The sequence below is a fragment of the Aedes aegypti genome, chromosome 3 (genome assembly GCF_002204515.2).
Source record: "Aedes aegypti strain LVP_AGWG chromosome 3, AaegL5.0 Primary Assembly, whole genome shotgun sequence".
Taxonomy (NCBI): Eukaryota; Metazoa; Arthropoda; class Insecta; order Diptera; family Culicidae; genus Aedes; species Aedes aegypti.
Window position 1 is genome coordinate 284,372,621 of NC_035109.1, and position 138,850 is coordinate 284,511,470.

Below are 138,850 nucleotides of genomic sequence, written 5' to 3' on the forward strand. Positions count from 1 at the left end.
TAGAATTCGGTAATATGCGAACAGTTGTTTTGCGGTAATGTGTGAACATATCTAGTTTCTAAAAGTGGCCATAGGAACTCAACATTCCCGAGTTCCTGTGGCCGGAGTAATGTCAGAGGGTCACTGGGACTGGGTCAGGTCGGGTAAAAAAGGGCGATATTTTTTGGACATGCCAAGTTATCTTTTGTCATTTGCAATGTAAATCATTTTAATTTGCATTAAAATTAATGCGTTTTCTTCAAATTCTTTGATATTGCACTTTCTAAAATTCTAGCAAACATTTGATCATCCGAACAATTTTTTTGAGCTATACTAATTATGAGCAAACCTAGTAATAAGAAAATTTTCTTTTATAATTGCATAACAATCACTGTAAATTCAACTAATAAGGCTCGATTACCCCGATTTCCTTTATAAACAAGGTTGCTTTCAAATGATTAACACGTCTCAAAACCATTGTGTTTATTTAAATTTTAAAAAGAGATTTGTCTAATAGAGTGTTGGGCCATTCTTCGCAGTCCCTCGATGTTTGTCATGTTGAAACACAATTGTCACTATTACAGTTCACCTCGGAGGCATCCGGTGGTCCCAAAAATAACTAATATAGTCAAATGTCCACTTCGAGGTTACAGTTACTCAATTCATGATATGACACGAAGAACAAGACATATCACGACGTGCTCTTGTGCTAAACCACAATTGCTTCAAGTTCCCTCGAGAATATCTACACACTTCCAAAAAATCATGTGATTTACGTCTTTTGGGATGCGCATAAAAGAAGCGAGCCTAATGACGTAAATTTGTGTCGAATTTTGAATACGTTAGTGTCTGATTCGCAGGGCCCATACAGCCGAAGCGGTAAACGCGCAGCTATTCAGCAGGACCAAGCTGAGGGTTGTGGGTTCGAATCCCACTGGTCGAAGATCTTTTCGGGTTGGAAATTTTCTAGATTCGCAGGACATAGAGTATCTTTGTACCTTCCATACGAATATACGCATGCAAATATGGTCAATTGGCAAAGAAAGCTCTCAGTTAATAACTGTGTAAGTGCTCATAAAAACACTAAGCTGAGAAGCAGACTCTGCCCCAGTTGGGACGTAACGCCAGAAAGAAGAAGAAAAAGTAGTGTCTGATTCGGGAAATGAGGATCATAATTTCATCGTTTCCGCGAAACATATATATTCAAAATAGTTATTTCATCTTGAAAAATAATAGAATATTGACACATTCAACTACTTTATACTGTGACCGCCGAAAAAAAAGATCATTTTTCCGTTCTTCATACAAAATGGCCAAGTTTGGAAACTTGAATCTTGACTCTTAGAGCTCCGATTGATCTGAAATTTCTACCACCACGAGGATATGAAATTTGTGCAGTAAAATACTCACACCTTTTTGATGACACACTTTGAAGTTAACGCAAATGTCCCATATTGGAAGAATTGTCAAAATTTTGGTTTTGATATATCATATTTGTTTCTCTTGTTAAGTCAAACATTTTTTCCAAAGGATATATACTCGCAATCCTTTCGTTTGAAAAATAGTTCAAAATTAAAAATTTAGAACTTTTTAACAAAATGGAGCATTTGCGATAATTTTAAAGTGGGTGATCAAAATGCTGTGAATTTTTCACTGCACAAATTTCAAGTAATTTCCTAGTGGCAGTAAAAATTACTGCCCAATCGGAACTCTAGGAGTCATGATCCAAGCAAACTTGGTCATTTTGTATGGAAAACGGTAAAAACGGTTTTCGCCGGTCACTGTACCTTGTGAACTGTCAACAAAAATTCAAAGTTTTATCATTCTGAAACAAGTTAAAACCCTCAATTTAATTGAAAGCATAATCATAACATTAAAATTTATGGAATTTATTAACTTTCCGAGGATATCTGAATCTTTTTATGATAATATCAAGTTAGAGAGGTAAACTTGCTAGAGAAACTCGAACGGATTGCATCGACCTAGGGAACATCGAGTTAGAGATCGACTTACAGAGGGATCAAAACATGCTAAATTGAAGGAACCATGCATTCCATCGAGATAGGGGAAATATTTGGATACTGAATATCGAGTAAGTGAGAGTTGACTGTACTACAGTAATGTCCCGATTTTGTCAGCCCCATGCTGCATTCAGGGTTAACAAAATCGGGAAAAAAAATTCGACAGTTTTCAGGTTTTATTTTAACTTAAGGACTTAGTTTTATGATTTTGTTAGTATAAACATTGTTTTATTACTTCCATTTTCTATGTACCGTGATCCAAGGAAACACTGAACAGTTTCTTGAATAATTATTATAAAATTCAAATTTCAAAATTTCGGTCTTCTGATGATTGTATAGACGTGGCGAAGGTCATAATTGACTTTATGCACTCAATATTGCCAGTATAGACGTTTTACTCTGATTAAAATAAATATAAATTTGAGACAAAATCGGGTCAAAAAGGGTGTTAAAATCGGGGGCTGACCAAATCGGGTCATTACTGTATTTTCAAATCAGACCGGAGCTTGCTACTACGACCACTCATTTTTTTGATATCGACCAAATTCTTGGTGCAGTGCACTACGTAGCTCGATAAGCATTTAAAAGGTTAATGATAATAAAATATTCTGATAGGGGAAAAGCACAAATTTTCGACTCATCACTAATTTTTGAGCCATTCATACAGTTTTGGCCTATTTTGTATGAAAGTCCGAAAATTGGCACAGAACTGTTTACAGAAAACTGATTAAACGAAGACAAATATAATTTACTCAACCTTGTGACCACTATTTTTAATATTCACTACGTTTACAGTTACCCTTTTTTCCAATCCCAGTCGTTTGGCGTAAAGCCGTTTGGCATAATGATCATTTGGTATAATGGCTGTTTGGCATAATGATCATTTGGTATAATGGCTGTTTGGCATAATGATTGACCTAGAAATTATATCGGCATTTTTTAAGCTTTCACCGAGATCAACACCACCGGGTTCACATCAAAAAAATTTGGTGGGTTGGTGTACGTTCAGAGATTTTCCAAGCTATGAATGAAAAAAATTGTTGTGTCATTAGAGAGCATTGCTAAAAAAAACTCGTGACGGGGCTGGTGGAAGATCTTTTCGGAATAATATTTTTTTCTACATTCCAGAACATAGAGTATCTTTGAGCTTGTTGCGATATACATATTTGAATATAGTAAATTGGCAAAGAAAGTTCGCATTTATTAATAAAGGGAACGCTCATAGAATAATTCGCTGCAGATCAAGCTCTGCCCCAGTTTGGACGTAACACTTGATGAAAATTACTTGATGAAAGAAGGGAAAATTTGTTTGCAAAATATTAAGAGCTCTAATCCAAAGATCTATTACTGCAGCATAATGCAAAAATAGCTATATACGAGAACAGATTATTTTTCGTTTAAAATGTTTAAGGCTCTTACGCAAAAAATCTTCTAATTTGGGGCAAAACTTTTCAACGATTCAATATAAATTTTAATTTTGGAAGTGTACATCAAAAACATCGTCTATTATCGGAAGAAGGAGAAATTTGTGATTGAGATAATATTTTTTCCAGTATATTTAGAAAGGTTATGCGTTCGCAAAAAAAAATATTGAATTTTGGCAAGTTCTAAAGTAATTATTATTATAACAGCACGATTTGCAATAATTGATAAAAGAGCAAAATATAAAAATGGTTAACATTTAGCTTTACTAAGTATCGTAAAACGGGGTAACTTTGATAATGCGGGTAACTTTGATAGTGCGAGACCCACAACATATTAAACGAAATAACGAAGTTTCTTCTAATCAGTTAAGCAAAACGAATGCAAAAGTAAAGAGTATTAGTATGACACTTCATGTCAAAGCTATTTTCATTGGAATCAAGTGCATTTGAGGCTTTTTATACGAATATTAAAAATTGACACAATTTTATCATTTTCGAAACGCTTACAAACAATCTGTTCTACGATCACTATTTGACGTAGTTTTGAATAGTTGGCCACTTATCTTTGACAGCCTAGTTATCATAGAACTTGAATACGGTCTCAAATCTCTTAGCGAATGGCATTTTCACAAACTGGGACCATTTTTGTAATCTAAGTCAGAAATTTCCATATACATTAAACGCCTAGAGGTATGCAATGCCCTACAAATGTTTGTTATTCATTCAATTTTGTTCGATTCCTACTCCATTATCAAAGTTACCCCAAAACAGAAAACCGACTTTCGATTATATGAAAAATTATACATCCATTCATAATAAACCTTTTGGAAATCTATCGACTGCAATCGATAGCTAGGATGCCAGTACTTGTTTTAAAAATATAAATTATTATTCTTTGAAAATGCATAAATATTCAAGTTTTCTTCGAAAAAACTATCAAAGTTACCCCGTTTTACGGTAATAGAATTTAAAACAGTATTGCTGTGTGCGTTTGAAATGCAAATATCAAATGCGGGAACACCAAATGCGGTAAGATTTTTAACAAGGAAGGCGAAGTCAAATATTGATTTTCTTTGCTAGTTGGCGGTGATATGAATCATAGTTGCTAAGTATTATTTGGTAACTTTGTGTTACCGCGATTGAAGCTCAGTTAGACTGGATTTGCACGTCAAATGCAAACAGCAATATAAATATAAAGAACATTACTTTTGAAACATGGCAAAATTAATGATTAAACCAATAGAAGATTGGACGCCAGAAATTATTGCGGCATAATAAAACGAAAAGACATCAACAATTGCGTTCAGAATCATCAAAGTGATTGTGCTACTTTTCTTCGAATGTCGATTCTCCGAATGTCAGTTCCCCAAATGCCATTTCATTATAAAACATCAATTTAAAACTAAACGGTAGAATAATTTTTGATGGACCCTCGACTCTAAAACTAATAAACCTTTTTTATAAGCAAAAATCTGAAATTTACTCTAATTGTTATATTACTTTTCCAAATTTAACTGATTTCGCAGACTTTCGCGGGATGTTCTTATTGTCCCTACTTATTATGCTTATTATTATCAGGTCCAATGGCTTCAGTGTTTTCAATGAGAATTCATCCGTTCCGAAATTCAAACCTCGTAGTAGTCAATATTTGTAAGTCGAGTGTAGTACACGACACTGAAGACGGTCTTACAGTTGAGGTCGAAATACACGCATCTGTCAAAGGATACAATCTCTGTGGAATTAAATGGTATAGTACTAAATTCGATTTTTCATTTACCTATAAGTATTCCACTAAACAGTTAGAAGGTTTATTATCATTTGTAGCCTTGTTAGTTGTAGTTTGTTTTGACACGATACGCTTAGCTGTCTGACGACACTTACCGTTCTGACACGAGGCCCACATGACATCGATTATGACATTGAGAAAACCCAAAAAAGGACCACTCTAGATCGCAATTTTGTTGTGTCCTTCAGCTCTAAGAATTTTTGTTACCAAAAGTCATTGATTTGCCTTTCAGCAAATTTGTTATGCAGAGTCATTGAAGTTGGAGTGTCGCAAGAAAGGTTTCAGAATGCTTCCAGAAGTGGCCACATTATTAAAAGTCAAATAGCGTGTGCACAGTCAATCTTCCTCTAAGTAATGTTAAACTTTGGGAGAATGGTTTTTATAATAATTGACATTTAGATAAGCATAGGCGAGCAAAAACTTTAAAATATGCTTCAGTATAATGATCAGTGATCACGATCATAGCCATTATAATCAAGTAAACTTTTTTGGAGCTTGGGAACTGTTGCTCTGGTTCTGAATAGCCTGTTTCTGCCTGTTTCTTTAAGTTTTTGAGTTGTGCATGATACTAGGGACGGTTTCATCAAAACCGTCATTTCTGTACTAAGTTTCTTCCAAATCCAGGTCAACCCGTCTCAGTTGAACCCTATGCTTGGTTTGATGTTACTTAGAATCTTGTTGGACATATATATCTGTTCGGATCAAGTTGACGGCACAAACAATTTCTGTGAATCAGCCCGTTTTATTTCAGGCAGATCAAACTGCAATTTTAAATAATAAATTTTCATTTTAGTATTTACACAAATTCACGACATAACATTTAGGATAAATAAGCCCACTTACAATTTTAGTTTGCCTTCACAATCAGGCTTCCTTTCTTCCTTTCCGAACAATGTCCTTCGCACAAATTCCTACCAAATTATAATTATGTAATATAGTATTTTCTGGTCCACCCTAATCACTAACCACTTACAGTTTTCCGGTGGTACTATCCACTTAACCGGCTGTCGTTTGTGGTCAACGTCTTTCGTCCTTTATCTGTTATAAAATTAACAATCTCACTAATTTTATTTATTTATTCCTAATCTATGTTTTACCTGATAGTCCCGTGGTATGTAGGTTAACTCGTATCGTTCTTGTCTTTCTAACGTCCGAAAGTCTAACCCTCAAGTCGACGTCTCACTAAACGGGGGATATGCAAGTTTTGTTTCGTATGTTCTATTTCTATCCTGTCTATTACTTACAGTTGAAATCTATCCGTTTTGATTATTGTAGAAATCGTCTAACACTTCTCGGCGAACTATTTCGGTACAACTAATCTTCAGGATACTTATTTCCAAAAGCAAATCTTCGCGCTCAAGAATTTTTCGCACCTTTAATTTCCTTTCACTACTTCTGATTTTTGTGTTATTTTTATTTACTTATGCTATCGATCCGATGACAGTCCTACCATCTGTCATCTCTCTTTCTCCTTCTATCTCACCTCTTACTGTCAACGGGCGCTCACATCTCACGTCTCATCGGGGCGGCAGGGCTGCCAGAACATTCCCCGGCCCGTAACTCTGTCCCGGAAGCCACATCCGGCTCAGGGTTACCATCCTCTATCTCCATTCTGGCCAGCTTCACTGTCGCTCGCTTGTACCGCCCGGTACTGGTACGTACCCACGCTTGACGGACCCTTCCGTCGCCAGACTTGATGGCTTCCTCCACTACTCCGCGGACCCAGCACTTCCGGTTGGCACCCTCGACTACGTATACCAAATCTCCTGCTCGTAACGGTCTTACTTCGCCGAACCATTTCGTCCTCTGGTTCAACGAAGGCACATACTCTTTTATCCACCTTTCCCACATCACGCTAGCCAACTGTTGCGAACGCTGGAACGCGTCCCGCAAGGCCACCGCTGGATGGGGAGGTGGTAGCGCCACGCATGGCTGGTTCGGTGTAACACCCCTCAGAAAGTGATTCGGAGTGAGTGCTTCAGCTTCGTCGGACTGCTGCGACACGTACGTCAGCGGACGGGAGTTGATGATGTCCTCCGCTTCAACGATGGCCGTCTGCAGAATCTCGTCTGTCAACCGTCTTCCATCGTCGAGCGCCCGAAGCGCTTCCTTCACTGAGCGGACCAACCGCTCCCAGACGCCTCCCATGTGCGGTGCGGCCGGAGGGTTGAACGTCCATTTCGTTCTTGCGTTCGTTAATAGGTCTGCGCAGTCATCTCTGATGCCCTGCGCAGCCTCCACTACTTCCTTGCTGGCTCCTCGCAGATTCGTCCCGTTGTCCGAGAAGAACTCGATCGGCCAGCCCCGACGGCCGATGAACCGGTGTATCGCCATCAAACACGACTGCGTAGTCAGCCCGTGCGCCACCTCCAAATGTACCGCGCGTGTCACCATGCAGGTAAACAGCGCGATCCACTTCTTTTCCGTCCTACGTCCTACTGTCACATCGTACGGTCCCAGGTAATCTACGCCAACGTAGCTGAATGCACGTAGATTTGGCGTTACTCGCTGCACTGGAAGCGGGGCCATCCTCGGAGCTTCAGGACGACAACGATGCACCTTGCACCACATGCAGGATGCCGACACCTTCCTTACCACCGCGTCTACATGGGGAATGTAGTACAGCTGTCGCAGCTCGTTCTTCACCGCCTGGCGGTATCCGTGGCCGCTCCTCTCGTGGTAATGCTGAACTATCAGCCTCGTGATCCGGTGGTCATCCGGAAGAATCACCGGAAACCGCAAGTCGAACGGTAGAAACTCCGCACGCTCCACTCGCCCTTCCATTCGAATCAGGCCATGCTCGTCAACTAGAGGAGTCAGCTTGTACAGCGGACTGGACTTCTCGATCGTCATCCACTGGCTCGCCGGTCGAATTTTGTTCCTCGACAACACCTTCAGTTCGTCGACGAAACTCTCCGACTGCGCAATCCTCAGCAAGCAGCGCTCCGCCTTCTCATACTCGTCTTGTTTCAGCGGCAGTCGAACTGACGCTCCCGCGTTCGGTATCAGCACCTTCAGCTGACTTCTCGTTGCTCGCAGCGTCTCAATCGGCAGCCTCTCCCTTTTCCGCCTGCAATTCGAAACGAATCGGATCACACACGCCATCGTTCGAACCAGGATCGTCCACTTCGAGAATCTGTTCGCGTCCACTAGTGCCGCTGGAACCTTCACATCATGCAGCAGTAGGTGAACCCGCAACTCCTCCATTGTGTTCGCCGGTGGCAAACTCTTCTTCGGCCATTCCTCCTCCCTCTCGTACAGGAACTGCTGTCCTCGTACCCACGCGCTGTTCGGGTCTATTTCCGGGTTCCTACCCCACTTCGTCAGCTGGTCCGCCACGTTCAACTTCGTCGGCACCCATCGCCAGTCTGCCAGCCTTGTTAGGCTCAGGATCTCTCCGATACGAAAACCGACGAACTGCTTGTAGCGGCGCTGATCGGACCGAATCCACGACAACACCACCTCTGCATCGATCCAAAAGACCACCTTCGTAATGTGGAAATTGTGGTTTTCGTACACCGTCTGTGACATCCGTGCGCCGAGCACGGCTGCCAGAAGTTCCAGGCGCGGAATCGATAGCTGCTTCAACGGTGCCACCTTCGCTCGGCTCATCACGAGCGCACACATCACCTCACCGCGTACTACGGCTCGAAAATACGCCACGCATCCATACGCCGTCTCGCTCGCATCCGCAAATATATGCAACTGCACATCCTGGACCTCTTCCGATCGCGCACTGCCGAAATAGCTGCGTGGCAGCTTGAAAGCTCGAACGTCTGCCAGAATGTCCGTCCACCGTTTCCACTTGCCGAACGATGCTTCATCCACAACTTCGTCCCATTGACACCCTGTCCGCCAGAGGTCCTGAATCAGCATCTTTCCTAGGATGGTGACTGGCGCTAGGTACCCCACCGGATCAAACTGCGCCATCACGATGCTAAGCACGATTCGCTTCGTCGGACGTTTATCACCGCTGAGGACTTCAGCGTACTCCGACTTCGATGCGCTGGCGAAGCAGAAAACATCTTCAACCGTATCCCATACGATCCCCAGCACACGCTCGTACTCGGTGCTCTTGTCCAGGCTGAAATGCACCGACGACTCGCTACTCAGCTCTCCAAGGTTCTCCAGGAACACGCCTGAATTGGACACCCAGTTCCTGATATGGAAACCTCCGCGGGAGTGGATATATTTCACCTCGTTCGCTCGCTGAACCGCTTCTTCCACTGTGTCCACGCTGTCATAGTAGTCATCGACGTAATGCCGCTTGACGATCGCTACCGTAGCCTCCGGGTACTGATCCGAAAATTGCTCGGCGTTTAAGTTCTTCACGAACTGTGCTGAACTGGGCGAGCACGTGGAGCCGAAAGTCGCTACGTCCATAACGTACACCTGTGGAGCATCGTCGCTGTTGCCTCGGAAAATAAATCGCTGCGCCTGCTTATCCTCCGTTCTGATGCGGATTTGGTGGTACATTTCCTGTATGTCCCCACCAAAGGCGACCGGACGCTCTCGGAAATTGCAAATTACCCGCGGAAGGGGAACTAGCATATCCGGACCCTTGAGCAACTCCGAATTTAGGGAGATACCATTCACCGACGCTGCAGCATCCCAGACCAGGCGTACCTTGCCCGGTTTCCGTGGATTAACCACAACATTCAGCGGCAGATACCACACAGCAGCTTGTGGCGTCTCCGTTAACTCAGCGTCGGTTGCTTTGTGTGCGTACCCCTTCATCTGGTACTCCTCAATTTGCCGACACACGTTCTCCTTCAGCGCTGGACTGCGTTCCAATTTACGGTCGAGGGCTTTCATCCGTCGAACGGCCATTGGGTAGCTGTCGGGAAATCTTCTTTCATCCTGGCGCCACAGCAATCCCGTTTCAAAACGATCGCCTATCCGCTTTGTCGTCGTCTCAAGGATTTCTCGAGCCCGCTTCTCTTCCGCCGGTTCTGGAACGGCGAACGACGAACATGCTGTTTCGTCCAACACGTACTGGTGCCGCATCAGGTCGTGAAGCTCCTGGTTGCTCACCGGTGCGACGGAGTGCAGATTCAAATACGTCTGCACCGTGGGCTTTCGCTTCTCGGAGCCGTAGATCGTCCAGCCCATCTTCGATCGTACAGCGATTGGTTCGTTCGGTTTCCCGACACGCGATTCCAACGGAGCGAACAAATGAAGGTTGTCCAAACCGATGAGAATCGTTGGTACCCCGTACGGAAAGTCCTTTGTCGGCACCCCTGCGAGATGTTTGTATCGCTGCACCACTTCTGCGTACCGAACATTCTGCTTCGGAAGCTGCAGCTCAGACACCGTTCGTGTGTTGAACAGCGGAAACTTCTCCCTCGAACCCTTCGCCGACATCATCATTTCGACACTCCGAGACTCGTTCTCAAACCGGTTGATGTTGCCGGTCCACGTGACGATCAACGGCTCGAGTGTCCCTTCTGCCTTCAGCCGTTTTGCGACCACGTCGTCCACCAAAGTCGCCGACGATCCTTCGTCCAGGAATGCGACGGTATCGTACTGTCGCTTGCCGACGTAGAGCGTCACCGGCATCATCCGGAAAATCACCGTGCAGTCCGATTTCGCTTTCTGCAGCTGCACTGATTCTTCTACCCGGTGCAGCAGAGGATGATGAGCTCCCTGACAATTCCGCATCACACACCGAATTTTGGATGGACAGCGATTTCCATTGTGCTTGTTGAGGCAGACTCCACAGAGTTTCTGCCTCTCGACTTCTCGTAGCCGCTCTGCGATATTCATTCGCCTGAATTCCTCGCAGTTCCTAATCAGATGATCCGTTCGCCTGCAAATCCAGCAAGGTCGGCTGGCCACCTCGCTACGATTGACTTCGCTTCGCTTCGGCTCGGACTCGTGCACATGCACGAACTCCTTCTTCCGACTGTTCTCCTTCCCAGGCCGCACCCGGTCGTTCATCGACAATGTGGTGAATTCCGCCACTTCGGAGACGTCGGACACAATGTCGGTCGCGAAGTTCGTGAACATCCTCAGCGGACTGTCCACTCTGCCCCGCTTGTACCGGACCCAGTCCAGCTTGTAGCTTGGCGGCAGCTTGTCGACTAACTCCTGCACCAGCATCGGGTTACTGAGGTGGTCGGTCAGTCGTGCAGCTTCTAAATGGTCGCACAGTTGCTTCACCGTGATACCAAAATTTATAAACGTCTCCAGCCGATCAGCTCTCGGCGCTGGAGTGCTCCTCACCTTCGTCAGCATCGTCTTCAATAGCTTCTCGGGCTTCCCGAACAGGCTTCGAAGGTCCCGAATCACATCCGGAACTGAATCGGGCAGAACTAATCGGCTCCTAACTGCCTCGAGCGCGTCTCCTTGCAGACAGTCCTGTAGCCGCTTCAGATTCTCCAAATTTGTGAATCCACACGCCGCTGTGGTGTGTTCGAAGCTGCTGATGAATAGCGGCCAAACTTCCGCTTCTCCACGAAACTTCGGAAGGTGCTGCGACACCGCTTTTCGAGCGGCCAGCTGCTCTCTCGTAATTCGGCCGACGGCTCGCTCCGACCTATCGCCAACTTCGCTACATCTCGAGCTTCGACCAACGCTTCGCCCCGGCCCGTTGCCGGCTTTGTTGCTATGACGGCTACTTTTCACTCGATCCTCCGACGAATCGCTGCTTTCTTCTTCGTCGCTTGATTCCGAATCGGTCTCGACCACTTCCCGCACCTTCTTCATCAGTTTCGGCTTCTCGACTTTCTTTGACTCCGCTCGCAGCGGATCGCCTTTGGCATACGCTCCCCGCCACTCGTGCACTTTCTGCTTCGGATTGTCTGCCGAAGCTCCACCAACAGCGCCTTCTTGGTCCTTCAACGCGTTGACCCTATTAACGCTGCTAGCAAACTGCTTCCGGATCGCATCCCGCTTCCTCACAAAATCCCTCTCCGCAGCCAGTTGAGCATCTAGCATCTCTTGCTCGTGCTGCAACTGTTGCTCCTCCATCTCGCGTTGAACCTGGAGTTCCAGCTCACGCATCTCCCGTTCTTGCTTCAGCTGCTCTTCCTTCCACGCCTTCTGCCGAGCGAGTAACTTCTTCCGCGCCGCCATCTGCTTCGCGAAGGCCTTCTCCTTGGCTAGTTGTTCCTCTTCCAACTGCTTCTCAACTGGATCAACGTCGGAACCAACTCCCTGATCGGACCCTCCATCGCTTTTCTTGCCGGACTTCTTACTCCTCTTCTTGTCGGTCGCATCAGGAACTCTCAGCTGCTGAACACTACTAGGGACACACTGTGGGCAAAGCCAATGACTATTGACAATCCCTTGGTCAACACCAGCGCACGAAAAATGTGCCCAGTGTTTACATTTCCCACATTGGACCCAGTCAACGTCCTCAGACATTGACTCCGACATCGAGCAGAACAAACATAGCTCGTTCTTGGAAGGTGAGGAAGCCATCTCGAAGAATCCGATCTAAAATTTTTGATTTTGTTCGGATCAAGTTGACGGCACAAACAATTTCTGTGAATCAGCCCGTTTTATTTCAGGCAGATCAAACTGCAATTTTAAATAATAAATTTTCATTTTAGTATTTACACAAATTCACGACATAACATTTAGGATAAATAAGCCCACTTACAATTTTAGTTTGCCTTCACAATCAGGCTTCCTTTCTTCCTTTCCGAACAATGTCCTTCGCACAAATTCCTACCAAATTATAATTATGTAATATAGTATTTTCTGGTCCACCCTAATCACTAACCACTTACAGTTTTCCGGTGGTACTATCCACTTAACCGGCTGTCGTTTGTGGTCAACGTCTTTCGTCCTTTATCTGTTATAAAATTAACAATCTCACTAATTTTATTTATTTATTCCTAATCTATGTTTTACCTGATAGTCCCGTGGTATGTAGGTTAACTCGTATCGTTCTTGTCTTTCTAACGTCCGAAAGTCTAACCCTCAAGTCGACGTCTCACTAAACGGGGGATATGCAAGTTTTGTTTCGTATGTTCTATTTCTATCCTGTCTATTACTTACAGTTGAAATCTATCCGTTTTGATTATTGTAGAAATCGTCTAACACTTCTCGGCGAACTATTTCGGTACAACTAATCTTCAGGATACTTATTTCCAAAAGCAAATCTTCGCGCTCAAGAATTTTTCGCACCTTTAATTTCCTTTCACTACTTCTGATTTTTGAGTTATTTTTATTTACTTATGCTATCGATCCGATGACAGTCCTACCATCTGTCATCTCTCTTTCTCCTTCTATCTCACCTCTTACTGTCAACGGGCGCTCACATCTCACGTCTCATCGGGGCGGCAGGGCTGCCAGAACAATATCTTTTGATAATTACAATAAGTGTAAATGCCATTCAGCTTCCTCAAAAAATCGCAATAACTCAAAGCTTGTACTGAAAGATGCATGGAAAGCTTTCCAAAACGATTCAGATTCAGATCAGGATCCAATTCGCGTTCAACGCAAACATGCTTCATCGCTGCGTATCCCTAACCCCGTACAATTTATCCAGCCAATTTGTTCCACTTGATGCTTTCGACTACCCCGTGCTGCCCGACGACGACGTGAAACTGTGTCGTTTTCCTAATTGGAGAATAAACAAACATTATAATACCACTTTGGCGAAGACGCTAAGTGTTTGGCGATAGCAACGAAACCGGCAAATTCGGATTGCTGAATCATCGTTCCCAGGGGGCTCGTGGTGGAGCTTGCTTCCTGCTAACTTAAACTCAATTATGTTGATAGGTATAGTATAATACAAATCAGACTTCAAATTTGCACTTCCACTGTGTTGTATACTTTGACTTGGGCATTGAAAACGCCTAAATGTATACTTCTTCCGATATGCTACACCATGATACTATGGGTCAGACAATCAATTTATTACACATTCAAAACACAGGTCATAATAATTGGAAAATATAAGAATAATCGCCTTGAAATGGAAATAACGGCGCCTAACAGTCGTATGATAAGGAAACTATTCAACAATTGGCAGCCTGTGGTGTCAATCAAAAATACAACACAAAACAACACATCATCATTCTTTTCTATTGATCTGGATGAACTCGAACGATCCGCATTTTTTGCGACTCACTTGTCGCATTGCTTTTCAATTTATGTCCCCATTCAATCATGCTCTATCACCATCATACATAGGAACTTCGCTTTCGGGCTGTTACCACAGACAAACAGACGCTGCCAGATTTCCATTGATCACAACCACAACCAGAGGGTCGCGTTTTCTTTCCCGTTTTGAAGTTTCACACTTGACACCAGCGCCATCTGTAGATCTTGTTGCACAGAATTTTGTGTCGGGCAACAAGACCACCAGATGATGATTGTGTGAAGTGAGCAATGGATTTTATTAAAAACCATTCCAAGTGTTACGTCTGTTTGTCTGTGCTGTTACTGTCGCTACTGATCACCCGTAGCGAACCAACAACCATCCATCAGTTGAGGCGCGCAAGCCAATCGGTTAACGTTAAGATCGTGGTCGTCTACATTGGACTGCGATCTTTTGCAGTGGGAAGTAACATACCACTAGGCAGTTTGCAGATCACTTTATCAGCTCTTTTAACCGAGAGCGGCCGAGTTGCCGCAATCAGACGACAGTAGTCCGCTTCGATCAGTCGTCGTGCGTGAACGCTTCCCGTATTGCTGCTGCTCTGCCGGTAGAGCGATCGAGTTTCGTGTTTTCGTCGGATTGGCCAAAGGGTGGAACGCAATGGAAGCAGTGCCGAATTGTTATTGAAAATGTACGTTGAGTGGGTGTGCGTCATGACGATAATTCTCCGATATCCGGCTCAAAACTGTGATTAACTGTTTATTGTTGATTGTTCGACGAATGCTTGTAAAGTGTATACTTTGTAAAGAATGCTATCTAGACATCGTTAATCGATCTAGGGTGTCAATGCTAGTAATGAACCCCTTAGTAGCTGAAATTCATTCTCGACGCCTTTCCGCAATTATATCTCAGGCGGATATACGTTTTGTGGAGTCTAATAACAAGTTCAATGTCTTTAATTCACAGTACACCTATGCAACATACAAAATCATACGATTTTCCCAAAGAAATATACATTTGGAAAACTCTTGTCGTTGAGACCCTCCCGGGGTCCATAATAGGATTGTTTACAAATTTGACGTTGCGTATTATGGACCCTCCATTTGATTCCCATGTAATCCGGCTCGCTGCCGACGTGCCTATTATGGACCCACCTGGAAATGCGTATTATGGACCCTCTTATGTGGTTTCATCTACAAAACTGTTGAAATATCTGTATTTATGCGCCTCAAACCAAATATTTTGCCTGAAACTGCTGACTAACAATGCAATCGAAGTTCCCCCGGTGGATTTTTATAGGAATATGGTTGCTTTGAGTGTTAATTTTATGTTTTTTTTCTGTGAGGGGTGATGAGCGGATCCCTAAGGATCTCGACAACAACGCTGTAAAAAAATAACATTGACTTTTTAGTTTTTCTACAAAAATCATGATAAAAAAGAGTGATTGAATTCTGCCAATAAAAAATTATTTTGCATCCACAGCTTTGTATGTTTGAGAACGACTAACTGCGTTCCCAAAGTTGGGAATTTTTCGGCCTATTTTTGACATAATTTATTAAAGATTGAAACTTCTAAGGCAAACTATTAACGGGACTGAAAAAAGTCGTAATGCTTCCAATGTAATAAATTGGTCAGATGAAGTTAAGTATCTAGGCCTCATGCTAGATAAAAATTTTACTTTCAAAAAACACATTGAGGGCATTCAAGCCAAATTTAACATATATATATATATATATATATATATATATATATATATATGTATATATATATATATATATATATATATATATATATATATATATATATATATATATATATATATATATATATATATATATATATATATATATATATATATATATATATATATATATATATATATATATATATATATATATATATATAAAAAATGTCTGTATCCACTTATTAACATAAAATCGAAACTATGTCTTAAGAACAAGCTTTTGATCTTCAAACAAATCTTCAGGCCAGCCATGTTGTATACTGTACCAATATGGACCAGAAAAAAAGGTCAGCAGAGGATTTGAAATTAAATTTTGAAAATGATTCTGAAGCTTCCTCCCTGGTATAGTACTAATGAGTTACATAGAATATCCAATGTTGAAACATTGGAACAAATGTCGAATAATATTATTAATAATTTTAGACAAAAACCCGTTGCAACTTTTAAAACTCATAGAAACGCAAATTTACAAGCAAAAAGATTGTTGACATCTATTTTAGTTTAAAAGTTATTGATATTTTACTAATAACATTGTTTTTTTTCAAGGCATTTTACTGGAGTTACACCTTTGAAGACCGTTTATGTCTAATGTTTCAATCTTAAGCTCAAAATGCCCACTTTCGCATAAATCTACCTTCTGAACCATAGTGCATTGTTTAGTATTTTCGTCAGAATATTGGAACTCTACTTGGCTTCTAAGCATGAGACAACTTTTTAAAATCGATTTCCATACCATTCCCGAGCGCCAAAAAAGTAAACCTGATCTATCGGCAGACGATATGTAGATAACAATAGTGTTGATGGGAGGCTAACTCCAGCAGATCGAGATTATCGGAGATACCGTGTGAAAATATCAGTTAATTTATTAAACCTCAACGAGTGCAAACAATAACCTTCACAGACAGTTAATAAAACACTAACAGAACAGCCTCCGCATATCACTCGAAATTGAAAAGGTCGATTGCATTTGGCTCATGACCGAACAGAAACATGCTGGTGCTGAGCTGAACTTGTTCTCAACCGCGATCAGTGCGCATACAAATTGAGACCCGGTGAAACGGGTTGATAAGTTGCAGTGCCAAGATCAGATGTGCACGCCATGTTCCAAGAATGTGTGAAAAGGTGCCGATGACACTTGTGCAGAACTTATCAGCACCTGCCGTTGCCACTTATGGTGGAGCAACTTCAGAGCGGAGGGAACGATGAGCATAACAATTTCAAAAAAAAAGTTACATTCGCTGCTGATAGTGGTAAACAACTTTCTCGTTGAGGCCTACACTCCCGATCAAAATTTTGGGATCACCCTTTAAAAGCATTCAAAAACGCAGGTGAGATTACACGTCTAATTGCAAATCTGTATTGACTGTTTAACGAGAAACTTGCGACGATCGATGCGCCACCATAATTCATATAACGGAGGGTATTAGAACTAAGTTGGATCTGATGATTTCACAATTTGGAAGTAAACATCACCTCCAGACACTAGCGATTTTGCGGCGGGATGTTGACGTTTGATCACGAATGGCTTCGTAGATATTTTATGTATCTTGAAAAAGTTTGGGATCACCTGAGACGCATGCAAATCATTTTTGTCAATATATCTGCCTTTTTTTAACCGATTCCAATAGTCTATAGGTTACCTATTTAAACGTTAATAACTAGATATATTTTTCAGGGTAACTTTCAAAAAATGTCACAAAGTTAAGTAAAAATTTTGTAAACGAAATTCAGATAATGTTTTTGTCGAAATAACTACGAATTAAGATTAATTCATTGCCTCATTCCATTCCATAGATAGATGGCTCATTCCATAGATAATTCCAATTACGTGTGTAATCCCAGAAATATGGGCAAATCACATTTGTATGTTTTTGAGGGGCGAACACAAACTTTTGCACGGGAGTGTTTATTTGCTACCGTTTTCTACTGACGGTCATTATTATTGGTCCATTGGGTAATGTTATTTGTTTGTTTAACTAAAGCAGGTTTCCAAACATTCACGTATGCTGGCGAGCTCTTGCTGAATGCTAAGCATGTGATGTGGATACGTGAGATTGGCACGCGACAATCCTCGAACAAACCGAACGAAGAATTCGTGCAGAACTTGTATTTGGGATCTGGATTGACATTTTTAAATTACTTCAAATTTTGAAATGGATCATTTCAACCTTCAGTAAAAAATTGAAAAAACGCACGTAATTATATTTAAAAATATTAGATGAAACATGCGAAAATTGTGCGATTCCTGCACATGTAAGGTCGTCATAGAAGGTATTTGAGCTTCAATCAGTCGGCGTTAAGTCAGAGTGGACCAAGTACAAAACTTGGGAAAAACGGATTATTATATCATATCATTAGTTGCAAAATTACCTAAGCTCCATTTCACTTTGATCAGATTTTAAGAATATTGTAAACTGCAATAGATGTGATAACAAATTTACTATGGATGATCAGCAATACCGACAAAAGTATGCAATTAGAGTGAACCAAGTGCTTTTTACCATAAGAACAAAAACGGTCAGTGCAAGGAATGCAATGCAAGAAAATGGAAGACATTTCAAGTGACTTCTCAGATTTTTCGACATGGAATGATTCTTCTTCTCATCCATCAATATAAAGTTATTAATATTGCATAATTCCATGCATCTGATTTAGATTTCTGATCATTCACCATAGGGGTCATACAAAAATTATGTCACGTTCCAAGGGGGGGGGGGTCAAGCCGAATGTGACATGCCTTACAAAATTTTCGTAGAACTCATACGAAAAGCGTTACACGTGGGGGAGGGGGTCGAAAAAGTTGAAATTTAGCTTGACATAATTTGTGTACCATCCCATATTTGGATAATTGATAAGAAATTTCAACAATTTTTGTACAGACAGAGCGGATCAAGTGTCAAAACCCAATGAACTGATTGATTATTATTGCATTTTCTTAAGTCGATTCCAGAGTCCGATACAAGTTTTTGGTCTGTATGGAATATCCTAGAACCTGCTTATTGGACCAGTTTATTTTGACCGGTATACAAGATTTTCACTTGATTCACTCTGATAAAACGTGTATTTGAATATTTCTGGTCTTTAAGGCCTTGAACTAGCGAAACTTTAATTTTCAAGCTTTCGTAAATTTACTGGTTTCGGAATTGAAGATATGGATACTTGAAGAACTTACAATACTGATGTAAAAGGATGTTGGTATTCTGTTTATCTTAAAGATATGAGCCCAGCTTGACTATGCAAACAAAAAATGATTGTTATTTTACAAGAAATTGTTCAGTCAGAGTGAATTAATTCAGTGAACGGTGTTCTTTAGTTCAGTCAGAGTGGACCAAGTGTCCTTAGTACATAAAAAATCGTTTAACTAGAGGTTTGGAATATGTTTTTCCATAATTATCACTTCGTATTATATCGTTTGGAAGTAACACAAAGATGTGTGGAAATATAGAACTGAATTGATCACGAGCTTAAAAAATGCAAGTGTTTAGACTTTAAGCAATATTTTTTTTGAAAATATGAACAATGTCACTTGTTTCACTCTGACTTGATGCCGACCAATTGAGAAAAACACGGCCATAAGATTATATTCAATCCCATGTGACGTAAGAACCGTATTTTACTCCAAAACCAATTTTAACCCGCGATAACTTGTATGTAGTTAGGTATTTTCATACTATTTTTTTACATGTTATGAGAGAAAAAAACATTTTTTTTTAATCTGCCCTGGCTGTAGACGATCAACTGGATGTGGAAATATTAAACTATGGGCATTTTCCATGTATTTGACTGTTTTTTCATGCCTATGAATTTTGTTGCTCAGATTTGGTTTGATTTGATTTAGTTTTGGTCGGTTTGATTTAAAAAAAAAACTAGTTGTTTAGACAACCTTTTAAAAACGGCATATGCAATAATGAATTTTATAACTAATGATGTTTAGGCGACTTATGTGATTAACGTTGTGAAGCCCATTATGAATGTTAGAACTTACAAAGCTGAACAATTTAATAAGCCTGAAATGAAAAAATATGAAAATGTGCAGCTTAATGTTTAACGATCTTGAACTGACTTCAACTATGACAATAAGATATCTAAATGAATTTTTATTAGGTTTTTCATCTAATATTTCGAAATTCGCGGCATGAAAACGACAAAATTGACTTGATTATGAAATTTTCCGACTTATATTTTAATTCGAACAACTGAGCGAGGTTTTGTAGCGAAATATTTCTGTATAGAGTTTTTAGTAATGTGTTTAAAAGGGTCAACCGCAAATTCAGCACTTATATTCATAAATTTGATAAAATCGTGTAAGCTTCAAATATATTCTGTCGAAGAAACTTGGATTTCTTTAACTCAAAGGATTGGAATTTTGCAGCTAAGACTGTCCCATAGAAAATGTATGGAGACATTTTGGACGACAGAATATGTTTTACAAAATTTCGTAAAAAAATATGCGAGGTACATGAAATTTCAATATAATCAAAATTTTGACACCGTGTGTATAAAACTAAAGAACAAAACAGTGGTCCTCAATGAAAATTCGATCGATTGGCCGAAACCAATGGGTCACTAATTATTGATCAAATTTTCAGCGTGATCGGTTGTTTTGTTCTTTAATGTTCTTTAAAAAATTTAAGCAAAATGTTGAGATATTTCCAGACATCGGTACAAATCTTTAAATCTGTCGCGGGGCACGATCTGACGACCGCTGTTCTAGGCTATTATAGCCTAAGGAATTTTACTGTTGTAAGGTTGTCAAATTACAAATTGAAAATGAAACTGCGAAAAGAAAGACTCCCTATTTGCTAGATGGGCGCTTCAACCTACAAGCCCCATGTTCTCATTTCGTAGTCTAAACCTCCTTCGGATGTATGAGATGTACATTGTACATTTGACACATACATCGTCGGATATATATGGCCTATTCTCTCGAAACCGTATTGTTCTTAATGGGGAATCGCGAATAAATAATAAAAATGGTCTATTTTATTATAAAGATAATCATTTATTGCATTAAACTTAATATATTTCAAAATGGATACTTTTAGAGAAATTATCATGATAATCATTATTGTTTAGAATGACTTCAAGATTACACAGTGTAACAAAAATTACACTTTTGCGTGTCTCAAGGATTAAATTATGTGTCTCTAGTTGATTTGGGGCTGCTAAATCTAATGACTTTTTCAGAAATGTCCCTGCACGTTACAATTTTTAGCTACAGGTCGACAAAGTTGTATAAAACACTAGTTTCATTGATGTTTACATGAAATTTTAAGTATGATTTAACAAACTTTTTTGTAAGCTAATCCAGCAAACATGCAAAATAGGACTTCAACAACCTATCCTTAAAAGTTTTTTTTTGATAATAAAATAAAATTTTGAAAATGTATCAAAAGTTGTTCTTTATTAAAAATTTCTCCATCCTGAAACTTTGTCCCAAACATCCTATCAAGATTCTATGATGAAATTTTTCAAAAATATTAGAAATGCGGTTTTTGTTTTGATTTTGAATATTTCATAACAATTTTTTTGTATTTTTAAACAACAACAAATAAACAATCTAAATATTGAAATATTTGATTATTTCCCCGATTTACCCTATACTTATCGAACAGAACGCGTTGCGGTTGAAAATACTATATCAGAGGGTTAAATTAAATACACAACGCCACTTGATTTGTGCAGACTAAATTCGCATCTATTTCGAACGGTTTGTGTTTTCAATTTTACCATGGCACCTTTCCGATAGTAAAAATGCCTATATCATGGTTAAAAACTTGCAGCAGGCCAGAATTGAACCGAGGATTTGGCGATTGTCATGGATTGAGATGGAACAAAACGCAAATAAAAAGCGTGTATCATAGCTCAATCTTGGTTGGAATAGTAAATTTAAAAACTTGTTCATGGTTTTCATTACTGCAATGCTTGTTTCAGTGAACCTTAATGTTTAAATACGGGTCAATTTCAAATATTTCAAAATTACACCCATATTTTTGAGCTGAACATGATTTACAAAACCAGTATTGCACCAATCAATTTCAATTAAATGCAATGCTGATTTTGTTCAAATATATTGGAATAGACAATAGACACGATCATTGACCGGAAATAATCAACTCTTGATGTGGCATTATTGTACAGTTTATACAGTTTTCTTGCGAGATGGACAAAATATACTTGCAGTACCCACAATACATCAATGTGATGAATATTCCATCAATTCTTAATGAGGATTATGATGAGTATAACAAAGTCTTGGGAATTTGAATGGGTATTTATCTTGCGGTTATGTTTGGCTTCGGCTAAACTATTACAATCTATTACAATCGATAAACACCACTGCATGTTTTACAAATGTAATATGCTATTATCATACACATCCAAGCGTTTAATAACCTAGCAGCATGTGTGATTTTCCTAATTAGATAACAAAATGAACACGCACTTGTTCTGTACAACATTTGGGATCCACTGTTAAAGCCATACATATTTATTTTGACATTCACCGAAGTAGTGATTCAACGAATAAAAGAGCTCAGATCCATAGACTTGGACCGTTTTGACATGAACTGTAGCATAATAAGTCCACGGATAAACAGACATAGAACAAAATCCACCGCTCATTTCACTCCATTATCACTACGGAACACGTTTTCGTCTCAAGCACCAAAATATCGCTATTTGCCAAATTAAAGGTCGCTAAATTCATTGCCGTTTTCAAAATTTCCATAACAGGTCTAGTTTTTGAGATATTGAGTGAAAATACAAAATTTGACTATTTCAGTCAACTTGCATACAAGTTTGCCAGATTATGTGGCAATTTATTCGCAGACTTTAAACTTCATGTGCATAACAATTATTATCAACTAAGTTCATAATACTGTTGATGCTCAAAAGTTATTTTTTGATGATTTCGAAAAGTATTGTATTAATCCATATCAGAGAATCGAAGAATTTTGTTTGGAAACTGTAAGCATGTTAGAAAAATCGATTTAATCTGAATTTGATCGTGCGATTTCAACCGAATTGTATTTAAAATGAAAGTTAAAGTCATATTTTGCATGCTTAGTGGATAATGGAACATTTCTGAGAACGGCTTAAGATGCAGCAATCCCAAATCTACTAGAGACACGTAATTTGATCCTTGAGACAAGCAAAAATGTCATTTTTGTTATGCTGTGTTACCTTATTATGCATCCGGTTTAAATCAAGACCCACATTTATTTAACATTATTGTTTTCTCGGTCCCCGAGCGTCACAACTAATTCATAAAAATCGTGAGAATTAGGGTTCCTAGTACCGACCCCTTTTGACTAGTACCGGTTCTACGGTACTCTAACACTCAGTACCGGTAGTACCGGTAAAATACCGCTACTGGAAGATTTTCTTAGCAATAAATATAAAGCATACAGTGTCAGACAAAAAATCACATTTTTTTCTAGGTCGTCAATTAAAACATGTTTGTTGAAGCTGAATGAATAATATTTTGTACATTAAAACACTAACATAAAATGGTCCTAATATAGTAATGAGTAGACCTTTCAAACTCATGAAATAAACTAATACATGAGTTTAAATACAAGTTTTGTCTGGTATGGTGGACACCATTCATTCAAATCTATCCTTTTACCATCCACAGTTGTCCGTTTTATAGGATATTCGAAAAAGTTGCAGATGTCATGTGTAATATTTTATGTGAGTCGAAAAATCGTTCATAATCAACGGTTTATAGACGATTTTCATGTTATCACCTTGCTTTTCATTCAAAAAGTTTGATTTAAAAATGCAAAGCATGTTCCAAGTTCAATGTTTAACTGCCATACGTGTGCGTATTGCAGTAACAAAGTTTTCAGACATTAATTTTCTGGGCCTATCCAAAAGTTGCTCAAAGTTTTGTCCATGCATCGTGAAGTGTTAATAAATATTTCGCTTTTAACTTGAGAGACTCGTAATTCAAATATAAGTAAGAACAATTTTTATCAATCTTTGTACCATAATTGAAGCACCTTTAATGCTTCAGTATTGTAAGATTGTGTCCGTCCATCCGTCTCCGTTGCCAGCAACCTAATTCTCCTTTGTTATTATCCCAACTGTCAGTCTGACGCACAGTCAAGGTTTATACCATTTAAAGGTGTACATGTTCAGGTGAGAATGAGAAACACCACAAGGTACATCCTTAGAGGTACGACCTCTTTCCCAAGATCGATAATATTAACTTCAATATACTACAATCTCCCCTTTTCAATAAAAATGCAAACAAGCTTACTGAACAAGGACTTAGATAGAAATGTATGTACCTCACTTATTTTGAATCTGGCATTCAAATATTCTCTTGTTTTATAGCAGTCTCTGAGTTATTACAAATCCACAAACAAAGTTTAGTCACTGTTACCTCCTTTGATTTTGTTGAAATGATTGAAGCCTCCTAAATTTCAAAAGGCTATCATTATCTGAACATTTATATCGGTTTATCGACGCTCTATCCATATTATAGGTAATGAAGCACCGATTACCCCTAACTGTGAATTGTTACAGTCTCTACCATTGTTTGAACTATAAACTATGCATTATGAACAAGTTCATTTGGTTATTCACTATATGCATTTATCTAATAATAACGACATAACCTTGTAGTACTAGCTCACTAAGTCTGTAGTCTACTCTAATACTCTTCCTTGTTTGTTTTTCAAAAACATAATATTTAGGATCCATAAACTTCACACAATATTCCAAGCGCATACTTCTTAGTACAAAACTATACAAAATATATGATTCATCGCTTTTCTAGTGAACTGACTGTCAATAGATGCAGAACCACTTAGAAGATTATAGGCCATGGTGTAATATTGACTTGTGAATATCAAAACAATCTAACAATATTACTTGAACTAACTTACTCAAGATTTTCATATGTCATTTTAACAACACGCATCTTCACATAAATATGTAACTTTAAAAATGTTTTTAAAGTCTACTGCTACAAAAATCTGTGTAACATCCTTAAGTCCTGACACGCTTCAATAAATCCATTCTTCGTGACGAATGCTAAAAAAGATTGAACACTGTTCATTATTAAGTTGAGGAGTTCAACAATACTTTTTATCTTCTACTGCATTTGATTATACTTCAGCATATTGAATCTTGCTCATCAAGCTATCAAGCCATCATTTACAAATACTTTAAGCACTTAGTGACGTTTAAATGCCATATATAACTTTGTGTTTCATTGTGCATCGAAGTCATCGCTCTAATGTCGCTCAACCGTCACGTCGCTAGACTAGCGATCATTTTGTAGTTTAGTGCTCCAGCGACGTGTTTCTTTTTCTTCTTCTTCTTGGTATTAACGTGGGACAGAGCCGGCTAATCAGCGTAGTGTTCTAAGAGCACTTCCGCAGTTATTAACTGAGAGCTTTCTTCGCCTAAGTTGCCATTTTTGCATTCGTATATCGTGCGGCAAGTACGATGATACTCTATGCACAGGGAAGCCAAAGAAATTTCTATTACGAAAAGATCCTGGACCAACCGGGAATCGAACCCAGACACCTTCAGCATGGCTTTGTTTAGTAGCCGCGGATTCTAACCACTCGGCTAAGGAAGGCCCGTATTTAAATTGCCTGTTTTGCAGGAGCACGTCTGCAATCCTCTATCTGTAGTTCACCATTTTGTTTACACAAAGGTTACTGAAACATTCGAACTAAATAAATACTTCAAGCTGTTACTTGTTGGTAACTACTCTGTAAACTAATGTAAATTCTGCATGTATTCATCTTGAAATAAATTTCATCAACGCATGTTCAGTCTTATTTCACGCTAATTAGCCAGTTTTTTTTTGTTTGCAACACTATTTCGTTCCACCAATCAAATCCAATGCGAAGGTGAGCCGCTCATAGTTATGGACAACTAAACAAGACAACGTACCAACCATGCATTCACTGGTATAGACCCCACTCCTCATGCTGGAACACGTCTACTATGTATTTCAGTATTATTATCCAATTCAAAACTTGGAATAAATGTTCCAAAAACAGACAATGATCTCCCATGAAAGCAGATGACTTCTGGCTATCCTGCACATCCCAACACTGCTTCAAATCCTGCACCTTGTTCCTAGTTGTTCTTCAAGTATCAAAAATCCATTAAATCAGTCATTCTATCCATGTTCCATTTTCTAGGCTTCTTAGAGAGCGATATTATATATATATATTCCGGTTGGCTTGAATCTAAAATTCAGAAACGAGTGTTCAACGCTATTCTCAGTATTGTATTTAAAATTAATCTTATCGTAATTTTCGTAGCATATATGACAATCCATGGACATGTTCCGTCAATTTCAAACATGAGACGTTATGCATAAGAACTAAAATCCTAAATCTGCTTCGACTCTTCCACGTGGAGCCCATTTTACTCATGTAATAGAAATCTCCTGATTTTCTGCAGTCAGAAGTTATCTCACGAGAAGACCAAAAAATATAATCCAATTATTCAGCTTTATCATCAAGCACCCCCACCAAGATTCTCAATAAATCTTTGTCCAGCCAACGATTCAAACCGAATCGGTATCGATCCTTATCGAAGATTACTGACTGGTTGACCGGACCATACTTCCTATTTTCTTTATAGTTAACTAATTTCATCTATTTCTTCACGCCTTTTAGCGAAAGTTTATTTGCTTCACCTGACGGTTTACCCCCTTTTCCGGATTCAACAATCCAACTAAGCCAGCGCCTGTTTATATACTTAGTTTTATTGTCCTCAGTTATTAACTGAGAGGTTTCACAGCCATTTAACCATTTTTTTTTCTTGGCATGCATGAAAGTACTCTTATACCCAGAGATAAACCCAACTTTTGGAATTCTCTCTTTAGGGACAACTCTAAAAGACCTTCGATTGGCGAGTTTCGAACCCGCATGAATAACTACGCGTTTACCGTTACAGCAATGTGGGCTGTTGAATTACCGTCATTGTTGGGTACTACCAATTTCTAACGTCAACAGTAGCACAAAGATACAACTACCGTATTACACCGATCAGCATATCTAAACTGACTACACAGGCTCTTCCATCCATGAAGACCAAAAGAACTATTAAACCTTCAAAATCTACCTATGGATGTAGTGAAGGTTGACCGAAATTCCTGCCCAAATCAACTATTCCATATCATTTTAAAATTACTAAAACACATACTTTTAACTAACTATAATAATTTAGTATCAAGGAACCTCTCTTCTTCTCATCGCATGGATTATCGAAATACGTTGGATCGTAGTGTTTTCCTATCATCATCGAAGCGTCCGTCATTAGTTTATCAGGAGAGCCATACTTATTGGGAGTAGGAAATATATTGAGTACGCTTCACATCGCCGACGCTCCAGAAACTACTCAGTCAACAATCGCTACTTGCCCTCTCTTCTATCACAACACGATCAGAAAATAGGAAGGACACGTAACAGACGAAAAAAACTAGATAATTTTGAAGCCTGTGTGTTTTCGAATTCGGACTTGTTTGGATCAAGTAAACAATCCAATCATCAGAACTAGTCGTTCAAAGACAACCTTTGAATAAGCAATCTGTCCACATACTCATTCCTTTCCGTCATTTCAGCTCGACGTGTAATTGCTATAAACTAACAATGAGCCCAGTATTAATTAATCAGTTCCACTACTCCGCGCTTGCAACTTCTTTTTTTTTTTTCTAGCCAACCGACACCCTTTGAAATCAGCTGAAGATTTACGTCTGCTTATTTCTGGTAGCCTTAACACGGACCGCCAGGGAGCCTGTGGCCACAACCTACGGCTTTACTTCCTTCTCGAAAAAAAGACAAGTTCGCGTTGACGGGAATGGATACCCGATCGACCGGATTGAGAAGTAATCACGTTCACCACTACATCTCCAACACCGCTAGTTCAAACTCATTCAAACTCAGACAATACCACCACTATTGTGCATTGTAATTCTCATTATACGCGCCAGCTCTAAACCGTTCTTTGCATTGTCTCTATTAAGAATAACTGTGTTCTTTTCTGCTTCATTTCATCGTTGTTTTGAAATCCCTTCCATAGACAGCAAATTGCACACGGATCATTTCTCACAACTTGAAATCCTGCTGATTCCGGTCAAAAAATGGCATTTCCATATGCTAAACATTTACTCCGGAGAATTCTATCAATTCTCGCAATTTACACAGGGGAAACCTGACCGTTTCCGCCATCGCCATGATAAGCAATCTGCTTCTCTCGAACTTTGCCGCCAGGAGAATTCTATCAATTCTCGCTTTTCTTTCTAGGGAAATCCTATTGATTTCCGCCGACGCCATGAGAATCACTCCGATTCTCGTAAAGTTCAATCCCGAAGAATTCTTCTTAATTCTCGCGTAACTCCAGAAGAATTTCTCTGCCCTCTAGCACTGAATAATATCAGATTTGCAAAAATTCCACCAATCCTTCAATTCCATCTGGTGAATCCAACACAACCAGTAAAATTTCGGCCGACTGTATATTTACCTCGTTTTTTTTTCTCCTCGTCGCCAGCTGTAAGATTGTGTCCGTCCATCCGTCTCCGTTGCCAGCAACCTAATTCTCCTTTGTTATTATCCCAACTGTCAGTCTGACGCACAGTCAAGGTTTATACCATTTAAAGGTGTACATGTTCAGGTGAGAATGAGAAACACCACAAGGTACATCCTTAGAGGTACGACCTCTTTCCCAAGATCGATAATATTAACTTCAATATACTACAAGTATCCTGAAACCTAGTTGTCCAGAAAACTTAATATTCACCATCATTTGTATTTGATAATCGATAATTCGTGCTTTTAACATTTTTATCCATGGAGATAAACCATCTTTAGTGCTGAAAAGATAACGTTCCTTGATCGTCCTAAAAAGTTCGATATCAACAAACTTGACCAAATCTGCGTTCAATTTATTGTGAAAATTTAATTGATTCAAACGATTATTACATTTTTCATCAGTACCGAAAGTACCGGTATTTCCGTACTATAAATTGGCCGGTAATACCGGTACTTTCGGTACCGGTACTCACGGTACCAAAACCCTAGTGAGAATGCAGCGCCACACTAAAAAACTGATTTCAAAATGCAACGAGTTGAGACGCGCCGCGAGTCTCACTGGCGCGATCCGGTTTGGTGGCGGTGCGACAATATGGTGATCATGTTTCACGAAATCCTGTTGTGTGCAACAAGGCCTGCAAAAGGCGCTAGTGTGAAACGTCAAACACGAGGTTTCGAGGTTTGCAATTGTTTGAATTGATCGTTGAATGAGTGGTTGATGGAAGTTTCGTTAATTTTACGTCTGATTATATCTGATAATATGTTCCTATAATACGCAAATGCATTAGGAAATGTTTAAAAACTATGCCCGTATACCGTTCATTTTTCACTGATTGGAATATGTACACACATATACAAAAACTGTCTTCTACAAAGGCCCTTTGTTTGATTTTGTTAAAAATTATAATGGTCTTCTTCTTTCTGGCGTTACGTCCCAACTGGAGCATAGCCTGCTTCTCAGATTAGTGTTCTTATGACCACTTCCACAGTTATTAACTGAGAGCTTTCTTTGCCGATTGACCATTTTTGCATGTGTATATCGTGTGGCAGGTACGAAGATACTTGTATGCCCTGGGAATCGAGAAAATTTCCTTTACGAAAAGATCCTCGACCAGTGGGATTCGAACCCACGACCCTCAGCATGGTCATGCTGAATAGCTGCGCGTTTACCGCTACGGCTATCTGGGCCCCAGTATTATAATGGTCCACATTGTCATTTAAATGAAATAGACAACATTCTTATTTATAGAAATAATTGTGTACCTGCTTCAGCAATGTTAAATAATTACCAGAGTCGATGACATATTGCACCATCTAAACGGTAAATCAGAGGATGTATCGATTGCACAAAATTACTCATAAATCTGAATTGATAGTCCATTATTTTCTATTACGAGTGGAATTACCCAACAATAGTACAACACCAATTAGTTTGCAGTCTAACATGATAATTGAAATTGCCTTTCAATTACGATCGCTCGCTTTCACACGCAACTCTAGCGAGGAGATCCACGAAAGTCAATGTGACATGCGAGAGAGATGGAATGGCAACTAAATGCAACAACCCCCAATACTGGGGAGGGGGGTGACTAGAACAAACCAGAGTTCTATAACTTGCGTGATGTGCAACACTCTTGCAAGCTTGGAAGGAAGTGAAACTATCAAACAATGAAACCTATGTTTGACAGTTTCACTAACAGTACTGCCGTGAATCGCAAGTCAGTCCCATCTGTAAAAAGTAGGCATTGAGAAAATGGGCGGTGAAGTTTTCAAACTCGTTTTCCATACGAATATTCAAAAAATTCCAGACGATTGTAACATGTTTCAATCTTAATGAAACTTTCACAACTTGCTTTTCACTACGATATCTTTCCATGAAAAATATAAAGATGATCAAAACAAGTTGGAATTTTGTGTTTCACGGTGCGAAAGTTTATAGTGGGACTGCTATGCGGTTACTTTTCATTATGGGACAATTTGACTTGCTGTTTTTTGCTATTTTTTCCGAACAAATCATATTATTTCATTAGTGCAGCAGAAAGAGCATTGGAAGAGATGTTGAAAACTGAACTCAACTCAATTTTGACGAAAATACAGATGGGACTGACTTGCGATTCACGGCAGAGTATTGGACAAAGCATTTGCAACTTTTACGATTTGCCATACAGAATGATTAAGTTTGGTTGGCTTGATCTCAGTTATTTGACCGATTTGAATGGAATTTTTCAGCACGTCAGACATAATTTAATTTTCAACATATATTTTAGCATTTTTTTTTTCAATCGCTTTTTCAAAAGTAATAACGATTTGGCCAAAAAGTTCATTTCAGTAGAACCGTTATTGCTTTCAAACCCACGATTGTAAAAAACACTCAACAATATATGTTGAACTCCAAGATACGTCTGAAGAATTAATCTGAAGAACTTAGATCTTATCATTTTGTATGGAAATCGAAAACGTTGCAAAAATAGTGTCCAATACTATATGAATATTGAAATCGATTAGCTAGAAACATTTCTGAATGCTCGCCAAATGCAGATAATCAATTCTGACTCCCATTAATATGTTACATTTCTTCATCTTTTCGTTCAACAGAGTTTTCGCAATCGACTGATCCATGTGGCCATCTATGTATGAAGTTCGCCAAGAAAAATACCGTTCCAACTGAATGACTGACCATGATAGTGACACCAAAAATTATGAAGGGTAAGTTCGTTCAACTTCCGCTAACAATAAAACCAACTCGTTCAAAATCTATATATTTATTTACGACGATCAACAACAACCTACACTACTAAAAATGTATCAATACAATTGTTCAGTCCTAATAAAGCTTGCCAAAAGTATCGCACCAGTGGCGATTTAGCAACGCTTCCTTCTTACTCACGTATTGTGTCCAAGGGCCCCTGTACGAGTTAGTTCCTAAAGCTATTCTACAAACTAACGATTCGGCTGCAGCACGAACAAAACAAAACGAAAAAAAATGCGATGACGGTCAATCACTGGCGATCATTCTCCCATAGCTCAGCTCTTTGGGGGTGATGAAAAGGGGGTTGTGGTGCTCGGGTTATTGAAAAGTGATAGACGTTTAAAGAAACAGAATAAATTGTGGAGTGATTTCTAATAGCCTGATTATCGAGGGGTAGTTGTGTGATCAATTCTGATCTGGAACACATTTCTGATTGGCCGAATCGTAGACATATCCGTTGGCGCAGCTGAAGCGGTTCTCGTCACTCATAGGGCTGCAATAAGAAAGAAATGCGGTTTAATTTTCTAACCTTAACCCGGATCATTCAGTGATACTTACAGTCCCTGACGACAAAGGTAGTACTGCCTAGGATCACGAGGATCAGCAATAATTCCATCATACTGACAGATCGGATTACCGACCTGCTGATTATTATTAGCTGGAGTATCTACGTTTCGATTAACTCGAGCTAGATTTTGTATGTTGGACAACATTTCTAGAAGCGCTGCCTGATCGTACGACGGAGGTGCCGCAGTTGTTTGAGCCATTCCAGAAGCGATGATGTTCAACAATGCTTCTTGCGGGATGTGATGTGCAAATGGACAGTGTCCAACTACTCCAGGATTGCCGTTACAGTTCCTACAGTTTGTATTGCACGGTGGATTGCTGTTCTTGCAGGTCGCTATGATTCCCAGCCGAGACTTGGCGGGGTCATACTGTGCTTCGGGAGGTGGTGGCCGTATCACTACTGGAGGTTTGGGTTCAGTGAACAGTGGATCCGTGTTTCCGGAACACGAAGCGCTCTTCTCGGAAAACAGTAACGTTTCTTTTCCTGATGATTTTGTCAACTTGGCAAAGGCTTGATCAGAATCTACTAGAACGATCGCAGGTTCTGGTTCTAAATCACACAGACCACAGCCGTCACTAGGAGGGACACCTTCTACATATCGATGATCGCAATCTTCTATCGTATCCGGGAAATGGTATGGCAATAGATTTGGAGAGCCAAAGTCTTTTTGTGGTTTGTCACATCCGCAGGGTGGAGCAGCAGTAGTGCATGGTAGAGTTTTCGAACATTTTGAACACGGTGGATTCGGGAAAGATGGAATCTGTCGAAGCACAACCGATGGTTTTTTATTGAGTTCATCATCCGCTTCAACATCCAACGGTTGATCGGAAGCCTCCTGCACCGGATCAGGAGTGTCAGTTCCACGGGCATGGGAATCGCCTGCGTCTACCATGTGTAGATCAACGACATCCTCATAAGAATCCAAATCACCATTATTTACACTTCTTTGAGCAATACCCGAAGATTTATGGTCTGTTGAAACTTCAACGCCCTTCATAGAACTCAAAATCGTCGCAGTTAGTGGGTGCTGTCCATCACCGCACAGGTTTGTGGGATCATCCTCATCGTAATACGCAACGGCAATACCACCAAGATATTGACTCGCCACGTATTTAACCTTCTCCTTGACCGATTGCTTGTTCTCATACGAGTACCAACTCAGTTCACGGAAAGCGTACGGACATCGAGCTTTCTCCTCGTATATCTCCAATGACCCACTGTACAACTTGTGGCAAATCTTGAAAAATGGACGAATTTTCAATCTGACAACTGGTGTGCCCAACTGATACTCCTTCGGTTGGAATAGCTTGTAGGTCAACGATGTAGGCTGAATAATGATTACAATCTTTTCGCGGGGTATGCCAGCCAGCCTCCAAGCGGTAACGTGAAAATCCTGAAATGGGAATATATTAAATAAAATGATTCAAAGTTTCATTCTACGCTTTCACATTAATCCAAAGGTGCAGGCACAGTGATCCAGGAAGTAGGAAAGATACATTTTCCAATAGTTGGACCTTCATCGTAGCATACAGATGTTTTGAATTATTTTATAAAAATTGAGTTTAAACTTTTCAGTTATGTTTTTATTTAATATTATGTTTTCTTTCTCTCGTGTTATATATTAGTAAAAAAAACATGATATGAATATTTTCCCATGTTTGTTTTATTTAATTTCAGTTCCATATCCAAATTTCTCTTCACATTACTCATAAGGTCCTGTACAACACATGGATCAACTTTTTTTGCGTGGCAGCCAATTTTTTGTTCATATCTTCATCCGATTTCACTTCCTTAGGATGCTTCCGAAGTGCCTGTTCATGTTGGTCCAGTACTTTTCAATTGGCCGCATTCCTTTAGGTACACCTGCGCATTGACTGTTCCAGTTGTTACGAATGGGGTGCTCCGCTTTCTACACGAGCGAATTACTTGCCAAATGACATATGTTTTGGAAAACTTTGACATCTTCTGCTTTCTAACGTCCTCAGGGACATCGAATTTATGATGAGCAGTGAAAAACTGGAACCCCGGAAGCTGCCGGATATCTGCTTTTACATACCGTAATTTCGGGTGAAATTGATCATTTTTCACGGTTTTTTTACTCTGTTTTCTATAATGTTAACAATGCCAAACAACTAAATGCAGGAAAACAAGTACGAAGGTGAGCCTCATCGACTCATGTACCGAAATTTTCTAATAAATGTTATTTTAGTGTTAACAAATATCTCTAAAATAAAAAATCAAGGAATCTCATTTCGGGGTGAAATTGATCACTTGTCAATGCCACTATTGTTAGTTTTCAAAACAACTCTATATGAAAAATTTGAGCTCCCTGAATCCGAATATGCTTGTAAAATTCTTAACAATGCAATATTTGTATAAATAACGAATAGTTAAATTTCAAGAATTACGCGGAAAACGCCTAAATGTATGCAATTTCCTAAGGAATTCAATGACATTTAACATAAATTCAATTATTTCAACCATATGAGCTAATTGGTACGAGTTTTGGTGATGAAATCTGGTTTGGGGATATATCTCAAGCATCCTCACAAAATTTCAGGTTTATACCATGTACAAATCCTTGCTTATAAAAAGAAGTTCATAGCTGTTTGTCAATACTGCACTGGGCATGATTTTGAAATTTTACGTTATTTTCATAGTAATAAACATTTTTTAACGCAAAAAACTTCACAACACACAATTCTACAATAGTTACGACAAGCAACGTCCATTTACTGCAGCTTACATTGATATTTGTGCTTCATCTATATAAATAAAAATGGAATGTTGTTTGTATGTCACGAAATGGCTTACGAACGGGTCAACGGATTTGAATGATTCTACCTCCATTTTGTTCGTCAAGGGTTCCGACGTAACGTGTGTATGAAAATCCCAAGATATTTACCGGGAAAGTTGGAAAAACGTGTGTGAACGGAACTGTCATTTCGTATGGGACGATCAATATCGTTTTTCAACAGCCTACTTGATGGCTAAACGAAGTTTGCCGGGACCACTAGTTACGAATAAATAAAATCGTGTGATACGATGATCAATTTCACCCTTCTGATCAATTACACCCGATTTTACGGTACGTCTCATCGTCCATAACGAGGCAATGTGGTTTCGTCAACATCTGGTTTTATAGGTTCCGTGTACGTATTTTTTGGATAAATTAAGTTTCTTCGCCATATCTCGAACTGAACTGTTGGGATTCTTTTTAAAAGCGTGAACTACCCATTTGTGATCCTTAACACTATACGGAGATCCATTTTTGCTACTTTTTTTCAATCGATGGTCAAACGTTCCTGATACCGATTTAAAACACGAGACATCGTAGAATGTACAATTCCCAGGATTCTGTAAATCTAGATTTTCGGGGTACGGGCGCAAAATTTCTTTGCGCCGCTGCTGTTCTTCCGACTCCACAGCGTAAACAAATACACATTGAACAAATTACACCCAAAATTTCAATAGGAAATACACAACGAGTAAAACGTTACAGCTATTTAAAAGTGATGCAATTTGATTCCGTACACCCTTTATGATGTTTAAAATTTTGTCAAATGTCAGCAACAAGAGATAGAAATTTGGATCGAAAACAAGACTGCTTATAAGGTGTTGAGGCAAAATAAACACTTTTGTGGAATTTGGTGAATACAATATTCTTACTGGTTGTTAATCGTTCTGCTATATAAGAGGATTCTTCTTTAATCACTCTTATAAGACAAAATTTCTTTAGGTTAGTTACTTGGCAGAGATGGACGGCTTTCAGCTTTTCAATCCCAAAACCTTGCGTAATCCAAGAGAAATCTCTGTTGAACTTGCAAAGTAATTCTAGTACTATAAATCGAATTATATTATACGCTTAGTAAGGGCACTTTGCGGTAGTACAACTCTTGAATGTAAGAATGAATCTACTTTTTGGAAGCATCACTTAGAAGTCTTTGCTATAGATACTGAACATTTTATAAAGATTTAATCTTCTGTTCTTTGAGAAAGTTTTGAATATGTTGCCATTTTTTGACCTACAAATGTAGGACGTCCTTCACTACGTCCTTAACGTTACGTAGTCAGCCTCTGACTGCAAGGGTTCTTATAAGAATTCTGAAAGGGTTCACGATTCTTAAAAGTACCCTAAAGGCATTTTGAAGAGAACTATGAAAGAGTCCCGATGGTAATCTTGAAAGGATTGTGATGAAAATCCTGGTTTCTGATAAGATACCTGGAAGTATTTTGATGATAACTCTGTGAAGAGTGTTGGAAGGTTTCTACTGAGAATTTTGGAAGGATTTTGATGAGATGGAAGGCTACTAACGAGAATGCGGAGATGATTTTGATGATAATCCTGAGAAGATTCTGATGGAAATTCGGGAACAAATCTGAAAAATTTGAAAGGATTCCGCTGAGAATCCTTAAGGCCATCCATAAACCACATGGTCTTTAATAGGGGGCCCATACAAATTTTCATTTTTGTTGTGTAGAAAACATACCATGAGGTTGAGGAGAGGGGAGTCTGAAAATCCAGAAAAAAAAATGACCACGTGGTTAATGGACAATCCCTGAGAAGATTTAGGAGGATAGAAACGAGAATTAGATTATGCGCTTAATTACGGCAAATCTGTTAGAATCCTGCAAAAATTCAGATAAAAAAAATGGTAGGATTCTGATGAAAATACTGGGAAGATTCTGATGAGAATACTGAGAAAATTCGAATGCGATCACTGGGAAGATCTAGATAAGAATCCCGTAATTACAGAATTCTAAGGAGAATCATGGAAGAAATTTGATAATAATTCTGTGAGGATTCTGATTAAAATCCGGATATGTTTCTGATGATAAACCTGAGAAGATTCTGATGAGAATCCGGAAACAAATCTGATGAGAACCTTGGAATGATTCTGATGAGAAACTTAAAAGGATGCTAATGTAAATGTTGAAAAGGTTCAAATTAGAATTCAGAAAAGATTTCTGATCGTGGAAGGATTCTGCTGAGAATTTTAAAAGGATACAAATGAAAGGCTATTGATGAGATCCGAATTTGGATGAGAACCCAGATATGATGATTCTGATGAGTACCAAGATATGATTCTGATGATAATCCTGAAAAAAAATCTGATGAGAATCCTGGAACAAATCAGATGAGAATCCTGTGAAAATTCTAATGAAAAATTTAAAAGGATTCTGATGAGAATCCTGAGAAGATTCTGATGAGCATTAGATTATGCGCTTAATTAGGGCAAATCTGATTAGAATCCTGTATAAATTCTGATGAAAAATTGAAAAGATTCTAATGAGAATACTGCAAACACTCTGAAGAGAATCCTGAGAAGATTCAAATGCGAACACTGGGAAGATTTTGATGAGAATCCCGAGAGAATTCTGATGAAAACTCTGAGAGAATTCTAACAAGGAATCAGGAAGGATTTTGATGAAAATTCTGAGAGGAATCTGATCACAATCCAGAGATATCCTGATGATAATCCCGAGAACTTGATGAGAGTCCTCAACAGGATTGTGATGTAAATTCTTGGAAGGTTCTAATGAGAATCCGGAAAGTATTTTGATTAAAATTGAACGTGGTTGGCTTCTGAGTGGAAGGGTTCTTGTAAGAATTCTGAAAAGGTTCTAAAAAGAATCCTGGAAGGATTTTAAGAAGAATCCTGGATGGATTCTAATGTAATGAAAAAAAAATGTAAGGATTCGACTTTCAACCTTATAAGTAGAAGCAATAATTTGATACGCTAGAGTACCGATGCATGGTCAAAATCAGTATCATTCAACCAGCTTAGTGGCCGAACCTGATTAAGGGACGCGCTTTTGAGAGTTTAATGGTGCCAAACTGTTTTCTCCAAAAGGTATAAATAGCGGTATCTTTTTCTAAAGAGGCTCTATGCAAAATGGTAAAGAATGATATTCGTATAAAAAACGACTACTTCATTATTTCTCAATAGTAATGGAGTAGAACGACATGCACTAAACAAAGGACATGGGTATACCATAAAAGATCAAAGAAAACTGGTCGCAGTGGTTCATCCCGAACAGAAACAGAGAACAGATTTTGATTATAATTGAACGTGGTCGGCTTCTGAGTGTAAGGGTTCTTGTAAGAATTCTGAAAAGGTTCTAAAAAGAATCCTGGAAGGATTTTAAGAAGAATCCTGGATGGATTCTAATGTGATGAAAAAATTGTAAGGATTCTTGCCTCCACTTCATCAGCACATCTGCTAAGTTCCACTTGGTTGGAAACCTTCGTCAATTCTGTTTCGAACGGCTCCGGTGCTTTCTGACGATTCTGTCGCTGACGATAAATGTTGACGTTACTCGGGGCTCCAGTCAATGTGGATCAATGGTTCGCTTGACACAGCTTTTGACGAATTTATTCACCGACCGTTTGCATTCGTGCCGGTACAGCTTCAACTCATCACATTCCATCGACGTTTGCTCAGTATCACCGATATTCACCAGCGTCACCGGCTTTTCCACTTCCAAAATTCGCAGAAATGGTCGCTCACACGTTTTGTCGTGCCCTCCAGTATTTCCTGGACGCGTTTCTTCTCGAATTCTTCTGGGACCACAATCAACGATTATTCCAGCGCGTACTGACTTTTGAGCAGCTGCTGCAAATTTTCGTCGGCAATCTGCTGATGGTAGCCGATATAATTACTGGCTGCTACCGTCGTTGACTGCCTTGGTCCGTACACTGCCCATCGTAGATCAGTACGGACGGCGATTGGTTCCATCAGGTTGCCCACTCTTGGCTATATCGGAACAAACGAATAGATATTGTTCGCACCGATGAGTAGTTGGGGCTGTCCATCGTAAGAATCGATGGACAATCTTCGCATGTGAAGGTACTGCTCAGCGATCTCCTCGAAGTCTAACAAGTCGAAGACTCGAAGTCAATTTGCCGACAGTATGGACAGTTTGCAGCAACCTTTTGTCGTCGACGCTAGCACGTGTGCCCGACACCCACAGACTTGTTTCCTTCATATGCTTCCACGAATGCTAGCACAGTAGCTGATTTTCCACCACAGTGTAGCTGAACTGAAACAATCCGGAAGAAAACCGTGCAGTTTGTCCGGATGTAAGCGCTGAGCCCGACCAGATTGACAACAGGATGCATTAGCGGATAGTGGAATCCCTTGCATTCACCGATATTGCACCGGATTTCTAACTTGCACTGGCCACCGTGTTCGTTCAGGCACACGTGGCACAGCTCCTCGTGGTTCACCAGCCTCAGCCGATCAGCATACCGCATCTCCTTGAATTCGCCTCAGTGCCGCAGCCGATGGTCCGTACTCCGACATTGGTTGAAGGGTTCCAGGTGTTAGCATGTAAACTGCTGATTACACTGTGGCAATTAAATCCACCTCCATTGGCATGTTTCTTCCGGATTGCGAACTTCTTGTTGGTGGCTTGAACTCAACGTCGACGTTGGCTTCGCAGGCATCTTCCACTATTTCCATAAGGAAGTTCGTCTGCATCCGCAGTGTTGTTTCACCGCGACTTCTTCGGTAGAGAACCCACTCGCGATTCTCAAGATCCGGCAGCTTGACGACCAGTGACTTAATTAGCAGCGGGTTGAAAAGATTTTGCTGTAGATCAGTGGCATCCAAGTGACCGCAGAGCTGCTCCACCGTGTTTCCGAATAGAATAAAGCTATTTAAATTACCCGGTTGCGGTGGATCCAGCCGGTTGACTTTGTCCAGCAGGCTTTCCTACAGCTGCATCGGACGGCCGTATTGGTGGCGCAGCTTCTCGATGAACCTTGGGATGATTTCGGGAAGAAGAAGCTGGCCAGATACAAATTCGAGTGCATCTCCTTCCAGCCAGCGCTTCCTGCAGTCGCATCAGGTTCTCGGGGTTCAAGCCACATGCATCGTTGGACGCTATGTAGGTCGCCTAGAACGAAAGCGACTGTGCTGGATTGCCAGAAAATTTGGGAAGCTTGTGGGTAAGTCCATTTTGTGCAGCCAGCTGATCCTCCGTCGGTCCGGCCATCTTGGCTCACACTTTCTTCTTAATAATTCGCGAAGCGTTGTTCTTGACCTTCCTCATCATGTACGAATTGGCAAAGCCAGAGTTTGCTGATCCGAATTTTTGAAGTACTTGTCATTATCGTCTTCCTCCCCGGTGCTTTCGTCGTCTTCTACGAACTTCTGGAAGCTCCTCTTCATCAGCTTCAACGCGTTTCGGTTGATTTTGCTGGAAGGCACCACACGCAAAATTCCCATATAAATTTTTGTCTACTGCTTTGGCACTTTAAGGCTCGATCGTACTGCTAATTCCCTGTCTATGGATGCCAACCGCTCCTCGAACGATTCCTGTTTTGCCTTCATACTCAACTTGCTCCATTTTCTTCCGAAGCATCTCCGCTAGCCAAGCCAATTCTTCTGCTTCTTCTTCCTCTGTAGTTCAATCTCCATTATCTTCGTCTCGAACGCATGCTGCAGCTCCCTTCCCTTCTTCCGCAGCTGAATCTCCATTTCCAGCTCTTCCATCTGCTGCTTCTGGCATTCACAGCAGATGGCGTCTTACATTTGTATTCACGCTAGACGCACCCAAGCGGGAGTTGAAGCTGGATTTGTCGTCTGATTGCTTCCGACTACGAGTCTACTTCTTCCACGTCTGGTACTCCTGAGCCTTCTTCTAGCAAGCTTTGCTTTGGCAGTACCACCTTTTAGGCATCTTTCCTTTTTCGACACCCACGCAACGGTTTGGGTGTTCATATTTTTCTTCTCATTACAGGTCTTTACCTACGGAATCGCGTTACAGCTTTTATAGGATATCGTATTTCTTTCATATATATACTGTTTCAGTATATGGCCCTTTGAAATAAACTTTCTGTTCACTGAAACGACATCGAAATATTGCAATGACGAATTCACACTGAATTTCCATCTAATTGAACCTCATCAAACTATGTTTTTGTTTTGTGTTTCACCTTCTCTATCTACTAGAGATGGTCGGGTTACACATTTTTCACACCTAAACCCGACTTTTTTATTTTTTCAAATCCGGTCCAGACCTGAACCCCAAAAAAAATCTTAGTTTGAACCCGATCCCGAACCCGAAGAAATGTTGTAGAAAACCGACTATAACCCGAGTTTAAAAAAGTGATACATTCGTCGTTTCTGATGAATATGGAAGCTTTAAGGTTGTTGCTATGTTCACTATGCTCACCAAACCCTAATCAAACCCGACGCTTTTCAAACCCAAACCCGATCTGTACCCGATAGTTTTGTAGCCTTTCAAGCCCAATGCGAACCCGAACCCGAAAAATTTCAACCCAAGACCCGACCATCTCTACTATCTACATCACCTCTACCACTTCATGCGAACTGACATGTTGCGGTATGCTCCAGCGTAAGAATTGTTCAGGCAATAGGGCTGATCAAGCGGCGTCGCAACAGCTTGATTTTTGGTTAGTATAGGGTAAAAGCACCGGTTTTGGCCAGCCTAAGAAAAAATGTCAATAAAAATTATATGCGTAGCCGTATTTATACTACATGTATGTAAAATGCAAGCCCTCAATCTATATTATGTATGTAAAACATCTAAACTAAGCTAAAACCGCTTTGAAAATCTTGTTGTTCAATATAGGTCACCAGAACCAATGAAAAAATGAATTGTTTTTCTTATGTTTTGAATCAGTTCGGGCAAGTAAATGAATGCAGCTCTATCATGTGAACACAATAGGTTTCATGCTAATTGGCTATGTAAAACGGTTTATAATCCACTATGGCTATAACTGGCGTATGGCCAAAACCGGTGCTTCTACCCTACTGCCTATGTATTGTGTATTTCTTCCACCACTGGACTGCAAAGTGCGGCCACATAAGTGCGAAAGTGTGAATAAAAGTACGGAATTGCATCGAATCACGTTGGTATCTTCAGAGCACGTATATGAATCAGAAGTGATAGCCATTAGACTAAATTAAATTAAATTACTATGAATTTGAAAGAATTCTAATGAGAATACTGGGAAGATTTTGATGAGTATCCTGATATGTTGAAGATGAAAAATATGAAAGGAATCTTATAAGAATCAAAGAACTCTGGTAAGATTTTAATGAGAATTCCAAGAGAGTTCTGATGAAAACTTTGAAAACATTCTTACGAGCATCCAGTATGGATTTTGATAAGAATTATTAGAGGATTTGGATCAGAATCTGGAGATGTTTCTGATGAAAATCCTGAGAAGATTCTGATGAGAATCCGGGAACAAATTTAAAGAAAATTAATTAACTCATATACTGCCCATAACTGCATATTTGTAACATTCGACAAAAGTAGGCATTGAGTAAAAGGGGTACTAAGTTTGCATTTTATTGCAGTATGGGAGAGAACTGATATTTCAAAAAATCACTAAGAATTTAAAACTGCTTATTTGAGGCTGAAATTTTGTACAACTCATATCGCTTATTGGGTGAATAGTCAGAAATTTTTTTTGATAGAAATTTTGTTGCCACTGCATTATGAGGCTCATGTATAATCTCAATGTGACTGTTATGCGATTACAATTGCCAATGTGACAAAACAACTTGGTATTTTTTTCTAATTTTCTAGAACAATCTCACAGATTTTAGTAAGTGGATCAAAAGTATTTGTCATTTGATGACTCTCCCCGGTATTAACTCGAAATTGTCAAAAATGTCGAATGTGACTGTTATGCAGTTATGGGCAGTATAAGCGTCAAATTTGATAAGAAATTTAACACGATTGTGATGTGAATACTGGAAAAGTTCTAATGAGAACCCGAAGATAATTCCGACTAGGACCCCGAAAATATTCGGAATTTCGAGAAGATACTGATGAGAAATATGAATTCTGATAAGAATCCTTAGAAAATATTGATGAGAATCCTGAGAGGATTCATATGAGAATTCTGAGAAGATTCTGAAGAGAATCCTAGGATGCTGATTAGGATCCTGAGAGATTTGAGTGAGAATTCTTAAAGGAGGAGAGATTTTATTGAGAATCCTGTGAGTATCCTGAGGCAAAGGATGCGACTTAAAGAGTTTCAATTTGACGTGTAATCACAGAGATATGGACTGAACACTTTTGTATGTTTTTGAGGGGGTGAACCCAAACTTTTGCACGGGAGTGTATATGAGTATAGTGATACGTCTTGCGTTCTCATGTGAAAAAGTTTTGAACCACAATAATCACTTAACCATTTGATAAGTGCTGATATAAGAGATCAGAACTCTCGGTACGCAATTCCGGACAATCAATCAGAATATATTTGTTTTTCCCATTGTTAGCGCGTCAGATTTAACTGGTAACCCTATAAGATGCATTTCATAAGAAATAAGGATAACTGGAGGAAGAAAGATTGAAATGTATTGCTACGCGCGGTCGGATCGCAGGAGTGCTTGAAGCCGAATTATGTTGAGCGAGTTTAGGGGTTTGAAACCTGTTGAAAGTGCAGTCGAATCACTGAAGATTGTAAGTGTCAATGTTCAGTAATATGTATATTTTATTGAAATAAATTGTTTTCAGTATAAGCTGGTCATTACGAACAAAAGCCTTGATCTGCTCTGAAACCCAGTGCCATCGCTGCAACACCCATACTGTGACTAATAAATTCATATTTACTCAACATAAAACAAACTCCGGAATCAAATCGGGCGATTTTAAATACATGTGATCATTTTAAGTTTTCGGTTCAAGAAGCCCAAGATTTATCATGATGCGAAACAAAAGAAAAACTGTTTCTGCAAATTAACGCTATGGGAGGTAAAGCTTGGACATTCAGGATGTCTGGGTGCCATTAAGGTTTTGTTCGATATTTGGTTCCGTAATTTAAAGTTTCACTTCTTAAGTTATAAAGACCGATGTTTTTTAGTATTTTTTTTTTGAAAATGTTTCTGATGTATCCTGATGAAAAGAATTCTCATCACAATTCTCTCAGGGTTGGCAAAGGCAAAGGCAAAGAGTTATTCTTACGTCATATGTATGTATATGTACATTTTTCAAAACACATAATGAAAACCCATATCTAATTTCCTCAGCATTGGATCGACCAAAATTTTAAATCAAAGTCTCATTAGAATCGTAATATTGTATTCTTTGAGGAGACCCCACGAAATTTTGGTGCAAAAATCTGAAAAGTATTCAAAATCAATTAAACAGTCAGTCAAGTCATCGTGCAAAAGTTTGGGTTCGCCTGAGCCGCACGCACATCATTTTTGTCAATATCTCTGCCATTTTTTAACCGATTTTAATAGTTTAAAGCTTTTTTGAGCGCAAATAATGGAGCGTACATGATTGGTTTGAGATTTCACAGATTTAAGTAAGCTCAGATGAACCCAAACTTATGCACGATACACCATACTGAGGGGTGAACCCAAACTTTTGCACGATGACTTGACTTACTGTTTCATTGATTTCGAATACTTTTCAGATTTTTCCGCCAAAATTTCGTGAGTGCTCTTCAAAGAATATAAGATTACGATTCTATTGACACCTTGTTTTAAAATTTTGGTCGATCCAATGCTGAGGAAATTAGCTATGTTTTATCAGTGTGTTTTTTAAAAATGTCACATCTTTAAGTAAAAATTTAGTATGCAACGTTCAAAGAATGTTTTAATCACAGAGGTATGGACTGAACACTTTTGTGTGTTTTTGAGCGGGTGAACCCAAACTTATGCACGGGAGTACATTCACATAAATATATTCCAATTGTATTGAAATTTCACCAGGAATCACTGGTGAAATAAGAGGTGTATATTTTTTTGTGACTGCATTTGGATGTGCCACTAGTCCCCTGCACAAAACCATTTTGAGAATTGGTCTATTGAGTCAAAAGACATGAGCAAAAGAGTGCAAAAAAGTCGTCCACGCCTTTTAAGAGTTAATTAATATATCATAGCTACTCACCACACTGTTCGAAGAACCCGCGTTGATGGAATACAACGGAGCAATGAGCGACGTTTTCTTCAACTTCCTGAACTCATTGGTACTCAATATGACGTAGTGGGCAGACTCGGCAATCTTCGCCACCGGGTAGTTTTTCCCAATGACTGCCGGATTACTCGGCACGGTCACCGTCAGTATCAAACTTTCCTTGTCACAAGCAGTCCGCAACTGCTTCAGAAGGAGCGAATAACTCACCTGAAAAAAATGGTCATATCCTGAGTTGAGAATGCTGCTCATTTGAGTTCACAAGCCGTACATTATCCGCCTGTGTTGGATACATCCAGGAAATATCCAACCCATTGAATCCAGTTTCAGTTGCAAACTGAACCAACTGTTGCACAAACATCAGCAATCGGCCATCGTCTTCAGCCAGATGCGCGAATAGCTCCGCGGGAACTGCAGTTCCTCCGAACGATGCCAAGAACTGCACTCCTGGGCGCTCCTGTTGCAATCTTTTGAAATACGATCGATCCACTATGTATATCATAAAATTAAACAAAAATTGCAAATTAACAATCGCACTAAATTTGGTTCACTTACAGTTCAACTAACACTCTCCACTAAGAAACGGCAGCGGTTGTCCCTCCGGGCTAATCATCAGGTCGGTCACTATCAAGTAAGCACTGTCCACTTCCGGAAGATTCAGCGTTGGCAAACTGGCACTCTTCACCGTTAGAAACAGTTTTGGTTCCGGGCTCGTGGCTTCACACGCGGAAATGCATAACAACCCCATCACTGCCATTCGTAGATAAAGCCACGCGCGAAACCGCTGCATTCTGTCGACACCTAGAACTTCCCAACACCTGAACAATTCTGCACCCCACAAATTTGACCCGACTAGAGAAAACTGTGCCCGCAGGTGACGGGAGGCTTTTATATGAATCGTTCGCAATCGCCGAAAGAAGCCGTTTGTTTTCGGTTGCAGCACGCTTCCAGTTTTCTTTACAGTTCATCGCGTGGACGGCGTGGATAATTTCAGGTTCAGGTCGATGTCGCATAGTTGGATGTTTGCGGATAAGCAGAGGGTACATTTTTTGTCATTGAACTATCCAGAAGTTGCGGAAAATTGCGCCCAAGTGAAAGAAGTCACGTTTCCGCTGACAATAAAAAGTTGTTGTCAGGTATCGTGTTACAGTAAAACAAACTTGAACTACGCATAGGTTAAAAATGAGGAAATTCGGTCAAAGGCTGCCAAATGTGGCTGAGCAATTCAATTTTTAATATTAGTGCTATTGAAGAGCATTCCGTACCCACTAAAAATCTATAAAATTGTGGTATAACTTGTTTACAGTTAGTTTAGGCAGTTTCAATGTTCAAGAAAAACACGTATTTCAATATGCTTAGCAATATTGTAGAAGACATTTTTTTACATCTTGTATAGAAGGATTATGAAATTGTTAACGTAATGTGCACAAAGTTATAATAAAAGTCGTGTAAGGCGAAGATGAGACAAAGCCTCTAAAATAATTTCCAAAAGCACAAATCTAGGAATCCAAACAGTTTTCTGCGCTGAGAAGTTTATCGATTGGTCACTCCCGGTCAATCGCTGGTCGATCAGCGTGAACGAATGATTTATTCCCAGATTTGTGCTCTTAAGGTATACCTAGCTTTTGTATATCATCACCTCAAAACCACTTTTTACTAAGATTTTTAACATTTTTCGTGTCATGTCTTCAACAAATCTGTTGGACAACAAATTTGTCTCATAGATTCTCAAACATATCGGATGCACGACGCACCTAGCCGCCAGATGTATCCTTTGGGACCCACCATTGAAAAGTTCGTAAAAAATGAGTTGATCAGGAACTTTTAAGATTCCTACAAAAACTGCAACATGTTTATTTAAAAACTATTAAGATAGTAACACTATCAATCAAGCTCAGTTCGAAAACCGTTAAAATGAAGCTTTTAACATCAGACTGAATTTTGAAAAGAAATATATAAATTTTGGAGAAAAATATCACGATGGAAATTACGGAGATCCATTTTACCACTATTTAACTTTTTTTAGCTTATTTTGTTGAAACTTGATGATTCAACGTAACTCCGCAACTCTTTTAATAACTTAATAAATCAAATTTAAAAGGATTGACAGCGATGCATCTCTTTGGTGAAATTTTTGAATAAATCTCCAAAAATTTATCTTCGAAAAATTATACATTTTTTTTCTATTTTTCAGAAATTTGACACATAAAATTTTGCACGCGTTCTGACATTTAAGGAATTTTATGAAAAGCAGCGTTTATGTTGAATTCATCACATTTTCGCAAAGCTTTTCGATTATGATTAATGGAGATTATTAAAAGATAACTATTTTAGCGTTTAGTGTTTTTTAATAGCCAGTTTTTTGTTTGTATGTTTTAAAAATGGACATTTAGGTTTTCTGTCCCACTGACGATCTGCTCACGACCACACCCCACCTTTTTGCCCAACCCTTCTGCCAATGGATCATTAAAATAACCAAAACGGCCGCTGTGGAAAGCATAGATAGCGCCACCGTAGTCTTGTGTGTTTGACAGAACAGCAATGCTGTCACAATGTTAAATCCCATATACAGTGGCGCCTTTGTTTTGATGCGGTGAGCATCGACAAAAACTACATTCAATGATCCATTCTACAACATTATCGAAGGCACTACATGTTTATCTCAATGTTAGGATTTTTTCTATCTCACTGCTAGGTGATGAGCCATTTCTCACGTAACATGTTAAGCTAAGTATGCTGTTTCGCTCAAGAAAAGTAAAGAAATTCCTTGACTGAAAGGGTCTAGAAATTTCCTACAATCCTACAACTTTGAAGTGACATTTCTTCTCAACTGCATACTGCAATCATAAAAAAGTGATTTTCTTGACCATCTCTTGGAAGAAATTTTCCACGCATCGAGATAGGCGATTCCTTTTCTTGTCAGTAGCAAACCGGCCTTTGATCTTAAATGTTTTTTGGTGTGTATCATTAAAATCGACAATTTAGACGCTATGCAAAAAACACTCGAAATCGCCTTCTTCTTCTTTTCTGGGTGGCGAAAAGTCTACCTACTAAAGGTTAATCAGTTGTGCAAATGCAGTAAATGGTATGAGACAAAAGTGCCTGAAAAATTAACCCTTTATGTCGTGTAGCTAAGCTATTCTGTACAGCATAGTTGTCCCACTAGAACGGGAAGTTCACACGCGGTAGTCAGATAATTATACGAAAGGGATATTTGCTATTTTTTTTCTTGTTCTTGTCCTTATAAGCTCATAAGTACCGTTCTTTTATTCACATGACTTTAATTATCGACATACTGATATTGGTAACCATAAGCTGACTGCATTCCAATAACATAAATCAGATAGTTGATATTTAACAATACTTCAACATGAATTGGCATCGTCTTAAGAGTTTTATAATTGTCTTGCATGATGAGGATTTAATAATCGGTTTTAATGAACACTACACAGCTACTTTGAAGCAAAATTTGTTATGACAAAGTTGGCCGGTAAGTGAGTATTAACAGAAGCACTTATAGGTTTAACAAAAAAAACTTTTTTGAGTGGTTTTTACTGAAAAGATTGTTTAGCTGAATTGAATGCAAGTAATAAAACCTCAATAAATAATATCTAAGATCAGTAAGCTTTGTAATTGTTATTTGGACAGCGTAAATTAAATATTTAGAATGAGCCGGTACGCTTGAGCCAACTCTCCCCTTCCCCTAGTAGTTTATGGACGGCACCTTAGGTTCATATAATCCCGATGTATGCACGGTGTAAAATATTAAAGAGGTGATATAATTTAAACACTGACAAATACTTGAAGACGTGATTGCTATCCACCTCGAACAAATTTAAAAAAAAAATGATCTAGTGGTCCGGAAGCTGCTACGATAGATACGACGTCATATGATTACAATCAAATTTGATGTTTACATTAGTAAAGGTCCTACCTTGTTTACTGTTTATGCCATGGATGTGTGGTATTAGGGTGCGATTGAAGTATTAAATTAGTATTTGTGATAACTTCAGTACGCTGATCATTAGTACTGTGCGAAAGGATAGGACGAGAATCGGTCAAGGAATGATTCCGCTACCGAAATTACTTGAGCTGTACGCTGCTGGAAGGTAAAGCTGATTTCGTAACGTCGGTAACGCCTACCGTACAAATCAAATGGAGCTGTCACTTTTCCGTATACGGAAAAATGTGCCGCTAATTATTCCGCAAGTAAATGTGACATTTTGCTCATACTGGATCGGCTTTCAAAATTACTTTAGTAAAAAAGAGAAATTTAGCTTGAGCGCTTTACGTTTCTGGTGCATACCCAATGGTTTTGTTATGGTAGAGCCTTATCGTTGAACACTTCACGATGTGGTATTCTCTATGTTTGTGATAAGGTGCAAATTAATAATACATTGATTGAAAAATAAAGAGATCGAATCATTTCAAAACATGCATGATTTATTTTATAACTTTCGACTCGGAAAATATACAGTAAACTCACTTTCACTATGAGAGGATGACTACCTATAAATCAAAATAATATTCCGGGTGTTGTAAGAATTGGCGTAGCTAGGATTTTTTTCTGGAGGGGCTAGGGGGCCTAGGGGGGCCAGCGAATTATTGTTTTACAGAAGCAATGTCGGTCGCAACGATCACGATTTCTCAAAGGATTCACTTTAATTTCCTTTAACAAATCTTTCAGAAAATTTATCGTAAATTCTTCAAGGATGGGTTGAAAATTTCTCAGCAAAATTTATCCAGGACTTATTGCAAGGAAACATTGAATGGGGTGTTTCTCTCAATATTCGAATTCAAACCGGCAAATTTGTTCAGGGATTTCATTTGAAAATTATATTATTGTTTCTTCTAGGATGTCGTATTAGAATTCTTCTGATAAAATTCCCCAGAGATTTATCCAAGTATTTTCATAATTTATTTATTCTTTTGACAGCACTAGCTATTCTCCTTGGGATTTTTAAAGATATTTTTCAATAGATTTATTGAAGAATTTTGCAATTAATTCTTGAACATCTAAAAAAATGTCTCCATCAATTTCATCAGGTATTCTTTCAGGTTATAGAAATCACTCCATATTTTTTGCCTGAACTCTTTCATAAATAATATCTAGAAATCTATCTACTCTACATTTTTGATTCAAAAATTTCTCCAGGATTTTTTAAGAATTACTCTACGAATCACTCCACATCCAAATCTAATTTATATCATTTTTTTTTTAGAGTAACACATCCAAACACAGGAAAGAACTTCCAGAGAAATTCGTTGGATGTTTTCAGCTTAAATTGAATTCAGAAAAAGACATACTAAGTTCCTAGCGGAAAATTCATTATTTCACCGTTAAGTTTCTGAATTTTTTTTACGAAATTATTGACGGTTTGCCTCACAAAAAAGCTTAAGTGATACTCGTAGGAGTTAGTATAAAAAATCTTCGTCTTTTGAAATGAACCATGGTTGGGATTAAAACGGATGATATTTTTACTGAAAGTATTTGTATCTAACATCTTAGAAAATGTTTTGCATGCTCCGATGTTCCATGATACTTTGGCGATTTTTTTCCTACTTGCAGAAATTCCAAAGAAACTTTTTTGGTAGGTATTTTTGGTTTATGCGACAGAACTGCAGAAATGTATCGCGGAAATATTGGAGGTATTCTCTCTAAGAACAATACCAAACACGTTTCATGGAAAAATTCGTAGTGTAAGATTTTATCGAATTTAGGTGTCGGAGGAAAATTTTACATCACTTTGAAAATTTGTTGGGGAATTCCTGATGTAACTTCAATAATCAGGAAACAATCATACATTTCTAAAATTTTTCAAAACTCCTAAAATTGCCCTTTTTTAGGTTGAATGAAAAGATTTTTGTATGTAGGGGACAGGTGTAGGGGTTAGACCACACGCCGAGGACCTGGGATCGAATCCCATCCCCGAGATAGTCACCTATGACGAAAAAAGTTATAGTGACGACTTCTTTCGGAAGAAAAGTAAAGCGGTTGGTCCCGAGATGAGCTAGCCCAGGCTTAAAAATCTCGTTAATAAAGATAGAAAAAAAATGTGTATGAAATTCCCCGAGAAAGCGTCATTCCACTAATTGAAATTACTAATTTAGAAAATAAAAATATTTCTGAAGGCTTTCCAAAAATTTCCTCGAAAGCAAGAAACATAAAAAAAAACCTTTTCGTGGACATTTCTTCCCGAGCAGAAGAAAAGTGCTACTGAATACCAAACTGAGGTATTCCACACCAGATAATTTCCAATACTAACAACGTGAATGAGGTATGAATGAGCCCTGCATAAGAGGTAAAATACCTCAAATAATATCTCATGCATGTTCTACTAATACCAAAATGATAATAAAATCAGGCATTGTAATACCTAAATAATACGTGATTGATTTTTATATAAAAGGGAAATTTTTCAATAGTAGTTCAATACCTCAAGCAGTTCTCAATAGCTGTCGAATACCTCAATGGAGTATTTTATTTTTTTTAAACAATTCATCCAATACCATTGTAATACCATCAATACCTCAATGACTACTGAACAATACTAAATTTTGATATGATACCAATATATGGTATTTATATGTTATTGCGAGTTATTTCTTCCTCCTCGGGTTGTATAATCTGGGGATTAGAAGCAGTATGTCCAAAAATCAGAAAACTGACGCAGTTTGTGATGTATTTTGGAAATATTTGTGATCAATAGTCCGATGAACTTTGTCAAATGATATTGTGATGAAACTTTTGGGAAAACTATTTGAAGGAATTCACAGCGGAATTTCTAGTAAACCTCACACTATTATTTGACTAATTTTCAGAAGATTTTTAACAAAGGGTCTGATGCTACCCTCTTATATTCCTTGAAAAATATAGTTATGTGTACTGAAATTCTTCGAAGAATATCCAAGGGTGGCTTCAAAAACAAATTTGTTAACAAAATCGAAGAAAGTAGGGTAAGTGTTCTCTTAGTTGTGGGTGTTCCTATAGTTGCGGTAGTGCCGTTTTCACTGATTTTATTATATTAGCCACAGAACCGACACTGCCAATCGACGTATTGGCTTGTTGATACACGGAAGAGTTGAAAAAAGCGTTCAAATTGCTTAAAAACTGATGAAATATCTTTAAAATTGCTACAGCTTTTCTTACTTGTGCCAATAGTTGCGGTAAAATATTCCTATAGTGGAGGATCCCATAAGGAAACCACGGATACTGCAACTATAGGAACACAAATTAAAAATATACCGCAACTAAAGGAACAGCGTACCAATAGTGGAGGTATTATTTTTCGCTGCAATACCGTGGATTACTGCGATGAAATTATTTTTCTCATCAAGTCAATGGTCGTTACTTCCCGTTACAACATTAAAATGTACATTAATTTCACTTCTTGAATTTAGGCGGTTAAATGAAGTTCAATCGTGCTTAGTACCTCCACTATTGGTACATCTACCCTATTTGTTGCAGGAATAAAAAACTATTGTTGATTTTGTTGGACTTTCTCACTCTCAAGTTAAATTTCTGCTATTCATCTGAAGAAATTTTGCCAGCTTGAAGATACCTGAAATGTTCTGTTATGATCTACTAGGCCATTTTTTTTTGTCAAAAATTCACGCTATCTGAATTCCATTAGTTATTTTGCCTATTTTACCAAATAGTTTTGTCGGACATTATCCGAGTTGTAGTTAATGTATGGACTTCTTTAATGAACTCTTATAAGGAAAGTCATTCATTTCCGGGCCGAATTTCCAGAATATTGATGTTTTTTTTTGTACCACGATATTTTTTTGCAACGAAGATATCGAAAAATTGCGCTTATCGCACACAACAACAAGCTGGTTCTGTCGTTAACCAATCGACCGACAACCAGACAATCAATCATTTGGTTGTTGCGCGATTCACTGAACGTCAGCCACACTAATACTGTGTAAGACAAGCGAGTGGAAAACCTATTGTTGTACAAAATATTGGATTGGACCTGGTCCTACGCCAATAGTTGGAAGGCTTTGAAGTTAACATGTACACGACGAGTACATGGGGGTCAAATGTACAAATTGAAACTGCAAAAATAAACCACGTGCTACGGTGAGGATTGAACCAACGACTCTCTATTCGTTAGATGGGCGCTCCAACCTACAAGCTGCGGACCCCGACGCTCTGAGGCGAACTGAACTCGATTACCGTAATCCGGGGTATCATTGATCAGCGGGGTAACATTGATCGGAATGACCAATCTAGTAAAACGTTCATATCATCATTTATTGATGAAATATTTCCAAAGCATGAATTTCGCATCTCCTTCTTATATTCATGAGCTAATGAAAATTAAGATGTTTTCGCAAATTGCATTTATTTCATGCGTAAATTTAACAACTTTTTGAAACAACGAGTTTATTGGTTAAGGATGACACTATCGAAGATTCATGTCTCACATAAGTTGTGCAAGCGATATGAGCAAGGAAAATGTGATTCTTACTGAAAATGGCATCGTCAAAAACGATTCCGTTGTTAAAACATTCATAAGAATGTTCAATTAGGCAACATTAACGAATTACTGTTAAAAATGTAGAATTTCCTTAGGAAATTGCCTACCTTTAGGCGTATTCCGCTGTTCGAGGTGTTTTTATTTTTGAAATACCGTAAAACGGGGTAACTTTGATAGTTTTTTCGAAGAAAACTTGAATATTTTTGCAAGCTGTTTCATTGATTTACAATTTATATTTTTAAAACAAGTACTGGCATCCTAACTATCGATTACAGTAGATAAATTGGCAAGAGATTTATTTTGAATGGATATATAATTTTTCATATAATCAAAAGTTGGTTTTCTGTTTTGGGGTAACTTTGATAATGGAGTATGATTCGAACAAAATTGAATGAATAACGAACATTTGTAGGGCATTGCATACCTCTAGGCATTTTACGTTATATGGAAATTCCTGACTTAGATTACAAAAATGGTCCCAGTTTGTGAAAATGCTTTTCGCTAAGAGATTTGGGACCGTATTCAAGTTCTATGATAGTACGGCTGTCGAAGATAAGTGGCCAACTATTCAAAACTGCATCAAATAGTGATCGTAGAACAGATTGTTTGTAAGCGTTTCAAAAATGCTAAAATTGTGTAATTTTTTTAAATTCGTATAAAAAGCCTAAAATGTTCTTGATTCAAATGAAAACCGCTCTTACATGAAGTGTCATACTAATATTCATTAGTTTTGCATTCGTTTTGCTTAACTGATTAACAGAAATTATGATATTTCGTTTAGTATGTGGTGGGTTACGTACTATCAAAGTTACCCGCATTATCAAAATTACCCCGTTTTACGGTAACTAAAAAAGTAAATGACTTGTAAGATTTTGGTTTTCATATTCGGCTTCAGGGGCCATGATTTAAGTAAGTGACGACATTTTCAATATAACCGTACGTTGTTTACATGGGTGATCAATGTTACCCCATATCACCTAAATCAAAAAATCACTTTAAACATTTATTTAAACATACTTATATCTTTTGGAAGTAAAAAATATAGTATATAGACACGAGCACTAGGTACCAGTACTTGTTTTAAAAATACATAACTTGCGACATTTGGATTTTCAAATCAAAAATTTAAGAAATATCTCAAAAACTGATGAATGTTACCCCGGATTACGGTACCCCAAAGCACATGGTATCATCATTTCGCAGTCCAAACCTTTTTCGGATGTATGAGATGTATATTTGATACATACATCGTCGTGTAAATGTAGACATCAAAGCGAAAGAGATATTTTTTTTTAGACGGCGCTGATAAAACGATGATAACAGTCCCGTAGAATTTTTGAACAAACTATTTGTCAACGTACCGGTAACAACATTGTTTATATAATCTTGCTCTAAAACAAGTACTTTTTTTACCTTTTTGTTCACATAAATGATATATCTCCATAAAAAAACTGAGTTAACATATTATTTAGCTGTAATTAGAAATTAAAGAGCACGACAAACTTTTTTGGACGGTACAATTTGAAGTGTAATCAACAATAATTTTAACTGAATCCACAAGGCAAGACCTTTGTAGAAATAATGTCCCACTAATATTGCAATTAACGTGTAATACCTAGTTGAATGAAGCCTGATCGAATTTCCTTTGTCATTTACAGGAGCCCTCCCGAAGCGGTTCATCGTGGCCGTGATGATCTTCATTGCGTGTCTAACATCATTCATGTTGCGTGTCAACATGTCCATCAATATACTGGCAATGGTTCAGCCAACGGCAACGGCCAGACAGGCGACAAACCCAAATGCGTCTTCATCAGTCAGTCAAGCGGCAAGGCTTCCAACCCCGAGCAGTGTTACCGTTCTGTTGCCAGACACGAAAGACTCGACAGATGCAGCAAACGAAACCTCATTTACGAGCGACTCGACAGAAGTCGATAAAGATCCAGATCTTCAAAACTTTGGACCGCGATACCGATGGGATCAGAAAACTCAAGGAAACATTCTTGGGGCGTATTTCTACGGGTATTTGCTCACTTCGCTACCAGCTGGACTGCTAGCAGAGCGCTTTGGACCGAAACTGCTGATAACGGTATCGTTTGTGGCGTGTGCTCTCACGACTGCAGTTACGCCACTTTTGGCTGAGTTGGGAGCGTGGACTGTGATTGGGTCAAGAGCTGTGATAGGACTGCTCGCTGGCTTCGTGTATCCTTGTCTGCACAATCTCATATCTAGGTGGATTCCTCCAAACGAAAGGGGCAAAGTGATAGCATGCATCTCCGGCGGAAGTACCTTCGGAACAGTGATCACCTGGCCAATCGCCGGTATAATTACCGAACAGTTTGGATGGCCGGCTTCCTTTTACGTATCGGCACTTTTTGTTTTACTGATCGCAGTCCTTTGGGTTTGCTTAATTGAAGATTCGCCAGCACAGCACAGGACGATAACTGCGGAGGAGAAGCAAATCATTAATGATTCCTTCGGAGGCACGGTATCCAAGTCGAAGTCGTGGCCACCGCTAGGCAAAGCGTTCACATCGTTACCATATCTGTCGCTTCTTCTGTTACACTATGGAAACTTTTGGGGTATGAACTTCTTCATAACGCAAGCCCCGAAATTCATGAACGAAGTGCTTGGCTTCAACTTGTCTAACGCTGGATTTCTATCCAGTTTACCATACCTTGCTCGTATGTTCTCCGGTTTCTTCTTCGGCTACATCGGCGATCTGATTCGACAGAAGGACTTCATGAGTACAACCGCCGTAAGGAAATCATTCTGCTTGTTCTGTAAGATTCCATATCGAAAAATGCTAATTCAAATTCTAATCAAACTTCCACCTCTCCAGCTCATCTCATTCCTGGAGCCATCCTGATAGCACTTCCGTACATCGGGCAAGACCCGTTGGTGTGCGTATCGCTTATCGTGGCTTGTCTAGGCGTCAACGGTGCCTCAACCATAACGAATCTCGTCAACGCGCAAGATCTCGCACCGAACTTTGTAGCGACTCTGTACGGAGTAATGAACTTCCTCGGCACTACGGCCGGATTCATTGCGCCCATGCTTGTGGCGCATTTCACCTCTGATATGGTAAAGTATCATCATAGTCATGACTTTTTTAATTACAAAGCTCATCCATATTCTTCTTTCCAGAACACCATGGAGCAGTGGAAGAACGTGTTTCTCATTAGTGCCGCCATGTACGTGGTTTCGGGACTGATCTTCATAGCTTTTGGTTCGGGAAAAGTTCAAAGCTGGAATGATGTGAAGCAGAAATCGGAGCCAACAACTGAAAGTGATAAAGTGGATAATAATGTCACTTACAATGGCGAGTGCAGCATTATAAAAAGATGATGATTTTTAATATAATTAGGTGTCCATTAAATGGATATTTACATAAATCAGTATTCTCCATATACTGTTTTCGAATTTATATTTTAACATAAAATAAATAAAGTAAAACTTATCGTCTTGTTTCACTGTCTAAAGTTTCCCTTCTTCATTTGATCATTCATTTAATTAACTTATAAATAGGGACAATGGAAACTCCCGGTAAAATTTTTAAAATTTCACGGCGCTTAAAGGCTCCCCCAAATCAACGCGATTTTTGATTTGAGGGAACCTTAAACCAACATTTCGCGGCTTTGTTGCGGTTCCATACCTTCGACCGTATATTACCCAGACAACCTGGAATTGCATGAAAGTTCACGTTACAACTCGTTTATTCATACTAATTACATCAAACCCGCAAAAGACCGTGGATAAACTCGTCAGATTGTTGAGTTTCCTCGCATAAAACACTTCTTTTCTGAGTTCATTTGTACATTTTGTTTCGTCCCGTACACTCGTACAAAGTAAGTCGAATCAATCCGTAGCAGCTGTCAAATCAACATTTTTTATCATAAGTTAAGTCGCATAAGATCACAGGTTAGTTCGGTAGGATATTTCTATACTCGCATTGTATGTTATTATTCATCACATAATATATGCACGCATATCGCCTCCACTTTTGTACGTAGAAGACCTTTTCGCGACATCTTATAAGTGAAATGTTGCACATACAAAGCCTCCAGGTGATTTCGTCATACGTACATTTTGGTTGTCTGGGTACTCTAAAATGCACGTTTTCAGTGTAAATATCACTTGAAGGTTTCAATCAAGTGAAATACCGCTGATACCGCCAATGAGGGTGACAATGGATCTAGGGGTTGAGATTGGGACAAAACGGAAAGTTATGATTTATGAAATATTCCTGCCCATAATGCTGATATATAATTAATAATTAATATGCTAGGGAACATATTATTACACGTCAAAAATCTATTTATACACTGAGAACAGCGTTTCGGTTAAAAATACTGTATCAGAGGATTAAATTAAATAAACAACGCCACTTAATTTGTGCAGACTAAATTCGCATTTATTTCAAATATTTTGTGCATTCAATTCTACTACCATGGCACCATTTAAACGATAAAAATTACTATATCATGGTTAAAAACTTGCAGCAGGGCTGAATCGAACCAAGGATCTGGCGATTGTCAAGCGCGAACGCTTACCGCACGGCTATCGATACACTAAAATGAATTTTATTGTAGAAACTACTGAATCCATTCTTGGGTTTTCTGCGGATTGGAACTGGTGAACTTTTTGGACTAACCTGTAAGGAATAACTCCGCCTTTATAACTTATCCTTAGTCGTTTATTGACGGAGTTTATTTGTAGGCTTTTCTAGAGTTGTCGTGTCCTCTCGTGAAGTACGACGGACTATTTGTGTCAGCCAGTCAGCTTACTCACTAATAAAGTGACCCTTCCCCAAGAAGGTCTCAAACCGGGCAACGCAATCTCTGGTGGGTGGTCTCCTTTCGGAGTGGCGCATAAGCCATCCAATTTCAAACGTAAGCTGGACAGGCTGGCCTGTATACGTATAAACTTGCAGCAGGCCTGAATCGAACCAAGGATCTGGCAATTGTCAAGTGTGAACGCTTACCGCACGGTTGTCGATACACTGAAATAAATTTTATTCTAGAAACTACTAAATCCGTGGTAAAATAATGAACTGCACCAACGATTTCCAACCGACTATCTTAATCTGTTAACTCTTCCATAATAGAGTTAACATCACTACACAAGAAAATATATTCTGTTTATTTAACCAGAGTTGTAGTATTTATGACTAGAAACATTCTAGATTTGACAAGTTTAATATTATACTTTTGACCACACTGTGCTGTACAGTGGATGTCATGGATAGAAATACACACGGGTAGAAACCAGTATCCACCCTGACAACCAGAAGTCGCATAAGAATTAACGTGAAAACTCGTTTACTTGTACAAATAACATCACACCCGCACAAAACAGTGTCGGAAATCGTTTGAGTGGCGGGTTTCTCCGCATAAAACGCTATTTTCCGAGTTCATCTGTGCATTTTGTTTCTTTTCGAATACACATTCAAAGTACGTACGAAGCAATCCGTAGCAGCTGTCAAATCAACTTTTCTATCACAAATTAAGTCGCATAAGATTACAGATTAGTTCGCAATAAAATCTATATACTCGCATTGCATGTCAACTTTCATCATATAAAATATGCACATATATCGCCTGCACTTTTGTACGCATAAGGCCTTTTGACGACATCTTATACGGAAAGGTTGTACATATAAGCATCGCATAACGCAAAAGGTGATTTTGTTATACGTACATTTTGGTTGTCTGGGCAAAATCATGATTATGCACCCGGATATCATGATTCCAGTGTGTTTTCATCTTATGAAAATACACCATGATTGGGACTCACGATATCATGAGTCAGAGTGCGGTAACGCGACACAAGTTGCAGCTGAGTGCTCGAAATCATGCATCGTATGCTCGAAAATCATGATTCGCGCATCCGTTTCGGATCTATTTATAATTCTTTCAGTCAACCCAATGAAATGAAAACAAAAATAAAACAAAATTTGCAAGAACAAGATTCGAACCAAGAACCATCAGATTGAGAGCCAGGTATTTTTCCACAGTATCAATCTATTGTGATGAATGATGGGTGATCGAAGCGAATGACTTGAAGCAATGTGCACCGCTTTGTGTTGACGCTCTGGATGTTACGTTTATGAAGAATCATGATTATGACTCCAGAAACCATGATTTGTCGTCCTGATATCACAACCTAACCAATTTCTGAATTTCATGACTTGTAATTCATGGTGTTAGAATCAGATTTTTATCCGTGCAATGCTTTATAGTGGGGAGTTTTTTTCCATGGATTATCAAGAAATTCTTACACTTCACAGTGGTTCAGGAATCAATTTTACGCGGAAAAATGCATTTGGAGCTTTAAAATGAAACATTAGACGGAAACGGTATTCTACATAATTGTTTGTATTAGGACTTAAAACTATTAATGTTTTTATGATAAAAATCATTTATTTTTCAAGGCATTTTATAAAAGTTACAGAATTAACACATCTGTTTTTTTTGATATAATATACAATTTTATGTTGTCTTTTGAATGTCGTCAAAAGACATTTTTTCTGTTTGCCCCAATCAGAGATATTCACAATCAAAGTAGGCATGTTTTTGTGAGAAAAACAACCATAACTCCCAAACGGAAGGAGATAGCGAGTTTTTTCACTCATCAAATTACGCATTTTTCGAAGCTTTAAAATTATTTCATAGACTACTTTGATGAGATATTTGAATTGAAAACGCTAGAGCCAGAAAACCAGTTTTGTTCGGACCACCCTATGTCACTGTAGGAAAAGAGCTCGGTCAATCCAAGAGGTACAAAAAACTTTTTTTGGGCAAAGTTGTTTGAAATTGAATGGTCTACATTCTACAACTTTACTGAAGTACCGTAAAACGGGGTAACTTTGATAATGCGGGTAACTTTGATAGTACGAGATCCACAACATACTAAACGAAATAACAAAGTTCCAGTTAATCAATTAAGCAAAACGAATGCAAAAATTAAGACTTATAGTATGACAATTTGTGTCAAAGCTATTTTCGTTGGAATCAAGTACATTTAAGGACTTATATGCAAATATTAAAAATTTATAAGATTTTAGCATGTTTGAAACGCCCACAAACAATCGGTTCTACGATCACTATTTGATGTAGTTTTGAATAGTTGGCCACTTATCTTTGACAGCCTAGTTATCATAGAACCTGAATACGGTCTCAAATCTCTTAACGAAAAGCATTTTCACAAATTGGGGCCTTTTTTGTAATCTAAATCAGAAATTTCCATATAGCGTTAAACGCCTAGAGGTATGCAACGCCCTATAAATGTTGCGTAATGCATTCAATTTTGTTAGATTTATACTCCATTATCAAAGTTACCCCAAAACAGAAAACCGACCTTCGATTATTTGAAAAATGATATATCCATTCAGAATAAATCTTTTGGCAATCTATCAACTGTAAACGATAGTTAGGATACCAGTACTTGTTTTAAAAATATGAAATATAATTCTTTGAAACAGCATGCATAAATATTCAAGTTTTCTCCGAAAAAACTATCAAAGTTACCCCGTTTTACGGTATGTATAATATAATTTCTACAAAAAAAGAAAGTTAGTTACACAATTTCAATGAAAATGTGGTCCACCCAAATTTTCAATAACACCAAGCAAACGACTTAACTAATACAAACAACTTTGTAGAAGACCGTTTCCGTCTAATGTTTCAAAATGCATCTTTCCGCCCAAAACTGATTTCTGGCCCATAGTGCACTGTTGCTTCAGAAATTCCTCGGATTTCTTCCACAAATCTCTAAGCTCTTTCAGGAATTCCTTTGTAGATCCTCTAGGATATTCTCCAAAGCTCCTCCGGTATTTCCTCCGTAGTTCCTTTAGCAATTTTCTGGAAATTTTCTAAAATTATTCCTCAGTTCCTCCAGCAATTTCTTCGGAGCCCCTATAGGAATTCCTTTGGAGGCCCTCCAAATATTTCTTCAGAGTTCCTCATGGAATTTCTTCGAAATTCTTCATTAACATTCTTTGAAGTTTCCTTCAGATTTCATCCGGGATTTTTTTTCCCGATGGAAATCCCTTCGGATTTCCTTTTCATTTTCTCCTGAATTTTTTTCGGAATTTCTACAGGAATTCTTCAAAGTTTCTATAGTAGTTCTTCGGAAATCCTCCGGAGTTCCACTACGAACATTCCTGGCGTTATTTCGAGAAATTCTCTACATTTCCTCCGGGATATCCTCCAAAGTTCCCCAAAAAATCTCAAGACTTTCTCTGTGAATTACTCTAGACGTTCTCCGGTAATTCCTCCAGAGTTCCTCGTGTAATTCCTCCAGAGCTCCTCCAGGATTTTTTTAAGTTCTTCTTTGGGGATTTCATTATGAAATTCTTTAAGTCATTTTCTCCAGGAACTTCTTAGGGGATTTTCTAAGAGCATTTATCCGGACATTTCCTCAAGGAATTTCTCCGGAGATTTGCACCAGGATTTTCTCCTGGGATTTTTTTTTTTGCTGAAATTCCTACGGATATTATACAAGATTAGGAAATTTCCACCAAGAACTGCTCCGGGGATTTAATCCGGGAATTCTACAGGGGATTTCCAAAAGCAATTTCTCTGGGGATTTATTAACAAATTGCTTCAAAGATTATCTGCTTCGGAGATTTTTTCAGAAGATTTATCCGGAGATTTCCTCCGGGGATTTTCCCCAGAGACTTCCTCAGGAGATCTTCTCCAGGTATTCCTTCGGGATATCCCCCTAGAGCTCCTCAGAGGATTTAGAATAGCATTTTCTCTGAAGATTTCATCCAATATTTCCTCTGAGGATTTTTCCATGAATTTCTTCGGGGTTTTCCCCCCAAGAACACCTTCGGGAATTCATTAGAAAATTTCCTCCAGGAATTCCTCCGGAGATTTTTTACAAGAACTCCTCCAGGGATTTCCCCCAGAAAACCTTTGAGGATTCTCTCCAAGAATTTCTCTGTAGATTTTGTCCAGAAATTTTTTCGGGAATTTCCTCCGGAGATTTCTCCGGGATTAATGTAAGAAATTCCTTCAGGCAGTGTTGCATTTGAACGCGTTCAGTTTGCGTTCCAGTTCAAATTTTTGAACGAGAGATCAAGTAGGCTTGAACATTGAGCAGTTCAAAAATTTGAACCCGTGCGAACTGAAAATTGAACGCGAAATGAAAACTGTCGTCATGGCAGGCACACGACCTATTTCAATGCGAAAGTTTTGCATATATGTTAAAAAACATTAAAAGGTTCCATACATTTGTAATTTATTTATTTATTTATTTATTTATTTATTCTTCTTTGCCTTCAACTCAGTGGTTGCACAGACTGTAGCTTAAATTAATTATCTTATCCTACTTTTAAATGTCGTCTTTGTTATATTAAAATCGAACTTGTCATGCACTTCATTAAAATATCTACAGCAGCTATGGAGAGGATTATTATGACCGTAAAGCGTACGATGCGTTGGTAGATAAAATAAAGTATTTTGTCGTAGACGACGAACCGGAGCATGGAAATTCATATGTCGAAGAAGATTTGCGCAGTCGATGTTTCCTGTCAGTAAGTCGAAGCAGAAGATTCGTTGTGCCATAACTCTTCTCGACGCTAACGTGTCCAATCCTATTAGCCTGCAACGGTGATCGTAGGGAGGTAATCTGATGGGATCATTCCACGGTAATCGACGCAAAACATAACGCAAAAAAGATCGCTGCACCCGTTCGATTCTGTCAGCTTGAACTTGATGATACGGTGCCCAGACTTGTACGGCGTACTCCAACACACTGCGAACTACTGCACAGTAGATCGATTTCATCGCATAAACATCCCGAAACGATTTTGTGATCCTTCGTACGAATCCTAGTAATGCAAACGCTTTCGACGTAGTAGTAGCAATATGCTCATTAAAGTTCATCCTGCTATCGACAATCACTCCAAGATCCTTAATAGAACTGACACGTTCAAGTGTTTGAGATGCCATTTCGTAATTTTGTTGCATCGGGGAACGTGAGCGTGAAAATGAAATACATTTACATTTGTCTGCATTTACTTCCATTCCGTTGGCGTGGCACCACTTCACGATCGTATCCAAATCTCGTTGTATAATACAACAGTCAATACGGGATAGTATCGCTCGGAAGATTTTCAGGTCATCGGCGAAAAACAATTGTTCTGATTGGATTAGACCACACAGATCGGCAGTGAACAAAATGAAAAGCAGCGGTCCCAGATTACTTCCCTGAGGAACACCCGAAGGTATCCTGAAACGGGATGACTTAATACCATCAATTTTGACGAAAGCCCAGCGTGCAGTCAAATATGAGTGTAACCAAGATGTTGCCCACTCGGGGAGGCCCATTTTTTGTAGCTTTGCAATAAGTAATCCGTGAGGTACTCTATCGAAAGCCTTTGCAAAATCGATATATACGGCATCGACTTGACGATTTTTTTCCATTTTGGTTCTAACACTGGTTACGAACGTCATAAGATTCGTCGTTGTAGATCTGTTTTTGACAAAACCGTGCTGTACCTCCGGAATGACTGGCAAAACGGCTCGATACAAGGCCTCATGGAAGAAGCATTCGAGAATCTTGGAAAAACAGCTCAGTATTGAAATACCACGGTAATTTTCAGCATTCGTTAGGTTGCCCGATTTGTGAATTGGAGTAATAGACGCTTCTTTCCATAAAGCAGGAAAAACGCGATTCGTCAGCGATCGATTAAAGAGAATTGATAAGGGTAGGGCAAGCGATTCGGCGCACTGCTTAATAAACAGCGGTGGAATTTCATCGGGACCTGGACCTTTAGTGGTATCCAAGTCAGATAAACGCTGGTAAACTTCGTCTACAGTTACCTCCATGGGTGGCATACGCAAATCATACGACAAAACACCATCGAGCACCTCGTGAGTAACTTGAGTCGAATTTTCGTTAAAAACACTTTTGAAAAATGCGGCTAAAAGATTGGCTGAGTCTGTTGCGGAACTAGCATGCTCATTCTGGAAAGATATCTCACGAGTCACACTATTTGGTTTGCGTTGATTTTTCACAAACTTCCAAAATGACGAAGGATCGCTTTTCGCTTTGTGTTCCAAGCCAGATATATACTCACGGAAAGCTGTACGACGCATGGATGAATACTCCCGTTCCATTGACTGAAGTGTAATCCAGTTCTCTTCGGATCTATGTTTAAAATACCTTTTACGGATTTTGCGTAGCCTATTTCGAAAGTGTCGAAGATCGTCGTTCCACCACGGTTGATTGAAGCTGCGAGCTGCTTGGTTGTTTTTGCGAGGCACATGTTCACGGATGATGTCGTAGATTAGATTGTAAAACTCGATGACTGCGTCGTCCACAGAGTTTTCATTCAGAGTTACATTCCAGTTGATGGCGGTTATACTCCTACAGACAGCACTGACGTCATAATGACGAAAATCGAGTCGGATGTCGTAATAATCCGTATCGTCATTTTTCAACGGTAGGTGAAAATTTAGGAGGATCGGCTTGTGGTGCTGGTCAACTTTTAACAGAGGAGTAGGCGGCTCCAATACTTCCACACTATGAGCATCATTTACAAACGCCAAATCGAGTAAACGACCGTTCTGATTGAGGACGTTCAGCACTTGAAAGAGTCCGACTGAAAGCACTGATTCCGTCAACGTAATCTCTGATTCAGAAGATGCATTTGTCGGTAGATACGCGTTGATTTCGTCATCATAACTCCAAATGAGATGCGGTAGATTGTAGTCGCCCAACAAAACTATGGTGTCGTTGATCGATGCTTTCTCGCAAACCTCTCGAATGCAGGAAGCATGTTGGTCATAGATTGACGAATCGGAGTTAGGACTAATGTAGATACAGCAAACATAGACCGATTTTGATGGAAGCTTAATACGTACTGCAACTTGCTCAAGGCCGAACCCCTGACCGAATGAAACTATTTCGCATCGATGGTGCTTCTTAACAGCTATCATGACGCCACCCCCTCGTTGAAGATTGCTTGTCGAGGCGTTCCGATCACACCGATACAAATTGTATGCAGAGGACAGCTCTGAATTGGCAATACCTGGATGCAACCAAGTTTCCGTAAAAGCCAGAACCTCATAATCGCAGTCACTTAATTGTACAAACAGATCGCTCGTCTTTGTTCTTAGACCACGCACATTTTGGTAATACACAAGAAAGGAGGACAGGACAGACGACGTACGTGGTGGTTCGGTATCGGAATTCAGCATTAACCCATGCTCGGTTGCTGGGGGTCTGGTATGATGATCGTTTGTGGAACCGTAATCACGGGAACAGCTGTTGGTCTCCAAAAACCCTGGCGTGTTAGGCTATGATCTTCAAACTCACGAAAACGAATTCCTCTGGGCCAGGTATCAGCAGACATTGCCTTTTCCCTCAAATCAGCAGAGACTCCAACTTTGAAAGAGACAAACGATAACGTTCGAAGATCTCTATTCTTTGGAATCAGCTTCACTACTTTCAGGTCGTTCGTCGCTAGGCTCTCCTGCACCATGTGACGTACCTGATCCTCTTCGACGTCGGGTTGAATACCAGACAAATACAACCAAAACTCTGGTGCTGCACTCGTGGAATTAATTGCCAGGGAACCAACCTCTGAGTAGCGCGTGCCAGTTGCACACGGCTGCTTCGATGGGCGCCCATTAGTACTATCGTCATCCACATCGGTGTCGCGTTGCCTCTTGCTTCTTGAAGATGGACGAAACGGTGGCGGTTGGATTGCGAGAGGTGTAGAGGGTACCGCTTCAACCAAGGTTTTGAAGTTATCGCGGATTTCAGTACGAATATCTTGAAGAATGCTGTCTTTTATTTCCGTTTTCAGCGCATCGATGATTTTTTCATTGGCCGCATTTACGGATGCAACGGATTTATGGAAACGTGATTTCGACAAAATGTTGCAGCAAGCAAAACACATCCAGACGAGATGATTATTTGTGTCGATCAAGCGCTGGGTTTCATCCGTCATTCCAGAGCATTTCTTACAGAAAAGGCTTGAGCAGAAACCCATGCATTTCACTGGCGTGCCGGTAAATTCATTTGCACACTGCTCACAAACTGAAAGCATTTTTTGCGGCAAAGAATTTGAGTCACCCTAATATCGGAAAGAGTTACGATGCTCAAAAACTAGATGGCGCAGCGAATAGTTGGAAGACAGCAAACGGCGATTTGTCAGCGGTGACAGTGACAGCAGAACGGTAGCGAGACAGCAACAATGGAGCAGCAACGATACAAAAACAATTCCACTCGACTTACTCTGATGGCGCACGGATTGGTGGCGAAAGATGGTCCAATGATGAAATGGGATGGTTCCTGAGGATGAATCTATGCTGGTGGGTTTCGGATTGTTGAAATGATGACACAGGGCAGTACACGGCAGTATATTACATGCTCTGGGGGATTTTACAGATTGGCAATTGCGGTTTGTTTTGGTTTGGTTATGCGGAACGGATGCAGCGGTGCGAACGAGTAGGACGATGTGATTGATTCAGCGAGCGATATGTTAACAGCAACGGGTACAGGTGGAGAGCGGCGAGGTGGGAAAGTTTTTGTGGCGGCAATGGCGGAGGAGGTAAACTACTTCCACTCTCAAGCCTGCTCGGATTTTAACTTGAAATCACGATCCTACCTGACCAGATATAGTGGGAATTGCAGATGCTGGTGATGAGTCGTCGTACTTGGAACTCGATTTTCGGTGAAATATGAATTGCGGTGGCGGTAGCAGGTGAAAATACGGGAAATGATCGGAGCAACAAAAACAACAACGCAAGCGACTAGAACAGTGGTTCTCAATGGATTCAATGACAGGAATTCATTATGATCTGGTATACAGTGCACCCCCGCTTATTTGAACGGTACTTCATGCAAACCATCGGGGTTTATTTTTAATTTGAACATCTAGTCACCCTAGAAACGTATATCTGATTACCTCTTTCACTGTTTTGATTGATTCTGCGTTCCATTTCACTTTACTCCGTTCCATGGACTAAGTGACGTTTGAACCATTTTTGATCTGAACGATGTGCAAATTAGCGGGGTACAGATTAAAAAGTGTTCAGATTAAATGTGGTCAAATCAAAGGAAGTACCCGGTAGTTATTTTTGGGTTTTTAACTTCAATGTGCATTTTGAAGCAGGTGAGCAGGTGCAGAATTTTGCACGAGAGTTCAATGTCTACTAGGTTCTCGTTCAAAATTAGAACGCGTTCAGTTCACTTTTGGCTCGCGTTCAGTTTGAAATGCATCACTGCCTTCAGGGATGTTTTCCGAGAATTCATCCGGAGTTTTCGTCCAGGAATTTCGCTGGAGATTTACACCAGGAATTTCTCCGAAGATTTCTTCCAAGAATTACTCTGCAGATTTCAAAGATTCCTCCGGGGAAATCCTCAAGCACTTCTCTGGAGATTTTCGCCAGGAATTCCTCAGGGGAATTCCAATAGCAATTCCTCCGGGGATTTCGTCCATGAATTCTTCCGGAGATTTCTGGATTTTTCCGAAGATATCCCCAAGAGCTCCTCCGGACATTTTCTTCAGAAACTCTTCAGAGGAATTCTAGTAGCAATACCCACTGGGGTTTTGTTCAGGATTCCGACTGGAATTTTATACAATTCGGGAATATAGGGTGTCCCAGAAAGTATGGGCTCGACTTTGATGATGAAAATCACAATACTTTTGAAAAATATCAAATATTTTATATTTTTGTATTTTTCTATAGGCTATTTCAACCAGCATCTTCGTTAAATTTGTTTGATTTAATAATTGTTTACACTAAAAATTTTGATGATAGAAAATCAATTCTTAGCTGGTCAGCACAGACTCTACATTTTGTTTGTGTGTTCAAAAATAACTAGTAAAATATGTTTTTGTTAAAATCTTTTGTGGTGATTTCAAGTACAATGTATCAAGGATGTTTTTATAATTTTTTGTTTGAAATTGTATTTGGCTTTGTTAGAGAACACTTAAAAAAATTGGTAAATTCTTAAATCTCGTATTTTTTTTCTCCGCATAAGACTACATCACGAAGTTATAACTCTTCAGGTATTCAAAATAGTAGTAAAAATAATATATTTCAGATTCATGAAAGTTTAATCCCTATTCTCTTGGATAGGCAATCTTTTTTTATTTATTTATAATGTTTTTACGAAATTATATAAACGGATTTGTTTTTTGACCATTCTTAAATCGACCACGGATGGAACTGTATTTTTAATTCAAATACAAATTTTACATGCTGAAGTTTAAAATTTCAATTTGAATAAGTGATAGTCTGATCAATAGGGTCCTAAAATGATCAATGAAATCTTGTTTTGTTTCATAATACGAAAGAGCATGTTACTGCAACTACTTCAGCATTTTTTCCCGCTCAAATAACGGCTATATCATATTTAAACTTTAATTTCAAAAAATGGCTCCATGAATGAACCTTGACACTTTTGTAGGGTTGGTTACCAGACGTACTCTTTTTAGAGTACATGTACTCTTTTTTGCCTTAAAATTGTGTGTACTATTCTTTTTTGCTAAATGGGCTTAGGTGTACTCTTTTCCAGATATAACGGAGGATTTCCGAACAAATTCAATGACACATTGAAGTAACCAGCCCAACAAACATTTTTGTTAAATATGAGTTGTGTTTCGGATAGAGTAAAGAAAATCGCTACACGTCTCGATAGCAGCAACAGCAGCTTCAGAGCTGTAATTGTATTAAGATTTATGTTCAGGTTCGATTTTACATATTTTGCTACTTACATTTTCGTGTACTTCTTGTCTCTTGTCTTCCGAAACTCTTCACCGATTCGCATGAATCGGATATAATGTAAGTACAACCTAACAATAAACTATCATTTATCCACTACTTTCTACAATTCAATATGTTTGCATGACTTACGTTCTAGTTCAAGGTTACAATCACTTCACGTAGTTCTCTTGAAACGTTGCCGTACTATTAGGATTAGGATGCTATTAAGATTCAAATATTAGATAAGTAAGCTTGTAGTAATTAAGTAGGATAATAAATTTACCCGGTAAGCAAATAAGTAGTATTCAATCAATTATTAATTCACAATTTTTTGGTGATCAAAACGAGTTTGCCTTTCACTCACTCACTCAAGCTTCAGCATTACTTTGCAATTTTGCCTTATCTTTTCCCCATCTAACGTCAACATTTCTTCGTCTACGCCTTCCACCGTCAACCGTCAATCGGACAGCTGCGGGTGATACGGAACTCACCAACGTTACTGTACGCTGCTGCCCTGTGGTTCTTTAACAAGTTGAACAAATCACTCTCAAGCATGTTTCAGTTCAATAAACTGATAATAAATCTTCGAGCTGTTCAGTAGAATAGCTATAAGTACATAGAAAACCGAATTTAGTACTATACCATTTAATTCCACTAAAGGATACTAACTCTAGTGGAATTAAATGGTATAGTTCTAAATTCAGTCTTCATTAACTTGAAAAAAACTGGTATTCAGTTAATCATGTTACTTGGGATGTTAACATCTTCCCCATGATTAATTGAAAGTACTTATACGATAATTTATTTTATTTAATACAGTAATAAGTGACCTAACTAATAAATAATCAGCTGATTTTGAATAATTAGGCCAATTTTTTTCGAGCACTTTTTATTGAAACGGTGTTTTGGAAATGAAAGAGTTCAACAGTAAAATATAGTATTGTTTCGAAAATACAAAAGTGAACTATTAAATCAGTCAAGCTTTTTCAAAACGTTTAACGTGTCTTAAATCAAAGACATTTTTTCTGGTGAAAAAAACCTTGTGTGACAGCCACCATTGTTCCAAAATGTCGAACGACTTTTTGTGCTATCCACGTTATTATAAAATATTGTATTTTATCTATTCTCTCAGAGTCAATGTCCAATTCAGTAAAAGCTCTCTGAAAAATTTAACTGTGATTAAAATGTGGGAAAAGTGGCTGACGATTTTGAGAATTAGAAAAAAAACAAAATAGGTCAATACTCAATACAACAAAATTAAGACAGTGACACAAGTAAAAAGTGCGTTTTTAATATTCAGTATGGGGCGATCCATTAATTACGTAAGACAATTTTTGGGATTTTTGAACCCCCCCCCCTCCCCCCATGGTAAGATTTTTTGTATGAAAATCAAAAATAAATTGTATGGTGCGTAAGAAATCTCAAACCCCCCCTCCCCCATAAGCCCTTACGTAATTAATGGACGACCCCTATAGACTGAAGTGTACTCTTTAATACTCTTTTACGGAGTTGGAAAAATGTACTCTTTCCGTTGAGAGCAAATATGGTAACCCTACACTTTTGATCATGTTTGACGTTTGCTCAGTCGACAAAAAACAGGCCCATGGCACGGGACGACTTTTAGCGTAGTCAACATCTCCATGTGTCTACTCATTTTCGGGTAATTTGAATCGAGAGTGCAATCAGAATGCGAAGTTCTGTTCAATGTTTATGACCCATAATCGAGCAAGAGTCGCAATCAAATCACTGATTGCTTGCTTGGAGGCTTGCAGGATGCCTTTTAATGTTTGCTCTCCTTCCAAAATCATCGAAATGTTGAATGTGCTTCAACTTTTTGGCACATTATTAGCTGATTTAACAATATCAAAAATTGATAATCAAACCATAACAAACAATTAAACAAAACAATGGTCTCTATTTTCTTACAACTGACAGTGGGCGATATTCACTTATCGCCCGGGACATCCTGGCTACGAAGAACACTGTGTATCGATATATGGTTGTCATGGGCCTGACAAAAACACCACAGGGCTTTTAGTTTTAACACTGGGGTTGTTCCTATCTGACATTTCGGAAGGGACACGCAAAACAAAATACACCCAAAATTTGAGTTTAAGCCAAGAGGTGTGACAAAATCTTAGAAAAACATAAAAAAAAATTGGCTTAAACAAACGAAAAACATAAAAAAGTTGAGTAAACATGTTTTTCTGGACAAAACTTAAGCGTTTGGCACTAAAATTGGGACAGGGCTTTAGGACCCTATTATCATATTGTTGCTGATAAATTTATCTTTTTCAAATTTTTATTATACGCACTTTCTGACACAGAACAAATATTGTAAAATAAAGTCGCTCAGAAATAACGCGATTTGTGCAAGACTGATAAGAGATGCTTCAAAAAAATGTTACGTCATCAATACATTAATAATTGAATTATTCATTGAAAATTGTAATCTGCTCTTGATGGGTACAGTAATCAAATGTGTAAAAATCAGATTTTTATCATCACTGGTCTTGCAATAGGAGTATGGTGAAGTCGTACCCATACTATCTGGGACACCCTATAAGTAGGAGCTCCACCGGTAATGCATCATAAGTACCGTAAAATGGGGTGAAGTTGATCACTTTCGAGCGATTCTGTTCTGTAACTCCGGGTAGACAGCATGTATTATTATCCAAATATTTTTAAAACATGTACTGGTTGGATATCTATCGAATTATACAAACGAAATTTCGACGAAATGTTCACTTATTAACAAAAACATTTATTTTAAATCAAAAAGTGAAGTTTTTAATTCCGGGGTGAAGTTGATCAATTATTGCAATAAGTTTCCTAAAGTAAAGAGATATGGTATTCACTAAATTTGGGGTCACTGAATCTGGATCAAGTCTCAAAAATCTTACAACTCAATGATATATCGGTCAATTTTTAATTTTAATGTTGGAAAATACGGAACGCACCACATTAAACGCCTAAAGGTATGCAATTTTCTTTGAAATTAGTAACTAGCGCACAAAAAATACATTTTTTACTCAGAAAATGATTGTTTATCCACAATGCAAATTCAAAACTGGATTAACAGAACATATCTGCAATGTAAGAAACAGTTTATTTAAATGGAGTCTTTATATAGCCTTGTCAATAGTCGATTGATTGGAGAAAAACCCTTCAACAGTTCATCAAACATTTCATAAAAAATCTGTTTTTCCATGGTATAATTATCTTGAATGTCAAACCGAACTTAGGAACATCAAGAGCAGCCATAAGGTAATACGACGTCACAGAAATTGTGCTAATTGAAATCGAATCATAGCTCTCTTGACAGTTTATACATGTGGGTACATGAATGATCAACTTCTCCCCACTGATCAACTACACTCCGAATTACGGTACCTTCCAAAATTTATCTGGAGTTTATCCCGGAATTTTTCCGCAGTTCATCCATGATTTCCACCGTACTTCCATCTGGAATTCCCCTGCTAGTTGCTCCAAGAATCCCGCTGGTAGTTTTCTATCGAACTCTACCTCGAAAATTCTTATCGGGAATTCCATCGAGAATTCCTTAGTCCGTCTCCTAGGTCATAGTTCCTCCGGAAATTATTCGATATTTTTACATAGAAAGGTATCGACCGTGATAATTATATTTTGAATTTGTTTACCGGCATATCGGCATTGCTCGAAGTAAGAGGAAGCATGGAGAAGAAAGCAATGAATACTAGATGGATACATACCGTAAGGAAACGGCGAGAGAAATTGGATTAGATGTTTGGTTACTTACTTTTAAACTTAACAGTTTAAATTTAATTTGGTTAAATTTAATTTGTAGTAACTTTGCTATGGTTAGAACCTAAAACAAGTTTACAACTGAAAATGTAAAAAGATAAAAGTCTTGTTCGGATTGATAAAACTAACAGCAATGGGGTAAGGGTTCAAATATGTTATAATATATTAAACAGAAATTTTGTTATATTACAATGGGGATTCGCTCGTTGGGGGTCCGCTACATGGAATGACTCGATGGTTGGATGTTTGCTGGTTGGAAAATATTCCAACCTGAGAGAGACTCGCGAAGACGAAAAATATCAACGTCATATGCAGCCCAGATCCCAACTAACAATTTTAGCGCTATAAGCCATAATTATTTGCTTTGTGCTGTATAACAGTTGAATTGAAGCAGCGAACGCAGCAAAAAATGAAAGCTGTCAAAAATAGAACGATTAGCGTTAATACAGCTGTAACGCAAACGTTTTGCAGCTACAAATATTTGCTGAATAAATTTCGTCAGTTATCGCTTTTGCTGCTTTCACTAAGCTGTAACTCAACACCGTAAAAGATAGCAACCTAATGATGTGGAATAAAACTCGCCATCATCAATCCGGCTGCTTCTATACAATATGATTTGTTATGCTGTTCAATATATATTTAAGAAGCGCTTTGTCGTTAGTTATACAGCGGGCATACAGCAGTATGCTGTAAAACAAAAATTTGTTGCGCATCTACTCAGCTTGTTGGATGTAAACATTGCGTTTGACGTTTCGCACCCTTTTACAGCCTGATGAAGTGGTGTAAGCGCGGCTATGACATCTTTTACGATCATTATAAAATATTGTGTGAACCGTTTTCGATGTAGAACAAAACGATGTGTTTTCTTTGCCTTTCGATATAGACTGTGGTGGCAACAAGGACAGCGTCGAGACTTGTGGATGCAGAGATCGTGAGTTCGATACCAAGCGGTGGCAGGTAACGTTGGGAACATTAAATTTAGATACTTATGATAGGAATTCTGGAAGCTGTGAAACAGCTTGAAAATAATATTTAATCGATAATACAGCGAAGCTGTATAATAATTATTCAACAGTTGCGAAATGATTGAGAAAGCGCCTTCCGAAGATGTTACACAGCTACTTGTCGTATAACTGTCGAGATAGAGCAATGCTCGGTATGAATAAGAGCTGCCAACACAGCTTAAAAGTAGCTGAGTAGATTCGCCAGATTTGTTGGTAAAAGGATCGCATAGAAGCTTTCGTTCGTATGTACAGCGCCTTTACTCAGCATAAAGCCGTATAAAGAGGGCCTAAAGAACGTTTACATTTGCACCAAATGTTAGTTGGGATTCCCCTCTCACGAAACGTCAAATGCAGCCCACCGTTTTTATGGCTGAAAAAGTGAAAAGTATTGTGTTCAAAGTAAACTGCCGTTATACGCATAATTGTCCCATGTTCCAAAATATGCAATCGAGAAAAACGCGTTTAAAGATTTTAACACATTTAGGCCTCGTATTGACCAGGTGCGTGGTAAATTAAATTAAAATCTTTACAATAGTATAAAGAATAGCGTGTTCATTAGAGTCAAGAGTTTGTATTATGGAAACAAAGTAAATTTAGTTACAAAATTCAAAGTGGGACTGTTATGCCTAGAAATGCAGGGTTTTTGGTGAATAACGCATAACAGTCCCACTGATAGTAGTGACCAATGATGTGCTAAGCATACTGCTGTAGATGACCGTTCTTACGTATAGATTGTACCGAATGTAGAGGCCGTATATCCTCAAGACAATGTTAAAGCACCTAATGACGGCTCAAGTGACATGTGCCAAACGGAGCCACGTGTGGGGAAGTGAAGAAATATGATTTTATAGTTTTGGATGGAAAGCAAGGTTTTCTGTATGTGTGATAATGAGACAATCAATGAGTTAGTGAAAAACGAGTGGATGAGTTATTTAGAGAGTTTATAAGATGTTCTAAATTCATATATCGACTCATCCAGCTCCAGGCTAGACAGAAACTCATCTGCGAAGTCAAGGTTATTCTGCGGAGTAAATATTTAACTCAAAATCCACGACACAAATCTTCACACGATTTGACATTTCTTTGGACTGGTTTGGCAAAATCTTGATATTCGATACATCGCAAATTAAGCTTCAGAACCACCAACATATTTGCCACTTGCACCGAAGAACCAATAATCCGGAATAACCCAGTATGTGGCCAGGTCGTCCAAAACCTTTTTAACTATTCTTCCTTTGACTTCTTCTTGACTTTAAGTATCAAGTTTGATAAGTCGCAAGATAGGTTTCAGAACCGCCAATATAATGGTCACCTCCTCTGGAGAACAGGGAATCCAAAACAACCTGGCATCCCAACTAACATTTGGTGCAAATGTAAACGTTCTTTAGGCCCTCTTTATACGGCTTTATGCTGAGTAAAGGCGCTGTACATACGAACGAAAGCTTCTATGCGATCCTTTTACCAACAAATCTGGCGAATCTACTCAGCTACTTTTAAGCTGTGTTGGCAGCTCTTATTCATACCGAGCATTGCTCTATCTCGACAGTTATACGACAAGTAGCTGTGTAACATCTTCGGAAGGCGCTTTCTCAATCATTTCGCAACTGTTGAATAATTATTATACAGCTTCGCTGTATTATCGATTAAATATTATTTTCAAGCTGTTTCACAGCTTCCAGAATTCCTATCATAAGTATCTAAATTTAATGTTCCCAACGTTACCTGCCACCGCTTGGTATCGAACTCACGATCTCTGCATCCACAAGTCTCGACGCTGTCCTTGTTGCCACCACAGTCTATATCGAAAGGCAAAGAAAACACATCGTTTTGTTCTACATCGAAAACGGTTCACACAATATTTTATAATGATCGTAAAAGATGTCATAGCCGCGCTTACACCACTTCATCAGGCTGTAAAAGGGTGCGAAACGTCAAACGCAATGTTTACATCCAACAAGCTGAGTAGATGCGCAACAAATTTTTGTTTTACAGCATACTGCTGTATGCCCGCTGTATAACTAACGACAAAGCGCTTCTTAAATATATATTGAACAGCATAACAAATCATATTGTATAGAAGCAGCCGGATTGATGATGGCGAGTTTTATTCCACATCATTAGGTTGCTATCTTTTACGGTGTTGAGTTACAGCTTAGTGAAAGCAGCAAAAGCGATAACTGACGAAATTTATTCAGCAAATATTTGTAGCTGCAAAACGTTTGCGTTACAGCTGTATTAACGCTAATCGTTCTATTTTTGACAGCTTTCATTTTTTGCTGCGTTCGCTGCTTCAATTCAACTGTTATACAGCACAAAGCAAATAATTATGGCTTATAGCGCTAAAATTGTTAGTTGGGATGTTATCAAGTTATCCAAGAACCTTTGAATTACCCTTCTTTAACCTTGATTTGGGAATTTATGTAGTTTGATGTTGCCAGCTATGTTTCAGAACCGACGGTTTAGAAGCCATTTCCCACAGGGAATCGGTATTCGGAACAACCCAGCATAAGGCCAAGTCATCCAAAAACGGTCGAACTATTTTTATTTAGACTTGGTTTGTTAAATCATGAAGTTATTTAGTCGCAAGCCATGAACTCGAAATTAAAGTGGTTACATTTTCTTCAAGTGGGATTATTTCACTACTCCCCGTGATAAATCGGTAAATTTTTAATCGATGACCGTGGTTCCAAACACTAGAAGAATTTTGTGATCGACCCTGAAAATTCAACTGAAATTCCTTGAAAAACGGATGGGAAATAAAATTTTGATATTGAAAATTTAAATAAAATCTGACGTCCGGCTCGCATGAATGATGAATGCATCCCCATAATACAAACACATAAAACAGGTTGTGTTCCACATGGAATGTAAAGTTAACGTAAGAAGGTGTTCAAAACGATTTTCCCTAACACCAGCTAATTCAAAACTGCCTACTGACTATGTTGGATTTAATCCAACGGGAATTTCCAAAATTATAATTCTCCGGAACGAAAATAAAAACTCTGGATCCGTTGTCAGGGGAGAATATAATTTTCCTATGGAATGATACACGAATTCTTACATAAGTTCTTATCACAGAGAAACAGACGTCACACTTCGAACAAACTTTCTTCGAAAACATCGTAAGTAATTCAAATCAAAATACGTTGGCGCACTAGCGTGATCTGACGGCTGCTTGGCCAAACTCGACGTCAGCCATGTTGAACATTCTCAGATGTCAACAAGAATGTCATTGCAACACACGCACACAAATTTACCTCCTCACTCACCTCGCTGTCGATCGTGTTGTTTACAAAAGTTTACTCGGTTTTTTTCGATAGACTTCACAGGGGAATTATTCATACAAATCGTATTTCAATCGTTGCGTGAAAGGTAAGTAAAATGCAATTGTTGCTAGCGGAAAACCTCTGGATATTTTTTTTGTTTTCAGTTGGAATCCGCCACGAAGAAACGCTGCAACAACGCAGTGAAAAATAGGAATGGAATTACAGACGAGTACCCAGCAGGAACCTGCAACGACTAATGGTAAATAGGCAAACCGGTGAGCAATTGTAGGGAGCGGTCCGCCATCCGACAATACTCCTAGCAGATACAAACCAAACACGTCGTCTGGACCGGCACCTAAAACATGGGGAACTACGACCGGAAAAACGGTTCCCGAAAGGAAGGAAGCATGTCAGCTGAATTTCTGTGGAAATCCTGGCTGCCGCACTTGGACAACGCCGTAGATGGAGTGGCAACATCGAGTTGAAAATCCTACACCGGAAGTTGGAACGTTGCTTACTGATCATCATGGAGGAAGTGCTGATGATGGTCGGTTTATAGTACAGGTACTGCCGATAAACTACCAGTGGAGATTTATTTTTGGCCGTCTCACTTTCTCTTCTCTTTGTAACGAATGCAAAATAAAAATTTTGAAAATTTTTGTGTTCAGGGTCTGGGACTGGTTGTCCAGGTACTCGACGTCTTCAAACTCTGGGTCTGCTTCTTGATAATGATCACTCTGAGGTTCCATGGTGAAAAACGATTTAAATGGTCCGATTGGATGGGTTGGGACGGCATTGCCGTGTAACCTAGCAAATGAATGATTATTGGGCGTATTTCAAGTAAAAACAATCGTTAAAAACCCCTGCTTACCCTCTTTCCGGTACTCCGGCGTTTCTGAATTGGTTGCAATCGAAGTGGTCGGAACACAGAACCCGCTTTCGAACACCACTTTCTCCACCGATATTGAATTCTAAGGACAGCTGCTGCCACTGGCAAAAAGTTACCCATTGTGAACATCTGTGTAGGTGAAACATATTTGTGAATGTGGTGCCGTTTTATGAGTTTTAACAAATCTTACCTGTAATTGTCGCGAGGAAAACAAAAAAAGGATTTTCCACAATTTTTGCCTTGACGATTGGGACAAGCGATGAATTCATACTTGCGACCCATGTTTTTCGAAAAATAAACAACAAAATGTGACAAATTCCTGAGCTCACTTATACTACCGAACAATGCAGCCAGTGGAGGCAGTTCAACTGTCAACTGCCATCATGATTTTTTAGAGCGCCACAAGCGGTGGATCAACCAACTACAAAAATTCAAATTGACTGTTTTTTTTCGTGGCGATGACCGTCGATTAGAGTGTGACGTCTGTTTCTCTGTGTTCTTATCTTGGTTTCAATAATTCATATTGGTTGTGTGCTACGTGGAGTGCGTTAGGTGAACCTCTGTATCCCATTTCAGAGGGTTCAAATTTTTATGTTTGTGTTTTAGGAAAATAAGTTTTTCAGTAATTTTACTTACGTTTAGTTCCCTTTCCTGCTCAAATGTCAGTCTGATGTCGGTCAAATTTCTATTTTCCTAACCTTTCAGTCTTATGAGTTCGAATTCCGTAATTTGCGCTTTGATGTAGGCAACTTTCGAGGGTGTATAGTGACCTCAGCACAATCTAGTGATTTAAGTTTTATGTTCACAACATTACAACTAGTATTTTGATATTTTAGGGAAATTAGCAAATCTGTCTTACCGTTATGGGCACTGCACTGTTAATGTTCGTTTAGATGTAACTCGTAGTAATGTAGGTTACCTAGTTAGTAAGTATAACTTTAATATCAAATTAAGCTATTTTAAGTAGATAATCTTACCAATTCTGCATGTATATAATAGATACTAAGTTTCTCCTTTGTTTCACTAGTTTTAAGTTCAATTTTAAGTTATTTTCACTAGTGTTTAATCTGCTTTAACTAAGAATCAAGTCCACGCCTTTTAACTTGTATTGTACAATGGTTTGTTTTTCTGCCTGATCTGTCGACTCACCTGGTGACAGGGCGCGTACCTGTCACTCCTCATCCATACTACCAAGCTGTGGACTTGCTCGCAAGGTTGCGGACAATATAGAGATTACGGTTATAGACTAACGCGCTGGCTTAATGGGGTAGGCCAACAGTCCCCCGGGGTACGCCAACTTCTGGTTGGCTTACTGCTCTACGCGTTGAACGTCTAGAACCGCCAACTTTGCAACGGGGCGCTCGTAGACTCCAGTGGCTGTCTGTACTGTCGCTGATCGGGTCTGTCCGTCTCGGCTGGAAGTCGTCGCGATGATCCTGCCTTTTGGCCAACAGTTTCGTGGGGACTTCGGGTCGACGATGACGACGACATCTCCGGTAGCTAGGGGCTTTACGGGTTGGAACCACTTCGACCGGCGGGTGATCTCTGGTAGATAGTCGGTTACCCAACGTTTCCAGTACCTGTTCGCCAAGATCTGGGAGGTGCACATGTTCTGCTTCAGGATATGACCTCTGTCATCCAAGTTGACCAACGGTTTCGAGCCACTGGAGGAACCGAGTAGAAAGTGGTTTGGAGTAAGGGCTGGGGCGGAGTCTTCGTCCAGCGGAACGTGCGTAAGAGGACGGGAATTATCGACGTTCTCGATCTCTACGAGTAGATTGCGAAGGACTTCATCTGTAAGAGATTTTGTGGTGCAGACTGCCATCAAATTATTTTTGACGGTGCGTATCAGCCGCTCCCAGCTGCCACCCATGTGCGGTGCCAACGGAGGATTGAACACCCACTCGGTCTGCTCCGTTGCGAACTCTCGCATCATTTCGTCGTGATTAATCGCACTCTGAAGCCGTTGTAGTTCGCGATTTGCACCAACAAAGTTGGTGCCACGGTCGCTATATATCTTACGAGGTTGGCCACGACGAGCGATGAAATTTCGGATGGCCATGATGCATGAATCAGTGCTGAGTGAGTTGACAACCTCGATGTGTATGGCTCGAGTGGTCAAGCAAGTTGTTAGCATTCCCCAGCGCTTCTCGTGCCTTCTGCCGACAACAACTTCGATGGGACCGAAATAATCGATGCCTACGTGAGTGAACGGACGGGAAAATGCTTCTAGACGACCAGGTGGCAGGTCGGCCATCATCGGGATGCTTGGTGTTGCACTTTCATTCTTGCATTTCTGACAATTTCGCCGAACTTGATTGTAGCAAGTCCGTAAGCGAGCGATCTGGTATTTCTGACGCAGCTCATTTATCACCGTTTCGTGATTCTGATGGTGGTAGCGATTGTGGTAGTGTTGAATTATTAGTGTGGTAATGTGGTGCTTTCTTGGAAGGATTATGGGATTCTTTGCGTCCTCGGTGGTGTACTCGCACGCCGCAATGCGTGTCCTCATTCGCATAAGGCCGCGGTCGTCGATCCATGGCAGGAGTTTGTACAATGCATTTGATTTTGGAAGAAGTTTGGCAGTCTGTAGGATGCGTAGCTCTTCAAAGTATTCGGCTTGCTGCACAATGTGTATCAGCCGTACTTCGGCTGCGCGGAGCTCATCGCTAGTAAGAGGACCACTGTACGTGGGTTTGCGTTGCGACTTGAGGCGACAATTTGACACAAAACGTAGTATTCGTGCCATGACGTACTGCAACCGCTTCCAGTTGGAGAACTTTTGTACGACGATGACTGGCTGCGGCGGAGTATGATGAACCAGTAGACTTGTCAGTAACTCCGTGGTTGTCGACTCATTGCGAACGGAAGACGTTGGCCAACTTTCGGGATCTTTCCACAAAAAATCCGGTCCCCGGAACCACCTACTTCTGGTGGACATATCAGGCAAGCCATCCCACTTGGTTGCATCGTCGGCAACATTAAGCTTGCTTGGTACGTACTGCCACTCGTGAATTCCGCTTGACTCCAAGATTTCAGTGACGCGGAAACCTACAAATTGGCTGTAACGACGGTGATTGGAGTTAATCCAGCATAAGACGTCTCTGGAATCGGTCCAGTAAAACCTTTGTGTAATCCGGATGGATAGTGTGTCAAGCACAGTCTTCGACAGCCTTGTTCCAATAACTGCCGCTTGCAGCTCGAGCCGTGGAATCGATGTCAGCTTCAGAGGAGCGACTCTAGCTTTAGCTGTAACTAATGAACAGTAGATTTCTTTGTTTTTCAGGACCCGCAGAAAGCATACTGCTGCCATTCCGTCTTTTCCAGCGTCGACAAACGTATGGAGCTGGACATCATCGGCTGTATCGATGAGATGGCTGGGCCACAAGCATCTAGGAATTTGTAGTTTTTCCACCTGCGGTAAAGCGCTTAGCCAATGCCGCCATTTCTCGAAGGCATCTTCGTCGATTTCTTCGTCCCATGTGATACCAGATCGCCAAACGTCTTGAAGTAACACCTTCAAATAGGCGAGAAAGTGGGCAATCAGTCCTATTGGGTCGAATATGGTCATCAGCACTCGCAGCATCTCTCGTTTTGTAGGACGTCGATCGCCCTTCAACAAATCCGCATCGTATCGATTCCAGCCAATCTTGTAAGTAAAGGCATCAGCTGTTGTATTCCACCACATGCCTAGGACTTTCTCAGTGGCCAGTTCAGTAGACAGGTCTAAGCTTTTCTCGTTATCTACGCTCTGCTTCTGCAGCGCGTTCATGACGTTTTTGGAGTTACTGATCCAATTCCGTATCTCAAAGCCTCCCTGGGCGTGGATGTGCCGCACATCCTTGGATATTTGGATCGCTTCTTCCTCTGTTGCTACGCTAATCAGCATGTCATCGACGTAGTGCGATTTCGCAATTGCTTCACACGCCTCTGGATGACTTCCGATAAACCGGTCAGCATTGACGTTCTTGACGTATTGCGCGCTACTAGGAGAGCAGCATGCTCCAAAGGTCATCACTGTCATGGTATAGATCACCAATTCGCCCTTTTCATCCGTCCAGTAAAACCATTGATATTTCTGATCTTCTCGACGAATGTTCACCTGATGGAACATCTCGCGGATGTCCCCCGTCACCGCAATAGGATGCTGTCGAAAGCGCAGCAAAATGCCAAGAAGAGAGCACAGCAGATCTGGGCCCTTCAAGAGAACCGAATTCAACGATACACCGTGAACTTTAGCGGCTGCGTCCCATACTATTCGAACTTTCCCGGGTTTGTTTGGGTTGGTCACTGGAAAGACGGGCAAGAACCATGCGTTGCTGGATTGCTGCTGAACTTCGTCCTGCGAAAGTTTGCGGATGTACCCTTTGACGATGTAGTCGACTATCTTCTGCTGCAAGACTTCTGCGAGTTGAGGATCGTTTGCCATGCGCTTCTCCAAGCTTCGGTGTCGACGAAGAGCCATTGGCCGGCTATCAGGCAGACGGACGTTGTCGTAGCGCCAGAGCAGGCCGGTCTCGTACCGATCGCCTACGAAGCGTGTAAGAGATTTCAGCAGCGTCTCGGCTCTTTCATCTTCGGCTGACAGAAGTGCTTTGGATGAACTATTGATTCCTAGGCTGTCGATTGCGAAATAGTCCTTCATCGCTTGATGCATATCATCATCGAACCGCTCATTCAGCGAGCTAACGTGGAAGCTGTAGTGAAACATGCTTAGCGAGTCTCCGGATCCCAAATTGCCACAAATGGTCCAGCCTAGGCGTGTTTTGGTGGCGATTGGTTCTCCGAATTTCCCTTCTCGACTCTTCAGGGTTAATCCCAGTTGTGCATGCTTGGTTCCGATCAAAATCCGTGGGCGTGCATCGTGGTATGACGAAATTGGTAACCCTTCCAAATAGCGGTATGATTGTTTCAGTTCATCGAAATCTAGGGTCTGCTGCGGTAGGCGTAGCTCGGAAACGGTTTGAACCTCCTCTAAAGTGAATTTCGCTGCACCTTCATACTGTCCTGCGACTTGAAGTCGAACGATACATGAATCCTTCTCGCACCGCTCTGTGCCGCCGGTCCAGCGTAGGCATATTGGACTAGGGCTGCCGCCTAGTTCAAGTTCGTCGGCCAATTCTTGGTCCAACAGCGTTGCTCCTGACCCTTCGTCGAGGAAAGCGAAGGTATGAACCATTTTTGCCGGTCCAGTTAGTACTACAGGAAGGTAGCGGAATAGGACAGTACTAGAAACTGCTTGGTGCGTATTACAGACCAGATCGGCGTCGCTTGTTGTCGGCGGAGTAACTGGATTGTCAGCCGTCTGGCCGATAGTTTGCTGTTTGAACTTCTGTTCATTGTGCAACAACTCGTGATGCCTGAAGGAGCATCCATCTTTGCCACATGGTTTTGCCTTGCACAATCCTTTGTGTTGGCGAAGACAAGTTCGGCAGAGACCAAACTCTCGGATGACAGCCCATTTGGAATCTCTCGAAAACTCCAAGAAACGCTTGCATTTGTCCACGGATTTACAGGATCCTTTGCAAACCGGACAGGTATCCTTCGCCGGCGCGGTTGTGGGCGTTGGCATTGATTCAGCGGCCGGGATGGAGCTAGTGATGGACTTCGTTGGTGTTTCTGAGTGGGCATTGAGGTACGCTCCTTCTTTTTCTTTTCGGCGAGCGTCGTTTCGGATCGGCTTCGACTGCAACGGGTCTATCGGAAACGTTACTGAGCTTGCTGCTTCCGCTAGCGAGTAGATCCATTCGCTGAAGGTCGCCAGGTTGGCCGTTAGCTGTGTCTTCCGGTGTTGCGCCCAATTCAGCCTAATCGAAGGCGGTAGCTTGGAAACAAGCTGATGAAGAAGGGTCACGTTATACATATATTCCTCCAGACCACACGATTCGACGGTTGCACAGAAATTCTGGACGTTTACAGCAAAGTCCACCAACGTTTCAAGACGATCTTCCCGAATTGGTGGCAGAGCGCTGATCTTACCAATCAACGTGTGTACGATGATCTCCGGTTGGCCGTATAACATTTTGAGGGTATTGATTATACCTTGGACATTTCCCGGATGCATTAACCGACATTTGACTGCTTCGTAGGCTTTTCCCTTCAAACTCTTTTGCAAGCGTACGAGGTTTTCCTCCTCTGTATATCCACACATAGCGGTCGTACTATTGAGCATGGATAGAAAGATCGGCCACTCCTCCGGGTTACCGGAAAATGATGGCAAGTCCCTGGAAACCGCTTGTCTTGCCGCAATTTGAGACCGTGATAACTGGAATGCATCGTCGTTACTTGGCAGCTCTGCAAATGTAGGGTTGTGACCTGAAGTACCACCATGAATCTGCTCTAGAATTGTGGAATTTGCCAGAGTTCGCGGAACTCGGACCGGCGCTGAATGGATTCGCGTAGATTGAGGTTGTATATTTGGATTGAAGTATTTGGACATTCTGATAGGTGTTTGCTGGCGTTGTTCAAACTCCTGCGGTGCTGAACGCTGGACTTGGTGACCTCGCATCTGCTGTGCTGGTGGTTCATGGAACTGCTGCGCTACCTCCAGATGACATTCCTTCTCAATCCAATTCTCCACTCGTCTCCGAGAGCATTCACTACCGGAACGCCTACTTGATCCGCTGTCGCTCGCCAATTCATCGAGAATTTTGTACTTTCTCTCCAGAAACTCTCTGTGCTTCTCCGCTTCTAGCTGTTCGGCTGCCCGCCGTCGCTCTGCTTGCTGCTGTTCGAAGGCTCGTTCTTCTTCCAGCCGCTGCAGCTGTAATTTAGCGCGATTCCTAGCGGACCGCTGTGAGGAAGTACAGGACACTATCGATGATGCTTCGTCCAATCGGATGGTTGGCAACCCTGCCAGCTTCGGGACATACAACTCCTTCCCAGTCCCTTTTGGAGCTGATGGTTTCAGTAACTCTGGTATACCGCTCGATGAACCCTGAATCCCGGTTGGAGAGGCCTGTTTCGGCAATGGAGTACGCTTGGATGGAAGCGTCTTGCTGGACTCTTGCTGCGCTGAATCTCCGCCAGATGCTGCCGTTGTTCGCTGGTTCCATGTAGCCGTCTTGCAATTGGCACAACTCCAACTTTGATCGGCAACTTCGTCCGTTACACCAACGCACCCATAGTGATGCCAACCGTCACACTTGTCGCACTGCACCATGTCATCCGTATCAGGTCCTCTACATCTCCTGCAGGTGTGTCCATCGACGGTCTTTTCCATCTCTTCCACCACCACTACCACATCATCGTTTTCCACATTATCAACCACTTCACTATTATTGGCCCTTTGCCGATCGCTCTTTCCACTCACTTTACTACCTTTTCCGTCGGACTTCGAACCACGACTTGACATTCTCGCGAAGTGATAATTCGTAATAAACGAAAATTATATATTGTTGGATTTAATCCAACGGGAATTTCCGAAATTATAATTCTCCGGAACGAAAATAAAAACTCTGGATCCGTTGTCAGGGGAGAATATAATTTTCCTATGGAATGATACACGAATTCTTACATAAGTTCTTATCTTGGTTTCAATAATTCATATTGGTTGTGTGCTACGTGGAGTGCGTTAGGTGAACCTCTGTATCCCATTTCAGAGGGTTCAAATTTTTATGTTTGTGTTTTAGGAAAATAAGTTTTTCAGTAATTTTACTTACGTTTAGTTCCCTTTCCTGCTCAAATGTCAGTCTGATGTCGGTCAAATTTCTATTTTCCTAACCTTTCAGTCTTATGAGTTCGAATTCCGTAATTTGCGCTTTGATGTAGGCAACTTTCGAGGGTGTATAGTGACCTCAGCACAATCTAGTGATTTAAGTTTTATGTTCACAACATTACAACTAGTATTTTGATATTTTAGGGAAATTAGCAAATCTGTCTTACCGTTATGGGCACTGCACTGTTAATGTTCGTTTAGATGTAGCTCGTAGTAATGTAGGTTACCTAGTTAGTAAGTATAACTTTAATATCAAATTAAGCTATTTTAAGTAGATAATCTTACCAATTCTGCATGTATATAATAGATACTAAGTTTCTCCTTTGTTTCACTAGTTTTAAGTTCAATTTTAAGTTATTTTCACTAGTGTTTAATCTGCTTTAACTAAGAATCAAGTCCACGCCTTTTAACTTGTATTGTACAATGGTTTGTTTTTCTGCCTGATCTGTCGACTCACCTGGTGACAGGGCGCGTACCTGTCACTCCTCATCCATACTACCAAGCTGTGGACTTGCTCGCAAGGTTGCGGACAATATAGAGATTACGGTTATAGACTAACGCGCTGGCTTAATGGGGTAGGCCAACAGACTATTTTGTTCTAGATCAGCGCAGCGAATTGTATAGTGTGACAGTTATGCGTAGAAATACAGTAGTGGGACAGTTATGCGTGGAAATTCAACAATGGGACAAATTGACTTGGCTTGCTTTTCATTGAGTTTCCGAACAAAGTTAATTTTCGGTGTGTGTTTTCTAAAACTATACGTAAAAATAAACTGTTCGATGACAAAAAGTCAAAATGCACAAAAAGTAACATGGGACAATTATGCGTATAACGGCAGTAAACTGTTATTAAAAACCTCAATCGGTGGAGTAGTTTTTTTCAAAGTTGCTGATAAATCTAAGCAGAAGATTAATTATTTCTAATGTCTGCTTCGTTTGCTGGCATGAAATCTCACTCAAAGGGCTTATTCACAAATTTCATAACGCTATAAGGGGTAGGTGGGTGTTCTCATGATGTTACGGCTCATACAAAATTTGTAGAGCTTTCATACAAAAAGCGTTACGAGGGGGTGGGTGGGTGCCAAGAATGTCCATTTTCAGCGTTATGAAATATGTGAATGAACCCAAACGGCTATTTATGATTCGATGTGATGCAAACTCAATCATTTTTTGCTGAGAGCTTCATGTGAGGGTTTGAACGGCTTGCGCATAATTGGTATAAACCCAAAGTGGAATAAGAAAAAAAAACTCAGCAATCACAGAAAAAGAAGACCGTCTTCGCGAGTCTCGTCTCAGATTCCAACTAAGGCTGTGAACCGTTTCACCAGTTCGTTTAACTTTTAGTTAAAATTTGACAGCTCGATAGTCATTTCTCCTCCGGTTAGAAATAACCCTGCTCTGGAGCATGGTTAAACTTGACAGTTCAAAAGTTATTATTTGCTCCCGTGAATTTGAGACTAACTAACCATCTGTCAACTTTGTTCTGAAATAACTACTCGACTGTCAAAGCTCAAATGGGTCGACTGCGATGTTCAATTTGACCATTTGAGGGGAAATAACTATTGAAATGTCAAATTTTAACTAATAGTTAAACGAACTGGTGAAACGGTTCACAGCCTAAAAAGCACTGTAAAATCCAAATAATTCTGCAGCACTGCCAAACGCATGTATCTTCCAACCGTCCATTTGAAATTCGCAGAAAGCTTTCTTCCGTTCCGATAAAGATGCCAGAAGTATTAAACGAAACGGTATTAAAATTGCACAATACTATTTGCTCTGAGACCGGTTGTAAAACCGATTAGTCCAGTTAAAAGTCTGTTTGTACTACGTTAATATTTCATTGCAAATGATGTTCGTTCAAAATTAAGGTTTTCCTATTGATAATTTTATTCACTATCGTCGCTTGTGAACGTATGCTGATTTTGCATCCCAATAAATTCTGAATTAAATTCGACTGGCATCACTATCCGTTGGATGTCAACCGAAACGCAAACTCCACTGACGTCTCGCTTTGACAACCGAACGGCGGAAGTCGAGTATCGCTCTTTTTCCGGCATCTGCCAGTCGATTACAGTAGACACATTTTCGCTCTGCTGAGTTAAAACTCGTTAAAAATGGTAAATTTTGATGAAAATAGTGCTCGAAACTGTGCAATTGATTCGGAACGTTATCAAGTGATTTGCTGGTAGAAAATTGCGAAGCTAGCTCCGTTGGATTGACGAAATTAAGCCGAAAACTTGATGCGATGACAGTTTTTGTCGTGGAGGAGGAGAAACGAAAGGGCAGCCAAAATTTGTTTTCGCGGATTGTGTACTGTTGTCAAGTGGAAATCTTTGATTTATGAATAAATCCGGTTGTGAATGGATGCTACGCAAGGCTTAAGGCATGAATAACTACGAAACGATTATAATGGGGGATTTTCTTCGCTTCGTTCCGAATCAACTTGTTCAAATCGGGACATTGTTTACATCCGCTATGGAAGGAAAGTCAATCGATATTAATTCTGTTTCCTGTTCTCCGACAGTCGCTCGTGATCCCAGAGAAGTTCCAGCACATTCTTCGTGTGCTCAGCACCAACATCGACGGTAAGCGTACCGTTCCAATTGCGCTGACGGCCATCAAGGGTGTCGGTCGCCGTTATGCCCATGTTGTCCTGAAGAAGGCCGATGTCGATCCCTTCAAGCGCGCCGGAGAGTGCTCCGAGGAAGAGGTAAGCTAGCCAGTTCCAGTAGGGTGTCAGAAAAAAAAAACTGGAGTGACCGCCTCGAAGAGGTAGCAAAGGCTGTACGGACTCCGGAGGGAACAAAAAAATTGCGTTTTCAGAGGTTGTCTCAAGGAAAAAAGTCCGAGTTTTTAATAATGTCAAAACTATTTCTAGTTCCGCCAAATTTCGTGATTCTCATTAGTTTTGTCCAAATTACCTGAAAAAAAAACATGTATAATTTGCACGAAAATTTAACACTTCTCTTGTACAATCTTATTACTATTATTAAAATTGATAATGAAACTTTGAGCTAGTACAATTTGTTTAACCAATGCAAGGGTGGACAATTTTGTAATGATATACTGATGCGAAAATGTCAATGAAAGCTCTCAGTTGACTGTGGAAGTGCTCATTGAGCACTGAGCTAGAAGCAGGATCTGTCTCAGTGAGGACGTAACGTCAAGAAGGGAAGAGGAGAACTATTCATGATTGTTTGGCGAATTCGCCAAGAGCGAAGAGCCACCTAAATTAAGATAAATAATAATAACTTTTCAAGATTCGCTGAGGGCAGAAATATATTTTTCTTGATAATTTTTGTTGAATACAGATTAGGTAGTGAGTCACTTTTTTCGAACTGGTCATTAAAAAGTCACTATTTGTAACGGAAAGTCACTTTTTCAGAAAAATGAGTCATTATTTTCGTTAACTGAGGACGAAGAAATTATAGGCTGGGTCAGCTTTTCAAACTCAAACAGCTAAAAAACAGACATTTTTATTCTAAAGACAAACATAGTGTGATTTATAAATCAGAGCCATAGCGAAATTTCTGCAAAAAATGTGGTGAACATTTCGTAGACAAATGGAAAATGTAAAATATTCTCTGGGGAAAAAAAATCTGGAGAAGATTTTGTCAAAACTTAGTAAACGATTTTAGTCTGAATTTTCAGATTTAGATAGCGGAGAATTTCAAGACCAATATCTGACAGACCTGCTGAAGGAATGCTGGTGAATTGTCTGCAGTATCTTTGGCTACTAAATATATCTTAGACTTACCTTCTAGAGTACATCTAATAATCCGGTTTATTCGAGCTCGTCATGTGTTCTTGAGTTAATTTTTATGAGGAAGAAATGGTTCAATTTTACAATTTATCTTCAGATACCATTTTGTTTTTGAATTTTGCATTCCAACAGAAACTTATGAAAAATGTATCCGATTTTTTTTTTATAACGAATCTCTCCAAATTTTGTCTACAATTAAAAGTTTTCCCTCGAATTATTCCACAAATTTGTCCAAGAATCTTCAATGAATTTTGGTCAGTAGGGTTATTTATAAACAAACATTTTGATGAAAAATCAATCAAAGGTTTGTTTCCGGAGTTTATAGATATATCAAAAAACTACGATTTATGTACTAACTGAAATCAGAGATTTATCATTGTAACCTGTGCCAAGCTTATATTAATTAAAATAAAACGAGAGAACCCAAGTAATACCAAGCATTATAACATTGCACGTATTCTACTGCATATCAACAATATTGGTGCGACATTGCTTTTATTCGACAATTTACAAGAGCTGTCAGGCAAAAGAGCATTAAATATTACTTTATGAATCGCTTGATTGCTTTATAAACATTTTTGCATTAGTTCGACTATATCAGGGCCTTTTTCCACTTTTAAACTACTTTAATGGCAGGCTTACGGCAATGCAGCTGCTTTATACAAGCAATGATATAATGCTCCATGGTTACATGTGAATTCTCTAATGCGCCATCTTATTGACCATTTATGGTATTCAAGTCTCATACCGGACAGATAACCGTTAAGGGACATCCCAAATTACTGCAGCAGCTCACTACATTCTAATTTTCAAACAATATGTAGATTGGTTAATATCCATATATACTTTCATTTAATTTTGTAAGTCACTTATGATTACTAATTTAATCATTTTACCGTGTAAGGGCCATATTCTGAACGGTTAAGGATATTCAACTGCTGGAATATTTATCTAATATCTAAATAAACGTATTGAAGAAGAGATAAATACAATCTCAAACATTTTTCCAAATCATATGTTTGTCTGTCGCATGTGTATTTCTAATTATGGACGCAATATATACCAATGGTCCTAACTATGGACACACATTGTTCCTTTCTATGGACAGCGATATTACTTTACTTAATCATGTCTTCTAGTTTATATTAGTTACGATGAATCATGTTCTTTCATGTTGTTTCTTCGAAGAGAAGAAATTTTCTTCCATAACTCATCAGCAAGAAAATGTTTCTTTTCTTGGAAGAAATAGGCGCCAGAATTCGCCTACTGGTTTGTTTCAATTTCAAGCACTATGGGCAAAACTAGAAATATTTTTCAGAAGGTGTCTGATTGCCTGCCATTTGTATTTTGCATCATGCATGACTAACTTTAGATGAATTTGTAAAGAAATAGTCAACTATTAAGATCTTTGAAACATTTCTAGAAGAATTCTTAGGGATTTATGGAAAGTTTCTTGGCAAGATGCTAGCTAAATTTCCTTTTAGATTTCCATGGATTTGTGGCGGACGTGTGCAGCCGAATTAATTGAGACAATAAACGTACGCGAAAACTATCGAAAACAATATTTTATTACGGTAATAATTTCAACGCGTGCTTACACAGTTTAGCTTTGCTACTCACTCACTCGATTTGTTTCTCTCTTCTTGTCGTCATCCTTTCTCTCTCTCTGCTTGGTGTGAGTGGCATCCAGGGGTGTGCCAACCACCACAGTGCCCCCCCAGTTACACCAAAAACTTAACGCGGTGGCCTGAAGGTGTAACTATAGTTTTCTTATTCACAGGATCGTTGGTAGTTGTTTCTGACCCGGTGTAAGCTGGTTTTACCCGGTCGATCGAAACTCTTTGCTGTTTCTGATTTACCAGGATATCCACGTACTTATCTGTTCGACTAAGTACACGATAAGGGCCGTCATAAGGTCGTTGTAGAGATTTTTTAACAGCGTCGTGTCGTACAAATACGTGAGTGCAATCCTTCAGCTTTCGGTTCACGAATAATTTGCCTTTTGTGTGATGTTTGGCTTCGACTGGTCTAATCTGGTCCATTACACGATGGAGCTCCAACGAAAAATCGGCTCGATCAACGATTTTTTCCGGCGGCTCGAAAAATTCTCCAGGTACACGTAAAGGTTGACCGTACACCAACTCGGCAGGAGAACAATCCATATCTTCTTTAACAGCAGTTCGTAGGCCGAGTAGAATTAAAGGGAGTCGAGTGAACCACTTCTTGGCATCGACGCACATGATGGCTTCCTTCAATTTTCGATGAAAACGTTCGACCATCCCATTCGCTTGTGGGTGGTATGCGGTTGTACGTGTGTGATTGACTCCAAGTAGAATTGCCAATTCCCTGAACAACTCGGATTCAAATTGACGTCCCTGATCCGTAGTGATGTATTCAGGGCAGCCAAAACGAGAGATCCATTGAGAGCAAAGTGCCGTTGCTACAGTATTTGCCGTCATATCTTCCAAAGGAATAGCTTCGGGCCATCTGGTGTATCGATCTACAATTGTAAGAAGGTACGTATGACCGTTAGACGGAGGCAATGGACCTACAAGGTCAACATGGATATGGTTGAATCGGCATTTTGGCAAACCAAATGAGGCCAATGGCGCTGTAGTGTGACGGTGAATCTTCGATTTTTGGCATGCTTCGCATTTTCTCACAAACTCAGCGATTTGTCTGTTCATTTTGGGCCAAACAAACCTACTGGACACAAACTTTCGGGTGGCTCGAATGCCAGGATGAGCAATATTATGAAAATGTTCCATAATCACTTGTCGATGAGATTCCGGTATGAATGGCCGAGTGGAACCTGTGACGGAGACGTCACAATAAAGAGGTTTGGAACATTGTTGCAGAGTGAGTGTTTTTAAGTTCAGTGATGAGTTTGTGGACCTAAGCAAATTTTGAAGTTCAGGGTCGCTGTCCTGATCCAGAGCAATAATTTTGTAGTCTATTGGCGATGGAGAACTGATCGCGTTCAATCTGGAGAGCGAATCTGCGATCCCATTTTGTTTGCCACTAATGTGCTGGATGTCTGTAGTGAATTGTGATATAAACTGCAAAGCTCTTTCTTCATGAGGTAGACGACACGCAGAATTGGATGTCATCGCATGTGTTAGTGGGTTGTGGTCGGTAAAAATGGTAAAGGATCGACCCTCTAACAGATGTCTGAAATACCTGACGGACATTTTCATTCCTATCAGCTCGCGCCCAAACGTAGAGTAATTGCGTTGGCCCGATGTAAATTTTTCCGAATAGAAGCCTAACGGTTGCCAGGTTCCGTTGTGAAGCTGCTGCAAAACAGCTCCGGCTGCAGTATTGGAAGCATCCACAAATAGCCCTAAAGGTTTGGTTGGATCGGGATAATAGAGCAATGTTGCTTCCGCTAATCCTTTTTTACAATTCTCAAACGCTTCATTTGCCTGTACGCTCCACTCGATTTTTCGAGAGTCGTTTTTCTTGTTCCCTGTTATGAGATTACGCAATGCTGCTTGCATATCGGTTGCTTGACGTACAAATCGCTTATACCCGTTCACTAGTGCCAAGAATCTCCGAAGATCCTTAACTGTCGTTGGTCGAGCATATTCTAGAACTGCTGTTACACGACTTGGCAACGGTTTTACGCCATCCTTATTAATCAGATATCCGAGAAATTCGACTTCTTGTTTCGCAAATTTACATTTCGGAAGATTAATGACGAGACCGTTTGATCGAAGTCGGTCAAAAACAGTTCGCATGTGTCGATAGTGTTCTTCGATTGATGACGAAGCTATGCAAATATCGTCGATGAAGACGACGACGAAATCGAGGTCTGCAAAAATCCTATGCATGAATCTTTGGAAGGTTTGACCTGCATTACACAGGCCAAACTGCATCCTAGTAAATTCGAAAAGACCGAATGGAGTGATGACGGCCGTTTTTGGTACGTCTTCCGTTTCTACCGGTATCTGATGGTAAGCTCGTTCAAGATCAATAGTGCTGAATATTGACTTACCATGAAGAGTGTTGAGGAGGTCATGTATGTGTGGTACCGGGTATCTGTCCGGCACAGTCACACTGTTCAACTTTCGGTAGTCTCCCACAAAGCGTAACTGTCCAGACTTTTTGGGAACACAATGAAGAGGGCTCGCCCAACTGGAACTAGAACGGCGACAGATGCCAAGATCCATCATTGTCTGGAACTCTTGCTTCGCGATTTGCAACTTGTCGGGCGACATCCTTCTAGCCCTATAAGCAACGGGTGGTCCTTTCGTGATGATATGGTGAGTAATATCATGATGAACTTCCGCCCTCAGCGTTGAAGGGCGAGTGATTTCTTGGAATTCCTCAAGTAGACGCCGGAACGGATGGTCGTAGTTGATCGTAGTGACATCATGTAGAAGCGAATGAACTACACCAACGGTGGCTTTGAGATTAGTTGTCCCGTCGACGATACGCTGATGCTTGAGATCCACCATCAATCCAAAATAGGATAGGAAATCTGCTCCGATGATGGCCGTTTTAACATCGGCTACCAAAAAATTCCAGGAATACCTCCGGCGAAGTCCGAGGTCCACATACAGGAAACGGGTATCGAAAGTTTTGATGTTTGTGCTGTTGGCAGCATGCAAAATAAACGGAATCGGTGGCTTACTTCGATCTCGTCTAGTAGCTGGAAGGATCGAGACATCCGATCCGGTGTCGACCAGGAAGCGAACGTTGTTGATTTTGTCGATGACACATAAGCGACGGCTTTCTTTGTTTGAGCCCACCTCCGCCGTTCCAGATGGGCAAGTGTTTAGTTTTTTGGCGAACTTCTGAACGCACACGGCTCGCGACACTGATGAGCTTGTGCACCGTACTTTTTGTGGTACCAACAGACGCTACCACGGTCACTAGAACGCTGCCGGGCTCGAGACGAAGATCGGCTCCTCTCGTTTCTGTCGTTTCTTGCTCTTAATTTCCGAATTTCCGCTGTGAGACTGGCAATCTGCTCCACGAGTTCCTCCTGACTCGAAACAGCTGGCTGAAAAGCGGCGGCTGCCACTTGTGGGTAGGAGGATTCCACCATCTTATCCGCCATCTCCGCTAATTTCATCAGTGTACCGTCGTGGATGGTCAGTACAGTTTTCACATTTGCCGGGAGTCGTTGCAAAAACAGCATCTTCATTAGACCGTCGTCAACTTTGAGTCCAGCTGCCAAATCCTGCATTCGGGCCAAGAGATGCGTCGGCTTCATATCACCCAAGTCGCAGGAGTTCAAAAGCTTCTCCATCTTAGCTTGCGCTGACATTTCGAAGCGACTCAACAGTCTGCTCTTGATGGCTTGGTATTTGTCGTCCTGTGGAGGGTTTGCCACCAAATCCGAGATATGGCAAAGTACGCTCTGGTCTACTTTTGCGATTATGTGGTAAAATTTTGTTGCATCTCGCGTTACGCCAGCCAGCACGAACTGAGCTTCGGCTTGGGCGAACCACATAGCCGGATCACTCTTCCAAAAATCGGGCAATTTAATGGCTACTGATGCCGTGACTGTTGCTGCAGCCTGATCCTCCACTTCATCCAGCATTTTGTCGGCTTGGTTAAAAACAAAATGGCGACGATATGGACGCGAAAGATTCGAACGTACGAAACTCGATAAAATCGTCGCGTTTTGCCGCGGATTTCCTCACGTCGGGGTCACCAATGTGGCGGACGTGTGCAGCCGAATTAATTGAGACAATAAACGTACGCGAAAACTATCGAAAACAATATTTTATTACGGTAATAATTTCAACGCGTGCTTACACAGTTTAGCTTTGCTACTCACTCACTCGATTTGTTTCTCTCTTCTTGTCGTCATCCTTTCTCTCTCTCTGCTTGGTGTGAGTGGCATCCAGGGGTGTGCCAACCACCACAGATTCATTTAATGAGATCTTTGCTGAAATCCTAACGGAAATCGAAACCATAATTGTCCAGTTTTTTTTTTTTATTCTTTCAGAGAGATCACTGAACAAGTTATTACTAGTTTGCTAGTAATGTTTTTAGTAGGCTCTAGAAAATATCCTTGGCTAATTTTGCTTCAAATTCTTAGCAGATCCGTAGAGGTTGGCGAAAAGCCGAGCTAAAGAAATATTAGGCATATTTCTTGGGATGATGCTGATACCCTGATTATCCATAATTTCGTTTGAAGGATTTCTGGGATAAATAATAATACTGATTCTTGATGAAGCCTTGTCTGGATTAATAGTTGGACTAGTCCTATGACAAAGTTCTTATGAGATTTTGTATGAATTATTATTATAAAATATTATTTCAAACATACGACTTCTGCTAGGGAATTCCGGCGCACATTTTCTTCCATAACTCATCAGCAAGAAAATGTTTCTTTTCTTCGAAGAAATAGGCGCCGGAATTCGCCTACTGGTTCGTTTCAATTTCAAGCACTATGGGCAAAACTAGAAATATTTTTCAGAAGGTGTCTGCCATTTGTATTTTGCATCATGCATGACTAACTTTTGGTGAATTTGTAGAGAAATAGTCAACTATTAAGATCTTTGAAACATTTCTAGAAGAATTCTTAGGGATTTATGGAAAGTTTCTTGGCAAGATGCTAGCTAAATTTCCTTTTAGATTTCCATGGATTCATTTAATGAGATCTTTGCTGAAATCCTAACGGAAATCGAAACCATAATTGTCCCGTTTTTTTAATTCTTTCAGAGATATCACTGAATAAGTTATTACTAGTTTGCTAGTAATGTTTTTAGTAGGTTCTAGAAAATATCCTAGGCTAATTTTGCTTCAAATTCTTAGCAGATTCGTAGAGCTTGGCAAATTTGATAGAATGCTTGGGAGATGCAATTTTGGATCTATTTCATAAGTGTTAGTCGGCTTCCTAGGAGAGCAATAAAATGTATTTGGGCATATCGTTTCTGTTAAAAACATCTCTCCTTAGATTCAACGGGAGTTTCACAAATCAAGAATTTCTTAAGGGATCAGGCATGGGCTTTGTCTAACGCATAATTGGCTTGTTTAGGGGTATTCAGTTAGTACCAGTGTTGATAGACTCACACTCAAAATCTCAATCAATACGCTCTCCCGTGAGAGCAAACTCATTAGAGATCTGCTTCGCAAATCTCACGCTTGAGATTTTGATGCAAAATCAACTCAATCAACTCAAACCGTAAAAAATGATTCTGTCGCAAAACCCGGCAAAAACTCGTGAAATCCGAATGTTGTTGTTTACATTAGAAAGGATTAACATAATTTTACCAGACTAACAAGAAATTATTGCCGTGTGTGAGTAAACTGTGGAAATACGAGACAATGAGTTAAAAAGGTGAGCCAACTCATCCATGATTTTTTGACTGCTGAGTCGCATGATTGACAACTCACGCATGAAAAATCTCATGCGTGAGTTGTGAGAAATTGAATTTTTCACAACACTGGTTAGTACGTTAAAATTGAACTAGAATCCAATAGAACAAACCAATTCCGAAGGCATTCTTAGAAGGTAATGCAATGGAATGGCCCTTTTGTGGAAAATTATAAATTCAGATACACAGAGCAGAGCTTGGATTATATAGGGAGACTTACGGCTTCGGCACCGTTCGACTATTATAGGCAATCAAATTAGTCGACGTTGCCGAAGAGAATGAGGCTGCCGACAATAATCACACTGACAAGAGATGTTCGCAGCGTTATAAACGCGTCTCGAAACATATGTTGACAAGTCTGTCGGTGTGAATCGATAGAGGATTGAGCAGCGCATAAATTTAAACAGACAAACACGGAATTTGTCTGCTGATGTCCGAGAAAATTACAAAAGAAGCGCGGCATCGGCATAGACTGCCGAGAATACGTAAGTTCCCCTACTTATTATAAGGCAAATGTAGCATTAGTATTAAAATCATGAAATATGTGATTTAATGTATCAGTCAATAGATTTCAAATCCTTCTATCATTTAAATGTAAAAAAATCACGATTAATTTGCACCAACAATAAGAACACTGTTCCCTTAGTGGAGGTATATTTCAAAGATAGTTCCTTTAGTGGCGAAACCTTTGAATTCTTATGGGGATTATCACAGAAGGCCGAATCACAAAAGGCCGAATACCTTCTAGCCTACCACAAAAGGCCGGATGCACAGAAGGCCGAATCACAAAAGGCCGAATCACAAAAGGACGAATCACAAAAGGCCGAATCACAGAAGGCCGAATCACAAAAGGCCGAATCACAAAATAAAGCTTGGATATGAAAAGAACAAGTCCATGCTTTGTTAAATGCAGTCATGTCAGTAAACAGTGCAAAACTTACATGCGGCGAAGCCACATTGAGGATAGAGGAACTGAGGCGGCAGAAGGCCGCCGAAGTCTCCGATATCCGATTGTTGTGTATAGCATCTATTCGGTGTCATTATTATTTATTTAGTTGGTGTTACATCAATTAATTTGATAAAACCTCGTTAACGATGTTACGCCAATTTACTCGGTCCAAGGCTGTGTCTCTCCAACCTCGATTTTGGCCCACGTTCTCCAGATCTTGTTGCACCTGATCAAGCCACCTCGCTCGCTGTGCTCCCCGCCTTCTTGTGCCAACCGGATTCGACGCGAACACCATCTTTGCAGGATTGTTGTCCGGTAGTCTTGCAACATGCCCTGCCCAGCGCACCCTTCCGGCTTTCGCAACCTTCTGGATACTTGGTTCGCCGTAGAGCCTAGCGAGCTCGTGGTTCATTCTCCGCCGCCACACACCGTTCTCCTGCACTCCGCCAAAGATCGTCCTAAACACCCTTCGTTCGAACACTCCAAGTGCTTGCAGGTCCTCTTCCAGCATGGTCCATGCTTCATGTCCATAGAGGACCACCGGTCTTATAAGCGTTTTGTACATGGTACATTTGGTGCGGGGGTGAATCTTTCTCGATCGCAGCTTCTTCTGGAGCCCATAGTAGGCGCGACTTCCACTGATGATGCGTCTCCGTATTTCACGACTAACGTTGTTATCAGCCGTTAACAAGGATCCGAGGTAGACGAATTCATCAACCACCTCAAAAGAATCCCCGTCTATCGTAACACTGCTTCCCAGGCGGGCTCTGTCACGCTCGGTTCGGCCTATCAGCATGTACTTTGTTTTTGACGCATTCACCACGAGGCCGATTTTTGTTGCTTCGCGTTTCAGGCGGGTGTAGAGGTCTGCCACCGTTCCAAATGTTCTGCCGACAATATCCATATCATCCGCGAAGCAAACAAATTGGCTGGATCTTGTGAAAATCGTACCTCGGTTATTGAACCCGGCTCTCCGCATGACACCTTCTAGCGCGATGTTGAACAGCAGGCACGAAAGTCCATCACCCTGTCGAAGTCCCCGGCGGGATTCGAACGAACTGGAATGTTCGCCCGAAATCTTCACGCTATTCTGCACACCGTCCATCGTTGCTCTTATTAGTCTTGTGAGCTTCCCGGGAAAGCTGTACTCGTCCATGATTTTCCATAGCTCTTCGCGGTCGATGCTATCATAAGCCGCTTTGAAATCGATGAACAGGTGATGCGTTGGGACTTGGTATTCACGGCATTTCTGGAGGATTTGCCGTACAGTGAAGATTTGGTCCGTTGTCGAGCGGCCGTTGATGAAACCAGCTTGATAACTTCCCACAAACTCATTTGTTATTGGTGATAGACGACGGAAGATAATCTGGGATAGCACTTTGTAGGCGGCATTCAGGATAGTGATCGCACGATAGTTTTCACATTCCAATTTGTCGCCCTTCTTGTAGATGGGGCATATGACCCCTTGCTTCCACTCCTCCGGCAGCTGTTCGGTTTCCCAGATTCTGACAATCAGCCGGTGCAGACAGGCGGCCAACCTCTCCGGGCCCATTTTGATGAGTTCAGCTCCAATACCATCTTTACCAGCTGCCTTATTGTTCTTGAGCTGGCTGATGGCATCCTTAACTTCCCTCAATGTGGGGGCAGGTTGGTTTCCTTCATCCGCCGTGCTGACGTAGTCACTTCCTCCGCTGTCGTGACCCTCGTCGCCTGTGTTCTCCGTACCATTCAGGTGTTCATCGTAGTGCTGCTTCCACCTTTCAATCACCTCACGTCCGTCCGTCAAGATGCTTCCGTCCTTATCCCTACACATTTCGGCTCGCGGCACGAAGCCTTTTCGGGATGCGTTGAGCTTCTCGTAGAACTTTCGCGTTTCTTGAGAACGATGCAGCTGTTCCATTTCTTCACATTCCGCTTCTTCCAGGCGGCGCTTTTTGTCCCGGAATAGGCGGGTTTGCTGCTTCCGTTTTCTTTTATATCGCTCCACGTTTTGTCGCGTTCCTTGCTGCAGCATTGCAGCCCGCGCTGCATCCTTCTCCTCCAAAACCTGCCTGCATTCTTCGTCGAACCAATCGTTACATGTCCTCCTTTCCACGTACCCGACGATGCTCTCGGCTGCGTTGTTGATGGCTGCTTTTATGTTGCTCCAGCAGTCCTCAAGAGGGGCTTCGCCAAGCTCGCCCTCTTCCGGCAACGCTACCTCGAGATGCTGCGCGTATGCGGCAGCGACGTTCGGTTGGGCCAGTCGCGCTAGGTTATACCGAGGCGGGCGTCGATACCGTACATTGTTGATGACGGATAGTTTTTGGCGCAGTTTCACCATCACTAGATAGTGATCAGAGTCGATGTTAGCGCCACGATAGGTTCTGACGTCGGTAATATCGGAGAAGTGCCGTCCATCGATCAAAACGTGGTCGATTTGTGATTCCGTCTGCAGTGGTGATCTCCAGGTGTATCGATACGGGAGGCTGTGCTGGAAGTAGGTGCTGCGAATGGCCATGTTCTTGGAGGCGGCAAAATCTATCAGTCGTAGGCCGTTCTCGTTCGTCAGCCGGTGGGCGCTGAACCTTCCAATCGTCGGTCTGAACTCCTCCTCCTGGCCAACCTGAGCGTTTAAGTCTCCTATGATGATCTTGACGTCGTGGCTTGGGCAGCGATCGTACTCGCGTTCGAGCTGCGCGTAAAATGCGTCCTTGTCATCATCAGTGCTTCCGGAGTGAGGGCTATGCACGTTTATGATGCTGAAGTTGAAGAACCGGCCTTTGAGCCTCAACTCGCACATTCTTTCGTTGATCGGCCACCACCCGATCACACGCCTTTGCATATCACCCATCACTATAAAAGCTGTTCCCAGCTCACGTGTGTTGCCGCAGCTCTGGTAGATGGTATGATTACCTCTAAACGTTCGCACCATCGAACCTGTCCAGTACACCTCCTGCAGCGCTACGATGTCGAAACCGCGGATCTTCAGTACATCGGAGAGTATGCGTGTGCTTCCGATGAAGTTGAGAGATTTGCAGTTCCACGTACCGAGTTTCCAATCGTTAGTCCATTTCCGTCGCTGTGGTCTTTGCCGATTGTTTCGGTCCGTATTCTCTCGTTGACGTTCCTGTGCTGATGTGTTTTTACGGCTGGCTTGCAGGGCCTGACACCAACCCCCTAGATTTCCGGAGGACCATTCCCCCTAAATGTTCGGAGGGCCATAGTGCGCAGTTTAGCTTAGAGTCCTTCTCTGGCACTCGGACGATGATCAGCCGCCCCTGACATGGGGAACAGACGCTGTTGTGAGCCGCTCCTAACATGGAGTACAGACGCTCAAGGTTTGCAGAAGCAAAAGCAAAAGCAAACCCCCCCTTCCCTGTCAGCATACGACCAAAGTTCCCACCGGGGGTTGGTTACCCGATCTTCCCTAAGGTTACTCGTACCCCGGCCAGTACCGCGAGGAGGTAGGGATAGGAGTTGCTGGGCAAGAGGCTAAGGACCGCACAGAGGGGTCTATTTTATTCCTTCAGGTACGCGAGGTACCAATGGTACGCCATGCCCAGCCATTTACGGTGTCATGCAAATAGCAAATCCAGGCGTTTGCCCGGTTTAATGCAAACAGAGGATGTTTTTCCATTTTTAGGTCCGACGAGCGACAGCGAGTTGGGACAGCAAGCGTTTGCCCGGTATAATGCCAACATAGTCTTTTACGCAACAAGCAGGAGAATGATTGCTGAGATAGGGTATAACAAGTGTTTAAGTGACCATAAGAATACTATGCTAAGTTTACTAAGAATACTTTTTATCGTACAGTGCCGTTCGATTTTGACTCGGTTTGAATTTGGCAACACGGAAATCCATGTACACAAAAATGGATCATGGTCAGTCACAAATCATGTCAATCTCAATGTTTCTGTGGGCCTGCTTAAGGCTTACCATATTCAAAATAGGTAAATTTAATTTGTGGTCATTATTACGGTGATACAAGTTTTAATAAAAACAATCATTAAATTTTGGAACGGTTCAATTTTCGCAACATATTTTTTTTTGACATGTTGCCAAAATCGAACAGGCACTGTATACCCTTCCAGTTTTCGCGAGGTTTTTACACTTATGTTTTACAAAATACAACAGCGCGACTACTTAAGCTTCAATTATAGAATTTATTTATTTACACTCTCATCATTGACCACCTTTTTAACGGTCGATTCAAAAATATGGTAGGTGGCCAATCCGCCACCCGCAGCGCTCGCATCGTTTTTGTTCGCGTTTGACGTTTGCACACTACCGCCATCTGTTGGCCCGTCGGCCAAATACAATAATTTTAGCATTGGGCGCACATGTCCTCGTGACTATGATTTTGATCGAGATTTGTTCTAAGTGTTACGTCTGTTTGTCTGTGTAGTAATGTTACTTGTGCGTCTTGTCCCGCTAACCCTACTGTAAAAATGTCCATAATATTGTAGAAAAATGTGCTGAATGTTTGTGGCTTTCACTAAAATTTATTTTAAAATTTCGGCCTTCTGTGATTCGGCCTTTTGTGATTCGGCCTTCTGTGATTCGGCCTTCTGTGATTCGGCCTTCTGTGATTCGGCCTTTTGTATGTTTCGGCCTTTTGTGCTTTCGGCCTTTTGTGATTCGGCCTTTTGTGATTCGGCCTTATGTGATTCGGCCTTTTGTGGTAGACCCTTCTTATGGGACCCTCCACTATGGGTGCCGATGCACCACTATAGGTGCATAGGAGCAATTTTAGGCAAAATAATTGCTTTAAACGGTTTAACGATTGATATTCATAAATATTGATAAATAAATAAAAACGCAATATTTTTTTTATGCGAAACATGTCAAAACACACTACCTCCACTAATGTAGCACCACTAAGGGAGCGTTTGCCCTATACAAGCATCTTTTTGAACTTTCTTTGAATTCTAGTGGGTAGATGGTCTTTTGAATTTTTCAATAAATAGTTAATATCTTTTTGTCCGAAATTGTTATGAAATTTAAGCCGCTTAAAGCTTCCAGTTCTTCGTCTTCTTCTAGGCGTTAACGTCCTCACTGGGACAGAGCCTGCTTCTCAGCTTAGTGTTCTTATGAGCATTTCCACAGTTATTAACTGAGATCTTTCGTTGCCAAAGTTGCCATTTTCGCATTCGTATATCGTGGGGCAGGTTGGAAGCCGGATCCTATTCTTGGCACTTTTGATTCACTTCGGCAGTTGGGGTATTTTGAAAGCTATGGAGCTCATATTTGGCGTCGTGTAGATACGCTTCTTAATACAAAGCTTCAGACAATTCGGACGAGAAAAACACCCCATGCCAAAGTGAATCATGGATGTGCCCAAGTGGTTCTGCACCCTACGACGATACTCTATGTCCAGGGAAGTCGAGGAAATTTCCATTACCAAAAGATCCTGGACGACCGGGAATCGAACCCAGACACCTTCAGTATGGCTTTGTTTTGTAGCCGCGGACTCTAACCACTAGGCTAAGGAAGGCCCAATGAAAGGCTATTGGCGCTCCGATGGTATTTATTCTTTCGGAAGAGAATCATTCTTGCAAAAAATTCCCACCCAACCTTATCATCTATTTTACGTACGATATTTTCATGGCGTTTGTATGAGAAATTCAATAAAAGACTTATGAAATTTAGTTACAAAATTCTCCACCAAACACATAAGTTAAACTTACAATTTTCAATAATAGGTCGTTGTGTCGATTTCTTTTGAAATTGTTAAGTATTTTTGCCTCAATTCCCTTTTGATGTATGAAACTAATAATACACTAAAAAATCATAGTTTTAGAAAATTAAATAAAATATAAAAATAATGGGTATCAACAATATTGGGCTAAAATTGGATTTTTTATCAGTTAACCTTTTCAAACAACTTCCAAACGTCATTTCTAAGAGTTTTTCCCACACAAAAGTTTGTAACACTTTTAGCTACAATTTAAACGTTGAGCCCCAGATATTCTGACAATGTGGAATTTTGGGACATCCTATTTACTAAGATACCTATTGAACTTGAAATGATTCATCTAACAATCTTATTTCACATTCCAGGTTGAGAAGATCGTCACCATCATCTCGAACCCTCGCCAGTACAAGATCCCCGATTGGTTCCTGAACAGACAGAAGGACATCATCGATGGCAAGTACTCGCAGCTGACCTCCTCCAACGTCGACTCCAAACTGCGTGAGGATCTGGAACGACTGAAGAAGATTCGTGCCCACCGTGGTCTGCGTCACTACTGGGGCCTGCGTGTGCGTGGCCAGCATACCAAGACCACCGGTCGCCGCGGACGTACCGTCGGTGTGTCCAAGAAGAAGTAAACGCTGCGCTGTTTTTGGTGGGAGTGTGTATTTGTATAGGTTTACGATACAAAACGAAGGAAAGAACCGTAATGGAGTCCATTTATTTGGCGCTATCGATTTGCATTACACAATTAGTTTACGGAATGGATTTGCCAATCCGATGGAGACGAATAAATGGTTGAAAAGATGAAGGAAAGCTGTGTTTTTTGTGAGTTTGATTATCTACATATCACATTATCCACTAGATTGAATCGATGCCCGACATAGGAATTTCGAAACACCTACCATGTACATTATTGGCTAGAGCGTAGCGTCAAGCTATTGCCGGGCGTATTGTTAGTCTTTGTTAGTCTTGGGCGCTACTTTTCCAATTGCCCCGAACGTTTAGGGTCGCCAGATCCTCTTCCACTGCGTAGAGCCAGCGTATTTGTGGTCTTCCTCTATCTGGTTCCCTGCTGAATATTATTTTCTCCGTTGTCTCGACCTTCATTGCTTGTGCTCTCAGCGCCATTCAGGTGTCCGTCGAAGTGCTGCTTCCACCTTTTGATCACCTCACGTTCGTCAAGATGCTCCCATCTTTATCCCTCATCTCGGCTCGCGGCACGAAGCCGATGCAGAATGCGTTGAGCTTCTGATAACACTTGTTGCTTTCTTGAGACCGGCACAGCTGTTCCATCTCCTCGAACTCCGTCTTCTCCAGGCGGCGTTTTTTCTCCCGAAAGAGGCGGGTCTGCTGTTGCCGCTTCCGTCTACAACGTCGGTCTGAACTCCTCCTCCTGGCCAACCAAAGTATTTAGATCTCGTATGATGATCTTGATGTCGTAGCTCGGGCAGCGATCGTATTCATGTTCAAGCTGCGCGTAATCATCATCAATGCTTACAAAGTGTGGACCGTGCGCGTTGATTAGGCTAACGTTGAAGAATCGGTCCTTGATCCTTAACCTGCACATTCTTTCATTGATCGGCCACGTTCGAAAAATCGATCCCTTCCAACGAACCTCCAGCAGCGCAACGATATCAAACTTACGGTGTTTCAATGCATCGGAGAGTATGCGGATGCTTCCGATGAAGTTGAGGAGTGTACAGTTTCACGCATCGAGCTTCCAATCATTAGTCTCTTTTCGGCGCATTGGTCTGTGCCGATTGTTTCGGTCCGTATTATTATTTTGAAACTCCTGTGCTTTTAATTTTTACGATTGGCTTGCAAAGCCTGACATCAATCCCCTAGATTTGAAGGACCATTCTTCCTAAAGGTTCGGAGGGACATAGATTACAATTTAGCTTAGAGTCCTTCTATGGCAGTCGGACTATGAACAGCCGCCCCTGACATGGGGAACAGACGCTGTTGTCAGCCGCTCCTAGCATGGAGTACAGAGGCTCCAGGCTTGTAGAAGCAAACTTTATCTTATCGAAGAAACAAGTTCTGGACTGTTTCAAGGCGTATGCTGAAAATCAAACCGGTAATCGCATCAAGAGATTCCGAACCGACAACGCCGACAACGGTCTGGAGACGTAAACCAAGAGATGGAACGATTCTTGAAAAGTATGGGGATCCATCATAAAATGACGGTTCCCTACAATCCGCCGCAGAATGGATTTGCTGAGCGGATGTATAGAACAGTGGTTGAAAAGGTGCGTTCCTTGGCAGAAACCGTTGCGACGGCAGTTCGCTTGATCAACCGTTCGCCGACCAAAGGGTTCGATGTAAGTTACATCATGTAACTTCTGAGAAGCTTTCAGCGGCAAGAAACCGAACCTTTCAGGACTACGAGTGTTTGGCTCAAAGGTGTTGTGTCTTATTCTGAAGGTCAAATGCGAAATCCAAGTCAGGAATTGTTGGAGATACTATCCAGTCGAAGTGTTTCCCGGTCTACATTCCGCGAACCAAGAGGGTCATCATCAGTCGAAACGTTGTTTTCACGAGCGAGGTTCCAGGCACACAAAGTACGGTCGAATCAGACAATCCGGATGGTAATAGATAGATGCAGTTGGAGTGCAGTAATCCAGACGAGGTGGGTGGAATACGTCAAGAAACAGTTGATGTCCAGATTCCATATGAAAGATCTCGGAGAAGCGGAACATGTTTTGGGAATGCGGATCACTCGTTCAGAAAATACGGAAGGTTATTTTGGACCAACAGCGGTACATCGAAGAGCTATTTCAGTGCTGCAGGATGACTGAGTGCAACCCAGTTGCAACGCCATTCAATGGGAGCCGACGATTGTCGAAGGAGGACTTAAATCCAAATGATGACGACGAAAAGCAGCGTATGGCGTCAATACCGTTCCGTGAGTTAGTTGACGTCTATGCAATTTCTGGCTCAATGCATGCGACCCGATATTGCGTACGCAGTCAATTATGTTAGCAGATTTAGCAGTAATTCTGGAGAGGCACACTGGACGGTGGCCAAGAGAATCTTGCGTTACTTGAAAGAAACTGGGATGATAAAATTAGTCTATGTGAAGCAAGAAGACAGAGCGTTCAGTGATGTAGATCGGGGTAATGACCCCGAATCAAGGCAATGAATCACCGGATACGATTTTCAATTCGCAGGTGGATCAGTGTCATTGCAAGTTATTGCAAGCAACCAACCGTTACGCTCTCTACGACCGAAGCAGAATATATGGCAATGTTTGCCGCAACGTAACACAGGAAGCTTTGTGACGGCGAGGATTCCGAAGCGAACTGTTCGGAGTTCAAATGCCAGTTCGAATAAGTTACGACAATCGAAGCGCTATTTGCTTGTCAGAAACGGAAATTAGATATTCACCCCGCAGTAAGCACATCGTCTTGCGTCACTTTTTCGTGAGAGAGCAGGTCCCACTCAAAATCATTGCGCCACAATACGTGGAATCGAAGCAACAGAAATCAGACGTTTTGACGGAGCCAATAAGCGGAAGGATGTTTCATCAAGCCATTGAAGCCTTAGGAGTTGCAAAGATTCATATTTAAGGATATATGTTAGAATAGTTAATATATAGAAATAGTCCTTAAATGTGAATCTTTGCAACTCCTAAGTAAGTAAATAAAGAAAGCCATAAATTCTCAATTTGAATATAAGTTCAATTCTTATTAGCTCTTATTAGTTATTCTTATTAGCTACGCATAAGACTTATTTCATTTCTGTCAATTGTATTACAAATTCATCTAGACTTCCTCAGAAGTTAGGAAGTATCTCAGAGATTCTTGCAAGAGTTCATCAGTAATTTCAACAGTAGTTTCATCAGATAATACTATTGGATTTGTTATAGTGATACATTCAGGATTACAAAGAAATCTCCAATAATATTAAATATAAATAAAAAATGTCCTTGTCAATGGATCATTAAAATAACCAAAACGGCCGCTATGGAAAGCATAGATAGCGCCACCGTAGTCTTGTGTGTTTGACAGAACAGCAATGCTGTCACAATGTTAAATCACATATACAGTGGCGCCTTTGTTTTAATGCGGCGAGCACTTGCAAAAACTACCTCCAATGATCCATTCCCTGCAAGAAATTCAGGGTAATTTCTCAAAAACTTTCTGATAAAAAAAATTCTCTATCCTTAGTATCCTAGGTGGGGATTGCTCATCAAACCTTCCGGTCCGCCTCATAGTTACGTACTATTTGGTGCTGGGTGTAGTTCTTGTTTTTCCAGCTGTATTGAAAAGCATGAGCCATAGTCTTTGGCATACAATCGGATCTTTCTTTAGCAGAAAAGAACCGAAATGTCTATCGACGACCGGTGATTGCTAGCAGATATTGACTGTTTAACGATAAACTTGCGACGATCGACGCGCCACCATATTTCATATAAGGGAGGTTATTAGAACTAACTTGGAGGTGATGTTTTGGAGGTTATTTGGCAATTTGGAGGTTAAAATCACCTCCAAACACTAGCGATTTTGCGGTGGGATGTTGACGTTTGATCACGAATAGTGGAGAGCTTGTCTTGAAACGCTCATCGCTTCAAGCTAGTTGAAAAACTGAATACACTGATTGCCTGTCGATCAAAGCCGAACTAGGCATAGATCGTATACATACATCTGAATCTACATGTCTCCGATGTATTACATCGTTCCAGGTGGGAGTTATCTGATATGTGAATATGGTACCATAACAGAATTTTCCATCTGAACGAAGTGATAAATCATAATATTCCGCAAACTGTATCACACATCTACAGAATGTATTGCGTGAAGTTAAGACACAGCAGAGTATTGGGTACAGAGGACCAAGTCCCTGCCGGGTAGCGCGAAACTGATGAGCGATAGACAATAGAATCAACAACATTGCCATAAGGGATAGTAAGCATGTGACTGTTGTCGAAACTATGATTAGGAGGCAAATCAACATCCCAAGATCAAATTTTTGTTACAACCCAATGTAGGTATTATTAAATTAGGCTGTAGAAAATGATATATACCGCCGTGCGGGGTGACATTGGGCCTAGGGGGTGACTTTGACCGCCTCTTTCGATGCATGTCATGGCTAGTAGGAGCGCCAAAAAACCATTCTATGACCATCTATTGGCTATTTGTAACGTATTCTAGAAGCTTGACACACTGTTTTCATTATTTGGTTATTAGCTTGCTGTAAAAATGTTGGCCCAAAGTCACCCTTATGGACCAATGTCACCCCGCACGACGGTATCTGATCACTTAGGAATGTGTTGCAAGGTAATAAATGCTCGTAGTCTGTTTTCTTCGAATACACATGTATAAATTGTTAAAATTGCCGAATCATACGCGGAATTTATTAAACGGATCATGAAATTAGGACTGAAATCATAATAATGATAGATTATCAACTTTCCTTTCGTCGTGCTATTTGTTACCGTTAGAATCACCATACTGATTGGTTTCCCACTACATACACCAATACAACAGCACGAAAACTGAAGTATTATAATCGCGCGTTGACACTTATTCAATGTTCATATCTTACATCAATAGTGAATTCTTGTATATAGCTAGTATAAATAACAGAATCATCAACTTCTTAAATATTCTTTAACTGAAAACAGGATGCTTGTTTTATCAAACATGCTCAATCTGCACCTAAAATCTCGGATCCAAATAGTTTTCTAAATAAAAATGGTGTCTAAATAAAACGTGTAGACCAACAAAAAATAATTGAGTAGGAGTTTACAAGTTACTTAGCACATGAAAAGCAGTTTAAATTAATCTATTAGTAGATCAACACTAATGCTCACATTTTTATATTCTCATTTCATCGTGGTCCTCATTGCTCGAGCGGAGACAAACACCCTGGAGATGGAAAAAATCGACAGCGCTACGATAAGGAAACGTAACAGATGAGAAACTATCGATACATTTATCAATCATAAAACCCCGTTTTAATGTTAACACTTTGTTTCTGTTTTTTTCGTTTCAGCAATCAAACAACCGAACCAACTCTACTATCTTTTCATTTCTTCTTCGTTATACTTATAGGTAGTCCCTCTGGCACTGAACCGAGTGGTGCGCCTTCCGCTTTCTTACTGGTGCTGTTTTTCCTGTATATTTGGCATAGTGGCATAGGTTTAGTGCCAGAGGGACTATATCTATTTAATGTATCTGAAGCTTGTGGGACCGCTTTAATTCCGGCGCTTGCTTGTGGAAGATCCCGGTGTGCTAAACGGTATAGGACATGTTAACGGGGGAGGCTTGGTAGGTCCTCACCCAGCCCGTGTCTAGATGGGCGGATAATTGTCTGCCAGGGTGTGGATTGAGCAATTACAAATTACAAATTACAATTTCTCAAAGACTTTCTGATAAAAAAAATCTCTATCCTTAGTATCCTTAGAGAACCATTTGTGGTGTTCCTGAGTGCACTCTAAGGATGAAACTGAAAAATTGGGAAATGTCCATGGTAGAATCCAATTGGAACGCCACGGATTCATCCAAGCAAGCGAAAAGATTCATAAAACCCAGTCTAGCTAAAGCCCGGGCTATACTGAATCTTAATAAAGGAAATCTTAGGGTAATAACTGGCCTGATGACCAGTCACTGCCCAAGTAGGTATCATCTTAAAAATATAGGAAAAATACAATCCTCTGAGTCGTTTTTGTCAAGCTGAAAATCAAACTGCTAAGCATTTACTCTGCAACTGCGGAGCATTGCTTAATCAAAGAATGTTAACATTTGGAAAAGTGTTATTAGAGCCCTTGGAAATTTGGCAATGTAGTCCTAATAGGGTAATAGACTTTATAAAACGTGTTGTGCCCAGTTGGGACAGTGTGACACATCAACCAATGTCTATCACATCTCAATTGTGAAAGGATATTTGATGAGCACCAAATAAAATATGGGTCATACCACAATATTCCTAAATAATAGAAGCAGTGGTGAAAAGGTTCTACAGATGAGGAAAAAAAAATCCTTAGAGAAATCCTTGGTTAAAGTGTTTGAAAAATTGAACAACACTTCTGGAGTAAATCGTTGAAAATCAGAGGAGACATCTTAGGAGATATTATTGCTTGAGTTCATGACAAAACAGAAATGTTGGACGAACTTATAGCGAAGCCGATTGAAGGATCACTGAATGAATTCCAGGATTGTCTTGGGTAATTTGTGAAACTTTTTATGGAGGAATTGTTTTAAAATTTATTGATTATCCAAAAAAAATGTGAATTGTCACTATTAAATAAAAAACATAACATCTTCTTTTATTTTGCCTTATTATTTCATAGCAATTCAAACATGCACAATGTCCGGAAAGGTACAGACTAACGAGATAAAATAGTTTTCGATATATTTTAACATGATCAGTGGAAGCGATAGGTTGCACATTTTTTCTCACCATTTCATCAACCGTGTCTTTTATTTGTTTTCAAATTTTATTTATTTGCTCGTTAATGCAATCGTCAAACTCCAGTGGGTTCCGTTGATGGCATTGATTTGTTATTATTTCATTTTGATATTTTTGAGTTTAAGTATATAGATATATCATAGCTTAGATGCGGTATTAGATTTAATAAATAACATCCTTTCAATAGCGATTATTATCGAGATTCTGAGAAACAATATGATTACGTTGTTTGTTTGTTTTTTTTTTAGTATCAGGTTCCAGTTTACATGATAAAACAATGTTCAAGAGAGAGGAGTATGAGTACATATGTCTTTTCTTTTATGCGTTTCTCATTTGCAACAATTGCTTACGATAGACGATAAAATGTCTTATTTTGAGATATCCATTTCACTGTGCAACGCATAATATGAGCCGTGAATATCATCGTGGTGTGTACAAATCACACAAATACACAACAATAACAAAATTATTTCCTCGATTGAGGAGATGGGCGTTGTTCGTTTTTCCTAATTTTCGCAAGGAGGAATGTGTTTGTGTGTTTCCGTTTAATATTATTGTTCTCATTGTTGTTTTGTTTTGTAGTCGTTAATTCGTTTTTTCTTGTTGTATGCTAACTTTAATTGACGAAACTGTATTCACAACATAATAGACGCTGTTTTTTTTAATTATTTTGTTACGATTTCAGCAAAACGTCTTACTTTCAGAATAAAATCCGTATGCGCTAAGTAGCTATGTTTGTTTAAGTGGCCAAAAGCAACATGTCAAATATTTTTAAATGGGAATGAGAATACATTCGCTTGTAAAAGTTTGTTTAGCTATTTCTGTGTTTATCATCAATTAAACACGCAACCAGGCGTAGTAATTCATACTTAATTATTATGAACATAGGCTTAATCGTAACGTAATGATTTAATTCGTTCAAAAATTAACTCCAAATAAATATTTTGAAGCAATAGTGGGTATATAACAATCATTTTTAAATTGGCTTTCCCCCATTAAGTTGACACTGAAAAATTACTTCAGCATAGTATACACTAAAATTAATCGCAAAATAGGAAACATTTAATCATCCAACAACTCCAAAAATGCCTTTGGTACCAATCCTTTGAGTAAGCCCTGCTTGCCATTCATGTAATCGCTGTTCGACGGATTGCACTCACAAACAAAGATAACCTGCAAATATAATGGAATCAGCATATTTTGTATTAAGTAGAAAATTTAGCAATCGTTATCTAAGGCGGCATCCATAAATTACGTAACGCTCTAGAAGAAGGGGGGGGGGAGTAGGCTCCAGTGTTACGGATTATACAAAAATTTGAAATTTTTCTTTAAAAAGAGCGTTACGCAGGGGGGGAGGTCAAAATTTTCCAATTTTAGCGTTACGTAATTAATGGACGCTGCCTAATGAAAGTACCTCATTTGCGGTGAGATTCAGCTCGGTGCCGTCCTTGGCATCGTACGAGCATAGAACACGTGCCCGCTTGTAACCAGGATTGACACCCAGTTCGATGTTGTTCACCCGGCCGGAGAGACCGTTCGCCTCATCGTCCTCGTAGCCTGCCACCGGGACGTATGGCTGTGGACCTCCCAAACTGCAAAGGGGGGCGCATTTTCAATACGAGCTAATTCGAGCATGTGTTCCACCAATCACTTCTATCAGGGGGAAGCTATTAAGTTAAGTGGCAAAGCAACTAGGTAACAAGGACAGCAACGCACTACTAGGTATATAATTGCAGGGTATTTGTAGTAAGAGGAGGCAATTTTAAAGGGGAAAGGTGTGTAACTTTGTATGTTGATGAAAATATTATTATCCCTGGCCCATCAGCAGATGTTGCAAAAGCCAACTCTAAGAGCAATTCTTAAGATTTCAGTCTTACTCTATGGATTCAACTTATCGGAGCAGGATGCGCGTGCGTTTCAATATATCTTTAAGGAACATAATTGGGTTAATTCTACGAGTGGCGTGAGGTGACAATTCTTGATTCGAGTGGAGTGACTCGCCGTGTAAATCAAATGAAGAGTCACTTCACTCGAGTCGAGAATTGTCACCTCGCTATATGACACCGACAATTGTCACCTCACGCCACTCGTAGAATAAACCCAAAAAAAAGTCCACAAAAAGTCATCAAAACATGAAGAAAAAAACGTTTAATCTACTTTTGTTGATTTTTCTGTAAATTTATAATAGTTGAGCTAGCATAGCTTCAAATTTCGACAAAATCGGACAGATTTTGACGATTTGACAAATGTTTGAATTCTGAATTTCCTTAAGGTGAAGATGAATCGAAGCCAAACCTCAAATTTTCAAGAGCACAAATCTGGAGAACCAAATATCCGTTTAAACTGAAAACTTAATCGATTAGTCACTAGCTGGTGGTGATTAATCGATTAAATTTTCTGCTCGAACGAGTGTTCGGTTCTCCAGATTTGTGCTCTTGAAAATTTGAGGTTTGGCTTCGATTCATCTTCACCTTAACCGTGTCAAATATGGTACGTCCACGGTATACTACCGTAGCCAGTACGGAAAATACCAGCATCGAAGCAAACAGATCGGTATGAATTACGATTCGTCAAAGCACATAATGCACTGTGTAAAACGCATAATGCGAAACCATTAAGGTGATAATTAAAGTCTACAATCTTCTTTGTGTGCCGTACGTTGGCCATCTCTGGGCTAAACTATCACCTTGAAAAACTATTTTGTAATTTTTGTCTATTTTGTTCTTTACAGGAAATTCTTCTTATATACTAGTAATCTATTGAATTTGTTCAAAACCGTCACTACCTATCTATGTAAAATTTGAAAACACATTTAAATGTATACAAATTGAAAGTTAGCTATAACAAGCACATTGAAAGCACACGAGTCAAATTCCAGGTGGAAACGACAACCCTATTCCAGTCTTTAGGAAGAAAGACTTCACTTGTCTCAGTCGACCGAAGGGGACAGAGTTCAGAAAGCTCATCAAGTTTTGATTCTTCAAGATGTTTGTAGCTAGGAAGTGGGTTTAAGACATTTTAAAGGACAGATATGTCGTTGGGATCGCTGTTGGCCACCAGCTCGGCGATCACACTGTCATCGACGATGGAAAACGATGCCGGGACTGGTTTTGACTTTTGAGGAACTGTGGCCACGGGAATGTCTTCCTCGGCCATCGCGTGCAGTGTAATCGTTTGCTGTTGCCATTGCTGGTTAGAAGGTGAGTTGCTGCCTTGTGTCAGTAGTTGTACGGAGAGCTGATGCTGAGACGAGCTTAGATAGGGAGGTCCACTAGTGAGGTCTACGTCCTCACTGTTAACGCGCAATCGGGGCGTTGGTGGACGCATGCTGTCGGTTTGATAGATATTTTTCCGCGATGGATTAGCAGACAGAGGAAGAAGGCGATTTGTAGAGAGAAAGAGAGTAGTTAAGTTGACTTTTCTGTAGTCCTAAGCTGGGTGATAGTATGTGCGGTGTGGACTAGACATGGAAGCTTGGCGGCTAGTTTATGGATATCTAAACACTGAGTTACACAAATAGGACACTTACCTGGCCAGTTCGCGCTGTAGGTCGCTCATAATTTTGTTACACTGTCCGTAGTACCGCACTTGAGATTCCACGAAGGCATGTAGATGTCGTAGATGAGTGGCTTGCGTTGTGCTGATTCCCTCCAGCAGGAGTTTTGTAATTTCGGCCTGCCGATCGAATTCTGACTGCGCTACCCGGAGGTCTCGTTCGGCCTGAAAATGCCCGAATATAATGTATGTAGTTGGGTGATTTCTTTTTCATTTATGCATGCAAATTTAAGCGTGTTAACGTGCATTTTCTTAATCTACATCAAAACAAAGAATACTGTCGTTGAATGAGATTCTACTACATAATTGCTACGCTTTTAAGCATCATTCTATGAATCTACAGCTGAAATGGTATAACTACTAACTATACCTGGTCCAGAACTGCCTCAGGAGAAATTCCATCCTTCTGTCAGTTAAACGTTACAAGAAAACAGAGGAGGTAAAAGATAAGGTGCGGTTAGGTTAGTGCAAGTTAGTAGATATCTGAGATGGCTATTTCATGCACGTTTAGTTAAGCGACCTGTGTTGCCTGAATGATGTCCTCAAGTCAAGAAGGTTTCATTGAAATTACATATCTGCCAGAATATTAACATTGTTCCTCTTACCGCTGGAACCTAGAGTCACTATATTTACAGTCTAATGAATAGCAATTCCTGAGCACTGGACAACGAGAACACCTGATCAAAATTCTGGTAACTTGATAACAAGTTCAATTAATTGCTTGAATGCCCATTTTATTTTCACTGTGAAAATTTTTTTTTTTTTTAATATATTTATGAACATAATGGCGTATATTCACTTCATACCATAATTTCGGGTGAAATTGATCATTTTTCATGGTTTTTCTTGTCTCTTTTCTCTAATGTTGACAATGTCAAACAACTAAATGCAGGAAAACAAGTACGAAGGGGAGCCTCATTGACTCATATAGGTAAATTTTCCAACAAATTCCATTTTAATGCTAAGTAATATCTCTAAAATAAAAAATCAGAATATCTCATTTCGGGGTGAAATTGATCACTTAATCAATGCAATTATTGTTAGTTATTAAATCAAATCTACATTACGCGGAAAACGCCTAAATGTATGCAATTTCCAAAGGAATTTCCTGGTATCTAACAAAAATTCAATTATTTCCAAAAAATGAGCAAATTGGAACAAGTTTTGGTTGTGAAATATGGTTTGAGGATAAATCTCTAGCAGCCTCACAAACTTTCAGGCTTATACCATGTTCAAATCCTGGTTAATGGATGTTTGTCAATCCTGCACCTTACATGATTGTGTAATTTTACATTATTTTCATAGAAATAAACATTCTTTAACACAAAAACTTCATAACACACTATCATTGCAGGTTACATTGAAATATGTGCTCCATTAGGAAGAGATAAAATCGAGTGACACGGTGATCAATTTCACCCTACTTATCAATTTCGCCGGAATTTACGGTACCGTAAAATGGGGCGAATACCATTTATTTGATAAAAAATAAAAATTATATCGTACAAATATTTATGAAAATGTTGTATGTTTCTATTCACCCCGCAATGGGGCGAATAGAAACACTGTTCAGTAAATATCAATACTTTTTCCATTTTAATGAAAAAATAAACACATTTTCAAGTGCATCTTGAAGAAATATCAAAATGTTTTTACTTAGTGAAGAAAAAAAATAAAATTTTTAAAACAAAGTTCAATTTTCGATCGTTTTTGAATTCAGCCAAAATGGCGGATGTTTCAAGCTATCAAAAATGATTGAAATTTCAATATTTTCTTCTTGTTTTTTTTAATGAGAAATGTAGCAAAATTTTAAATTTGAAAATAGTTTAGCGATACTCTGTTGTTATTGAACTAATGGAAAACAAATATTTCAGTAAGTTTTTAAAGTTCATTTTTACATAATAGTCGCATTTTTAACTGAAGGTCGCTTTGTTTCTATTCGCCTCACTTTTTCTATTCACCACGTTTTACGGTACATAAAAAAAAGATATAATAACCAATGAAGTCTTTGCAAGTTTGACCAGAATAAGAAACATTTCTTATTGATTGATAATCAACATATTAACCAGTCACAATACTGCCCCCACAAATTCAAGCTTTCTTAAACTATTATGTTTGGTTGGCTCCGAAATTTCTATCCGTTAGACTATACATATAATGATTGTACTCAAACCTAGCGTATGATCAATCCACCATATACCGTGTTTAAAAACTTAACGTGGAATACCGTGTTAGGAAATTGGGAACTAAATGTACCTGGTTCTCAGCGACCTATGGACCGATTTTCTTTTCGCAGTTGCAATTTGTATATTTGACACGTGTTTAGATCATGTTTTGGTTGATTGAAGTTGAAAAGTGTTGCAAGTCACCCCGTTTCACGATAGCGTTTATTGAGCATTTAGCTGAGCAGCAGATTTTCTTCCACTGCTAAAACGTTCCTGAAGCTATTATGGAGTTACCTCTCTCTGAACATGAAATTTGCACAGAATAAAGTACCGTCAAACGGGGTGACTTGCAACACTTTTCAACTTCAATCAACCAAAACCATGATCTAAACGTCATCTAAAAATCTAAATACCTTGTAGAACTTTTAATGACTGGCTCGCCTACAGAATGACGTGACAGAAGATTGAATATCAAAAGTCATAGAAAAGGTGAAATTTATTCAAATGACTTGCAACACTCAATGGTAATTTTGTTTTTGCCAACAAAATGTTGATATTTTTTATTAGCCACACTTGTTAAGTATTGTTATGCATGTATTTAAAGCCTTCGAACCAGTACAAGAGCATTTTGAATACGGTTTTGTAAGAAAATAATTAAGTTTTTTTTGTATGAGGAAAAGAGGCGTTAATTTATCAAGGTCCAAAATCTTAACTGAACAATATTTTTAAGAAGTGTTTGTAGTTGATCGATGATTTTTTACTCTTTTGATTATAATGTAGACCTAACACAAAAGTTTTTCACTTTTATAAAACTCTAAATTGCTTAGGAATAAAGTGTTGCAAGTCACCCCGCACAGGTACATTTTTATAAAAAATATTTTTATTAAAAACCTACAATTTCGTAAAATAAAATTCGTCATATTATCAATTATTAGTTATAGAAACACCATGCAGAGTATTACTTTTGTAAATCAAATCTATCTCATGTTTTCAGGTCACGATTTTGAACCTCCATCAAATATCAGTTTTCAAGACATTCAAAAGAATTATGTTTAATGTACAAACATATTTATAATAACAGCTTTAATCGTGGCCCCTACTTGAATTGTGAGTCACACGTATTGAAGCACCGATTCAAAACGAATTTTCTTTTGAAATTTGTGTTTTATAGTGAAATTTATTAAGAAAGATGATGGGTCCAAAATCATTGAAAACGAAAATCAGTCCACAGTTCGCTGAGATCCAGTTGCTTGAACATTTAATTTCCACTTTTTTACATCGTGGTATTCGGCATTTTAATCTCCAATTTATACAATTTTATGCATTATAACGGTTAGTAATAAGTAAGATCTCTCACCGTTTGCTGCCCCAACATGCTTCTTGCCTTTCGTACCCTGTTCTTGCATGCATCAAGGTCCAACCTAGAATATTAAATAATTCCCGGTCAATAATCGTAATGTGCCCCTCCCCTCGCCAAACTCACTTACCTCTTACTTTCCAGGATACCCTTTTCCTTCGTAATGGTTTTCATTTCTCCTTCCAGGAATTTTTTTAGCGGCTGAATGAAACACATACCGGCCGATCCGATAAAATCACGCTCACACGAGCCCAGCTTTTGCTCGGCCTGCCCGACCTTGATCAGCGCACTGCCGTACGCGCCATCCTGGCCAAATTCACCCCCTCCTTCGATCATGTCCAGCCCCAGGTATTCCAAGTTACTCAGCCTTTTCGGTTTCTGTTTCTCGATTTTCTCAAATATGAAATCTTCCACCCGGTTGGCCGGATTCGGTATCAGTGCCGCTTCCGTGTCCCGAACGATTTTCTCCGTCCACGTCCGGGCGCAGTCCGACCGTTCGCTCAGATGCTCAAAGTGGCGATCCATTTCGGTTTTCTCCGATGTGCCCAGCTTTTCCTCGGTCAACTGTAAGCATATAGATGAAACATATTACATAAATGGCTCTAACAAAACAAGGTGATCTATATTGCTCCTTTTCCGATTATACATCGTTTGTATGTAATGCATTGCTTCAGGAATATACATTGTTAATTTTAACAAGTAAGAAATGACAGTTATTGTTATCTGTTTAACCAACAAGTAGCTTGTCATCTAATGAAATATAAATTGTGCTCAAAATAATACTGAACTAGCTTGCCCCTGCTTACCCTAATTTCAGGGCTGATAGTGGTCGATGGGCCTTCCTTAGCCGAATGGTTAGAGTCCGCGGCTTCAAAGCAAAGCCATGCGGAAGGTGTATGTGTTCGATTCCATGAACATAGAGTATAATCATACCTGCCACATGATATACGAATGCGAAAATGGAAACTTTGGCAAAGGAAGCTCTCAGTTAATAACTGTGGAAGTGCTCATAAGAACACTAAGCTGAGAAGCAGACTCGCAGTGATGACGTAATGCAAAGAAGAAGAAGAAGAAGTGGTCTAGTAGCAAACAAATAGTGACTTTAGTGACTAAAATTATCAAAAAAGTTAGTGGGATCAATGATAAGATGTTGCTTTATGGTTGGTTTGACTTTATTAACGAGATGTTTAGCCCTGGGCTAGTTCATCTCGGGACCAACGGCTTTACTTCCCTTCCGAAGGGACAAACTCTGTTAGAGAATTTAGGAAAAAAATAACGTGTTTGTTTATCAATCAAGGATAGTAAATATAACAGGGAGAACCAACTAGTGTATGCAATTGCAGAAAAGAGGTACGCAAATTGTCTTTGCAAACCAATATCGCCAAATAGGTACTAGAAAGAAGGTTAACAATCAGCTCTATCAGCCATTTGGGTTCCGCACGAGTAGTTATATATATAACTAGGCTAGGTGTCTGGGTTCGAATCCCGGTTGGTCCAGGATCTTTTCGTAAAGAAAATTTCCTTGACTTCTCTGGGCATAGTGTATAATCGTACCTGCCACACGATATACGAATGCGGAAATGGCAACTTTGGCAAAGAAAGCTCTCAGTTAATAACTGTGAAAGTGGTCATAAGAACACTAAGCTGAGAAGCAGGCTCTGTCCCAGTGAGGACGTTAATGCCAAGAAGAAGAAGAAGAAGAAGAAGAAGAAGAAGAAGAAGAAGAAGAAGAAGACGAGTAGTTATACAAATTGAACACACTTCTCTTCACAAGGATTTCGATGTTCTCGTTGGTTGCAAAAGATATATCCCAGAGCGTGATATATTTTTTTATTCTCTAACTTTATTTGTTTAAGCTGTATTCGCCGTTAGGCATCACGTCAGCTGAGGCACTGTTCCGGAGTAAGACATGATTTCCATGAATGGCTTGTAGTTAGAAATCAGGCCAATAAGTAGTTGTAATGTATGAAAAATGTACTTTTCAATTGAACGTTTCAGTAATCGATTTATTGAAATGAATCACTCAGCAACAATTCGTCACCTAAAAATGCCCAATTCTTTTCTTCTTTTCCAACAATAATTTTTGATCGATTAGTCATCCATTTTTGGCGACCAATCGATCATGTTTTCAGCTTGAACCACTATCTGATTCTCTAGATTTGTACTATTGAAATTTTAAGGTTTGGCTTCGATTCATCTTCATCTTAAAGGCTAGGGAATTAGCGCCAATATCACTATTTCTTAACAATCAATATTGTGCAACATGCTTTGTCCAAGCATTCGTTATAAAACGTAGTCGATCCAAGAGGTTGGAAAGAAATGTTAAAATTTAATCGGGTACACGATATTAGGCATAAATACGTTAGGCATACGGGCGTTAGGTATAAATACAATAGGCATAATAAACGTTTGGCCTAATCGACGTTTGGCATAATGGACGATTCAGAGGCGTCGCGTCCACATGTGCAACATGTGCACTGCACAGGTGGCAAATCGTTCATCATAACAACCTACAATTACTACGATTCTTTAATTCTCTCAATAAAATTTAGCCTATTTCAATTATCTTTATCATTGATCATCGCAATTTTCACCTTTCAAAATATTTGTTGTTATATTTTTGCTATTCGAATTAAATGCAAAAGCTGTTTGGTGCGGCGCGAGATCTGTGCCCTAATTTTCCCTACGCGCTCAGTGCGATGCATGCTACGCAACACTTTGTTCCACGCTACACGTTACTGCTGTGACGATGAAACCCAACGTGTGCACTCTCATCGGGAGACGCGTTGCTTTTCGTCGTACACACAATTCTGTATATGTGGTAGAATGTTTTTTGCACTACAAATGCCAGTGTGTAAGTAGCAAAAGCGTCAACTCTGGACGGTGCACAGTCTTGCCACATCAATCTGTGCGAGCGAGCGGTGGGGAGACAAGAGACAAATCAATCCACGAGAGAGATCCATTTTGCTTGCTCTCTTTTTTCCTTCGCGCTTTCAACATCACCACGCTTGTGGTGTGAAGTACTGGCGTGATTTTGACGTAGGACTACGTCTTTGTTTTCTATATTGGGGTGCACTTTAAAAGTACGGAAAATGAGACATGTAACGAAATTAGGAGAGATTTTGAACGTTAATAACTCAGTTGTTTATGAACCAATTATTACGATAGTAGTATCATTCTATCAGAAATGTATCTACGCATCGTTAGTAATATATCCGATAAGTGAATTTTGTTGTTTAACTATTGAAAATTTGATAAATGTTGACCCCTTTCTTATACAACCAATCACGTTCAAGCATTTTTCGACGGTATCGCTTCCCACTATAAAAGCAAACGGGTCCCTGCTTCTTCCCTCAGTCTTCTTTTTGCGGTCGGACTGTGAACACGATTGGGCGAGTCATTCTCGCTTTGCTTTTGCACCCGCGTCACAGTCCAATTTGTGTCGTCGGAAGAGCAAGACGCAAGATTGACTTGCGGCGGCGATGATGATGGCTTGGGCGCTTCTCCGAGCGGCGGACTACTGCCGCGCTCATAGATTTCGACTCGTGATAAATTGGTGGTCAAGAAGCAAGCCCGGTAGGAGCCAAATACCAGAAGCCCCCAGAGTTGCTGATCCGAAGAGCTGCTGCTAATCGAACGTCAGACTAGTGAAATCGCTCAAGATTTCAAGAGTGAGCATCGTTTCAAGATTTCAAGTTGTGCCCGGGGATCCAATACCCGTTGCTGTTGTGCGCCATCCACGCCACGAACCATTCAGCTGGTTCGTCGTATAAGCAAATTTCCCGTTTGACCATGGCAATCATGTGATAACATCCCGTAGTGCTACTTATCTGACCGTATCGAGGCTAAGAAAGCCATTGGCCCTTGTCAGGACCATCTAATTTGTGGAATAGAGTTGAAGGAATAATATTTCCGACCTTATTACATCTTATATTCCTCAATCAATCTCGCAGCTTCGTATAAAGTTTAATTTGTTATGAATAATTGATGGCACGACAATTTGAGACTATTCGTGGACGCTGCTGCAGTGCCGTCGGGGTAAATGCTCAACATTTCACAACGATTGTAAACTAGAGTGGCATTCCCAACAGTGTCTTTGATTTGCCATATTTTATGGGAGCATTTCGATTATGAAAATTATCACATGTAACAAAATTGCGACATATTTAGAATGGTTTTGAAGAGAAATTCTGATTGAACAATTTTCATCATTTTGGCACCCATTAATCAGAAATTCACCTTCATACTAAAGAAAACTATTGATTATCAATAGCTAACTAGAGAATATTTAGAAAATGTCAAGCATTCCAACTATTCATGTTTGATCAATTTCTCACGCATTATAATTTTTCGCAAGTAATTCTAAGCCCAACACATTATTGGAACATACCCATTCTCCAGATTGGTCGACTAGAAGAGAAGAGCACGAATGGGAGGAGCATGATCTGCTAATCTAAGAGTTTAAAGCATGCTTCCTTCGCCAGATTCGGTTTCATTCCATTTTCGCTTTCGAGCTGGTAAGAGCTCCACCGAACCTGCTTAGCGAGGAGCACCTCGCAGCCAGAAGCCTGCTGAGCTGTTGATCAGCATCTGGTTTATGAGATTTCGGCTCGTGATGAACTCATCTGTGGTGCAGTCAAGAATCAAGCCCGTTAGGCATCATTACTACTATTATTAGACAAATCGAGCGTCCGGCTTGTGGTATCGCTCAAGATTTCAAACTTTTTCAGATTTCGACTTCAGCCGTGTGATCTAATACCTGTTGCTGATGTGTGCCACGAAACATTCAACTGGTTCGTCTTATTATGTATCCGGTAGAAATCAGAACCAACATTTATTTATAATAATTGTTTTCTCGGGCCCCGTGCGTCGCAGCTACCTAATATGTGAATAGTGCGCTGTGTTCATAAAAATCGTAAGAATGCAGCGCCACACTAAAAAACTGATTTCAAAATCGCGCGAGTTGAGGCGCGTCGCGAGTCTCACTGGCGCGATCCGGTTTGGTGGCGGTGCGACAATATAAGCAGAGAACTTATACAAATTTCTACACTTGCGTTGGGGATTCTTCGTTTAACCATGGCAATCAACTGATAACATCCTGTAGTGCGATTCATCTATGACAGCATCCGAGCTAACAAAGCCTTTGGCTCTTTCAGGGCCACCAAATGTGTGTAAGAGAGTTAACAGAGTAATATTTCCGACTTTATTTATCACAGTGCCAAGCAATGAATAATGTTTCTCTCAAACCATAAGATCAACAAAGCGATGACTGAAGTTTTCATTATAATCCTCGAATAACTTCCTATAGACACATTGCTGTTAAATATTATTTAATTAGAATTACTTAGATTTTGCTTCAGCATGCTGAACAAGCCTCAATCACTACTGTTCTTTCCAATGCTACCATATATTTCATAGGAGGTTACTAATATAATTTCAAAATGATCATACAACCTGAAGTGAAATTTCACATTTTCAAAGATAAATATGACGAATTCATCGGATAAAGATAATGTATATTTGGGACATGATTAAACGTACACTTGGCTGCAAATCGTTATATGCATAAGTATTTACGAAAGTTTCGAGCACTGAAAACAGTATGAAGTCAAAACGAGCAACAAGAACGACATCAAATTCAGTTGAATTAACTATCGTGGTCCTACGTCACCAGTTCGTACAACCGCATAGGGATGTACCCTTATAGTTTTTTAGACGGCTGACGGTAAGAAGTTTCTGTAAATTTGAGACTCAGGGCCCGCGCGTTTTTTTTGTACAATACTGGTTAAGAACCTCGCTTCCAGCATACAGTATTAGCGCGGTGGTACTTGTGATGGTCAATCAGAAAATGAATTCAAAAGCGGTCGTGCCCTCCGTACCGTCATCGTTAGTATGACGCTTGTGGTGTGGTTAAAAAGCGAGCAATTTTCTTGATGCGTGCACCAAGCACACGAAACGAACGATCTTGTAATAATTTTATGTAAAAATATGTGGGTTATGATCACTAACTCTATATTGCAATATTAGTTAGAATCCAGTGCTTTATAAATCGAAACTGATGACCCGCATAATTTGAATTATTTTTATATGCAATTTTACAATTTCTCCATAATGATGACTAATCGTTGAAATTGAAAAAGTGAAAAAATAAAACTAAACGACTCGATTAGCATCTGCAATCATAAATGTTTTTAATCAACTGAAAGGCTAGAAAAAAATTATATTTGAAAACGAAGGTTAGTAAAGATTGATTATACATTTTATTACCTTAGAAAAAAATGGTTTGAATCCAAGGTATACCTAATAATGACATATATAAAATGACACTAATGTTGTTTCCGTTTTTAGGAACTGGGTCGGTTATCAGCACATAACTAAACCAACGTCAAGCAAATTATAGTTCGGTCGAACTTGAATCGGGTTGGGGTTGAAACTGTGGTTCAGAACAGGTTGCGCCAGTTTCAACCTAGGTTCAACAACGAATTCAACATAAATTAGAAGTGCACATGTTGATAATTAGGCCACGCGACGCCTCTGGGACGATTATACAAAATTTAAATGCAGATGATTGATGTGAAAAGTGTGCTGACTTTATTGATTATTCTTCTTTAAAACGCGGTTGTCTTGCAGTCGTTCCATAGCTATTAATCCCTTGAGTTCAATTTATAGGACAATACCTGATTAACGTTCAACGCATATAGCATGTACCAAGTCTCATATCATGGCATTTGACCAAACTAATTTGGCATAAGGCATGTACACTGTACAGTATTGGACAAAACATTTGCAACTTTTTCAATTTTCCATACAAAATGAGCAACTTTGGTAAGCCATATCTCGGTTATTTATGGACCGATTTGAATGAAATTTTGGCAGAACATCAGACATAACTTGAATTTTAACATATATTTTTGAGTGATTTTTCCAATCACAAGTTTGAAAGCAGTATCGGATTGACTAAAGTAACGATTTTTTATAAATGAAATAACTAAATATATTGAAGAAACAGCTTTATGGTATCTTCTGCAAAGATGTAGATTTTAGCGAACAAGTTTGCTGAAGACAGTTTTTGAGTAGGGCTATCAGATTTTGAAATAAATAGTTTTGAATTTTGCGTCGAAAATTACACTTTAGTTAAACCGTTATTACTTATAAACTCGTGATTGAAAAAAATATTCCAAAACAATATGTTAAAATTCCAGTTATATCTGATGTTCTGTGAAAATTTTATTCGAATCGGTCCATAAATAACTGAGATCTAGCTTACCAAAGTTGGTCATTCTGTATAAAAAATCGAAAAAGTTGCATATGTTTTGTCCAATACTGTAAGTGAGATTGATTTTGCACTGATTAAGAGTGAAAGACAGAAGCAAGTGAAAGATACAACTTCAAAGTTCCTAAACGAGTTTCTGACACTCTTTGAATAACATCTGCTTGGAATTCCTGAGAGTCTCTGGTTTGCCTTCCGAAAGAGTTTTGTTAGGATCCTGTCAGAAGGGGGGTTGAAAATTCCTTCTACAGTCGAAAATCACTGTAGAAAGTTTACTAGCAATTCATACTGTACTGGTTTTCACTAAAATTTGTTCATTTATTTTTGTTTCGTTTCCTAAGGAGATTCTCTCCGAAAAAAAAATAGTAAAATTTGCATACTTTACGTTATAACTTCTTGGCATTACTTCCTCACTGGGACAGAGCCTGCATCTCAGCTTAGTGTTCAATGAGCTTTCTTTGCCAAAGTTGCCATTTTCGCATTCGTATATCGTGTGGCAAGTACGAAGATACTCTATACACAGGGAAGTCAAGGAAATTTCCATTACGAAGAGATCCTGGCCTGACACGAATCTAACTCAGAAACCTTCAGCATGGCTTTGCTTCGTAGCCGCGGAATCCAATCAGCTGGCTAAGAAAGGCTCAGAATCCAGATGCCAGAATTTAGTCCGAAAAAAATGAAAAGTAAAATTTTCATACTTTTCGTTTGAATGTCTACGAAATATTCACCCGAATTTTTCCAAAAAGTTTGACGGGATTTTTCCTAGACATTTTGATTTCCTATCAAATTATCTGCATCTATGAAACATTATTGCTGTTGAGTTAGAAAAGCTGACCCTGTCTTTAGTATCTTTATCATCAGACCACGAAAATAGTGACCAACTCACTAAAAAGAGACTACCTACCAGCCCTGTAATTTGAAATTGATGGACGATGTACCCAAACAAATCGATAAATCGAAGTAGAAAATTTGGCACCGATTTCATGGGCTATTTAAAAATTTAGCTTCCCACCAAGCTGGACTCACCTGAACCACCCGTGAAAGTGTGGATCCCGCATCCTTGACGAACTTTTTCACGTCGAAATCTGGCATTTTTATGTTCATCCTGGATTATTGTCCTGTGACTAGAAAATCCTCTGCCGCCTACGGTCAATCACGATTGGTGCGGATGATTGACTCACCACCTCCAGACAGATGCAATGATAACGATCGGAACACAACACAAAGCAGCGGAACTGCGGAAGAAACTACCGCCGAGGTCAGAAAAGTGGGCTAAAGTTTTCCGAAAGTTTTATGCGGCCGATGCAAAAATTTTCTCTCCCTTTGTGTGTTATGAAAAACGTTTGACAGCGAACTGTTATTGATTTTTATTTTTCTCCTTTTTGCGATAGCTTCGATCGCAGATTAGGGTGGTACCGCAAGGGCTTCAATTTACACCGCTGCACACCCCAAAAATATTGTAGTTAGGGTAATTGTATCAGGTCGAATCAGTTTCATTGATTTGTCGTTAATGGCGTGCTAAAGATGTAATTTACTTTTTTTTTGTCTCCATTTTCATAAAAAATAAGCATGAAAAAGTAAGCAAATAACGAATAGGGTTATGTGCTAGTATCCATCGTATTAAGCATTGATCAGTGAGAACTGCAATTTTCCCATTATTGCAGTGAATGATGCTGATACAAACCGATGCCAAACAATTCTTTCTCAAAACGGCTTTAGCATTGTACAATAACATTTTGATAAATCTTTATCTGTTTTTGGAAATAATGCAAAGAAAATGCATCTTAGCGTATTCTCAATCCGTCGTATCGTTTTCAACTCCGTTGCAATCAGTTTCCAGATTCGTCTCACAACTTACGACTCACTGTGATGTATTGAATGGTTAAAACACAATATATCAACGCTATAATAAAATGTTTTACTAGAATATATAGATCTACGGGCATCTCCCTCTATTCCTTCAGCATGATGGAATATACTAATTTCCTTTAAAATTAATTGTTCGTCATCAAAACTCAGCCCAAACATATGAACACAATTCCTTTGACCGCACAATTATGGCATTTGCTCACAGTACAGCGAAAACAACACAATCAAAGGAACCGTATTTTTACGTCGAGTGTCGCACACACATTGATGCGCACAAGCTTTTTTTTCTCAGTACGACGGATTGAACTTTGTTTACATTCTCAATTATACGCGGAGGTTGAGGACATTTCGTAAAGTTTGATGATTTATTGAAGTTTTACGGCGTGTGATTGGAATGAAATCCTTTAGTGAAGAAGTACGAAGGTTTTCCATAGTGAAAATAAGTGCCCGGCGAAGTATGTCACCCACGGGGGCGGGAAGAAACTTGTGTTGGAAAGTGGTGTGACTGATGTCGATCGCTAAGCATTTCTCTCAAATCGTGTTCGTCCATGCGATTTCGGTGAAAAAGTGAAAAGTGGATAATTGAACTGAAGTTATTTGTCGAAATGCAGTAGTTTCATTGCATTTTTGGTGTACAGGTAGACGAATCATAAAAGCTTTCACAAAATTACATTCGGAAAATGAATCTATGTTGCAGGTAAGTTGGAATATTCGCCGTAGTGGAACATTTTAAGTTTGATACGACGAATAGTAGCTCTTACGACGAAGTAGAACGAAACCCTAGTTTCTATGATATGTGAACTTAATCCATAACAATCAACTCAGTTTCTGAGTATAAATTTCTTAATGTGTTGAATTACACCGAACGGAATTAGGATTGCCTATTTTGAGGGTAATAAACAAACTCCGGTGAATTAATTATCAGGAAATATTTAGAATCTACTATTTGGGTTCATTCAAATATTACGTAACGCAAAATTTGCCAATTTTGGACCCCCTCCCTCCCCCACATAACAGCTTTTGTATGGAAAATTTAAAATTTTTGTATGGACCGTAAAACTAGGTAAGACCCCCTCCCTCCCCCTGTTGCGTTACGTAATATTTGAACAATCCCTTTTGGTTTTATTCTTATTTTCTATTGGGGCATTTTTTTCTTCAAAATAATAAAATATGCTATAATTTAGGGAATTATTCAAATATCATTATAGTAAAGCAAGGAATTATGCGTTCAATATGAATTAGGTCTCATTCATTTATTTCATAACGCTGAAATTGGCCTTTTTGGACACCCACCCACCCCCTTGTAACGCTTTTTGTATGAATATTATTCAATTTTTGTATGGGCCGTAACATCGTAGAGACACCCACCCACCCCCTCTAGCGTTATGAAATTTGTGAATGGGCCCTTACGGGTTCAATGTTGCAGGAGATCTCCACCCAAATAACTCATCGATTTGTTTTGATGTATCAAGGGCCCATTCACAAATTTCATAACGCTGATGGGGGTGGGTGGGTGTCTTTAAAATGTTACAGCTCATACAAAATTCAAAAAACATTCATACAAAATGCGTTACGTGGGTGGGTGTCTAAAATGGCGATTTTCAGCGTTATGAAATTTGTGAATAAACCCCAATGGTCTTGATGGAATAGCCTGACTAATCATGAGGACATCAGATTCAAAGTGTTATCAAAATTGTCCTATCAAATATCTGAATCACTCGTTAATTCTGGGAATGCATTTTTATTATTTCATTGTTTGATTATAACAATCGCTAAGAATTTCGAAAGATTCCAATCATTAAAATTGTTATTTTTTCTCTATCTAGCAACTGCTTGCCAAACGGATTTGAATTTGGACGATAACTACGGAGATCCATTCCAAATTAAAGTAGTTTGTTGATCATGTTCAATGAATTCTGTTTTTAAACAACGAATAATTAAAAAAAATATATCTTCAATAAAATAAAGTTTTTGCTCAATAGATTATATAATTATATGTTGTACCTTAACCAGAGCCGTAGCGGGGTATCATGGCGCCCTTGGCGAACCTCCATTTTAGCGCCCCTAAATCAGAGCTCATCAGAAATTATTTTTGAAACACTTTGAGCGATTTCTACAAGAATTTTTATGAAAATCATCAAAAGTTTAATAATTTGTTAAAATATTTTCTTAAGTTCAGAACGCATTACACTATTGACTAAAATTCGCCAAGAAAATATGTTTATTCTTTTATTTGTCCAATGAAAATATTCTGAAAACTTTTAAATGTTATCTGAAAGATGCTCTGAAAAATTCCGAAGAAATTTATAGTTCATATGGTTAGACGTTTCAGGCAAAATTTTCAAATTATGGTGAAATATGTTTTTTTTTAAATAAATCCTCCCAAACATCCATCTGTTTCTAGGCAGAGTTTTGAAATTTTTGCCCTGAAGAACTAGAAAGAATTTAGGAGCTTATGCCCAAAATAGAGTTCGAAAAGAAAAAAAATCAAATATATTACATTTTTTCAAGATATTCGTACAGAAACCGGAGAAAATTGTTTAAGATTTGAAAAGAACTTTTTTTATAAATTTTGCGTAGATTTAGTCAAGTTTTCCTCTAGAAGTGTTATTGCAAAACAGCAATGTGGAAATCACAAATTTTGTAACTAATCAATAGTAAATTACTTGAAATACATCAAAGAGTAGCTCCTCAATGATGTATTCAAATGATAATTGATATAACCATTGGCGTAAATACGGGGGGGCTAGGGGGGGCTTAGACCCCCCTAGAAAATTTTGACTCTCATGCTAAGTATACACCTTACTTAAGGGATTTTTTCGATCAGAAGAGTCAAGCTCCCTCTAGATTTGAGTTCAAGTTACGCTAATGGATATAACCATTGTCTTTGAAAGCTGTTTTCACTGTAAGATACAAAATAAAAAATCTCAATCACTGCCAGGTCAAATCTTAATAAAAAATATCGAAGAGGTGTAAAAAGTAACATTCAACCATTCTACTACAATCTTTTATGGAACACCAAACGAGTTTCAGCTTGTATAGAACATTCTTTAGGTTATTAAAAATGTATTATAGATTCTAAAATTATGTCTGCTGTGGGAATTTCGAGCAGTAAAAAATCAAATGAAGATTTAAAAATTACTCAACATTTTTTCAGAATGACACTTAAAATTATGTTTAAGACCGATCAAGACGAAGCGAGAGCTTTGCTTAGAATCCTGTCCTTGATTTTGAGAGAATCTTGACCAATTTTCTGTTGAAGTTCTGCTCATAGAGTTTCGTGGATCCCGCTCAGGATTATGTCAGATTCATGCACATTAGGGTGCGGCTTATTTTTCGAAAGTTCTCAAAACCAAAAATTCGTGTGCTCTTCTGGATTTGAATCACGTGAAAAGGGAAACCTCAAATATGATCCAAAAATATTAAGATTTAGAGGTAGCGCAAGCGATTAGAAGGTGAATTTTCAAGTTATGAAATATGACCTTCAGTGACTTCATGAAAGATGATTTTTTACTAAAAAGAGTAAAAATTTAGAGAAAACTACTTTTAACTAAACTAATTTTGATATTAGACAAATTTGTACACTTTTCTACGAAAATTTCTCTTAGGATCCAGCCCGGGATTGAATGACACTGTTTTCTACGAATATGGTCATGATTCTGCAACCTTTTTCAAGGCTTAGAATGTAGGTGGGAATGTGTTTCTTGTAATTAAAACCCCTCTACCAGCAGTTTCATTTTTACCACGAAAAAGAATATTCAAATCGTGATAACATTTTTGTTGCTCAATATTTGCACCACAGACAAACAGACGTCACACTCTCATCGCCGTCCATCGACCAACTTTTTAACGATCGACTCGAATATATGGTAGGTGGTCAATCGACCAACCGCAGCGCTCGCGTCGTTTTCGTTCGTGTTTGACGTTTGCTCACTACAGCCACCTGTTGGTCAATCGGCCAACTACAGTGGTTTTAGCATTGGGCGTACATGTTTTCGCGACTATGATTTTTATAGCGATTTGTTCTAAGTGTTACGTCTGTTTCTCTGTGTTTGCACCATTGTTTTACAAGTTCACAAAAAAAACTCTTTTAGGTTTGGTTGGTTTGACTTTATTAACGAGATTTTTAGCCCTGGGCTAGTTCATCTCGGGACCAACGGCTTTACTTCCCTTCCGAAGGAAGTCGTCACTATAACTTTTTACGTCATAAGTGACTATGTCGGGGATGGGATTTGATCCCAGGTCCTCGGCGTGAGAGGCGAGTGTTCTAACCACTACACCAGGTCCGTCCCCAAAAACTCTTTTAGGTTATGAATCCATTTCCATACCAAACATTGGTGATCTACTTTTATAGATATTCCAATGTTCCTTGGGAGACCGACGCACAATGGTCCGAGGGCGGCCAAAACCTCAAAAATCAAAATTGTTTTATCCGAACAGTAATATTTTTCCCGACTTCCTCAACACTTTTGTTGTTCAAATCCAAAGTTTGAAGCAAATTCATTGGAGTTTGAATTTTTTACAGCCCCTTGAGTGGACCGTGGATATGATTTTTCAAGAAAATTAATATTGACGATCCATTTTTCACAAGCTATTTATAAATTTAAAGAGAGCTCAAGCCGCAATAGTATCTTCAGAGAAGTTGTTTGTATATACAAAAAGCACACCTGAGTTGAATAAAAATTTTCATTATTTTCATACAAAGTGAATTAAAGTTAAAATTGTTCAAAAAACATATTATTTTTTATAAAAGTACGCTAAGACATTAGTAGCCCGCGAATGCCCGCGATGAGAATAAGTTCATTCGAAAGCTAAAAACAAGAGCTTTCAAGTAGGGTACAAATTATTTTGCGAAAACTTGCGATAGACCACTTTCAACGCATTTGAAGGTGTACGGAGTGCAATTCTATTTTAATAATAACTAGTGGTCCCGGCAAACTTCGTCTTGCCATCAAGTAGGCTATTGAAAAATGCTTTTGATCGTCCCATGTAAAATGACAGTTTCGTTCGCGCTCGGTTTTTCAACTTTCCCGGTGAATATCCTGGGATTATTATACACACGAACACGTCGGAACCCCTGACGAACAAAACTGAGAAAGAATCATTCAAATCCGTTGACCCGTTCGTAAGCCATTTCGTGACATACAAACACCATTCCATTTTTATTTATATAGATAATCCTGTAATACGCTAGTACGTGCATTGCAATCGCAGTAGCCATGAATTGCATCCCGTCCTGAGAAGAAACGAAAAACTCGCTCCAATCTTCTTCTTCTTCTTCTTCTTTTTATTTCTGGCGTTACGTCCCAACTGAGACAAAGCCTGCTTCTAAGCAGGCAGGTGTTCTTATGACCACTTCCGGAGTTATTGACTAAGGACTTTCCATGCCGATTGACCATTTTTGCATGTGTATATTGTCTGGCAGGTACGATGATACTTTATGCTCTTGCAAATCGAGAAAATTAACTTTACCAAAAGACCCTCGACTGGTGGGATTCGTACCCACGATTCTCAGGGTAGTCTAGCTGAATAGCTGCGCGTTTACCGCTAGAACTCTCTGTGCCCCTATGTATGCAATATTTTGGTGTTATACCTTATTTAAATATTGTCTATACCTTTATTTGATATTATTAGGATATTGAACGAGGGGCCCAGATAGCCGTAGCGGTAAACGCGCAGCTATTCAGCATGACCATGCTGAGGGTCATGGGTTCGAATCCCACTGGTCGAGGATCTTTTCGTAAAGGAAATTTTCTCGATTCCCAGGGCATAGAGTATCTTCGTACCTGCCACACGATAAACACATGCAAAAAAGGTCAATCGGCAAAGAAAGCTCTCCGTTAATAACTGTGGAAGTGCTCATAAGAACACTAATCTGAGAAGCAGGCTTTGTCTCAGTTGGGACGTAATGCCAGAAAGAAGAAGAAGAATAAGATTAAGACGAGATGAACATATTTACTTATGATGGTTTTTGTTTAGAGCTTCCATATCTTTGGATGAATAGTTAATATTTTTTGTCAAAAATTGCGCTTTAGTCTAGTTGTTTTTACTATTGCAGTTGTGCATGGAAAAACTACTCAAAAATATTTGTTGAAATTCAAGTAACGCCTGGCATACTGTGACAATTTCATTTCAATCCGTCAATAAATAACTGCGAACTAACCTGCTGACCATTGTATGGAAGATTAGGAAAGTTGAAAATGTATTGTCCAAACCTGAATATTCTAATTATCAGTCCAAAACAAGAAAAAATCGAAAGTAAAAGTCCATAATAGTTCAACATGACATAAAAAATGTCAAATACAGTGGGATTCCGTTTTTGGCAACAAAGTTGAAATTTTCAGTTGCCAAAAACGGAACCGTGCCAAAATCGGAACCCATATTTCAAATTTTATTTTTCAACTATTGGTTTTGAAAGCATCATTACAATGTTAATACATCATTTTTATGGAATCATAAGGCGTTGAGACTTCGAAAAGGTTCACTTCGAAGCATTTTCCCGAAGGGTTATACTATGCTATGAATCTATAGCTCCGTAATATTAAATTTGGCAAACGATTTTCTGGTCGCGTTTTTACGCCTCAACGTCAACACTTTTTTTTAGAAGTTTTATGCATATTTTTTGTATAAAAGGGCCTTGTAAAACCAATAATCGCATAAGTGACTTTTATTGAAGAACTGGACATTTTCTTAAAACTATGCTCCTTCACTATATGTTTCTGATAAAGTAAAGCATTTTATAATGATTGGTTAACTGTATCAAGAGGGCAAACATGAGCATGAGAAGATGCATAAATGTCTTGTAATTGTGTAGAATTTAATTTTTACTTGAAATAATTTTTGATTCAGCTTGATATATGTTTTACACCTGCCTTATGAAATCAACTGAAATTTACAGGATCCTGTTAGGAAACCTCAAGAACCTTATAGGAATCTTCAGGTTTTCATAAGAAATCTACAGAAAAAACGCTTGAGCTCTGAAGCATCTTGCCAAGCATCCGTAGGATCTCGCATAGAGTTCTCAGGATCTTGCTAAGGATTTTGCTATGAGTTAACATCTTGGAATTCCGCTGTGATGTTGCCGAAAATTCTCAAGTCTCCGAAGAAAAAAATTAAAAGTTTATTATTATTAGGCTACCACTAGCACACCTCAAATTCCGCTGGGAACCTTTTCAAAATCCTCAAGCTTTCGCCGGAAATATTAAAAATACTACGAGAAATTCACATTATGCCGCTTAAAATTTACAGGACGCCCTAGAGTTTATTAGGAATCACCAGCTTTTGAACATAATACTCCATAACCAGTTATACACTCTAAAGATCCCTCAAGAAGCTCTCAGTGTCCACATGGAATCTGCAGATATCCTCATGAATTCGTTATCCTTAAGGGCTCTCCAGGTTACAGTTAGGAAACTCATAGACTCAGCTCGTAAGGAACATTTTGATGATGTTGAGACCCGTATCCTTGATTAACAATCTTGTACAGAATTCTGGGTCGTCTCTTAACAAATCTAACGCCTTATAGAGTCTATAAAAAAGAGAGAACGTAGCTTTAAATAGTTGACGCAGAAATATCAATATACACACCAATACCACAGACAAAAAGTAAAAACACTCTCAGTCGTAGTTATCGCAGCTTCAATGGTATTATTGAAAATGAATTGTAATTTAGACTGTATTCGCATTTGTCATGTTATTAAATGAAATTTAAAAAATGTTATGATACACGACATTTGGCTGTACATATTTGTATCTATTATTGCGGTGTGTTTTTATATACGCAATGTATATAAATCCATAATAATAAAAACAGCGAGACAAAATTTATGATTGTAACTCTGTGTAAGTCTTAGATTTTTCGTTGCTCTTATGTTGGTGCTGGTGCTTTGTTCGAACAAGCTGTTCCAAATTTGAAGATCAGTGTTTTTTTTTATTGTATCACCTACTGGCAGACTCAAGTGGGCTGGTCACTCAATATGAATGCCTATGAAAGGGATTGGTCTTAAGTTGAAATACTGGTGGAGATTATTGGTGTCATGAAACGTTGCTTATGTATGACCAATGACCATTCTGAAGTAAATAAGCGCGTACGCGAGTCCTTAGTAGTTGGTGAGATTTGAGGAAACATCGACGAAAAAGGAGATCTGGAATGTAATCGGTGTGGAGTTGACATGCTATTCAAGTGACTAAAGCAACAGACACGATAATATTTACAAAAATTTACAAATTTTAATGGAATTGAAAAATGTTGCCAAAAACGGATCCATTTTGTTGCCAAAATCGGATCCATTTTGTTGCCAAAATCGGGGGTGCCAAAATCGGAGCATGCCAAAAACGGAGCATGCCAAAAACGGAATCCCACTGTATATAATTTCAGCTATTTTAAAGAGAGTTCGAGGTTTTGTCCGACATTTGTTCTAGATCGAACCACTGTGCGACGGCTGCATCAAATCGCCTCATTTTTTTTCACAACCTACTGTCATTTATGTATTGTTCCGAAGAGTGAATATCCGAATACGACAGAAATTCTGTAGCCTGAGAAATTAACGTGGGTTATGGCTAGGCGGCGGTCCCCAAGGAATTTCGAAAAATCTCCCGATCCAGATGACCAATGATCAATATAATAAATCAATATCATAGAAGAGTTTTTTTTTTATAATTTGTGAAAAAATGGTCCTAAAATATAAATAAATATAAATGTTCTGAGTGATGGTAAGCGGTAGAACGTGAGTTGTTCGTGGTCGCAATTCAGTTGAAGTTTTTGGCATGTAATGTGATTCCATGCTACGTTTTTCACCGATGTAGTGCTTCTTTACTCGAACTCCTTTCTATACGACAAGATAGCTGATTCCATTCTGCACTAGTAATGTGAGAAACGTGAAAGTTATTATCACAATTCCTGGCATAAACTTTTCATCTTCCATATTGAGACTCTCATATTGTGTTGTGTACTAAACCATATACACTCACTTGGATGAACACAAATAGAGCACTCACTCGTGCGGCTCACACTAAACACGCTAAACTTCATCCGCTCAGAAATGAGTGCCGAGTACACAAAATCGGCCTCTCTTCATGCAGCACAGAGTCTGTGCAAAGAGGGCTGTACACAGTTTTGTGCCAACGGTGGTAAACAAACCGAATGAGTGAAATGCGCACAGAGGAGGAACGCTTGGAATGCGGAATTCGCTTCCATGTTTGTTTTGCTTCTGAAAACATTAAAAAAACATTCCAATTTTAAAGTTTTTCAGAGATTTTTTCATTCGAATAGTCGAAGCGGAAGCAAATGGGGGAAACAAAATTTCATTTGCGACCATCTTCCGGCTTTTCGCTGGAAAAAATCCCTGAAAACTCCCCATCTTACCAACGGCCAACTGTTTGCTGCCGCGCGGGAGATGACTGACAGTTCAATTTCCATCGATACGCGCACAGCCAATGGCCAACGTATCGGTTACACATAGCATGAGTGCGACTTACACAGAATTTTCACTCAGCCAGAGAGTCCTGCATTGTTTGCCTCATTCTGTGTAGTTTTAACACATGCGCTGCGTTGAGCAAAGTTAGCGTGTGTGGAGAGCTTTGATCAACTATGGTCTAATCCACCGGGGTACTAAATTCACTCAGTCTGAGAATGGACTGATGCACGAGTTCACTAATTTGACGTTTGAGCGGTGCCGAATTCACTCGTTGCCATGGTTACATAAATAACACGGCACCGCTTAAACGTCAAATGGTGAACTCGTGCATCGGTCCATTGTGACACTTGAGCGGGGCACGCTCCCGTATGATCTCCACGGGATCTGGACCCGCTCTAGTGTCAAAATTCTTCGACCGAGTCAGTTTAGTACACCAGTGGATAAGACCATTGGTTCACATTAAGCAGATGATCGACGAAGGGAATGCGAAAATTGAGAACAAGATCGAGTCCAGCAATGCAGCCCTTGTTACTGAAATCTCCACTCTGCGTGACGAGGTAAACCAACTTAAGGTCGATTATGCACGGGACTTCAATAGTTTGTGTGAATCACACGAAAAAAACTGCAGAGCAAGTGCGACGGTCCAAGGATAACGCCGGTAAAATACTGAGATCAAATGATCTGATTCTCACTGGTGTACCGTACAGGCCCACGGAAAAAACAGATGAAATCCTGCGGGAAATAGCTACAACTCTTGGCTACAATGACTCGGATGTTCCTCCTGTTTTCACCAAACGTCTGGCTCGTATTCCTATTGCTTCTGGTTCTACGCCGCCGATCCTGTTACAATTTGCGTTCAGAGCATCCAAAAATGAATTTTTCCATCGTTATTTCGCATCAAAAAATCTAAGCCTACTTCATCTTGGCTTCGATACTGATAAGCGTATTTTTATCAACGAAAACCTCACTGAATCTACTCGCAACATCAAGGGTGCTGCACTGAAACTCAAACGTAATGGACCAGTGCACGAGTTCACTATTTGACGTTTGAGCGGCGCCGTGTTATTTATGTGGCCATGGTAACCAGTGAATACGGCACCGCTCAAACGCCAAATTAGTGAACTTATGCATCGATCCATGGACCGATGCACGAGTTCACTAATTTGACGTTTGAGCGGTGCCGAATTCACTCGTTGCCATGGTCACGTAAATAACACGGCACCGCTAAAACGTCAACTAGTGAACTCGTGCATTGATCCATGGTCATCTTCAGAACGTGTTCACTAAGGACGGTACCGTTTATGTGAAGCCACTCGAGGATGTTCCTGCTCAGCCGGTTTTCAGCTTGGATCAGTTGAAGATTTTTGGAGGACGAAACTAACCCTATCCTTTATGAATTCTTTGTATTCCTGTCAATGTTACATCCTTGACTCCTTTCCTACCGATTCCATGCTGCCTTCCTTCCTAAAAGTATTTCTTCATCTGCCGGTGATCATCGGTGCTGACCTGATGCTGCTGTTGTTGCTGCTGTGGGTGTTGTTGCTGCTGTGGATGTTGTTGCTGTTGTCACCACGTTTTGCACACCTGTATCACTGTACCTGCGGTAGCTTTTAGTAGTTATACAACTGAATTTGCGATCAAAAACCACATTCTAATAAGTTGAAATAAGATTAGTATGAATATAAATGAATTTGAAATGCATGTTATCCCATTATTAGATTTAGTGTTCCCTTCAGTTCCCCAGCTTATGCTCTCACGATCGTTCTTGTTATTACCCTTCGATGATGCCGGTTAGTCATACTACCAATATTGCAAATAGAGATAGAAAACTATAGAGGACGAATGTCGCTGCTGTTCCCTTTGTTCTCGCTCAGAAACATGTCGGGTATATAAGTGTCAAACTGCATACTTTTTCGCGTTGACATTTATAGCCCCGCCTATCTCCGCCAGCAAAAGATGTTCCTGCAACGACGCCAGCGACATTCTTCCTCTATAGTTTATTACCTCTATTATATTGCACGTACGCAAAGTAGTATTGCCGATATTCCACGTGCCGTTATGAATGTTGCCCTACGCGATGATTGCCTAAATCTTTGCCATTTGAATGCTCAAAATCTCTGTGCTCGTCAATTAAGTAAGCTCGATGAATTTAAACGTTGTTTTGCTAACAGTATAGTTGATTTAATATGCGTAACGGAAACATGGCTAAATGAAAACATAACTGATTCAACAGTTGCCGTCGAAGGTTACAGTATAGGCCTTTTCATGTGACAGATCCGTCTATGCATTTGTTTACATCGGTGGAGGACCGGTGCTAACACGGGCCTGTCATTTTCATAGAAGAACTGTCAAAGTGCTTCCCGATCAGCTGATTTGAGACGTCATGTGAATAGGCCTATATT

At 39.7% G+C, this 138,850-nt stretch overlaps 4 protein-coding genes and 2 long non-coding RNA genes across 10 annotated transcripts; 3 read left to right on the forward strand and 3 right to left on the reverse strand.

Annotated features, from left to right (window-relative positions):
• Positions 1-14,641: 14,641 nt before the first annotated feature.
• Positions 14,642-56,748, forward strand: LOC5572364 (sialin). Of its 2 annotated transcripts, none has more exons than XM_021851421.1 (5): positions 14,642-14,956; positions 31,174-31,284; positions 54,949-56,070; positions 56,130-56,371; positions 56,435-56,748. In XM_021851421.1, the coding sequence occupies exons 2-5, from the start codon at positions 31,257-31,259 to the stop codon at positions 56,633-56,635; spliced, it is 1,593 nt and encodes a 530-aa protein (XP_021707113.1). In that variant the 5' UTR covers positions 14,642-14,956; positions 31,174-31,256; the 3' UTR covers positions 56,636-56,748. The 2 variants fall into 2 exon arrangements, with proteins under 2 accessions (XP_021707113.1, XP_021707115.1); XM_021851423.1 differs by lacking the exon at positions 14,642-14,956 and adding an exon at positions 16,893-17,337.
• On the reverse strand, positions 31,308-46,278 carry LOC5572362. The gene is made up of 4 exons (XM_021851420.1): positions 45,076-46,278; positions 44,781-45,014; positions 31,886-33,288; positions 31,308-31,820 (listed from the first exon to the last, which is right to left on the reverse strand). The coding sequence occupies exons 1-4, from the start codon at positions 45,304-45,306 to the stop codon at positions 31,733-31,735; spliced, it is 1,956 nt and encodes a 651-aa protein (XP_021707112.1). The 5' UTR covers positions 45,307-46,278; the 3' UTR covers positions 31,308-31,732.
• A 20,136-nt stretch (positions 56,749-76,884) lies between the features above and the next one.
• LOC110679331 lies at positions 76,885-77,273 on the forward strand. The gene is made up of 2 exons (XR_002502398.1): positions 76,885-77,177; positions 77,236-77,273. It is a non-coding gene; the product is annotated as an uncharacterized LOC110679331 (long non-coding RNA).
• Positions 77,171-78,450, reverse strand: LOC110679330. The gene is made up of 3 exons (XR_002502397.1): positions 78,151-78,450; positions 77,943-78,089; positions 77,171-77,878 (listed from the first exon to the last, which is right to left on the reverse strand). It is a non-coding gene; the product is annotated as an uncharacterized LOC110679330 (long non-coding RNA).
• Positions 78,451-87,636: 9,186 nt separating this feature from the next.
• LOC5572365 (40S ribosomal protein S18) lies at positions 87,637-104,216 on the forward strand. The gene is made up of 3 exons (XM_001660270.2): positions 87,637-87,794; positions 88,202-88,387; positions 103,769-104,216. Exons 1-3 carry the CDS (start codon positions 87,792-87,794, stop codon positions 104,036-104,038), a joined length of 459 nt encoding a protein of 152 aa, XP_001660320.1. The 5' UTR covers positions 87,637-87,791; the 3' UTR covers positions 104,039-104,216.
• Positions 104,217-110,668: 6,452 nt separating this feature from the next.
• On the reverse strand, positions 110,669-126,536 carry LOC5572366 (endophilin-B1). 4 transcript variants are annotated; one of them, XM_021849594.1, is made up of 7 exons: positions 126,190-126,528; positions 118,024-118,457; positions 117,894-117,957; positions 114,742-114,777; positions 114,346-114,536; positions 112,231-112,408; positions 110,669-111,989 (listed from the first exon to the last, which is right to left on the reverse strand). In XM_021849594.1, the coding sequence occupies exons 1-7, from the start codon at positions 126,265-126,267 to the stop codon at positions 111,879-111,881; spliced, it is 1,092 nt and encodes a 363-aa protein (XP_021705286.1). In that variant the 5' UTR covers positions 126,268-126,528; the 3' UTR covers positions 110,669-111,878. The 4 variants fall into 4 exon arrangements, with proteins under 4 accessions (XP_021705286.1, XP_001660319.1, XP_021705285.1 ...); XM_001660269.2 differs by lacking the exon at positions 114,742-114,777; XM_021849593.1 differs by lacking the exons at positions 110,669-111,989; positions 112,231-112,408 and adding an exon at positions 113,548-114,144 and having other exon boundaries at positions 126,190-126,536.
• Between the last annotated feature and the right edge of the window lie 12,314 nt (positions 126,537-138,850).

Coding starts and splice junctions, on each gene's coding strand:
- LOC5572364 (XM_021851421.1), top strand. CDS start 31,257: ATGATAGTGACACCAAAAATTATGAAGG. Junction 31,285..54,948: donor GACACCAAAAATTATGAAGG/GTAAGTTCGTTC, acceptor TGTCATTTACAG/GAGCCCTCCCGAAGCGGTTC. Junction 56,372..56,434: donor CGCATTTCACCTCTGATATG/GTAAAGTATCAT, acceptor TCTTCTTTCCAG/AACACCATGGAGCAGTGGAA.
- LOC5572362 (XM_021851420.1), bottom strand. CDS start 45,306: ATGATATACATAGTGGATCGATCGTATTTCAAAAGATTGCAACAGGAG. Junction 33,289..44,780: donor CGGGTTCTTCGAACAGTGTG/GTGAGTAGCTAT, acceptor TTCCCATTTCAG/GATTTTCACGTTACCGCTTG. Junction 31,821..31,885: donor TACCTTTGTCGTCAGGGACT/GTAAGTATCACT, acceptor TTCTTATTGCAG/CCCTATGAGTGACGAGAACC.
- LOC5572365 (XM_001660270.2), top strand. Junction 88,388..103,768: donor GAGAGTGCTCCGAGGAAGAG/GTAAGCTAGCCA, acceptor TTCACATTCCAG/GTTGAGAAGATCGTCACCAT.
- LOC5572366 (XM_021849593.1), bottom strand. CDS start 126,267: ATGAACATAAAAATGCCAGATTTCGACGTGAAAAAGTTCGTCAAGGAT. Junction 117,958..118,023: donor GGTATCCTGGAAAGTAAGAG/GTAAGTGAGTTT, acceptor TTAATATTCTAG/GTTGGACCTTGATGCATGCA. Junction 114,145..114,345: donor CTACAGCGCGAACTGGCCAG/GTAAGTGTCCTA, acceptor TCAAACCGACAG/CATGCGTCCACCAACGCCCC.